A 138579-nucleotide genomic window follows, 5' to 3' on the forward strand; every position below is an offset into this window, starting at 1 on the left:
GGGGTCTTTGCCCATGTCCGGCAACACTGCCGCTCCTGCGACTTCTGCCAGGGTGGGAGGAAGGCCCGGGACAGGGGGAAGATGGCTGTAAGGCCCTTGCCCCGCCCCGAGGAGCCTGTCCAGAGGGGGGCCAGGGTCAGGAGGGGGGCTCTGAGCCGAGAGAGCCCGAATCACAGCCCCCCAGATTGGAATGTGGGGAGAAGGCCCCAGCCCCGCGTGCACCCCAGGGGTACTGGGGTGGGGAAAGGGCGCGGGCGGCATAAGGCTTCCCCCCTGCAACCTGCAAGTGCCCTCGAGTCCACCCGACCTACAGGGGGGCAGGAAACTGGAATGACCTGGGGTAACTCTTCCCCCAGAACGGGGGGGACCCTGGGGCAGCCATGGGAATGTAGGTGGGTTCGAACTTCCCCAGGTCACTGGTTAGAGTGAACCCGCTCAGTTCGGTCTCGAAGGGGGGAGAGGTGTGATGGAGCAGGGACTATCTATGTGGGGGAGGGGAGAGCCAGGAATGTTAGGTAGGAAGCAGGTATTCAGAGCAGGTATTCAGACTGTAAGATGAGCTAGGCCTGGGGGAGGGGAGATGACACCTCTGGCCAGTGGGGAGACAAAGAAGAGGAGCTGAGGAGAGAGGAGGGGCCGGAGGTGGGTTGGCAGATGGGAGTTGGCTGGAGAACAGAGTGGAGGCAGGGGGACTGGGCTCTGATCCCCGAGGGGGGGGGGGCTGGGAGGCCCCAAGATGGACTTAACCGGGGAGATCCGGTTATCTGTGCCTGCAAGACCTGTGTTGGACTGTATTCCTGTCGCCTAAATAAACCTTCTGCTTTACTGGCTGGTTGAGAGTCCTGATGAATCGGCAGGGGGTCTGGGGGTGCAGGACCTGACTCCCCTACACTCCGTGACAACCGGAGTATAGGGGACTGTCCGTGGCTCCAGGGTATGGGCGTGGTGACATCTAATCACAGAACACAGTACCAGTCTGGGCATCTGCCCTGTTTCAGCCAGCCTGCCCTGAGGCTGGCAACCCCAGTCATGTGCCACTCCTGGCAGTGAGCCTCATGGCGCAGTTCTCTACCCTCACCCCATCCCAGAACCATCCACGGGAACCCGTCAAAGCCAGACACGAACAACCAAACCCACATGGAGGCAGAGATGGCCATAGTAACCGTCCGGTGCTTGCACCGACTGCCATGAGAAACAGCCACAGAATCAGCATAACGCAGGGCAGAAGAAGACCCTCTGCAGCCTCTCCCATAGGAGACGTCTTGGGGTGCGGAGGAATTTCAGGAAGGCCTGGATCCTGGGGTGCCAGCCAGCTCTTCAACGGGCTGAATTCTGGGAGGGGAAACCTGTTGCTTAGCCAGACATGGGAACTATCAGTGAGTGTCAGCCCTATCTGGCAGCATCTGAGTTCGGTTGCTCCTGTCCCCATCGGTATCCGGTGCTCTCTGTTGTTTCCACGAGAAGCGCAATAAACCCTCTCTTGGTTTTGTTCACCATGCGCACGAGGGCTGGGTGCGACACCGTCACAGAGGGTTAACGGAAAACAGGGGCACGCTGCTCCCTTGAGGGCTGAGGAGGTGGGATTTCTGTGAGTAGCCAGCAGCAGGGGCTGGGTGTCACAGGGGAGCGGTTCCAGGAGACTCGTGGGCAGCTGCTGTTAACCTGGAGGCCAGGGGTAACAAGGTCACTCACAGTCCTGATTACCCCAAGAAACATCCCACACAACTCCCCTCCCAGAGCCAGAGATAGAACCCAGGAGTCCTGGCTCCCAGCTCCCCTTGCTGTAACCACTAGACCCCACTCCCCACCCCCCAGAGCCCTAAGACAGAGGCAGTAATCACTGCACCATGTCACAGGGTTTAAACGGCCCCATGACCAATTCCCCACCCCTCACTGAGCCAGCCAGTCCTCTGCAGTGGGGGCTGGATCAGAGCCGGCACCCCTGAAAGGGGAAAGGCCCCACATCCAATTTCCCATCCTGTGATCCAGCCAGACCCCCCTCCCTAGGGCCTTTCTGCACTACAATGAGGGTCTGTGGAATCGTCGTCTGCTCTGCCAGGGCTGGGCAGGGCGGTTTGGTGGGAAGAGAGAAGAGTTTCCATAGCAGACCCACGAGGAAATCCCACACCAGCGCCTCATCCAATGTCTGCTGAAATGAACAGACTCCCCTCTCCTGGGGCCAATGGACCCCCTCCCCATGCCCCCAAAGGAGAGAAACTAACCCTAGGAGCAGGCGGGATGAGAGAGCCTTTCCCAGGGCCGCCCAGAGGATTCAGGGGGCCTGGGGCAGGGCCGGGTCTCCGAAGAATGAAGCGGCGGCAGTAGAGCAGCCTAAGTGCCGCCGATCGTGGCTTCCCCCACCCCCCCACCGCTTGCGGCGTTTGTACTCACCAGGCGGCGCTCCGAGGCTTCGGCAGCACTTCAGTGGTGGGTCCTTCACTCACTCCGAGTCTTCGGCTGCACTGAAGGACCCGCCACCAAAGACCCAGAGCGAGTGAAGGGCCCGCCGCTGAAGTGCTGCCGAAAACCCGGAGCAGCTCACGGGGCCTCTGCGGGGCCCAGGGCAATTGCCCCACTTGCCCACCTACCCCCGACCCTGGCCTTTCCTGAGCTGCAGGCCACTAGCAGAACATGAGGGGTTTGTCTCCCTCTACTGGCCAGTCCACGTAACAGGATAAGAGTCTACTATAGCTAGTGGAGCTCTTCCTTTAGACTCTCCTTTGAGCTACAGAGATTGTCATAATGTCTAACCTCAGTCTCCCTTGCTGCCGATTAACCCATCACTTCTTGTCTGCCTTCACTGGACATGGAGAACCATTGATCCGCATCCCCGTTAGAACAGCCCTTCACATACTGAACAACTGTTCTCAGGTCCCCCCTCCATCTTCTTTTCTCAAGACCCAACACGCTCAGGTTTTTCACCTCTCCTCCTAGGGCGGGTTTTTGAAACCATTTCCAGACTCATCGTTTTAACACCAGGTTCAAACTCCCCCAAACCAAGAGGCAGGAGGCGTCATTGGGAACTGGACAATTATTTTGGTAGTTTGCCATGTTGTTGTAGCCATGTCGGTCCTAAGATATTAGAGAGACAAGGTAGGGGAGGGGATAGCTTTTATTCATGTCTGTTCGGGAAAGGGACCGGCTTTGACTCGTGTTTAGCTTGGACACGCTGGAGAACTTTTCTGAGACCAGAAGAAGAGATGTGTGTTGAAAGCTCATCTCTCTCTCACCAGCAGATGTTGGCCCAATAAAAGCTATTCCCTCACCCACCTTGGCTCTAATTATTTTTGGACAAATTTTCAATTACATTTTAATATTTTTCCTTATTTTATTTTATCCATCTCACCACTGTTTTTGGCTAGAATTTCATTGACCACATGGGAACAAAATTCAACCACATTTCCTCCTTCCTTTCCTACCAGCCCTGAAGCCGATCGGACTGTTTCAAAAATCCAGCCTGATTCTCCCCACCCAGTGCATGTGTGAGCCAACCCATTCACACACACACACTAAAATATTTTGAGTAATTTTTCCAGCAAAAAATGCTACGAGCTTTAGAAAATGTCCAGGTGTTTCTAATTTTCTTGTTATTTTGACAAGAGTTGGGATTGTTCTCTGGAAAATTCAGCGTCATACATGTTGTGACCAACTACAAAACTGGATGAATTTTTTTCAAATTTCGGAATTCTGATGCAAATATTTGGATATGTGTTGCTTTAAAAACACAAAAAGATTCAGTGGGAGTTTTTCAGATCTGGATGAAATTCTTCATTGGAGTTTAAATTTTTATTCTCCCCATGCCCCAAAAAAGGAACAAAACTTCCATGACATTTTCCCCCTTGATTTTCAGTCAAGTCGAGCAGTTTGTAGAACAGATCAGAAATTTCCCATCCAGCTTTTTAACCAAAAAATAAATTTTCAAGGGGGAAAAAAAGGGTTTTGAAAATGTTTGAGGCAATCACCCAAAAAAACTAAAAGAAAAAATCTTTAACCACCAGAACAAACCTCCAGGTCTTGATACCTTCAAACTCAGACCGGCCGACTTTCTAGAAGATGCTTTACAGAATCACAGAAAGACAAGGTGGGTGAGGTGGTATCTTTTATTGAATAAGCCTGTCTTGTCCACCTTGTCTTTCTAATATCCTGGGACCTGTTGATTCGTCTCTAAAGCTAAAACCTCCAATGTTTGATAGGGCCTGTTTAAGGTTTTAAAATAATATGTAACAGGAAACACCAAGACAACACTATTTATTGATTGGCTTTACCATGAGCCCATCACCATAGTGGCTGGGCTCCAGACACAGCTGTACGGATTTATCCCTTGGGAGCTAAGTGAGGATTGTAACACTCCTTTTACAGCTGGGAAACGGAGGCAGAGAGCAAAGAGGGTGCTTGCTTAAGGTGAATCCTGCAGCTTTCTCATTGTTTTCTTGATCCAGGGGATGTACGCCGAGACCCTGGTGAACACCCTGGGGGGGACCCATCATCTTTGCCGAAAGAGACGATGCCCTGGGCCGTCCCGTCACAGACCAGGGGGCCCCCGGAGTCGCCCTGAGAAATAAACGCCAGGTGTTGAAACTGGTTTCAGCTGTCCTTCCCATCGGTGCGTGTCCCTTGGTACAGCTCAGAGTCTCAGCGTCGTCCCCTGCTGGGCCTTGCTGGGAGGACGTGTGCAGGGCAAGAGGGATATTTACCTGAAAGGATGATTTCTCGACTTCCCTGGGGTCGCCCACGCAGAGCATGGAGGTGGGGACGAACTGTGGGTAACGTGTGCACCTGTCCGCCTCCAGCACCTTCAAGTTGACCTCCTGCAGCGTGCTTGGCAGGGAAAACCCCCTGGCCCGGGTATTCCCCCAGCCCGCTACATTGCAGATGTCTCTTGGCATCACCTCTTCGCCGGCCTTGGGCAGGGGGACGAGCTGCACGGCCTTTGTCAGCTTCGCTTTGCCCTTCAGCTGCAAGGAGAGTGGGCAAGGGAAAAGGTGGCAGCAAGGTCTAGTGGATAAAGCACTGGGCTGGGAGCCAGGAGACCTGGGGTCTGCTCCTGGCTCTTCCAATGCTCTTGGACGACCCATGGCCCCGCTCTGTGCCTCAGTTTCCCTGCCAACTGTTTGTCTATTTATAGTGTGAGCTCTTTGGGGCAAAGCTGTGCCTCACTGTGTCAGTGGAGTGTCTGGCACACTGGGGCCCTGATCTCAGTCAGGGTCTGGGCAGTGCCTGGCACAATGGGGCCCTGGTCTCGGTCAGAATCTGTGCAGCGCCTAGCACAATGGGGTTCTGATCTCGTTTGGGGTCTAGGCAGCACCCGGCACAATGGGGCCCTGAATTTGATCTAAGTGCCACCATAATACAAACAACTTCTGAAACCACATTTTTTGAAGGATTTTATTTTAGGGGGGGATCAAGACTGTGTGTATGTGAGACAGACACCGCTCCCTTCTGCAGGAGGGGACGAGATCCCTGCCCGGTATATGTCTGGAGAGGGGAATAACTGATCAATTTACACGGGGGAAAACAATATTTCATCCCATTCTGAATTTTTCATATTTTTTAAAAAATCGGATGCAAAATGAAAAATTTCAGTTAAAAAAAATCTATTTTGAAGTTTCAGAGATTCTTTCTGTCGCTTTGAACTTTTTTCTTGCAGTGAAAAGCAAAACAAGAAACCAAAAAGGACTCGAGTGTGGGAATGTGGGGGGGGACCCCACTTTTCCCACATTTTTATAGTATAGAGGGAAAAGAAAACATGCCTATTGTTTTTTACTTCATCACAATTTTTTGTCAGTGGGGAAAAATAAATAAGAGAGAGAATTTTTTTTCTCTGTTACTCCCTCTCACTTTTTTATCTTTTATCTCTAACTGAGTGTTGGAGGCAGGGGAGTGAAAAGTGGAAAATTTCTCCAGTGTTTGAAAAAACAATAAAAAAAATAGAAAAAAATTATTTTGTAATTTTATCATTTTGATTTTTTTTTTTTACGGGAGCAGTTATGCAAAACCCCCATTTTTGACCAAAAAACAAACAAACCAAAAAGGTCTTGAGTAAAAATTTAAATACCCTGAATGTGGGGTCATTATTATTATGCTTTATTAGGTGTATTACGGTAGCACCTAGAGCCCCAGTTATGACCCACAATCCCATTGTGCCAGGTGCTGTCCATTATTTATTAGCTGTATTACGGTAGCGCCTGGGGCCCCAGTCACGACCCCTGAGCACACTGCTGCACAAACATAGAGCAAAGCGACAGTCCATGCCTCAAGGAGCTGACGCTCTGAGACAAGAGCCACCAGAAGGAGAGACAGACAGACAGGGACGTAATAGGAGAAAATCAGTCACTGGTACCTTGAGTAACATGAGGTCGTTCTCCCATGTCTTGTATTTCGGGTGGGGGATTTTCCGTCGGACGGCCAGGCGTTGCTGGCTCCGCTCCCGCTTGGTCACATTGTGAGCTCCCAGATACACCACGATTTTTCTGGGAAGGCGGAGAGTCATGGCTGGGAATGGGGTAGGGTTGGGTGCTCCTAGATCCCACCTGCCTCCCCTACCCAAAAGCCATCCATGCTGCCCCAACCTTCTGGGGTGTTAAAAGAGGAACCAGAGCCTGAGATTTTCAAAGCCACTAAAAGCAGCGGCAGTGAAACAGTTATGTACAGAGAGAGGAATTGGTGTCAGTAGGGTTCAGAATTAACATCTCCATGGAGCTGAATGAGGGTGGAGCTATTATTGTCAAGTCATGCACGAGGACTTACCCTATGGCAGTGTGCTCTGGTGGGTAGAGTGCTGGAGGGGGACTCAGGAAACGTGGGTTCTAGTCACAGGCCTGGTGGATGACCTTGGACAAGTCACTGCCCCATTTTTGCCTCAGTTTCCCCATCTGTAGAATGGGGATTTGTACATTCCAAGGCCACAAGGCACGACTGTAGTCATCTAGTCTGACCTCCTTCTCTTGGTTAAGCTAAACAGATTGAGCTCCTTGAGTCACTCACTCTAAGGCAGATTTTCCAATCCTTTAATCATTCTTGTGGTTCTTCCCTTTCCCATGTGTCAACATCTTTCCTGAATTGTCGGGTGCCAGAACTGGACACAGGATCCCAGCAGTGGTTGCATCAGGGCCAAATCCAGGGGTAAAATAACCCCTCTACTCCTACTCGAAATTCCCCTTTTTCTACATCCCCAGGATAATGATCCCAACCCCTTTTGCCAAGTGCTTTGAGATCTCCAGATAGCAAGAGCTAGATCTTATAATTAACCTCACATGGGCTGAGATTTGCAAATCTGTCAAGGGATTTTAGGCCCCCCCATTTAATTTTAATGGGGATTGGCCACGCACATCCCTTAGGCACCTTTGAAAATCTCATCTCATCTCTTCGAAAAGCAAAATTCATGCAGTTGGTGTCCTGCAAATCGGGAAACAGCAGGATCAAGCAAACTGCCATTTATTAAAAAAACCTTAACCATCAAGCCCCAGCAGCTGCAAAGACATCCTTAAGTCCTCCATTTTATTAACACTTCTTGGTCCTCCCTAGGACTGGGGGGACAAAGAACTCTGTGGCTGAGATTTGGGGATTTGGACCCTTCCGGTTTGGCGTAATGGGAATGAGTTGTCCAGCTCCCCTAGATGGCTTAAAAACACCTGCCCATGAGCTTGACTTACATCCACAGAGACAGCCTGGAACGAGAGCCCTGCCTCTGTTCATCTCAGCCAGGCTGTTAACTCTGAACCCTACTGGTGACAAATTAAATATCAGCACTTAATTCCACTTTAGTGGACACCCAGGCAGTGTAAACATTCCCACGGGCAGTAAGCCACAGCTGACCTCTTTTGGGGAATTCCCCAGGAGGCAACAACTTTGAAATTGAGGGTCAAGAAGCAGGCACTTACCCTTGGTCACAGTGGGCAGCCGTCAGCACAAAGTCCTTTTGGATCAGGAATCCTCCACACCTTTTGTGCCCATCCTTCACGCTGATGTTGAGGAAAGCCATGTAGGGTTTGGAGTGAGCCCGGGCTTCCTTTCCCCCAGTGATCCACCCTGGCGGAGATATCCCCACATCAGGATAGGTTTAATGTCAGCCTCTGGGCAGGTCAGCTTGACTCAAAAACAATGCACACCTCTGCTGTGTCCATGTGGACACGGGCCCTGCATCTCCCCCTGTGGCTAAGCAACTTTAGCAATGGCACCAACTTGGCCCCAGCCTTCTCCAACCCATGGCATCCCAGCTGGGTCCTAGGGTGAGCACAATGTCCAAGGCAGAAGCGTTTGACTCTGGGGAGGAGCCAGGATGTGGTAACAGCCACAACACCACGGAACGGGTCCCGATTCCCCCCGTACTCACCGGCCAGAGCCCCAGGGGGCAGGAAAAAAGCCGTGGGGAGCAGGAGCAGAAGCTGCATTATCAGAGCCATCCAGGGAAGGGGACTGTGCATCTGCCTCAGCCCTAGGTGATTTATAGACCCAGCAGGAAACCTGCAGATTACATATACACGCTCATCTGAGTGGCAGGTTCAGACTCTGTTCAACCACAGCTGACCACACAGGCTGCGGGGAAAGACAGGCTGTGCATCAGCCCAGCAACTGGGTCCCTGCACAGCTGGATGGATGATGGACAGAGAAGTCCCCAGTGCGGGGATGTGTCCTGCAGGATCCAGGGCTGCTCTGGGTGCTGGCTCACAGCTGGGCACATCTGGGGCTCTTACTCACCTGGCCCCATCCTCGCTCAGCTCCCTGCCCATGTCTCTGTGCTGGGGGCTGTGTATGACAGCGACTGATCTGGCTGGTGGGTAGGAATGTGGTCCTTTGATCTTTCTCAGGGTGGCCCAGCTGTGAGCAGGGTGGGGCTGTGCAGACCTGCCATGGGCCCCGATCATAGCGACCCTGGCAGGAGGGTTTCTGAGAAGCCCCCTGGTGAGTCTGTGACCACACGAAGGCAGCCTCTGTGTATAGCTGGGAGCTATGACTGTGCAGCACCAGAGGGGAAATGACACAGCAGAGCCATAGAACCCAGGAGTCCTGGCTCTCAGACACCACCCCCCGCTCTAACCACTAGACACTACTCCCCTCCCAGAGCCAGGAGAGAACCCAGGAGTCCTGGCCCCCAGATGTCCCTGCTCCAACCACTAGACCCCCACCCCACGCCCAGTGCTCCCTGCTGTCGGGAGGGGACGCCTGGTGTTATGTGGAGCTGGACCAGGGGACAGAGGTGCACCCATCCCCCGATCCCTTCCCTTTGCCTCCCCTTCTGCAGGGGATCATGGTGGTGTCTCTGCTCTGAAGGGTCCATATTGTCATGGGTGGGGGTGGGTGGCAGGGCTATAAACACCCCATGGATCGCCTCATGCCCCCCTCCCCCACACACACAGCCTGACAAGCTGCCCAGACCCCCAGATGTGTTCTCACAACCTGTGTTAGTGGCCATCACAGCCTCAGAGCCCCTTAATGCCCTCCCCATCCCCCCTCCCCTGCGGCTCTGCGCACCCCCCTTGAACTCCCCCCAGCCTCCCCTTCAACCCCCCCCCAATGCCCTGAAAATCCCCCAACCTCCCCTTTAATTCCCCCAACCTCCCCTTTAAGGCCCGCGGGCTGGGGACGGGGCGGTTCCAGGTCCCCAGCTTCACTCTGGCCAGGCAGCCCCGCCCCGTTGGGGGAGGAGGGGCGGCCTCTGCCCCAGCGACAGGAAGTGACGTACAGTACAGAGGCGGAAGTCGCTTCTTGTAATCGGAAATTAGCTGTTTCCAAGGGGGCGCCGGGCCGGGTGAGAGTGTCCGGGGGGGCAGGACTCCTGGGTTCCCGGGGGAGGCGGGAGGAGGGTGTCTGGGCTCCGGGCGGGCAGGACTCCTGGGTTCCCGGGGGAGGCGGGAGGAGGGTGTCTGGGCTCCGGGCGGGCAGGACGCCTGGGTTCCCGGGGGAGGCGGGAGGAGGGTGTCTGGGCTCCGAGGGGGCAGGACGCCTGGGTTCCCGGGGGAGACGGGAGGAGGGTGTCAGGGCTCCGGGCGGGCAGGACGCCTGGGTTCCCGGGGGAGGCGGGAGGAGGGTGTCTGGGCTCCGGGCGGGCAGGACGCCTGGGTTCCCGGGGGAGGCGGGTGTCTGGGCTCCGGGGGGTGCAGGACGCCTGGGTTCCCGGGGGAGGCGGGAGGAGGGTGTCTGGGCTCCGGGCGGGCAGGACGCCTGGGTTCCCGGGGGAGACGGGAGGAGGGTGTCAGGGCTCCGGGCGGGCAGGACGCCTGGGTTCCCGGGGGAGGCGGGTGTCTGGGCTCCGTGGGGCGGGGGAGGACGCCTGGGCTCCCTGCGGCTCGGTCTCTGACTCTCCCCTGGCTGCAGGCGGAGATGGGGACCCCCTTGGTGGCCAGTCGGGGCCGGCGCTTCAAGTGGGCCATCGAGCTGGGCGGCCCGGGCAGCGGGGGCAGGTGAGGGGCTGGGGCCGGCCGGGGGCTTGTTACGGGGGGTGTGGGGCCAGGCGGCTGGCAGCAGGTTCCTTCCCTGGGAGCGGGGGGGCAGATCGAGGAGCTGTGCCCGGGGACCCCCCCCAGACCAGGCTCCAGGAGCTTGAAACACCCTGTGCGATGATCCAGAGGCTGGGATCTCCTCCCAGCCTGCAAGGGGCTGGACGGGCGGGTGGGTCTCGCTAGGAAATGGGACCCTGCCCCCCCACCCCAGTTTATTAGTGGCTACATCTCAGTGCCAAGCAAGCTGTGCCCCTTCAGTGTTACATGTGGCTGTTCCCCAGCTGCTCCCCCCCAGAGCTGGCTGCAGTCCCCTAGGCGCACAAACCTCCCGCCGCCTCCTCTCTCTCCCTCCCCAGGGGCCGCAACGACCGGGGCAGTGGCCAAGGCGAATCCCTCTATCCCGTGGGCTATTCAGACAAGCAGGTCCCTGACACCAGCGTCCAGGAGACCGACCGTATCCTGGTGGAGAAGGTACAGTGGGGGTTGAGAACCCCCAGGACACCTGGGTTCTGTCTGCACATGTGGGGTGCAAGGGGGTGGGACACCTGGGTTCTCTCCAAGCGGATGGGGTGGGGGCCTCAGAGTAGGATGCTGGTTGGGGTGGGCAAGGCCCCTCTGACACATGTTCTCTCCCCCCTCAGCGGTGCTGGGATGTGGCACTGGGGCCGCTGAAGCAGATCCCGATGAACCTCTTCATCATGTACATGGCTGGGAACACCATCTCCATCTTCCCCACCATGATGGTGTGTATGATGGCCTGGCGCCCCCTGCAGGCCCTCATGGCCATCTCTGCCAGTGAGTATCCCCTAGCTCCTCCCCCTCCTTGCCCCCTGAAGTTCCCATTGCTCTCAGCAACCCCCCCCCCCCCCCCACATCTCTGCCAGTGAGTATCCCTCTCCCCCCACCCCCTCCCATACCTATTTCAACCGGTATCAACCCCCTGCCACTTCCCCCATCCAGGACATTAGTGACACCCTGCAGTCTCAGCTCTTCTCCCCCAACCCTGCCCTGCTCCAGGTTCCCCACCAGGCTGGTGTCTGGAGCCTCCCCACAACCTTGGCTCCTGCCCCCCAAGTCCGACTCGGTTCCCTTCCCCCCTCCAGCCTTCAAGCTGCTGGAGAGCTCCAGCCAGAAGTTCCTGCAGGGGCTGGTGTATCTGATCGGGAACCTGCTGGGGCTGGCGCTGGCTGTCTACAAGTGCCAGTCCATGGGGCTGCTGCCCACCCACGCCTCCGACTGGCTGGCCTTCATTGAGCCCCCTGAGGTGAGGGGGGAAGGCTGGGGTGGGTGGAGGGCTCAGCTCCTGGGGACAGTGTAGAGGTTTTTGAGCAGTGGGGAGGGGGGGGGGGCTGGCAGGGCTGCACTTGACCTCCTCTCCTCTCTCATTGCAGCGGATGGAGTACACAGGCGGGGGGCTGCTGCTGTGACCCACAACAGCCCTCGCCCCCGGAGTGAGCGCAGGCCTTCCAGGAGGACCGGGAGTCTCCACCCCTCCTGCTGGGCTTTGAGCCCCACCATCCTCTCCAAGCCTCCCCCTCCCTCAGGGGGAGCGGTAAATAAAGCTGCTGTGTAGGGGTGGCTCCACTGCCTGCTGTGGGGGGGGGGGGGGGAGGCAGAGTGCACCCCCCCAAGCACAGTCTGGATTTTCCCTTCCATGTGCAAGCACCAGCCCTTGTGCTCTCTCCCCCACCCCTGCCTTCTGGCCCCCACAGCTACACTTAATGTACAAAATTTTATTCTTTACACAGTTCTGGTACAGAGCAAAAAAAAAAAAATCCCTCCTCACCCCCAACACTGTGAAGTGGGGCTTGACCCCCAATAAATTAAAAGCCCTCCCCCCCCTCCCCGCAAAGATCAAGTAGTGGCTGCCAGGCCCTGCCTTCCAACTGAAGCTGTAGGGGGAGAGGGTTTACCTGTTTCAAGGCTGCCCTGGGGGCCAGGGGCTCCAGCAACCACTTGTCCAGCCTGCCATGATTAATGCTGAGAGACAACAGCAGCCCAGGGAGGGGGAGAAGGGGACAGTGGGGACCTCATGTCCCTGCCCTCTCTTGATCCAGCAACCCCACCCCCAGTTCAGCCCTAGGGCTATGGGGCAGGAGTGAATGTGAAATAAAAAGTTAAGCCACATGTGTGATAAGTTGGTGGTTTCTTGTGGTTCTCAGCCCCACTCTGGCCCCTGCAATGGGCACCCTGGCCATTAGGCCTCGGAAGTTGGATCAGTGACTGGCACTGGCCTGCCCCCAGCAGGCCCCATTACAGCAACCACCCTGCTTGCACACAAAAGGTTGGGAGAAGGGAGGAGGCCCACAACCCCCCCCTGCACTCCCCACCCTTCCACAGCAGCTTGAAAGGAAGCAAAGCAGCTTTGGCACTGCGTGGTGACGGGCACCCTGGGAAATCTCTCCCAGCCCTGCTTTGTGAGGGTTGCCCCCTGGTGACCCTGCCCTGGTGGGTCTAATACTACAGTCCCTTTGGTGCCACCCCCTTTCTTGCCCTGTAGGGGTAGAGCAGTGGGGTAACTGCTCCATGGAGGTGTGCCCCCACTGGATTTTGGCGTGCCCCTTGTCCCCAGCCCATCTGGAGGGCAGCAGTGGAACGAAGTGGCAGGGGCCAGTGGAGGGGGTGCTCTAGGAGTAGATGGTGATGACCTCGCTGCCACCCCCCCGCACCAGCAGCACCCGCTCTAGCCCCTCAGTCAGCACCTCCAGGAACTCCATGTCTGGGGCGTGGGTTAAGGAGCCAACACGGGCAAGACAGATAGACAGCGCTCCCCCCACCTAACCCCCCCCAGGCTCCCCACGCCAAGGATACAGTTCTCATCACCTGCGGGGTTGCGGGGCGGCCCCGGCATGTTGAGCAGGACCAGCTTGGCCTCGTGGGACTTGTTGACGATCACTTCATTGAGTTTGACAGCTGTGTGCATGCGCCGCACATTGGACTGATCCCTGCAGGGGGCGGGAGGGTTAGGGACGGACACTGGCTTGGGGGAGGGCCAGACAATGCAGAGTGGCTCCATAGGAGATCGGGATGCCTCCCATGGGGTGGAGGAAAGCATTTCTAGCCTCACATTGGGGCATCTCCACCACCTCCAGGATGATGGGAGGTGGAGGGGGGCAGTCCCCAGGGGCTGATGGGAAGCAAGAGGGGCTTACGGCTTCATGTTGAGCAGGTCCTGCATACCCTCGAGAGTCCGGGCCTTCTGCCCGCGGGCTGCCATGTACTTATCCTTGGTCCAGGTCATCTGCACCTTCTCTTGGTAGGTCTCCGTCTCCTCGTCCTCGTCGGAGCCGATGCTGGTCAGGCGCAGCATGGAGTTGCGGTCCTTCACCAGCTGGGCCTGCAGGAAGCCCAGGGGGTGAGTGGGGGAGTGCCCCATGGGGAAGGGGAGCAGCCTACCCCCACCCCCCAGTCCCCACTTACCTCTCTGTCCCGCTCAGTCTTGGAGAGCCGCATGTGCCGTAGCATCTGGGAGCGCTGCTCCATCATCAGAGTCCGCTCGTAGGTGTAGGCTGAGATGTCACTGTCGTGCTGCATGGGGCACATGTGGGGTGAGCTGAGACCAGAGGTGCAACCTGCCCCACCCCCCTCCCAGAACTGGCATAGAACCCAGGAGTCCTGGCTCCCTCCCGCTCCAAGCCCTGGACAAAGCTGTCCCATGTGAAGAGATAGGGCCTATACCTGGGCCCCCCAAGAGAGGCTCCACTCTTCAGCTGCTGCAGTGCTGCCCCCTAGGGGCCGTTCTGCTCATATGCAGCCTCCCCCACTCCCATAGAGGGGCCACAGAGCATGGCCCTCTCCCCGCCAACCGTTCCCTCAAGTCTCTCACCATCTCCACCACCTCCACCTCCGCCTCAATGCGCAGGTGGTATAGGAAGGTGGCCAGGTCCTTCTTCATCTGGATGCTGTTGTCCTCCAGCTGGGCCACCGTGAAGATGCGGATGTTGCATTTACGCCACACCTGGGGGAGTGGGGGGGAGAGAGAGAGAGAAAAACCAAGCACTGGATGGGTCAGCACCTGCAGATCAGCTCCCCAGTCCTGCCGCCCCAATCCCCCCGCTACAGGCCGAGCCCCCACTGGCACCTTGTGCTGCTTGAGCAGGAAGGGCAGCAGCATGAGCATGCCCCCATCGTGGACGATCCACCACACGTCGATGTTGCCCTCAAGGAAGGGCTCCGCGTTGCCTGGGTAGAAGGCCACATTCTTGGCCACCAGCAGGGCCAGGCGAGCGGCTGTGGTGACCCGGACGGTGCCTACGGTGACAAAAGTGGTCAGAGGGCACCAGTGGGGGAAAGGGGAGGACCCCCCAAGCCCACACCCCCACGTACCGATGAAGGTCTTCCAGGCGCGAGCATCCTCGCTCTGGCGCCAGGCATTGGGCCAGCCCATCACCACCGTGTTGTGCTTCATGCCACCCAGGCCACAGGACTGGATGAGATGGGAGATGCCCTCCCGCACCTTGGCTGCCACCACCAGCTGGCAGAAGCCCTTCACGCGCTCTGCCTCCATCAGGTGCTTGATGGTCTGCAAGACACACACGGGAGCGGCTAGGGGGCGCTGTGCTGCTGGGGGGTGACAGCCTCTTCAAGGGAAGCCACAGCACTGGGGGGTGGGGTCACTGGGCCGCAGAGAGCAGGGTCCGGGGTGCTCAGCACGGGGCGGGTGTGAGCACGTGGCAGGGGATGCTGTGCCCCACACAGCAGGAGCCGGGGGGGGGGGGGGGAGGGGGCACTGTCCTGGGGCTCAGCAAGGGACACCGTACTGCTGGCATGGGGGAGGCTCTCAGCAGGGGCACTGTGCCACACAGAGCAGGGGGTGGGGTGCTTGCCAAGGGGTATCGTGCAGTGGGGTGTGACATGGCAGGGGCCAGGGGTCCTTGGCAGGAGACACTGTGCCACACAGAGCAAGGGCCTGGGGGCAGGGGCTCAGGAGGGGGCACCGGGCGGCCGGTGGGGAATGGAGGAACCGTGTGGCATGGAGCAGGCACCATGCTGCTGGGGGGGGAGGGGGCACCGTGCAGCAGGGTGGATCTCGGCAGGGGCTGCTCTCTCCCTCCCCTGACCTGCTCAGCCGCCAGCCCCTCGGCGTAGTTCTCCAGGAAGTTCCCCACCATGACGGAGCCCACGATGGTCAGGCCCTTGCCCGCCTTGAGCTGCGAGGCGAAGGTCAGCAGGCGCGGGTGCTTCACGTGCAGGTCCTCGTCCAGCTTCAGCAGCACCAGCAGCTGGGGCCTGCGGGGAGCGAGGGGTCACGGGGGGGCCAGAGGGGTTCACCCCATGGAACAGCGGGGTGTGGGGGGGCTCTCCTACCTCCAGTTCTTGGTGTGGGGGGGGCCCTCCTCCAGGCGCAGCAGGGCGAAGCGGGCAGCGCTCAGTGACAGGCCCCGGATGCCGTCGCCCCACTCCTTCTCGGCTCTGGGGGGCAGAGACACGGTGCTCAGCCGAAAGCTATCCACCCCGCACTGAGGAGGTGGGGTCACATGAGAAAGCTGGGGAAACTGAGGCAGGGAAAGGGACCTGGCCAAGTTCAGACTCGACAGAACCCAGGTGTCCTGGCTCCCAGCCCACTCTTGTCCAACCACTAGACCCCACTCCCCCCACAGAGCTGGGACAGAACCCAGGTGTCCTGGCTTCCAGCTCCCTCAGCTGTAACCCATGAGACAGGTCTTCCTGTACAGAGCCACAGCACTCCATCCCAGCAGGGTGGCCACTGGGGGAAGGGTGTCTCCTCCATTGCTACAGCTGCCCACAGGCCCCGGCTGGCGGCCCCCAGGGAAGGCGAGGGCTGCCTTCCCCATGGAGCCCAAGCCCCACTCTGCTCCCTAGCGGGCAGGAGATGGGGAAGCCGAGGCAGAGGGGGTGGGGAACTCCCCAAGGTCAGGGAGGAAAATGGGTGAACCCAGGAGTTGCAGGGGCAGCCCGTCCAGCCCCAGGGGTGCCAGACCCTGCAGGAGACAACGCACCCCTGGTACTCGATGTACTTGTAGATCATGCCGGCGATCACCATGGCGACGATGGCGTAATACCAGGACGACACAAACATGAGCGCCAGGCAAATGCTCATGCCCACAAATGAGAGCGCCCTGCAGGGAGGGAGAGCGAGAGAGAAAAAGAGCACACATATCCAGGAGTCCAGACCCCCATTTCAACCCACCAGGCTCCTCCCAGAGCTGGGGAGAGAACCCAGGAGTCCTGTCACTCCATCCTCCCAAACCCACTAGACCCATACCCCTCCCAGAGCTAGGATAGAACCCAGGTGTCCTGGCTCCCAGCCCCTCCTACTCTAGCCACTAGACCCCACTCTCCTCCCGGTGCTGGGGCAGAACCCCTTACCAGTGGTAGTAGCGAAAGCGGGGTCTCCAGTTGGGGGTGCGCAGCAGGGTCTGCAAGGCGCAGGCCAGATTGACGAAGAGGTAACACATCAAGAAGAACCTACGGACCCGGAAAGACAAGAGACGGTCGGGGGGTGGTGCCTTGGGGGCTCCCCCTTGGGTGCAGGCTGATATACCATCATGAGATTCCCCGCTCTGGGATGCGAACGCCAAATCCCAGCTGGGAGCGGGATCTGCCCCCTCCACAGAGTCCTGCCCACCCCCTTCCCCGCCCCCACGTGGCTCAGCAGGAACCTTACATAGACAGGATGGGGGCCACCAGGTCCAGTGAAGCAATGAGGATGCCCAGCTCGGCGATACCCGCAGTCAGGAGCAGAGCCCACGTCGGCTCCCCATTGGCTTTGCTATGGCCGAATACCTAGGGCGACAGCACACAGGAAACCCACTTCAGGGAGGCAGGAATGCAGCCAGCTCGGGGACAGAGGGGCACAGCTGGGGGACAGCTACACAAAGCCACACAAGGATGGCTCGCCCAGCGTGGAGATGCAGCCAGCTCTGGGGCGGGGCGGCTGGGTACTGTGGGAGGGAGAGTGAAGCGGAGCGCGCTCTTACCCGCAGGAAGGGGATGATGTTGTCCTTGGCGATGGCTTGCAGCAGGCGGGGGGCGCCAGTGAGGCTCTGTAGCCCAGCCCCGCACGTGGAGAAGAAGGAGCCGATGACGATGACCCAGGGGGAGGGCCAGGAGAGCGTCCCAACCACCAGGTTCCTGTGCACAGCGTCGCCAAACCTGCCGGCGGGAGAGGGACCGTCAGCCGGGGGGGGGGGGGACCAGGCATGGAGGAGCCTTGGACACAGGAGAGGGCCTATAGACAGGAGGACTGCACGGAGGGGGGCAATGGGGACTCAGTGGAGGGGCATAATGGGCTAGGGGGCCCCCAGTGGAGGGAAGCTATGGGGACCCAGTGAACAGGAGAACCCAGCGGAAGGGTACTACAGGCTGGGGGAGACCCAATGGAGAGGCACTGTGGGGATGCAGGGACCCAGTGGAGGGGTGTCACGGGCTGGGGATGACCCAGTGCACTGGGGGACCCAAGTGGGGAACAACCCAGTGGAGAGGTGCTCTGGGGGGACCCCACGGAAAGAGGACTATGGGCAGGGGGACCCAGGCCCCCTGAGGAGGCGGCGTTATGGGGAGGACAGGCAGCCCCAGCGGCAGGTGCCGGCGAGCACCACAGGGCAGGTCCCCCCAATACTCACTTGTCCCGCAGCACCACCCCTTCGATGCAGGCCCCAAACAGAACCACGTTGCTGAGATCTATGGCAGTGCGGAGTCAAGGCGGCCATGGCCCCAAGGTCACAGCGGGGTGGTCAGTGATCCCCCACCCCCACCCCGCCTCGCCCCACGGGGGGGCCCTTCTCCACCCGGCCTCATATGGGCTCTGGCATGCTCTGACCATGAGCAAGGCATGTCCCTCCCTGCCCCGTCCGTGCCCGCCCCCCGCCACGCTAGCCCTGGCAGGATACAGACGAAGGAGGTGGTGAGGATGGCCAGGATGGTGCCGATGGGGATGGATTTCTGAGCATCCTTCAGGTCTCCAGAACGGTTCGAGCCAGCCATGATCCCTGCAAAGATCAGCACAGGAGAAACGGCTGCCAGGTGAGCACCCTGCACCATTGTCCCAGACCCCAGGGTCCTATTCCCTAGCAGTGGGAGCCTGCCGGGCCCCCTAGGGGTGATCGCCCTGTGCTACCCTCTCGGACGCCAGGGTCCCCAGCTCCCATCCCCCACGGCAGCAGTGCTCACCGGTGACGGAGGGGAAAAAGATGCCCACGAGCAGGGTAAAGGAGGTGGTGATGTCGGCTAACACATACTCCTGGCTCATGGCCCCCAGCACGTCGACAGAGTGGGCCGAGGGCTTCTCGATGATCTCCCCCTTCTGCAGGTAGCTGCTCCACAGGTTCTCTGCAGGTAGGGAGAAGCGGCTAGTCAGCAGGGCTGGGGCCACGGGGTGAAGCCACAGGGGGTTGGACTGTCCCATCCCAGAGCCACCAGGGTCTCTTGAGTCAGCACCAGGGCGTCGGTCTGTACAACCCAGGAATTCTAGCCGGTACCATGCAAACTGCCGGCTCACGGTTTGGCCGAGGTTCTGGGAGTGCCCCATGCTGCCATTGTGGATGCCTGGGTCCCATTCTCCCTCCCAATCTCCCGAGCTGCAGTGTCTGCATTTAAGCTACTGGAGTGTCCTGGGGGCCAGTGCTGGTCCGAGGGCCTCAGAAAGAGGGCTGAGAGGCTCCGTAGCTGACGGAGCTCATGCCCAGATGGCACAGGGTTGCAGCCATGGCAGGCTCCCCTCACCACCGGCTGGTGGGCGGATCCGCCCAGCCGCACTAGGCCCTCACCGGTGATGATGCCGCTGGCCAGGCCCGGGATGCCCTGGATGGAGGTGACGTTGTTGTGAGCGAAGTATTCGTCGCAGGTGGCGTTCAGTTGCTTGCTGGAGTTGCAGAAGAGGCCCCAGAGCTGGGTGGGCACCGTGAAGTTGCCCAGTTCCTGGGTCTTGGCGCAGACGTCGATGTGCCGACCAGAGAGGGTGCGGTTCCCCAGCATACAGACCCTGCGCCGGGCGGGAAGGCAGATAGACACAGAGCCCCAGAGCATAGAGCCCCCCATGGCGCCCCTAACCGAGGTGAGCCCCACCCCCGAGGAGTGCCAATCCCCCCGCGCCCTCTGCCAGCCCCCCCGCAGAGCCTGCCAGCACCTACGGGAAGCGGGGTGGGGCGAAGGAGGATTTGATGGCCCCGGCGTAGATGGCCAGGATGGAGACGATGACGCAGGCGAGGAAGAGCGAGGCGAACTTGTTAACGTAGCGCACGCCGACAAAGACCACCAGCACCATAAGTACGAGGAAGGCCGAGCCGTAGACCCGCATGTTGTTTAGCATGGCCGCCGACTCCTTCAGCGCGTCGGTGCTACGGAAAATGGCTGCCTCGGGAGCGATGTAATTCTGTGCGGGGCACAGAGAGAGATGTCACCTCCAGGAGGCGCCGGCTCCAAGCCACCCCAGGGCGGGGGGCCGGCTGGCTCATGGGGGTGGGGAATGGGACATGTCACACACACCACACAGATCCCAGGCCCCCAGGGGGCAGCGTTCTCACCAGGAAGATCTCGATGGCTCCCAGAATGTACATGGCGGCGGCGAAGGTGGTGCCCAGATAGAAGCAGAGCCCCACAGCACCCCCAAACTCAGGGCCCAGTGCCCGGGAGATCATGAAGTAGGAGCCCCCAGCTAGAGAGAGAGGACAGAGAGAGTCAGGGAGCAGCTAGGGAGGTTGGGGTGTGTCCCAAGGGCTCCCCATCCATAGGCGCCAGGGCAGGAGATGCCCTGAGATGGAGGTCAGGAAGGAACCAACCACCACAGGGAAGAACTGAGGCCTGGCTGATGGGCCCAATCCAGAGCTGAGGGGATAGGGATGCTGGCCAATCCAGGAGAGAAGAATGGCCTGACCCACTCACCCGGCACGACTCCATTGGTGGCGATGGCACTCATAGAGATGGCAGTTAACAGCGTCTGCGGAGAAGGTGAAAGAGGACAGCAGGGGGTGTTGTTAGAGGAACAGCACTGAATTGGTAGCAGACATCAGGTTCACATGGCCTGCACCAAATGCAGCTGCCTCTGGGGTGGGATGAGGCAGCTGGAGAGGCCCAGTGAACAAGGACTTAGAACCAGAAGTGGTGGAGAATGACATCGCCAATGGCAGATGCAGGGCGGGCCTGGGGAAGCAGAACTGTATCGACTGAGGCCAGATTTGGGTAGGACACCAGGGTTCACAATCCTTAGGGAGCTCACTACACTCTTCTAGCTGGGACACTCCCTGCAGCACAGCGCCCGATAGTGCCACGCTAGGGTCAGCACTGCCCCTTAGTGCCCCCTGAGGGCAGACACTCACGCAGCAGCAGCAGATGAGGACGATGGCGAAGGCCTGCAGCACTCCGGCCGTGCCCACCACCCAGGTGAGGCGCAGGAAGAGGATGACCCCAAAGATATTCTGCAGGCAGGGCAGATAGACGCCCATGAAGGTGCCCATCTGCGGCGTCTGCAAAGAGAGAGACTGTGGTTAGGGCAAGGAGTGCCGGGAGGCAGGACTCTGCTCTGGGAGGGGATAGACTAAGAGGGCTGATGCCCTTCAATCCCACCCCGCAGCCCCCTGCTATCCCATCCCTGGGCTCCCCGCACTGCCCCCCAACCCTGCCCCTCCATCCCACCCTTCAGCCCCAGGCCATCCCAACCCTGAGATCGATCCAGCCTGGTCCCAGCTCGGCCAGTGCCCCTCAATCCCACCCCGCAGCCCCTCACCTTTGTGGGCTTCTTCTTGCCTTCTGCAATGTTCTCAGCCTCCTCATGCTCCCGCGCCCCCTGCGTCAGGTTGGTGTAGTTCGCCATGCGGTTAAGCAGGGAGGACACCTTGGGCCGGGTATCCATTTCCTCCTGCAGGACGAGAGGGGGTGAAATGGGGAGCTGTCCCTGCTGCCTGAGTCTGCAGAGAGCCTGAGCCCGTTACTGAGATGCAGCCTGAGCCCATTGCTCCAAGAGGTGTCAACTGCCTACGTGCGTCTCAAAGGGGTGTGAACTTGAAGCCCCGCCACCCCTATCCCAGCAGGGGAGAACCAGCCGGAGGAAGAGCACAGCGGACCCTGGCTGCTGGATTAGTTCTGGGGGAAGGGACAAACCGCCAGGCCCCGTTACCCCATCGGAGGGCAGGGCTGCATCATAGCTCCTGGATGGACATGAACCACGTTTCAGACTCCCAGCACTGGCCACCAGGGGGCAGCAAATGTCCACCTCCCCACTCTGCCCTCTCCTCCCTGGCTGCGGGGGGCAGATTCCCCCGGGGGTACCTCGAAGAGCGCCAGGTTCTTGTCGAAGTACTCATCCCCGTCCTCGTAGCTGGTGTTGTTGAGATAGACGTCTTTCTTGCGCCCGGGGTCTGAGGAGAGACAAGTGGGACAGGGAGATGCCAGTGTGAGGTGCAGTGAGCTGGGGGGTCTCAGCCCTGTACCAGCTTACCAGGGTTCTCCAAGAGCCCAGCCATTCACCGCTCCCTCCTGGCAGGGGGACTGCAGCACCAATGTACAGACACACACACCTCTACAACTCCTCTGGAATGGAAGGAGACTGAGGCACAGCATCAAAAGTAGAACCCAGGAGTCCTGGCTCCTAATCCCACCCTGCTCTAACTCACTAGACCCTACTCCCCTCCCAGAGCTGGGGACAGAACCCAGGAGTCCTGGCTCGTAATCCCACCCTGCTCTAACCCACTAGACCCTACTCCCCTCCCAGGGCTGGGGATAGAACCCAGGAGTCCTGGCTCCTAATCCCACCCTGCTCTAACCCACTAGACCCTACTCCCCTCCCAGGGCTGGGGATAGAACCCAGGAGTCCTGGCACCCAGCCCCCCAGGCTCTAACCTGTGGTCTCACCCTCTCTCTGCCCCTTGGCGAGAGGTGAGTCAACAGTCAGGCTGCTGCCTGCTCAGAGGAAGATTCCTTGCTGGGCTGGGCACAATAACCACCTGTTCCAGCCCAGGCCCCCAGCAGTTTGAACCTGCAGCCGCCTCTGCATGTTCAGCCGAGAGGCAGCGGCACAGGAATAACAACTCTCTGGCACCTGGCCTCCCAGGTAGTAGGGAGCTCCCCAGGCCCCTTCTGCTGCTCACAGCTCGGGATGGGCCTCTGGGGCAGTTGGCAGAACACTGCCCAGAGTCAGCTCACCTAGCACGGCTCTCACTGTGAGAGAGCCCCCACCCCACTCCCTACAGCACAGCACCCCCCAGTGCTGCACTGAGTGCTGGCCCCAGCTCCCGACTGCCAGGGGAGAGCCCCCACCCCACTCCCTACAGCACAGCGCCCCCCAGTGCCGCACTGGGGAACTGGGGCCAGCGCTGACTGCCAGGGGAGAGCCCCCACCCCACTCCCTACAGCCCAGCGCCCCCCAGTGCCGCACTGGGGAACTGGGGCCGGCGCTGACTGCCAGGGGAGAGCCCCCACCCCACTCCCTACAGCCCAGCGCCCCCCAGTGCCGCACTGGGGAACTGGGGCCGGCGCTGACTGCCAGGGGAGAGCCCCCACCCCACTCCCTACAGCCCAGCGCCCCCCAGTGCCGCACTGGGGAACTGGGGCCAGCGCTGCCAGGGGAGAACCCCCACCCCACTCCCTACAGCACAGCGCCCCCCAGTGCCGCACTGGGGAACTGGGGCCAGCGCTGACTGCCAGGGGAGAGCCCCCACCCCACTCCCTACAGCCCAGCGCCCCCCAGTGCCGCACTGGGGACCTGGGGCCTGCGCTGCCTGCCAGGGGAGAGCCCCCACCCCACTCCCTACAGCCCAGCGCCCCCCAGTGCCGCACTGGGGAACTGGGGCCAGTGCTGACTGCCAAGGGAGAACCCCCACCCCACTCCCTACAGCACAGCGCCCCCCAGTGCCGCACTGGGGAACTGGGGCCAGCGCTGACTACCAGGGGAGAGCTCCCACCCCACTCCCTAGAGCACAGCACCCCTAGCACCACTCCTGGGCAGCGTAATGTCACCCCCCCGCCCCCATGGGCACTGCTATTTGGCAGGGCCTGAGCAGCTCAGCTGGCCTCGGTGTTTGCTTTGTACACAGCACAGGGAAAGCCACGCTACCAGCCAACCGCTGAGGTGGGACAAGGTCAGCGGAGAACAAGGTACTAACAAGTGAGCCCCACGGCACCCGATCCACGGGCTGGGGGCTCCCCGGCAGGAAAAGCCAAAGTAGACTACTTCAGCATGGCATTAGGGGGCATTGGGCTGCAGAGAGCGGGGGCTCAGCAGGGGGCGCTCTCCCCTCCCAGTCAGTGCTGGCCCCTGGGGGCACTGTGCTGCAGGGAGCGGGGTTCGTAGGGGCATTCTCCCCAACACCCGAGTGGCTTCAATAGAACCCAGGAGTCCTGTCACCCAGTTCCAACAGACCAGACCTCCTCTCTGACTGTGAAATCGGGCTGAGAAGGACGACGGACAAAGCCACACCTCAGTTTTGGGCCTGGCGCTCAAGCTGCAGGTGCCTGCGATGATCCAAGGATCAGCAGATGGGGAAAGAGGGGAATTAGTAGCGAGGGGTATGTAAATTACCCTCTCCCTAGGGTAGTCTGATCCAGGGGTGAAACACACATGCACACACAGAGCAGGGCTTCGGCAGGGGGGCAGCAGGGACAGACACACACAGAGCAGGGCTCATCCCCTCCAGCAAGAGGCACAAACGGACACACACACAGGCTCGTTCTGGCCAGGAGAGAGAGACACACGCGACTCCTTAGCAATACCGTACCTAAGAGCTGACACTGTTCCCCAGTGATGGAGGTTTGACTCACGTCTGAAAATCAAACAGAAGATGGGAAAAAATGAATCACAAAAGAAAAAAAAAAAAAGGAATGAAAAACAAAAAAGACTCTGATAAAATATATTTCCTCCCACTGATACATGTTGGCAAAGAAAGGGAAATGAGCAAAGATTCTGGGGGTTTTAGAGCATGATTTCAAAACCAAAAAGTAGCTGCAACAATATAAAAAGAAACCAGTGCAATTATATAGCAGAGTTCAGGGAGAGGGGGATGGGGCCTTTCTCCTCTAACAGGCACCAGCTCCACCCTGACCCCAGAGCGGGGGACTGGCTGTCTGGCTCCCGGGGGTCAGGAATGGGAGATGGGGCCTTTTCCCTCTCGTGGGCACCGATTCCGGCCTGGGTAGGAAACTTGTCAGTCTCCCGCCCAGACACACACGACAGGCTGGACCCCCGAGGGGCAGAAAGTGCCAGTCTCCTCAGATCTTTCCCTGTCACCTAACCCCTCAAGCAGCAGAGAGCAACGTGACTGAGCGAGGCGGGTGGCTGGGCGACGGTTGCCCTGGGTCAGGCTATGAATCAAGCCTTTGTTGAGCCCCCCCGCCAGCCGGGGGCTCTGGAAGAAGGATTCACCACAGCCCCTGTACTGCCAGGAGGGGGAAAAGAGAGACAAAGATAGGAAAGAGAGAAAGAGTCCAGCCCCACAGCTCCCCCAGCTGTGTCTGTCCCCTGCCCCTGCTGCTCAGCTGATGAGCCAGCGTCTGGCGCCAGACTGGGGATTTTAACCCTGCTCGGTGGGTTGGGAAACGGCCTAGGATAATTGGGGATTACATGGAAGCAGCTGGGATCCTGCCCTTTCCAGCCACGCAGAGAACAGATCTGTCTCAACGCTGGCCCCGCTCCCGTTCCCACGCTGCCCCAGAGGTGGTCCTGTTTCGGGAGCAGGGAGAGAGAAAAGCAAGGCCTTGGACCACCTGTGGGTGTGGAAAAGGGTCCCTCAATACCAGGGGTCACTGCCTTAGGACACCATACAGGACTCCTGGGTTCTACCCTACTTACAGACACTTGATCCTGTGGCCAGTGCTTGAGCTGCATTACATTCCCACTCCACGGAGCTAGGTAGATTTTCTGTCACTGACCCTCTATCCCACATTTATATTTTCTGCTGAGAAAAGAACCCGGGTGTTGTGACTCCCAGCCCCTCCGGCTCTAACCACTAGACCCTCTGCCCTCTGGGAGCAGGAACAGAACCCAGGAGTCCTGGCTCTCTGCACGCCATCTGAGTGGCTGTAACTGTGCTGCCCAGAGCTGGGAGCACCTTCATAGACCATCTCCTCTCCATCTAGCAGACAGGCAGCATGAGCCCTGACACGCAGAGGGCGGCCTGGCAGGAAGCCAGGGGCTAGGCTTGGGATATAATCCCTGACGCTGCCCTCCCCGCTGGAGCTAAATCGAATTAGCTGGGCTGCTGTGTGACACGAGGCCTGCTCCTGCTCAGCCACTGGGCAGGGGGGTGGGGTGGGTGGTTACATACTTAAGAACACGGGGCCTTTCCCCTTCAGGGGGCACTTGCCCCGATCCAGCCCCAGGGTGGGAGAATGGCTGGACATTCCCCCTCTCCCTAATCCCAGAGGTTGGGATAGAACCCAGGAGTCCTGGCACCCAGCCCTCTCCAGCCACTCCTGCTCCAACCACTAGACACCACTCCTCTCCCAGAGCCACAGTGAGAGCTCAGGAGTCCTGACTAGGGAGCTGGATTCACACACGGGCCTTGTATAAAGTGGGTGGTATATTAACACACACCCCTCTTCCAGCTGCAGCTCAGAAAAGTCACTTCCGCCATGTGCAATGCCCAACTGAGATCCGGGCACAGGGGGTGGAAGATGCTGCACGGAGTATTTCCCAGGCTACACAGAGCCTGCTTTGGCCAGGAGGGGGCAGGGAAAAAGGAAGAAAGAATGAAAAAGTCAGACAGGAGGGAAGAATGAAAATGTCAGAGAGATGGAAGGAAATTCCCTGCCAGGCGAAGGACCCAAGCCAGCAGCGACTCCTCTGTGCAAGCCCAGAGCAGGGGCAGATGCAGCGAGAGCTTTCCCCAATGTACACCCTCTCCCAGGAGCACCCCTTCTAGGTCGACAGGGGAGGCCAGTCTCTGTGCCAAAAGTAAGTGCAAACCCAGTGCTCCAGCTACTGAGCGTAACTGATTATTGATTAGGAACCACAGGGAACAAGGCAGAAAGGAAAGGGTTAAGCACATGGGTGCGGGGGCGGGTGGTGTTTGCCATCTAATGAGGTTCTCACTCAATCCAGCTTCACACGCATGGAGGGATATAAAAACACTGCTGGGATCACTGAGATGCAGCCACCTCTGGGGCGGGGCAGCTGGGTAACAGCTACACAGCAACGCTGCACCAGGATCGCTCGCCCAGTGCTGGGGTGATTCTGGGGTGTGAATTGACAGCTACATAACAATTGCACAGTGAGACTGCACACAAATGGCTTGCCTGGGACTGAGATGCAGCCACCTCTGGGGTGGGGCAGCTGGGTAACAGCTACACAGCAACGCTGCACCGGGATCGCTCGCCCAGTGCTAAGATTCTACAGATTCTGGGGTGTGAATTGACAGCTACATAACAGTTGCAAAGTGAGACTGCACACAAATGGCTCGCCTGGGACTGAGATGCGGCCACCTCTGGGGTGGGAGTGGTTGAGTAACAGCCACACAGCACTGCCTGTAGGTTTGGGGCAGACAGTGAAGGAGGGTGCCATGTGGCTCGAACCAGGACAGAATCAGCAGAGCTTGAATTTGCCAGGACACTGGGGTTTGCTCCATCTCTCTTGGTGGCAGGGGCTGTTTAGAGTCTGAGCAAACACAGCACCCCCCCCTTTACCCCCATCACCCCCACTATGACAGGATCCCCTAGTGCCCATCGTCAGCTGCATCAGTCCCCAAGGGGACAGTCACCCCGCAGATCCCTTCCCAAAAACTGCCTGTCCAGATCCACACTGGACCCAAATGCACACCAGCCCTGTACAGCGTAACAGCACTTCCCACGGCCCGTTCTCTGTCAGGGTCTCCTGGCCTGATCCAAATCCATGGAAAGGTTCCACTCAGATTGGAGGGCTCAGGATCAGGCCCTGCAGCACATTCCACAGTCCCGTGTCCCCCCCCCCCCCCAGCCTCACACAGCAGAGAAAGTGAGGCCCAGGGCAGGGGAAGAAGCAGCACAGAAAGCACACAGCTCCGAAGAGGAAGAACCCAGGAGTCCTGGCTCCCCCGCTTTCTAATCCACCAGACCCCACTCCCCTTCCAGTGGTGGGAACAGAGCCCAGGAGTCCTGGCTCCCAGTGCCCCTGCTCTAACCACTGGAGCGCACTTCCTTCACTAATCAGGAGCGGAGCTGTGGTTGGTGTTTAACGGAAGATCATGCAACAGGTTGGGAAGAGCCCAGGGGAGGCTGCTATGATGGTTGAGGAAGGCAGGCTGGGGAGGCTGCTTGGATCTGGGGGGCAATCAGGGGGCAGGGGACAATAAAGAGACACTGCCCCCCATACCCCATACCCCCGAGACAGAGGGGGCAGCCCAGGTAGGGGAGGAGCAGCCAAGAGACAGACGCAGGTAAAGCAGATTAATGTGGCGTGTTTACATGACGGCTCACCTGATACCATGATCTCTCTGGGCATCCAGATGCCAGCCCCGTTGGCTCCTTCCTGGGACCCTTCTTCCACCCCACCCTCCTCCTCCTCCTCCACCTTAGTAACAGTGAAGTGAGGCATTTTCTGGACTAACTTTTCCCCCAGCACCAGCAACGAAAGGGACTGGAAGCGCCGGGATCAGGTGACCGGCAGGCTCCAGGGGAAGAGGCGGGATGGTGTGGGGGGGGGGGGAACACGCCCTCCCCTGCTGTGTGTGTATTACTGGCACTAAGAGGATTAATTGCTCCACCTACAACCGCTTCCACTCTCCTGCTGAACTGTAGCAGGCAACCTGGGAGAGGCAGGGACGGGCACAACGCTGTGATGCAGCCAGCTCTGGGTAACAGCCCCACAGCTGTCTGGATGGAGAAGTCTGTAGCCCCCTGAGCTGTAGCATGGCTTTCTGAGAGGCAGGATGGAGTCAGATCAGGACTCCTTGGTTCTATCCCCAGCTCTGGGAGAGGAGTGGGGCTAGTGGGTTAGAGCAGGGGCACTGGAAGGCAGGACTCCTGGGTTCTATCCTTGCTCTGGGAGAGGACTGGGGCTAGTGGGTTACAGCAGGAGAGGTGGAGCTGGGCAAACTCCAGCTCATGGTGGCCTTTTCCCTACATACCCCACCCTCTCTATTTATACCAAGAAGGAGCAGAGATTAGGGAAAAGGTCTTAATCAGTTTAGGAAATGCCTAAAACGGGGAACTCCAGGCCAGGGTGAATGACACAAACGCTGGGTTGGCCCCACAGCACTTCCCGCTCCAGAACGGGGTTAGCCACACCCCACTGCCCTGAAATGACCCCTTGAGCAAGCAGAGGAGAGCCCTGGCACAGGGGCCCCTTCAGTTCTCTGTTGAGGCTTCCCACTCCCTGCACTGGCTCAGGTGACTAAGTTACCTTTGCAAACTGCTTTGAGATGATCAGGGAAAAGGGATTAGGGACAGAGCGACCTAGGGCTCGTCTACACTACAAAATGAAGTCGACTTACATTAAGTGGACATACAGCCACCGCAGTATTTAAAGCGGTGGTTCACATCCTCACCAGGGGGGCTTCCACTGATTGAAATGGGGCATTGCTAGATACTCACAGCTGGAGCCCAGCAACCCTGGGGCCGACAGCCTCAACTGTAGGCACGGGGCTCACAGTTGCGCCTCCCCTAGCTGTTAGGCGGATGCCGGGCTCCCAGCTGGGCCATCCCTCACCCTGGCACTGACAGCCCCAACTGTGAGCCCACAGGGGGCTCAGTTGCACAGCAGGGAGCCCAGCAGCAGTGAAATTGACCTTATTGTCAGTTTCACGGCTGCTATTATTTCAACTTTTGGCTTGGGCTCTGGATGTCAGCCTGTGGGGAGCTCACAGCTGGAGTCCCCTCCCGCCTGAGCTGACAGACAGAGGGAGACAGAAAGGAAATGGGAAATAAAAGCAGCGTCAATTTCACTGCTGGTAGGCTCCCTGGTGTGAAACAGAGACAGGTGCAAGTTCACAGCTCTGGCTGTCAGCCTTGGGGGAGCCTCCCACTGTGACCCCCACTGCTGGGGCTGATAGCTGGAGCCCCCCTGCTGCCACCCAGTGAGAGACTGGGGGAGGGGGCGAGGATCATGCTTTCCTTCCCCACCCCTCCAATCCCTCAGGGGGAGGCAGCAGGGCTGAAGGTTGCTAACAGCTGTCAGCCCAGCTTGGGGCTGACAGCCAATGTAAATAACGCAGCGTCTACACAGACACTACATCACCCTTACTACATCGACATAAGCCCTATGCCTCTCGTGGAGGTACAGTTATTACGTCGGTGTAGTGGGCTCACTTATTTCGGCAGAAGCACCATTGTAGTGTAGACACAGACATGATTAGGTCGACGTTAGCTGCCTTACGTCCACCTAACTATGTAGCATAGACCTGGCCTCGGTTCCCTTATTAGGGACAATTCACGTTTCCGTTAGGCATCTTTTAACTTTATTTCTGCTGCCATCAACAGGCCAAACCACACATTACACCACAGTATATGTTCAAGTGGAACAGTCAGGGGGGCTGCAGGTTAGGATTGAGGGGCACCAGCAAAACTACTGGGTTGGGGGAAGACAAGGGCTGGGGCAGCAGGTGTTGTGGGTGGGTATTGAGGGGCACCAGCAGAGGTGGGGGAGCCCAGGGATGGAATAGCAAGGGGCTGTGGGTCAGGACTGAGGGGCACCAGCATCGCTGTGCGGGAGGGAGAGGCCAGCGGCCAGGGCTGGGATAGTTGGGGGCTGGGAGTAATTTTGCTTACAACCTCTAGTCCTGACCCAGAGCCCCACCTCTTGTTCCAGTTATGCCCTTTCAGTTCCTCTTCTGCTGCTCTCTGCTCCAGCCGTGCATGCCCCCACAGCTGTGTGATGCCCTAGAATAGAGGGGGGCTGAGGTCAGAGCACACACTACGGGGCAGAACTGGAGTCACCCCCCGGGGTTTCTCTTCGGCTGCCACAGAATCAGGACTGGTTCCAGGCTCCGCTCCCCCTGCAGTCAATCCAGAGTCACCCCTGACCGCAGTGGAGACCTGACTCCATTCTGTTCGCACCACAGAAAGGACACACATCCATCTAGCTTGGACAGAGGAATCAATGGATGGGGAGGGCCAGAGAGCCAGCTGTGAGCACCTGGGATGGGGGTGGGGAGATCAAGACCTAGCCCCTAGCACAGAGGGAGCCCAGGAGAGCACTCCACCCCCACCCTCACAGGCTGCGAGCTCTCCCAGCCCTATGACTGTTTGAGGAACAGAGAACAGGCGTAGGCGGGCGCCGCAAACGGCCATTTGTCATGGGATGATGGGAAGGAGGGGGCTGCATGAGACAGGGACTGCGGGTGAAATAAACAAGTGGGGAGACAGCTCAGCAGGGAGGGCAGCAGGCACTCGTGTTGGTGGATCAAGCGGCCCCCACGCACAAGTGTGCGTTGAACAGCAGCAGAGCACTACACGCATGCGTGGGTGTGTAAGATCACATAAGATCTATGCACCTGTCTCTGTGCATGCATGAGCCGCTGTTGAAAACAAGTCAAGCCCATGCACATGTGTGAGCTTATACATCTGTGTCTTTGTGCATGTACTGAAAAATCAAGGAAGTTGTGTGTGTGTCTGTCTGTGTTCTCACTCATCCCAGCCTTGGGGCCACATCAGGTCACGCAGAAACCTTCTCCCCAGTTCCCATCCGCTCTCTCTCTGCCCAAGGACAAAGGACGTTCGGAAAGCACAGCCAGCCTCTCCCGGGAGATAAACAGCTGAGGTGCTGGGGACATTAAGTCCCCGAGGCGCTAGCTGTCTGCTCGATCTGTCCTCCTGCTGCAGGCCTGCCACACACACACACACACACACACACACACACACACTCGTGCTCTCCAGTTCCTGCAGTGCCTGTTTTGCTGCTTCACTGGGCTTCAGGCCTCTGACGACAACAAAAGGACCCCCTTCGAGGAACACAGCGGCCTTGATGGCTTGTGAAATGTCTGTGACATCACCAGGGTACTGTCCCACAAGTGATCCCACAGACAGAACGGGGAGCACAGGACTGTCTTGGGTGCTCCAGTGGAGAAGGCTCATAGGCATGTGAGTATGAGCTGGACAATATCCATAAACCAGCTCTCCCTTCCTGACCCCAGGCTGATCAGCTTTGCCCCAGAGCATGGCCATCCATGAGCCCCTTATGACAAGGGGGAGATGAACACACCTGGTGCCAAGGCGGACTCACAATTGCACACTCATATTCACTGCAAGAGCTGGGAATGAACCCAGCATCCCAGAAAATCCCAGCTCTAAAGAGTCACCTCTACTTCCTTTAAATCTCTCCTTGCAATATCAATCCAATCCAAAGTCCTCCTTCACTTCCTGTCCTAAACTCTTCGCTCTTGGAGCTGTTAAAGCAGCAGCCATGCTCCACACCAGAGGCAGCTGCATCTCAGCACTGTGCATCATTAGGCACTGTTACACAGCTGCTTCACCCCAGAAGTCGACGCATTTCAGTGCTGAGCGAGCAATCCCTGCGCACAGATCCTATGAGACAAACACGGCATTTATGTGCACGTACTGCAGACCACAGCATTTTCAGGCCTGTAACATAACCCATGCTGGGAGGCCCCGAGAGGAGCCGTGACTCTGAATCAGTGGCGACCGAAGCCCCACCACCAAGTTCTAGGACTCATCTCTCATCTGAGTCTGCATGAACAAGGGAATCAACAGGATTAAAGGGAAGTTCAATTCTCCCGAGTCATTTCCGCTGAGCCTTGCTCAGCATTTCCCATGCAGGAAAGAGGCTGAAGAAATAAGGATAGTGGCTGAGTCAGTGATAGCAATAGAGTCAATGCACTATAACCCTCTGTAAAAACACCCCCCCATCCAGCCACACCTATCTTAAAGCTGGCAACCAAGACACTTCACCCCAAAATGGAAGCTGGACGTGTGTTCCCGTTTGTTGTGGGCAAGTGGAAAGACCAAAGCATTTAGGAGGCACCTGATGGGCAACGACAGAGAACTGGCAAGACAACTGCACCTGGTGATGCACTAGCCACCATGAACCAGCCCACCCCACTGCAGCCATGAATTATTGTGGAGTCACTCATAACTTATCCCCCTCCATCTCCATCGCACCCATGAGTCATCCCTCTCTAATGCAGCTGAAAGAGGTCTCCTTCCTTCTTCAGCACACCCAGCCGTTGCGCAACTGCAAGTTGGCCAACAGATAAGTGCATTGCAAGTTGAGTGTGTCATCTCCAATGCACCCATAAAGTTTCTTTCTCCACTTCCAATGCAGCCGTTAAGTTGCAGTGGATGCATCCAACATCCCCTGGAGATGTCCTGCTCTAGTGCCAATGCAAAAAAACCTGTCCACCTCCATTGCATCCATGTCTCTCACCACTCTCCCACGAGATGTCCACCTCCAATGCACCCAAGTCTCCATCCACCCTCCCACACCAGCCAAACCACCACAGTGGTAGCCACATCAACATTGGTGACTTCCCAGCTTCTCGTGCTCATGCACATAACTGGCCACGTACCACCTACCTTCTGCCATGTCATGGGGGTTGGACGTCCTGTCGCTAGCCGGTTCACCCGCAACAGTGGCCACTGAGGTGGTGGCCCCTGAGAAATCACTCATGCCCTCGCTGCGGCTTGTCTCAGGGACACTCTCCCGGGAGCTGAAGCGGACCCGGGAGCTGGAGCGGGAGCTGAGGTCTGGACTGGTGTCAGATAGGCCTGGGATGTCGTCAATTTTTGTAGGGGTCACCATGAACCGGACGGAAGCCATTTTGGCAGGAGACCGTTGGTGTTGGTGCATGTGTGCGTGGAGAAATCTAATAACTTCCTGGAGGCTTTAAATTCTAATAATCCAGAAACAATAACAAATAGAAGGGAAACGATAATTTAGGAGGGTAACGAAATGAGTGGGGTAACAGCAGGCTCCACCACCAAGTGGATTCATATCTAGGGTGGATTCTCAGTGGTCTGGTGCAATGTGGTGCCCAGACATCCAGTGGTTATCAAGTGAGTTTTCCACAGGTATGGCTAAAGGTGGAGCACGGGAGCTGACCCATGGTTTACCGTGCAAATATTTCACAGCTGTCTGGTTTAGTCAATGATTTGTTTGTCGGAGGCCCTAGCCCGAGGCTTTGGCATGCAGACAATCCTTGGAGAAGTGCACTGCAGGGCCAGTATGTGCAAGGAGAATGTCTCACAAGTCCTGGGGCAAGCACTTGTTTGCAAATATCCTGCAGGGAAGGTGGTTCGAGGAAGGGGTCTGTTGGTTATGGAAATGAGACAGTGCAAGGAGGCAAAATAATTTTACAAGGTCTTAGTGCAACGATGGAGGCAGAAGAGAACAAGAGATCCAGGTGCAAGGAGGAGAATTACCCACCGGTTTCTGGTGTAATGTGCAAGGAAAGCAAGTATCCTAAAGAGTTCTGCTGCAAATATCCCACGTGATCCTGGTGCAACAAGAAGGTGAAATAGCTCAAGGGTCCTGGTGCAGGATGGTAGCTATTCTACACAGTTCTGGTACAAGGAGGTGGAGTATCCTAGTCCAAGGAGATGATTATTGCACAGAGTCCTGGTGCAAGGACATATGAAACTATTCCTTGAGGTCCTGGTAGGGTTATGGTGCAGGAGTATTCCTGCTGCAAAAACATACAACTTTTCAACAGGGTCCTGGGGTGAGAAGACAACTATTAAATGGCAGCCTAGTGCAAGGACACACAATAGCACAAGGCAATATGGCTATTCCAGAGGATCCTAGGGCAAAGGCCCACAAACTCCCTACAGGATCCTGATGCAACTCACATGAAGGCATGCAGTCGTGCAAGGGTGAGAAAATCCCACATGTGAACATGTGACGCCCCCATATAGTCCACATACAGGGGATATAATTATGCAAGGGCATACATATCACCAATATATCAATGAGAAAAGGGCATGCAAACCCACTGCAGGACACGGATGATAGTGCAAGACCCCCAGTGTGTTGGGGCAACAATAGAGCGGGGGATATACAAAATCCTAGTGAGTGGGATGATTGTGCTCGATCCCCAAAGAGGAGGAATGATGGTGCAAGGCATGTTTAAAACCCTTACGAATAAATCACTGGTGTAAGGGCATTCATAAACTCTGAAGAAAATAATGGTGCAAGAGATATGGGTCTCTCAAGTCACTATTGGAAGGTTGTTGTGTGAGCCCCATAAGTGGAACCAATGGTGCTGAAGGCAGGCAAGCCTCCTGTGAATAGGTATCAGGGCATGCAAAAGTCCCACGGGGGAGGGGAGGGGGACCAGTGGTGCAAGAGGTCCATAGTGCGGGGGTGCACAAAACCCCTGTGAGGGAGCAATGGGGCAAGGGATGCACAAGCCACATGTGGGGGAACCGGTGGTGCAAGGGGTATGTAAGAACCCCCTGTGCAAATCACTGATGCAAAAGCTGCACAAGAGCCCTGTGAGGTGGGATATGGTGCAAGTGGCCCTCAAGCCACATATGGGGAAGTGATCGTGCAAGGGGTGTGCAAGAGCTCCACACTCAGGTCATTGGTGCAAGGAGCATGCAAGAGCCTTGTGAGGGTGCAATGGGTGCACAATCACATATGGGGAATTGATGGTGCAAGTGATGTGAGAGCCCCATGTTGGTGCAATGGGGGGGCATGCAAGAGTCTGTGACCAGGCCAGTCGTGCAAGGGGTGTACAAGACCTCCCCCGAGGGCGGGGCAATGGTGTGAGGAGGGGAAGAGACCTACACTGCCCGCTTGTTTATGGGAGACTCACACTGCGCGTGCGCAGCAGCCCCCCGCCCCGCGGCGCCCCCTCGTCCGAAAGCGCGGGAAAAAAAACCCAGGCAGCCGTTGGGGACCGTGAGTTGTTTACCTGTGGCGCGCGCCGGCTTCTGCTCCCCAGCGTTCCACAGGGTCCCCGCGCGCCGGGGCTGCAGCTCCTGCTGCCGCTCGCGCTGTCAGCTGCCGGCTTTAGTGGAGGAGGGGGTGGTTCGGTGGAAGCGCGCCTCCCCCGCCCCTTTCTCAGCACATGCGCAGACCCAAAGAGCTAGGGCTATTAGCGGGCTTCAGTCTAGTTCTTTATGGGAGGGGGAGGAGCGGGGTCAGAGGTCACGGGTGGAGGGGGAATACTACAGCGCGGGGACTGCTGGGAATCGTAGTTTTCTGAAGGGAGGGGGGCGAACTAGGGGAAATGACAAATGTTGAAGGGGGAAATGTGGGGGAGGGGGATTAGGGGTCAGGATGAATGGGGGCAAATGTTGGGGGGCATTTGGATGCACAGCAGAGGGGCAAATATAGGGGAGGGTCAAATTCAGGGGTGGGCATTACAAGGGCAAATGTGGGGGGGAAAGGGGATTTGAGGCATTGGGGCTGGGGCAAATTAGAGGGGGCATTTGAGGGATAGGAAAGGCAAATGCAGGAGGAGGGGGTGTTTGGGGGTGAGGGGCAGTAGGAGAGATGGGGTAACTGTGCAGAAGGGGCTATTTGGGGGACAGAGGAGGGGAAGGGCAAACGTGGGGGCTTCGGGGAGCTGGCAGTCTCTGGAGGTGTGGGGGGAGGGGAAAGTAGTTGGGGGTCACCCCAACTTCCTGCCTCCAGCCTGACAGGGCTTTGATACCCCCCCACACACACACCTCCAGAGGAGGGTGGGAGTGGTACCCCCAGCTCCCTTCCCCATGGCAAAGCCCTCATCCCCCACAGCTCCCATGGTCTCTCCAGAGATCAGGCTGCTGTTGATGTGAGCTGTCCCATGAGGGCCCCCAGACTGAGCCCCTTCCCGCTCATGCCAGGGATGGATGCCGCCCTCACTCCTCTCCTGGCAGGAGCCGGACTGGCACAGCCCGCAGGGCCACTGACACGCCACCTCCACTGCTGGTGCTCGCCGAGGGGCCCGAGGCATTGAACCCTCCAACAGCTCTAACTGGCCATCAAAGGCTGTCCTGGGGCCCTGTGCAAGTAACTGCAGGGAGCACGGCCCCTGTCAACCCCAATCTCCCCCACACACACATAGCTCTGCCTTGCCCCACAGATCCCTGTAATTTCCCCACCTCAGGTCTGCTGATGCCACTCACTCCCAACCTGCAGCCCCTCACTATGCCAGCCCTGGGCTTTTCCCCACAGCTCTGCAGCCTTCTGGTGCCAGGTATGGTGCGGGGACCAAGGTGCTGCCCCTTTATCCTCTGCCAAGCCCTGGTCCCCTCGATGCTGCCTGTGAAGTGGGCAGAGCTCGCCCAGGGCCAGAGGGAGCAGACGGAGCATGTGGGACGTGTCCAGTTGTGTTCCCTGCACTGGGAAGAGGAGCAGGGTCTCCTGCCCAGCTCAGGGGGCTGGAAGCCAGGACTCCTAGGTTCTCTCCCCATCCTGGCAGAAGATCAAGCAGCGCTTTCCATGCTCACTCCTACTCCATCTTGTGCCCTGCCATACATTAATCTGCCCTGTGTCACCAGCAACCCAGGACTTGTTTTCAAACGCTGCTACTGCCCGACTGGTGCTCTGCCCAAAAAGCCCATCTCCATTTATGCCAGGCAGATGCTGCCCCCTGCAGGATGCTGGGGGCCATCGTTCCCCAAGAGGTATTGGGCATGGAGATGAAGTTACTCCGCTCTCCACAATTTAAATAAGCCAAGCCAGAGAGCCTATCCAAATCGCCCCTCAGCCTCCCCTCCCAGCAGGCCTGTAGCGTTCCCCATAGATCCCCCAGTAGTGGTCCCACACTGCAGCCACCTCACCCCAAACCAGCCCCTCCCCCCAGCCCCCTTACCCTGCCAGTACCTCTCCCGTTTCAAATTTGCTTGCACACGCTGCCCGTCTCTCTAAGCGTTAAGGCCAAGATCAGCGATTCCTACAGAGGGTGATCATCTAGTACAGTGATTCTCAACCAGGGGTACATGTACACCTGGGGGTACATCAACTCATCTAGATATTTGCCTCATTTTACAACAGGCTACATAAAAAGCACTAGCGAAGTCAGTACAAACTAAAATGTCATACAGACAATGACTTGTTCATACTGCTCTACATACTATACACTGAAATGTAAGTACAATATTTATATTCCAAATGATTTTATAATATGGTAAAAATGAAGAAGTCAGCAATTAGTCAGTAATAGTGTGCTAGGACACTCTTGTATTTTTATGTATGATTTTATAACTAAGTAGTTTTCAAGTGAGGTGTAGCTTGCAGGGTATACAAGACAAATCAGACTACTTTCCAAAGTAGTCTGAGAACCACTGGTCTAGTCCTACCAGTGACGCAGGCAGAATTAATTCTTGCTTGACCTGCAGCAGATCTGCTGTGAAAAACAACCCTGTCTCCCTATAATGCTCGCCAGAAAGTCAGCCCCTCTGCCCTACACCTTCCCCTGCAGGCCCACCCATAGCTAGACACAGCAGAGATCCCCTAGCATGAAACTGACTGGCCCGGCATCACCACTAGGCAGGTTTATTAGGAATTATTTTAGGAGTGTTCCCAAGCCTGTTACCTGGGAGGCCAGACTAGACCATCTCTTCTGGCCTTGAAATCTAGGGGTCTATGATCAAAACCTGACAGATGATGTGGGATCAAGACAATTTATTTGCACCCCAGAGGAACAGTGTATCCAGTTGGAGCTCAATATGGGCAATTAACCCGGGTTCTCGCAGAGGGGCAGAGCACAGGGTCTGTGGGAGCCAGGGGCTGGATTCAGGGAGCAGCTAGACCCCATCTCAGCTCAGCCGCAGCTCCAGTAGGCTGGGCACTCGGTTCACAGGATGGCCTGCGGCTGTTGGGTCATCAGGACGCCGAAGCGTTTCTTGATGGTGATGCGGTGGCGGGAGTACTTGTCATCCGGTGAGAAGCGGGCAGGGTGTGCAGAGCAAGTCAGCTGGCCAGAGGGGTCCACTTTCTGCCAGGGACAAGATACAGGAAGGACAAGACATGTTAGAACCATCCGGGCCTGACCCACAGCCCCCTGCTATCCCAGCCCTGTGCTCCCCCTGACCCACGTCTGCCGGTGCCCACCCCTCCTGACCTGCAGCCCCCTGCTAGCCCAGCCCTGCACCCCTCAACTCTGCCGGAACCCCTCACTCGTGACTGGCAGCCCCCTGCTAGTCCTGCCCTGCCCCCCCAGCCCTCTGGGTGCCCCTCACTCCCAACTCACAACTGGTGCTAACCCAGCCCTGGGCTGGGCTTCCCCCAGCTCTGCCGGAAATCCCCACTCCTGACCCACAGCCCCCTGCTAGCCCAGTCCTGTGCTCCCCCTGACCCACGTCTGCCGGTGCCCACCCCTCCTGACTTGCAGCCCCCTGCTAGCCCAGCCCTACGGGAGCCCCTCACTCCCAACTCGCAGTCCCTGCTAGCCCAGCCCTGCGCCCCTCAACTCTGCCGGAACCTCTCACTCCTGACTGGCAGCCCCCTGCTAGCCCTGTCCTGCCCCCCCCCAGCCCTGCAGGTGCCCCTCACTCCTGACTCACAACCCGTGCTAGCCCAGCCCTGGGCTAGACTTCCCCCAGCTCTGCCGGAACCCCCCTACTCCTGACCCACAGCCCCCTGCTAGCCCAGACCTGGGCTCCCCCACAGCTCTGCCAGTGCCCCCCGCCACCGACCCACAGCCCCTACGGGTGCCCCTCACTCCCAACCCGCAGCCACTGCTAGCCCAGCCCTGACCTCCCCCCATTTCCCAGCTCTGCTGGTGCCCTCACTCCTGACCCGCAGCCCCTCCTAGCCCAGCCCTGGGCTTCCCCAGCTAGTGCCTGCCGAGCCCTGGAGCCAGGCACCAGGTAGGATGGGGCGGGGCCGGGAGCAGGGACAGTGGGAAAGGTTCGGAAGGATCCGGATTGGGACGGGAGTCGCCAGCTCTGCAATCCGGATCGCACCCCGGGGGGAGGGGGGCTCACCTTGAGGGTGTAGACCCTGTCACCCTGCGCGTTGAGATAATACTGCAGGAACATGCTGCACAGCCGGGCCGCCTTGCAACGCACGTGCTGCCGATCCCGGGACCCCGCACCGCAGGGAGGCCAGCGCAGCGCACGCTGGGAACGGTAGGGCGCTCTAGCCCCAACGCCCTCTAGGAGAGGGACCGCCCGCTGCCCGCACTGCACTCTGGGAGTTGTAGTGCGGTCTAGCCCCAATGCCCTAGGGGAGCTGCAGGGTCTCTGCCCCAGGGCACTCTGGGAATTGTGCCTTAATGCACTGTAGGAGAGGGACCTCCAGCCCCAGCGACCTAGGAGGGATGGAGAGTGTGTACCCTAATGCACTCTGGGAGTTGTGCACTCTGCCCCAATGCCCTAGGAGAGCTGCAGGGTCCCTACCAGAGTTGTAGTGTGTTCCAGCCCCAATGAACTCTGGGAGCCATTCTCTTTCTGCCCCCCAAACCTTCAGAGAGTTGTAGTTGTTTGGCTAGCCAGGTGCATTATGGGAGTTGTAGTTTCTTAGCCAGTATTCCAATGCTCTGCACCCCAGTGCATTTTGTGATATGTCCTTTCTGAGCTTCTAACCTCCCTGCTGCCAATACAGCTCATCCAGCCCCATGACCTAAACCAGGGTGGGCAAACTTTTTGGCCGAGGGCCATATGGGGGAATAGAAATTGTATGGTGGGCCTTGAATGCTCTCAAAATTGGGGTTGGGATGTGGGCTCTGGGGATGTGGACTTTGGGGTGTAGGAGGGAGCTCCGGGCAGGGACTGAGGGGTTTGGAGGGTGGGAGGGGGATCAGGGCTGGGGAAGGGGTGCAGGAAGGGATGCAGGTTCCGGCTGGGGGTGCGGGCTCTGGAGTGAGGTTGGTGATATGGAATTTTGGGTGTAGGAGGGTGCTCTGGGCTGGGATCAAGGGGTTTGGAGAGTGGGAGGGGGATCAGGGCTGGGGCAGGGGGTTGGGGCGTGGGGAGAGGCTCAGGGGTGCAGGCTCAGAGGGGCACTTACCTCAAGCAGCTCCCGGAAGCAGTGGCGTGTCCCTTCCCCAGCTCCTACATGGAGACGTGGCCAGGCAGCTATGCACACCGCCCCCGCAGGCACTGCCTCTGCAGCTTCCATTGGAGCACGTAGGAGCCAGAGTGGGACCATGCCACAGCTTCTGGGAGCCGCGTGGTGCAACCTCCAACCCTGCGCCTCAGCTGGAGCACCAAGGGGGACCCAGCGTCCCGGCCAGAGAGGGGCCGAGTCACGTGGTGCGGCTTGCTGGGCTAGCTTAAAATGGCTTGTGGGCCGTAGTTTGCCTACCCCTGACCTAAACCGTTCGCCCATAGGTGCCAACTCTGTGGGTGCTCCGGGGCTGGAGCACCCACAGGGGAAAATTGGTGTGTGTTCTGCACCCACTGGCAGCTCCCTGCCCCGCCCCAGCTCACCTCCGCCTCCTCCCCTGAGCACACCGCATTTCCACTTTTCCCCCCCACTGGTCAGTGCTTGTGCCGCAAAACAGCTGTTTTGCATGGCAAGCGCTGGGAGGAGGGGGGACATGGTGTGCTCAGGGGAGGAGGCGAGGCTGGGGCGGGGATTTGGGGAAGGGGTCCAATAGGGGCATGGAGGGGGTAGAGTTGGGGCAGGGACTTCGGGGAAGGGGTTGGAATGGGGCCGGGGAAAGGGTGAAGTCGGGGCGGGGCCAGGGGCACGAGCACCCACCCGGGCCAGGGAAAGTTGGCACCTGTGCATTCACTCCCTCTTAGCTCCCCACACAAACTCTGCAGATGCTCAGCTGCCCCACTGCACCCTGTGTATTGGAGTCTCTTGGCTCCCCAGTGCACCCTGGGATGTGAAGTCTATTAGCTCCCACTGCTCCTTGGGGGTTGTACTAACATCCAGTGCATTCTGGGAATTGTAGTATCTCCCCCATCCCAATACCCTGTGAGCATTGTCATCCCCTAATCCTGTTTTAATTAGCCTTATACTGTAAATAGGGAATAGTCACTGAGCAGGTGTGTGAATGATTGAAGGATTAGAAACACGCCTTAGAATGAGAGACTCAGTGAGCTCAAGGTATTTAGCTCAACAAAGAGAAGGTAAAGAGGTGACTCAAAGACATTATATAGGTACTATAAGGGGAACAAATATGATGATGAGCTCAAAGGTCTAACAGGATCCAATGGCTGGAAGTTGGAGCTAGACAAATTCAGATTGGAAAGAAGGCGTAAATTAACAGTGAGAGTAATTAGCTACTGGAATGACTACCACTGGTCATGGTGGAATCTCCATCGCTGGCGACTTTTTACTCAAGATGGGATGTTTTTCTAAAAGGTCCGCTCTAGGAATTATTTGGGGGACGTTCTCTGGCCCATGCTATACAAGGGGCGTTCAGAAAGTTTCTAGCCTTACAAAGAAAAAACAACCCAATTTGCGTTCTGTTGTTTATTTATTTTTATTATAATTCCCCTTGACACCAATGCACGGGCCCATCTTGGAGAAGCGCTTGCCGTGCGTGGCCAGAAATGCCTCCACTGCTGCGACCGCCTCATTATTGGATTTGAAACGCTACCCACGAAGGTCCTCCTTCAATCTGGGGAACAGGTGGACATCTAAGGGAACCAGATCTGCTGGAGAGGCTGGACGGGAAGCAGTTGAAAGCCGCATTAGCTAGCTGTGGCCACTGGGACGTGGAAGGTGACACGTCTTGTAGAAGCAAAAAGCTCCAGAGTATTCCTGGAAACGCCACATTGTGCTCTCACGTTCGGGGCACCTGCCTTGCTGACCCGTTTCTTGTCCCTGAGTCTTCAGTCAACTATGCACCTGACTGTTGATCATTCCCTCTGGTGTAATAGCATCTCTGGGATGTCCTGACTTTGGCTCATCCTCTGGGCTGATCCGCCCTTGCTTAAATTCGGCAGCCCCATTGTTTACAGTGGCACCATCTCCCAGCATCCACCCCCCCTCCCCCGACATGGATGTCCTGTGCATTCAAGCCATTCTTATGCAGGTACTAGCTCCCTACCAAACTTTCAGTCTTCTCCGTTTTTAGATCTTTGGTGACTGACTCCCTGCATGTTCTGCACAGGTGAAAAACTGTCTTCTAGCAAAGAGGCGCATCAAAGTGTCAGCATGTTGGTCCGCGAAATCTGTTGGGCCCCAGCGTGTCCTTAAATAGGTCCGGCTGGACCTTTTCTGAGTTACCGTAATACAGATGATTCCTTATGGCCTGGGTATGAGCAAAAGTCATGTCCATGCGGCTCCTTTCCTTAGTATTGGGGGCCACACTGAAAGCCTGGCAGCTGGGTAGAGTTTTTTGCAGGGTGTCCTGGTTGCTCTAATGTTAACCCCAAAGCCACAGGAGCAAAGCAGGGGATGATGAGTTGGGATTGAGGGGCACCAGAACAGCGGGGGGATGGGGAGCCCAGGTCTGGAAGGAGGGGGCTGCGGTCAGGATTGAGGGGCGCTGGCAGAGCTGGGGAAGGAGAACCTTAGGATCAGGCTCTGAATCCCCCTCCCCCGTCGGAACCTCGATGTCTCCGGGTTCCGGATTTGTTTTGATTCGACCTGGCAGCTGGGGGGTGGGGTGGGGAGTGTGGCCCCAGGGCCAGATTGGGGCGTGAGTTTCCCAGCAGGCCTTGCTCTCTGGCGGGTGCTGCCAACACCCTCTGCAGAGAACGGCCTCCCCTTTCCCTCCCCCCTCATGCTCCCCAACCCTCTCACCCCTCCTTGCCATGACGTCCCAGCCCCACCAGGGCCCCCCGCTGCCCCCTCTCCTGCTGCCTGCCTTCCCTGGTGCTGCCCTGCTCCTGACCTCACCCGATGTCCCCGGGGGCAAGCTCATTGTCAAACTGAAGCCAGAGGGGGCCCAGGAGCCGTCCCGGGCACAGACCATCATCCTGACGGGGGCGCCGGTGGGCTGGCCCCCCCCGCGGCGGGACGGGGCCCCCATCCGGCTCCAGCTGGCTGCTGGGATAAGAACCGTCCTGCTGAGCAAAGCCAGGGAGGACCCAGGACCCAGGGAAACCCCTCCAGCCCGGGCACCCCCCACCAGCGACCCCTCCGCCTCCTGCACCTCCAAGGGTGTCTACGAGAACTATCGGCGCTGGCAGCGCTACAAAGCCCTGGCCAGGCGGCACTTCCCGGGGACGCCCGACGCCGAGGCGCTGGCCTGCTTCTTCATGTGAGAGCCTGGAGAGACTTCGGCTGGGACAGCAGGGGCTGCGGGTTGGGAGTGAGGGGCACTGGCACAGCTGGAGGGTGGGGGTTCCCAGGTCTGGGCTAGTGGGGGGCTGCAGGTCGGGAGGGAGGGGCATCGGAAGAGCTCCTGGGGGAGCCCAGGGCTGGGCTAGCAGGGGGCTGCGGGTTGGGAGTGTGGAGCTCCCTCCAGCGCTGACCCAGGCTCCCCCACAGCCCCGTCTTGCGGTCTCTGACCCGCCTGCGCCCCGAGCTGGCTCTGGAGGAGGGGGTGCCACGTGCCGTGCAGGAATGGGAGCGCAGCAGCAACTTCGAGCGCATGATCTTCTACGAGATGGCCGAGAAGTGAGTCTTGTCCTGTGGAGCTGGCCACCCGAGGACTGCGCTGGAGATCCTGGGGCTGTCGCCCCAACTCTGAGCCCAACCCTCCTCCTCTTCCTCAGGTTCATGGAGTTCGAGGCTGAAGAGGAGCTGCAGATCCAGAAAATGAAGCTCCTGAGTAGCTCCCAATTCCAGCCCCCACCCGCCAACCCTCCCAAGCTTCCCAGCCCACCAGCCCCCGATGCTGGACAGCAGCAAGGTACCTTCCTCCTAAACCCCCACAATACCCTGGGGAAGGAAACCCCCCTTCACAGGTGATAGGAGATAATCACTGACTGACTGCAGGTTCCCCACACACAGCCTGGTTTTTTTTGGATTTTTTTTTTTTGCACAAGCCTTTCACTTTGGCATGGTTTTTGCAGACACCCAGCACCTTTGGCTTTTGCACATACCTAGAATGTTTGCACCTGTGCAGTTTTTCCCTTGTACCTATCAACAAGGGGGAAGGGATAGCTCAGTGGTTTGAGCATTGGCCTGCTAAACCCAGCGTTGTGAGTTCAGTCCTTGAGGGGGGCCACTTAGGGATCTTGGGGGGGGAAAAAATTGGTCCTGCTAGTGAAGGCAGGGGGCTGGACTCAATGACCTTTCAAGGTCCCTTCCAGTTCTAGGAGTTCAGTATGTCTCCAATTATTACCTAACTTAGCCTGGGTTTTTTTGTGCACACCCAGCACTTTTTCATGATTCTTGCACATGCCTAGAACCTCCTCTCTTTTTTACACATACCCAGCATTTTGCAGTTCTTGTATGTAACTAGACTTTTGCACACTCCCAGCAGTTTTGTACTTTTGTAATACGTAGAACCTTTGCACATACCACACCCAGCACTTTTGCATGTTTATTTGCATGCACCTAGAATCTTTGCATGTTTTTGCACATACCCTTTTGCCCAGTTTTTGCATGTACCTAAAACCTTTGCACCTTTTACAGTACCTAGAATGTTTGCACTTTTCACATCTACCTAGAACAGGGGTGGGCAAACTTTTTGGCCCGAGGGCCACATCGGGGTTCCGAAACTGTATGGAGGGCCGGGTAGGGAAGGCTGTGCCTCCCCAAACAGCCTGGCCCCTGCCCCCTATCTGCCCCCTCCCACTTCCTGCCCCTTGATGCCCCCCTCAAACCCCCCACCCCATCCAGTCCCCCTACTCCTTGTCCCTTGACCGTCCCCTCCCAGGACCCCCTGCCCCTAACCACCCCTCCGGGACCCCACTCCCTATCCAACCCTGCCTGCTCCCTGTCCCCGACCACTCCCCCCAACCTCCGTCCCATCCAACCGCTCCCTGCTACCTGTCCCCTGACTGCCCCCCGGTACCCCCTCCTCCTTATCCAACCACCTCATTCCCCACCCCCTTACCATACCACTCAGAGCACCAGGACTGGCAGCCGCGCCACCCGGCTGGAGCCAGCCATGCCGCCAGGCTGCCCGACAGGAGCTCGTAGCCCCGCCACCAGAATGTTGGCGGCACAGGAAGCTGAGGCTGCGGGGGTGTGGCGACAGCAGGGGAGGGGCTAGGGACTAGCATCCCCGGCTGGGAGCTCAAGGGCCGGGCAAGATGGTCCCGCAGGCCGGGTGTGGCCCGCGGGCCATAGTTTGCCCATCTCTGACCTAGAAGCTTTGCAGTTTTTGCACATACCCAGCGCGTTTGCCCAGTTTTTGCACATACCTAGAACCTTTGCACATTTTTGCATGTATCTAGAACTTTACACATTTCTTGCACATACCCAGCACTTTTGCATGTTTTTTTTTTGCATGGACCTAGAACCTTTGCATGGTTTTTTTTGTTCATACCCAGCACTTTTGCACAGTTTTTGCACATACTTAGAACATTTGCATACATCCAGCACTTTCACACAGGATATTTTTGCACAGACCCAGAACCTTTGTACATTTTTTCCCTACTAGCCTGGTGCCACTCCATGTTCCTTTTGGCTGGGTGGAGGTCACTGATGACGTTACATCCCTCCACCAGGAGGCATTGGGTGCTGAGTGGAGGATCCCAAGGACTCTGGGTGCTGGGTGGGGGCGTCCCTGGGGATACAGGGTGCTTGTCACTGGGTGGGGTTCCTGAGTGCACAGTGCACTGGGTGGACATCCCCACAGTCCCTGCATGGCGCTCTCCCTTTCCCTGGCAGTGTACATCCCCAAAAAGGCGGCATCCAAGGGGCGGCAGCCCCGGCGCCGTCAGCGCCGCCTGCCCGGCCTGCTGGCCCCAGGGGAGCCACGGGAGATCCCGCCTGAGGCCGTGAGGCAGTACGCCGAGATCATGGAGGGGCTGCGGCCCAGCTGGGAGGAGGAGGCCGGCGGGCGTGGCGAGCCCCAGAGCCAGGCACAGGGGGCACTCCCAGACCCCACACTACTGCAGTACGTCGAGCAGCTCTGTGAGGACGAGAGCTTCGTCTGCAAGGTGAGTGTCTCCCGCGGGGGGCGCCACATCCCACCCACGGGGCCCTAGGCTCCCAGCATCCAGGGGGCACATACTGGGACGGGGATGGGACCCAGGTGTCCGGGATGGCAGGGCAGGGCCGTATAGCTCCCAGCCCCTGTGGGTAGAGAGCAGGATAGGGATGGGACCCAGGTGTCCAGGATGGTGGTGTAAGGTGCTCATCCCAAGGGGGACCCATAGCTCCCAACCCACAGGGGGGGAGACCAGGACAGGAGATGGGACCCAGGCATCCAGGTTGGCAGCATCGCACCAGGGCCTCGCTCTCACCCCACTTCCCCTGCCCCTTGCCCCTTGCCCTCACAGGTGGAAGCCGTGATCCACCCCCAGTTCCTGGCCCAGCTGCTCTCTCCAGAGAAGAGATGTGACCCCCTGGATCTCAGCGAGGAGCTGGAGCAAGAGCTGGGACTCACCCCAAGCCAGGTACCACCCCACACGGCCACTGAGGAGCCAGACCAAGGAGAGTAGTTATCTCTCTGCTCCCTTTACACAGAACCCACCCCCCACAGTGACCGCCTTTCCTCTCCCCACAGCTGGTTGAGAAACGTCTCCTAGCCCTCTCAGAGGAAGAGCTCAGCCCCCCGGCGTGCCCCGCCCCCCATTTGGACTCCACCCCCTCCCAGTCCGAAGAGGAGGATGAAGGCAGCAGCCAAAAGGGACCGGCCAGCTATCGGCAGGCCATGAGCGGACCCTCACCCCCCAGGGGCAGCGGGGCTAAGGGCGTAGTTCTGGGGGCAGAGACACCAGAGGCCCCCACCCCCACACCTGTGCAGCCATCCCAGCCACACCAATGGCAGACAGGAGATGCGGCAGCTCCAAGATGTCTGTCCCCTCACAAATGTGGCGACGAAGGGAGACAATTAGCCTCGCTGAGGAGTCGAGTTGAGAGGGTGTCCCAGCAGCCTCAGGGCCAGGGCCAGGATGGAGGCCGAAGGGAAGGGTCAGCAGTCACCCTGGGCACAACACAACCTGGCAGCCAGGCCTGGAGCATAAGATCACAAGGGGACAATTTGGTAGGACCAGCAAACCTTGCGTCAACTCCCAGCGGATACAGAAAACAAGATGGTGGCCAAGAAGGGAAGGTCAAAAGTCAATCTGAAGCCAATGCTGATACAGAAGGACTAAGAGATGCCCCAATGGGAACAAAGTGTTGTTGCCAAGGAGACAACGTGGTGGAAGCAGGAGCTCTGGAGTCAGGTCTCAATGGACATGGACAACAACATGGCTGCCAAGGAGACACGGTCAAAGGCCAACCCCAGGCTGGATGGGAACCATTGGGAGACATCCCAAGTGCCACAGGCCAAGCCAATATCGTGAGGTCACACAGGGACAACCTGGTGGAACAAAGAGCTCTAGAGTCAACTCTCAATGGACATGGAAAACAAGACGGTGGCCTAGAAGGGAAGGTCAGAGGTCAAAACAAGAAGGAGGCTGATTGGAGTGAAGCCACCCTGAGAGAGCGTGATCTACAGCCTGGGAGCATGAAGTTGAGTGGGAACAACCTGAAAGGAGAAGGAAGCCCAGCATCAACTCCCACTAGGCCTGGAGAACAAGATGGCAGTCAAGCAGGTCAACCAACCAAACTGGAGTCTAGGGTGGGTGGTGGCCACCCTACAGTGTTACTACTCAGCAGGGCCAATGGGCAACCCTTAGGCCTCTTTGCTCGCCCTCTGGGTGCTGATGGGCGAGGGGAGGGTGAATTGCCACCAGTGTCCAACATTTACAGCCAACGTCCTGACCCACCTCCCATTGGCCTGAGTGGCCCGACTGGACCTGCTGAGGCCCGGACGGCTTCAGAGGCCAAGTCCAGTTGCCAAGCAGAGCCAGAATGGAGATTTGCAATAGAGATGGGGTCAAGACAGCCTCACCTCCACGATGGTGGCAATAGTGAAGGCATTGGAGTCAAAACCACGGCTGGACCTGGAGATCCAGAACAATGTGAGGCAGGAGCTACCAGGGGCTGTAGCAATGGGACCAGTTCCAGGGATGATAGAAAAGAGGTGGGAGAGGCAAGTTCAGCCATGGGCGATGGCCCCTCCAAGATGGCCACAATTGCCAGCTCAGAATTTCCCCCGGGGGGCATGGAGGATGCTGGGAAACATGATGATGATGAGGAAGATGATGAAGAGCTGTCTATTTTTTCCTCTCTGCTGGCATCGAAACTCCATCTCTCCAGTCCCGAGGGACCTGTTGGCTCTGTCCCTGCCCTGAGGGACCGAGTGGGGACCGACAGCAGAGCCCTCTCCCCAACTTGGGAGCCAGTGAGATGGGATCCCATGAGGAGACGCTCCACACGGCTGTGCCCAGGTAGGTTGCTCGATGGGTCACATGCCATGGACGCTGGCGTTCGGCTCAGCCATAAGAGGAGGAATGACAGTATGGCTACCAGGAAGAGTAAGCGCCTGCGCAGCCAATGAGAGAGGGCAGCCATGATGAGGGTTGACTGCAACTGGCTGAAAAGTTCCAGCTAGGGATATTTGTGGGTGCCTTAAATTCCTTCTTCAGCCAATTGCTGGGTCCTCTCTCCTCCAAGCCCCACCCCTTTGAGATGAAACAAAGAGCACTCTGGCAGATCCCCCTGCCCCTTGGAACATTGAGGATGAAATGGAGAGTCCTCATTGACTGGAAGACCGCCCCGTCCCCATGCATGCTGAGGATGGAAGTGAGGGCTCTCATTGGCCGACTCCTCCCAATTCTCAAAGTCCTGCCTCCTGGAACGTAGAAGGTGAAGTGGAGGACACTGATTGGCTTCCTGTTGAATGGGCAGCACCATTAGGAAACATGGTGCCGGGGGCAGAGCAACCTTGTCATTTACTGAGTCAATTAAAGGGATTTGGATCAATGTTTTGGCCCCAATCATGATGGCATGGATCCGGCTTCATCTAAGGCAGAGCTGAGAGTGGGGTCTTGCTGAGGGGGCTCCCTAGGGCTGTGTCCCTTTCCCGCCTCCCTGAGCCAGCCAGCCCCCTGCCCTGGGACTGGATCGGGATAATTACCTTAGACTGGGAAACCCCCTTGAAACTGCCACTGAAGTTTCATGATGTGGCATGAAGGTGACCTTGAAACCACTGTATTAAATGCGAAGGCCCAGCCCCAGGGCCCTCTGACACCCTCTTTTCCAACGAAGGCCGCTCAAAACCACCTTTGCTTTAAAAGTTAGTGTGGAGATATATATATATATATATAATATTTTCATAGAGATATAGATATTTGATATATAAAATAGCATTTGTTTACATTTTACAAAACAGAAGAAACCCAGCCCACCCGCCTCACTCCAAAAAATAAAATAAATTCCAAAATAATTAAAATAAAATAAATCCCCCTCCTCTGAAATCGGCTGTTTCCTCCCCATTTCCTGTAGCCCTGAGTTGCTGGGTGTGTCCCGGGTAGCGAGTGTGCTGGGGAAGGGGTGTCACTGTATGGTGGGGAGGGGCATGGTTCAGTCTGCCTTGCTCTTGGTGTGGGGGAGGCCGTTGGCGTGGGGGGTGGGGGCCCGGTGGGCGGGCACTGGGAGGCACAGGTAGGTGCTGAAGAGTGGAGCATAGTCAGGGTGGCGCAGGGCAAAATCCTGGAACTGACCTGGCAGGGAGACAACGAAGGAGAGGGTGAAATAGTCGCTGGGCTGGCTCGGCCACCCCTTGGTCCGTCTGTCTGCCCCCTCCCTCGTCCGTCTGTCTGCCAATACGCCCTTCTGTCCGTCCGTCTGTCTGCCTTTTCTTCCATCCATCTGTCTGACTGTCCATCTGTCTGCCCTCTTGTCTGTCTGTCCATCTGTCTGCCCTATCCTCTTGTCTGTCTGTCTGTCTGCCTTGCATGTGTAGCCTCCCTCTCTTTCTCTCTCTTCTTCCCCACGTGTCAGTTTCTCTGTCTACCCATCTGTCTGTCTGTCTGCTGGGCCTCCCCCTGTCTGTCATTCTGTCTGCTGGGCCTTCCCCCATCCAAATGCATGTCTGTCTGTCTGTCTGTCTTCTGGCTACCCTCCCCACCACGTCTGTCTGCCAGAACTCCTCCTGTCTGTCTATCTGCTGGGTTCCCCCACCCCCCGCCCCGGTCTGTCTGTTGGGTCCCCCCGCCTGTCTGCCAGGCCCTCTGTCTGTCCGGGGGTGCTCACCGATGCTCAGACCGTGGTGGGGCTCAGCCCCGCCCAGCGCAGCGAAGAGCTCGGCTCCGTCGGCCCAGGGCGTTCCCAGCAGCAGGCGCAGGATGGCACAGAAACCCTCCCGGGGCAGGCATGGGGCCCCCTGCCTGGCCCCCACTTCGCAGAACAGCTGTGGGGAGGGGGAGAGACAGTGTGAGCATGAGAGAGACCCCTCACAATCCCCATGCCCCCAGTCCCCCATACACCCCCCACAGCTCTCATATCCCCCCGCCTGTGGCCCCCCGATATACCCCACCCAGAGCCCCTATATCCCCCCACAGCCCCATTATCCCCCAGATACCCTCACCCACAGCCCCCGTCTCTCCCTGCAGCCCCTAGATCCCCCCGACTCCCAGATACCCTCCATATCCCCCACATATACTCCCCCATTCCACATCCTCCAACCCAGCCTCCTCCCCCCACCCTCTATATCTCCACACATACCCTCCCAGACCCCTCCCCCCACATACTCCCAACCCAGCCCCCCATGTCCCCATCCCTGCCCCTCCCCCTGCACCTCACACTCCCTGCCCCCACACCTCGAAGGCCAGGCGTGTGAGCTCCTCAGGGCTGTGCCCCCCCTCCAGCGCCTGCAGGGCCAGCCGCACCGCCCGGGCGTCCATGGCGCCCCCCATGTCCTGGTGGACAGACACACGGATGGGGGTTACCTCTGGACACAGAGCCCCACACAACCCCCTCCCCTGCCCAGGGGTGCACTCCTATGCACCCCGGGGCAATCCCCCTCCCTTCCCACACTCCAGGGCAATTTCCCATCCCCTGAGGCAATTCCCCAACCCCTGGGGCAATTCTCCACCCCTGTGGCAATCCCCCTCCCCTCTCCCACCCTGGGGCAATTCTCCACCCCCTGGGGCAATCCCCCTCCCCTCTCCCACCCTGGGGCAATTTCCCACGCCCTGGGGCAATCCTCCTCTCCTCTACCACCCCTAGAGCAATTCCCCACCCCCAGGGGCAATTCCCCTCCCCTCTCCACCCAGGGGCAATTCCCCCCAGTCCCGATGCAATTCCTCCCCAGCCTCAGGGCAATCCCCTTCCACTCCCCGCTCCTGGGGCGCTCTCCTCCCCAGCCCTCTCCCACTCCCTTCCTGCCCCCGGTACCTGCTGGAAGTAGGCACAGAGCTCCTCCGGTGCCTCAGGGTGGGGCAGCCCCAGCCAGTGGGCGAGTTCCTGGCACCCCAGAGTCTCTGCTCCACCATCAGGCAGGGGTCCCCCCGCGACCCACCTGCAGGGGGATCCCCATGTGGGGGAGAGAGAGGTTAGAGACACGGGCAGTACAGCCCTGCCCCCAACACAGCACTGTCCCGTCTGTCCCTCCCCTACTGCCCATCCATCCTCCCCTGCCCCTATTGCCAACCTTCCTCTCCCCTCCCCCACCTCCCAAACTCCCCCCACTTCCTCCTCCCTCCCTCTGTCTCCCAGCCCCTCACCTGGCCCTCCGCAGTGCCCTTTCCAGCTCCCAGAGCCGGGGCTCCAGCGCCACCCGCAGGCGCCCGACCGCCCGCACCGGCAGGGTGCCCACCAACTCGCACTCGGTGGCTGGGACGCCCAGCGCCCTGCGGGGAGACAAGGGCAGGGAGTGGTCAGATTGAGGGGTCCCCCCGATGCCGAGCCCCCTATTGTGTCCCCCTGAGTGCCCCAGACCCCACTGTACCCGCTACAGTACCCCGACCCCCCGTATCCCCAACAACCCATGTACTTCCCTTCAACCCCCCATATGTACCCCGCCACATACCCCTCAGAGCACTGACCCCAAAAACTCTCCATGTGGCCATGCTGACCCCATAACCCCCCTGCCAACCCCTCCCAGGACCCCCGCACCACCTCCTCTGACTACCCCAACATGGTCCCAACCCCCATATCCCCAGCTTCAACCCCATCTGAGTACCCTGATAACCCACCATCCCTCACACTGTGGCCATGTCAATCCCCTGAGGCCCCAAATACCAACCCCCCCCCACATGCCCTCCCACGCCAGCCCCCTCTGTGCTCCCTTCACCTGCCTCCAGGGATCCTGTGACAACCGCTGCCCATGGCCCCCCCACACCAACTCCCTGGTACCATGTGCTCCTCCCATGTACCCCTCACTCCACGTGCCTCAGACACCCCAGGCCCACCCCCCGGTGCCTCACGCCAACCTCCCCCCCCACCACCTTACTTCAATATCCCTTGCCAAACCCCCATGGGTGCCCCCCATCCTACCCCCCTGCAGCGACCCCCAAGGGGAGCCCAGTCGGCCCCCTCACCAGGACCACTCACCGGGCCATGGCTCTCTGCACGTTGCTGGCGTAAAGAGTGGGGTTGACGCTCTCTTCGGCACTGGGCTGATAGACAGGGAGGAACTGTAAGAGATAAGGGGGTTAGGGGGCAGCAGGGAGTATGTGAGGAGCTCAGCCGGGGGGTGTTGGCCCTACTGCCCTGGCACGGCACTAGGGGGCGCTGTGCAATCTCACCTCCACTTCCACAGTGGTGCAGAGTTGTGATGCCGTCAACCAGATGACTTTGAGCCTGCGGGGGGCGAGAGAGACATGACACTCCAAGTTAGTCGTTCAAGAGTACAGCAGGGGGCGGCAGACAGACAGACAGACAGCAGGGCTCGTCCCCTCCAGCAGGGGGCGGCAGACAGACAGCAGTGCTCATCCTCTCCAGCAGAGGGCAGCAGACAGACAGATACACAGCAGGGCTCATCTCCTCCAGCAAGGGGCAGCAGACAGACAGACAGACCCCTCCCCCATGCATAACTCACACTCCGGGGCCTTGCCACGCCCAGGTTGTCGAGTCCTGCCAAGAGAAGAACAGAGGCGTTGGTTGTGCGGCCCGACCGCGCCATCCACCCGGCCCATTATCCCTGCCAGACACTCACCAGGCTGTTGGGGTACCGGACGAGGATGGGCTGGATAGGAACCCCGGCAATGAAGGCACCTGGCAGAGACAGACAACCCGTTTACACCAAGGCTTTCACTCTGGATTTACACGGGGGTGCAGAGAGGGGTGTAGGCTGTTACAGTGTCACCTGCATACACGCAAGGAGTTACGCCTGGCACACAGAGAGGTTAACAGCCTTTCCGCTGAGGATCACCCTGTGGGTTATTGTCGTTTGCTCTGGGTTTACACTTGGGTAACTCTAAGTTTACAGAGTGTTTACTCAGATGGTTACTCCAGAATTACACTGACTCTAGCTTTACAGTGGATTTTTGCAGCGTTTCCTTGGAGGGTTACTCTAGATTGACACTGAGGTTACTCTCTGCTTCTTCTAGGTTCACCCATTGGTTGGTTAGCCAGCGTTTACACTAAGGCTGCTCTACTTTTACATTGAGGTTCACATTTCAGTTTACATAGATTGGTTCTCTAGGATTGCCCTGAGACTGGCCACATTTACACTGATGATTGCTCTGGGTTTACTCTGTGCTTCAAACAGAGCAGCTACTCTCAGTCCACACAGCGAGTTATTCCAGGTTTACACTAGATTTATTCTGTGCTTCAAACAGAGCTGCTGCTCTTGATCCACACAACATGTTACTCAAAGTTGACTCCAGGTTTACTCTCTGCTTCAAACAGAGCAGATGCTCTCAATACACACAGTGTGTTACTCCAGGTTTACTCCAGGTTTACTCTGTGCTTCAAATTGTGTCACTACTCTCAATCCACGCTGCAGATTACTCCAGGTTTACCCTTATCATATACAGGGGATTACATCATGTTCCACAACAACGTTTCCTCCTGCTTCACACCCAGCGCGCCTGTGCTGCTCACACTGGAGTTTCCTGCAGCTCCGCCTGACGATCTCACCCCCCTAGTCCCAACCCTGCAGGGAGGAGTCTCTGGGCTCGAGAGTCATTACACCCAGGCCCTGCTTGACCAACGGGAAGGGGGTTCTAGGGTGGGGGTCGCCCTAGTCCCCCCACCCCTATGTGAGCCAGGCTGTGCTGCCGGGCCTCATACCTGGCTTAAACTTCAGTAAGGCTTTCTTGTTAGAGCAGGTCCCCTCGGGGAAGAAGAGCACCTGGGGGAGAGCAAAGGGGAGAGTGTCAGATACCTGGGGGGGGGGGGGGGATCAAGGGGAGGGGGTGGGAATTGGGGGAGGGGGGAACCAGTCTCACCTGTGGCCATTTTCCCTGGGATGTGGCCCGTCTCTTCACCTCCTCTACCACCTTCTTGCGGGAGGCTGGGTCGTGGCGGGACACCAAGATGGCTTGGTTGAACCGGAGCAAAGCTGAGGGGGGCAGAGAAATGGGTGAGGGGAGCAGGCCATGAGGCAGGGGACAGACCCACCACCACCTGCTGCCACTCAGCTCCAATGGAGCCAGCACAGGTCCTCACCATGGGGCCAGCTCCTCCACCTCCCCTCACTCCCCATCCCCTCTCCTCTGCCTCGCTGCTATCCACGAGCCCCTCTTTTCCCCACCCCCCATCTCCTCCTTTCACAGCCCCTCCTCCTCCTGCCCCAAACCCATGGTGCTTTCTCCATCAGGGGAGAGACCCACCAAAACGGGGAGGATGGGACATTGTCAGACCCGGCTCTATACCCCACTGTTACCTATCAGCTCTGTGTTCTCGGGGAACCAGGGCGAAGTACCCAGCCTATCTGACACAAACACCCCCAGCTTCTGCTTAAACCAAAACCGATCAGAAGAGAGACTTACAAAGAGCAATGAAAAGGCCGTGGGAGACATTCCTAAACCCCTGGCGTAAGGGTGACAGGATTAAGGAAACTCCCCTGGCCTCATCTGCATCAAAGATGGGACAGGGAGGCATCTCCATTAGCTACAGAATGGAGAACAGATTCCAAGGCAAGAACCGCACAGAACTCTGGGACCAGAAAATCAGGGAAGCAGTGCATCATGGGGGATCTCTGCTCCAGATGCCAATGAACCCACGCCTGCACACACCCAGCCCCGTAATTATCAGACCAATTCCAGTAATGAATCCTTGATTAGTGTCCAAAATGGTGAAGCTCCCTAGTTGCATTGTGAGCTCCCTCCAAGGAACACCGTCCATAGCCAGGGAATCAACAGCTCCCATTGTCTAGCCCAGGTGTAGGCAACCTATGGCACGCATGCCAAAGGCGGCACGTGAGCTGATTTTCAGTGGCACTCACACTGCCCAGGTCCTGGCCACCAGTCCGGTGGGCTCTGCATTTTAATTTAATTTAATTTTAAATGGAGCGTCTTAAACATTTTAAAAACCTTATTTACTTTACATACAACAATAGTTTAGTTATATAGTATAGACTTATAGAAAGAGACCTTCCAAAAACATTGAAATGTATCACTGGCACGCGAAACCTTAAATCAGAGTGAATAAATGAAGACTCGGCACAGCACTTCTGAAAGGTTGCCGACCCCTGGTCTAGCCTGAACAAAACAACTGTGGTATTCTCCCTTGAGCCATCAGTCTACACATAAACAAATCTAGTGTTCTCCCTTGAACCGTTGTTGTTTCCCTACAAAACCCCCTACCCATGCTCAAGTAAGTGCTCTCATGCCTGGATCCAAAATCTGCATCAGTTCCATTGGGACATCATCTTCTCCTGAGTGATCGTGCTGGGGGCTCTGCCTGTCTCCAGCCCTCCGGACCCTCAGCTACCACCACCACCTGGGACCCCTGATCGATTCAAGCTTCATGGAGTGGTGAGAACCCAGCTCGCTCTCTCTCTCTCTCGGTGTAGCCTTCTGACCCTGACCTGTGTGATCAGGTATTGTTTTCTAAACCTGACTTTTATAATCAAAATTAACTTAGATTTAATATTATCACTGTTTTGTTTGTTTGACTCCCCTATGGTTATTATCTGGCCATAAATAACTCTCATGGTTAAGCTGGTTGCTTCTCTCTCTCTCTCCCCCCGTCATGGGTGTTTTTTGGTTTCCTCATTTGCTCTGCAGCAACGCTCCTCGTACCTAAGCTAAAAGATCCCTGCAGTGCCCAAAAAGCCTGCGGGGTTTGCTCACCGAGTGGGTTACTGCCAGAACAATTGTAATGTGAAAGTGGGGATAGGGACATGCTGAACCTGGGACATATGACGGTGACAGATTGAAGATGCTACTCCACCCAGCCTGCTCAAGTATGCTCTGTTCTGGTGCGGTGCCTATGACATACGAGGGTGACAGCTTGGAGGTGCTGCTCGACCCAGCCTAATGAGTCCAGGGACATATAAGGGGTCAGCTTGGGAGTGCTGATTAACCCAGTACTCTCAGAAATGCTCTGTTAGTGTGTGTGTGTGTTCGTCTGATTCTGGGGCTGGAAGAACCCAGCCCTGGGGAACCGAGGTCCTGCAGGATAGCTCCATTGGGGGGGGGGGTGAATTTGCAGCAGGGAGAAGTAGAGCTCCACATGAGAACACAAGTGACACAAGCAGCACATTGACAGAAGTACAGACATCTCCCCATCCCCCCCGCAGAAGAGTAACCCTAATAAATGAGCGTACCCCAAAGTAACGGGCAAAGCTGGTAACATCCACTTCCTGCCCTATCCCCAGTAGCTGGAGCCCCATGGACCCTGCTCCCCATTCCCCCCCATGACTGGGATGCCCCTTCTGGAAGGGTCCCGGGGGGGAACCATCCAATGGGGAGACAATCCAATGGAAGGGCCCATATCCCCACCCCACTCTACCATGGGCCCTTCCAGCCAATGACCTCAAGGTCCCTCAATGGCATCATCCAACTGGCAGACCATGCAATGGAAGGACCCGCCTCCCTTCCATTCTCCATGGGGACCGTGCAATGGAAGGGCCCATCTCCCCTCTCCGCCCCACCCCAGGGGTCTCTTACATCCAATGACCCCAACAGGCATCATCCAATGGGCCCTTCCATCTGATGACCCTAACGTCCCCCACTGGCCTCATCCAATGGGCAGACCATGCAACAGAATGGCCCATCCTCCCAGCCCCTTGCCTCCAATGACAGGCACGTGGAGGTTCTCTGTGCGGGAGACCACCATGGGAAGGTCACACGGCAGCAAGATGATGGGGTCGAAGAAGGTGGAGTGGGGGGCGGCCACCAGGATCGGGGCCTCCAAGCGCGATGCCCGCTGCCCCCGCACCCGGATCCGCATGAAGCCGAGGAGGAAGAACATCAGGCGGCTCAGGAGGTAAACGGAGCTGTGGGAGAAGGAGCTGAAACGAGAGAGATGGAGACGGTGGATGTGGGGGGAGCACAGGGCTGGGACAGCAGGGGGCTGCGGGTCGGGACTGAGGGGCATTGGCAGAGCTGGGGAGTGGGAGCCCAGGGCTGGGCTAGCAGGGGACTGTGGGTCGGGACTGAGGGGCACCAGCAGAGCTGTAGGGGGTGGGGGGGTCTCTTACCTCCTCCAGTCCGTGAGCGGCTCTTTCAGCTCTTCCCCAGACCGGTGCAGCACCTGGAGCAGCGCGAAGGGCCACATGAGAAAGAGGACAACGAAGGCCAGGGCCACACGGAGTGGGGCCAGCACCGTCCCCAGTAGGTAGAACTGCGAAGCAACGGGAGAGACGTCAACACCCCAACGCTGACTGCCCGGGCCCCTCCGGGCAGCGTGGGTGACAGGATCCCCTCAGGTTAGCATTGTAGGGCTTATCTCCACCAGCAGGGTCCCGCACTCACACACACACACACAGAGTTCACCCAGCCTGGCAGGTTTTCCTGGGCCTGGCCTCACTGAAAGGACTGCAGGCCAAGGACTCCCCATAACACAACACACAGGGCATCATCTCCTTAGTGTGTATTGTCCTGGGGCTGACACCCACAGGGCAGAGAAGGGGAGCCCCAGGGAGGTGTTACAGGCCCAGGATGGCAGCCAAGGGCAGCTGTCAGCGGTGGCTTGGCCAGGGGTTGTGATCATGTAGCAGGGAGTTCCAAAGGCCTGCGTACGTGTAACACAGACACAGTGATTTTGAGCCATGCTATGTTAGCTTTGGCTACACATGCCTGTTGCTCTGTGTGCGCGCACGCGCACCGTCTAGGTCTTGTGTGTGTATTGCGTTATTTTCTGTTTGTGTGTGTAGGTATTTTGTGCACTGCAAATGTTTTGTGTGGGGATTGAGGATGTTTTGTGTTATTTTCTGTTTGTTTAGTTGTTGTGTGTGCACACTGTGTGTTTTGTGTATGTTCTGTGTGTCATGTTATTTTCTAGTATCAGAGGGGTAGCCGTGTTAGTCTGGATCTGTAAAAGCAGCAAAGAGTCTATAAGGTGCCACAGGACTCTTTGCTGATGTTATTTTCTGTTTGTTTCATTTTTTACATACAGTGAATGTTTTTGATTTATTGGGTTATTTTCGGTTTCTGTGTTTAGTTGTTTTGTGTACTGTGGATGTTTGTGTGTACTATGTTATTTTCTGTTTGCATTTTTAGTTGGGTTTTTTTTGGTGTACTATGGATGTTGTGGGTACACTGTGGATGTTTTGTGTTATTTTCTGTTTTCTTGTTTAGTTGTTATTCTCGTGTGTTTATTGTTTATGTTTTGTGTGTACTGTGCTATTTCCTGTTTATGTGTTTAGCTGTTTTGTGTACTGTGGATGTTTGTGTGTTTGAATATTTTGTGTCATTTTCTGTTTGTTAATACACAAACAGCTTAGGTGTCTGTTGTGTATTGCGTGATTTACTATTTGTGTGTTTGTTTATTTTCTGTACTTGTTTGCATGTGTATTGTCCTCCACTGGGTGCGTAGGGACACTGTTGATTCCGTTTGATCTGTGGCTATTTTGCATTTCTTGTGGCTTTTTTGTGCGGTTTGTGTTTTGTGGTCCGTTTTCTGAAAACGATTGGACATCCGGGGCCAGATTCACCAATCTCCTTCTGTCCATTCACTTCATTATTAATACATATGCTAATTATACCAATCACAGCTCCACACAGTCCCCTGCTCAGCCAGACGCAACCCCAGTTAACAATTAATAAATAATAATACAAGAAGCTTACATCAGTACTTTGCTAATTCAGGGCCTGTACTAATCATCATAATAAATATTATAAATGTAGAAATTCTTGGCTATCACTGGATCAACCTCCAATTCACACAAAACTTTATGAGCATTAATAATAAAACAATAGATGTTGTCAATACAACCTACTCTGGGGTACTTGCTGTGTATTTTATGTTGCTACAACTTTTCATTTTTTTATAGTCAGAACTGCCTTAAACTACCGTAAATGATGGCACAGAGGGAAACTGAGGCACCAAAGGATACATTTTTAAGGGCTCTGAAATCTCATCCTTGTTCTTAACCTTATATACTTTGACTACATCTTTGCAGCACTGAGATTTCATAATTAATAATAGTCCATTTTTATAGAGAAACTTCATGATTTGATCTAGACAACCCTAGCGGCTGCTGAATTAAATGATTAATAATAATAATTACAACTGGAAGAATTAGGGATTTGGTCATCTCTTTGGAAAAAGTAATGTTTCGGTTGGATCGAAAATGACCATTTTTTTTGTTGAGGGTTGAACAACCCATTTTGTTTATATTTTGACCATGGTTAAACACTTTTGGCTCTTTTCTAAAATAAAAATAAAATAAAAACAAGAAACTAAAATGAAAGGACATTTTGAAGCGAGACCCAGAAAATCAAAACATTGTGTTTCAAAAACGTCAGCATGAACCAACTTGATTTTTATTTGTTTGGTTTGTTTGTTGCTGTAATAAACAATTCGGTCAAATTGACATGAATCCACTAAATATTCCAGTGTTATTTTTCACTGGAAAAAAGAGTCAGCTGAAAACCCAACTCTAATAACAATTAATAAACTCAGCATCATTGTGGCCAGTCCTATCTGACACAACATGAAGTAATAATGTTAGTAATAAAGATAAATACTATGAGTTCAATTTCATCTGAACAGGAAATAGTTAATGTACTTTGACTCCAGAAGGAAATATTTTTTTAAAGGATAATTGTCCTTAATACACAAACTCCAGGATGTGACCCATTTGATCCCTGAAGATGCATAACTAATTAGCACTGAGAATAATTAGTAGGATTAACTTTAAGGTTGAGTCTCTGCCCTTGATCTAAGCCAATACAAAATGAAATAAGATTCATAATCAGGATATTGATTAGTAACACTCCAAGGTGTGGGCTATTCAGTTTGTCTACAAAACTAACAAATTAATATGCTAATACCTAAACATATATGGAGATATGCTGATCTTATAGAACTGGAAGGGACTCTGAAAGGTCATTGAGTCCAGTCCCCTGCCTTCACTAGTAGGACCAAGTACTGATTTTACCCAAGTTCCCCCCTTAAGGATTGAACTCACAACCCTGGATTTAGCAGACTAATGCTCAAACCACTGAGCTATCCCTTGCCCCTAATAATAATAATAATAATAATAATATTCAAAGTTAAACAGTTATTAATACTAGCGGCGTCTCAGAATAGGAGACAGTCTATGCCAGTTAATGGCAAATGGAAATTATATTAATATTAAGGCCAATAATTATGACTAGAGACACTCCAGGATTTGCCGTATTCAAACTCAGCGGATGCGAAAGTAAATGCTTAATTCTGCCCACACCTACGCACGAGCTGAACGTTACTAGCAGCCCTAAAGGTGAGCCCGTGGCCAAGTGTTTGCAGCCTGGAAGTGGAACTGAACACTGGTAATAGTAACGATAAATCATTGTATTCCAGAAAGTGGGTGGCCCACGCCCGTCAACAGGACGAGGCATCCTAGCACGCAGCTGGGAGATGGGTTAGGGAGAGGTTAATAACTCTGGGGCGATTTCACCCAGTCAACTCCCGCAGATGCTACACAAATGAATAATACTCAGTAACGCCCCAACCCTCCCTCTCTGTCATTAATAGCAGCCCGGTGAGACATGCCAGGCCAGCTGAAGCCCAATGGTAATAATTAGAATATTAAGGTTAATAATGACTAATGCAGAGACCTGAGTCATTGGATAAGAACCATTGACTCTGAGCTCACTGGAGCAGAGATTGTCCAGGACCAGGGCTATTAGGTGCTACCGTAATGCACCTAATAAATAACGTACCGTGCCTGGCGTCCTGGGCCACAACTGGGGTTCCTAGATGCTACCGTGATACACCTAATAAATAATGTACAGCGCCTGGTCTCCTGGGCCGCGACTTGGGTTTCTAGGTGCTACCGTAATGCACCTAATAAATAACATACGGTGCCAGGCATCCTGGGCCAGGACTAGGATGTCTAGCTACTACCGTAAAACACCTAATAAATAACATACAAAGTCTAATACAATGACGTACTGGGCCATGAATGGGGTGCCTAGTCGCTACCATAATACACCTAATAAAAAATGTACAGCACCTAGTGTAATGAGGTCTTGATCCATGACTGGGGTTTCTAGGCGCTACCGTAATGAACCTAATAAACAATGTACAGAGTCTGACACAATAGAGTCCTGGGCCATGACTGGGTCTGATAGTGCGACCGTAACACACCTAATAAATAATAATTGATGTCACCCCAAGAGATGCAAACCAAATGAATAATTATCAATATTACCAGGGCAGAATCTTTAGCATCAATGTCAGATGATGTCAAATGAAACAGCAATATGTATAAGAGAAATAATGACTATTAATAGGGATTTTACAGTGGGATCCTAGATGACCCCAAATGGAAATAATTGGCATATGAAGGCTAATTCATCATTAAAAGGGGATCTCTAGGATTTGACTTAGCCCCTGTGAGTACTAAATCAAGGATTGGCCCTCAGTATTATCTGAGCAGAGTTTTGCTACCCATATCTTCAAAAAATGAACTAATAGTATGAATATTAACCCTATTTATTAATAATAGGAATTTCCCAGCTAATGGCAAATGGAAACAATCTGTTTATTAGGGCTAGGAATAGGGAAACACTATAATTTCTTAATATGGAAACTCTAGGATTGACTTGCTCCCAATGGCTACAAATTAAAAGAGTGATACAATTAATGACTGTATTAATCTCTACAATTAATAGAGATTTTTGGCTGTCAGTCGCAGCTAGTACCCTGGGAATCCTGGAAAGATTGAAACCGTTTGCTTCAAAGCTGTCAAAATGAATAAATTTGATTTTTAAATTTATTTCTGAAATACTTTTTTCTGGAATAATATTAATATGTTGCTCATAATAATCTATGGTTATTGCTAATAGGGATTCTCTGGAATGGGAACTGGCTACTCCCAGCAGATATAATCCAGGCTCCCATAGCACCTAAACCCCATAAACCCCATAATAACACTCCCAGACCTGTATATTAAGGCTACTAATTAGGAATGCAGCATCCCTGGTATGTGCTCCTCCACATCCCCCCTGAAGGACCCGCCCTCAAGTTCTGACCTATAGTAACCCTGGAGCAGAGGACCTGTTAGGGCAGAGCAAGCCCTCTCCAGCAGGGGAAGTCAGGGGGTACTACAAGGGGGGCTGTGAGGGGGGACAGAGGGAGGATATGGGGAGTTGGAAGGCGGAAATGGAGAGTCTGAGCATGGAGCTAGATTGATAAATACAGGGGGTGTATGGAGATAGATAGATAGATAGATAGATAGATAGATAGATAGATAGATAGATGGGAGCAGACAGAGGGGGATGGCTGGATTAATATGAAATACAATAATAGTGACAGAAAAATAATCAAGTAAACCAGACAGCTGCTCAGCTGGTCCAGACCAGTCCCTGGACCCCCGTGTATGGGAACCTGCTCCCAGCGCTGGGACCCAGGGGGCTGTGGGTCAGGAGTGAGGGGCACGGGCAGGGCTGGGGGGCGGCTGCCCTGGGTAGAGTCTCTAGAGAAACAGGATGTCAGTAAACGAGGGGAAAACGAAAGAGAAAGGGAAATGGAAGCCGATGCCCGGCTCCTCCCGCCCTGCGCTGGGCCCGGCTCCCCCCAGCGCAGCCTGGGCTACAAACCAGCCGCATCCGCACCCCCGAGCCGCAGTGGGGTGGGGAGACCCCAGCGCATTGCAGGGGAGGGGGCTCCCAGCACCCGGTGCCCGCCAGACACCGCAACCCCCCGCCCCGACACTGCGCTGCCCCCAACACCCCCCCACACCCCCCCAGACACTGGGATTCCCCCAATACACCCCCATCCCCCCACAGATAGTGGGATCCTCCAATACACCCCCATCCCCTCCCATCCCCCCACAGATACTGGGATCCCCCCAATACACCCCCATCCCCTCCCATCCCCCCACGGAGACTGGGAGTCCCCCAATACACCCCCATCCCCTCCCATCCCCCCACGGAGACTGGGAGTCCCCCAATACACCCCCATCCCCAAACCCCGCCCCCAAAACAACCCCCCCAGCCCCACCCCCTGCCCCTCACCTTGGCTCTCTGCGCCCCCGTCAGCCGCAGCTCGTGGACGAAGGGGCTGGGGGCGCCCCCCTCGTCCCGGCCCCGGCTGCCCCCCTCCATCGCCGCCCCCCCGCGCCCCCTCCGGGCTGGGAGCTGTGGCTGCCGCCGGAGCCAGGGCCTAAGTGATGGGCGGGGGGGGGACCAGACGGACATGGGGAGGCGGGACCAGGGCGCGGTGTCCCCGGCACAAGGGGTTGGGCTACGGGCTGGGTTGGGCAGCGTCTCACTCCTGCACCGCTCCGTCCAGCCCCCTGTGTGTGTCCCCGTGTCTGTCCTCCAGCCCCCTGTGTGTGTCCCTGTGTCTGTCCGTCCAGCCCCCTGTGTGTGTCCCCCCGTCTGTCCGTCCAGCCCCCTGTGTGTGTCCCCGTGTCTGTCCGTCCAGCCCCTTGTCTGTCCATCCCTCCCTCCCTCTGCCCTCCAGCCCCCTGTCTGTCCGTCCAGCCCCCTGTGTTTGTCCCCGTGTCTGTCCTCCAGCCCCCTGTGTGTGTCCCTGTGTCTGTACGTCCAGCCCCCTGTGTGTGTCCCCCCGTCTGTCCGTCCAGCCCCCTGTGTGTGTCCCCCCGTCTGTCCGTCCAGCCCCCTGTGTGTGTCCCCGTGTCTGTCCGTCCAGCCCCTTGTCTGTCCATCCCTCCCTCCCTCTGCCCTCCAGCCCCCTGTCTGTCCGTCCAGCCCCCTGTGTGTGTCCCTGTGTCTGTCCGTCCAGCCCCCGTCTGTCCATCCATCCCTCCCTCCCTCCCTCTGCCCTGCAGCCCCCTGTCTGTCCATCCAGCCCCCTGTGTGTGTCCCTGTGTCTGTCCATCCAGCCCCCGTCTGTCCATCCCTCCCTCCCTCCCTCCCTCTGCCCTCCAGCCCCCTGTCTGGGCTCCAGCCCCGCGGTCTGTCCATCCATCCCCCTGTGTGTGTCCCTGTGGCTGTCCGTCCAGCCCCCCCTCTGTCCATCCATCCCTCCCTCCCTCCCTCTGCCCTCCAGCCCCCCTGTCTGTCCATCCAGCCCCCTGTGTGTGTCCCTGTGTCTGTCCGTCCAGCCCCCCATCTGTCCATCCATCCCTCCCTCCCTCCCTCTGCCCTCCAGCTCCCTGTCTGTCCGTCCAGCCCCCTGTGTGTGTCCCCGTGTCTGTCCGTCCAGCCCCCTGTGTGTGTCCCCGTGTCTGTCCGTCCAGCCCCCCCTCTGTCCATCCATCCCTCCCCCCCCCCCACTGCCCTCCCGCCCCCTGTCTGTCCGTCCAGCCCCCTCTCTGCCCTCCTGCCCCCCGTCTGTCCTTCCAGCCCCCTGTGTGTGTCCCCGTGTCTGTCCGTCCAGCCCCCCATCTGTCCATCCCTCCCTCCCTCTGCCCTCCAGCCCCCCTGTCTGTCCATCCAGCCCCCTGTGTGTGTCCCTGTGTCTGTCCGTCCAGCCCCCCGTCTGTCCATCCATCCCTCCTTCTGCCCTCCAGCCCCCCCGTCTGTCCATCCAGCACCCCCGTCCGTCCATCCCTCCCTCCCTCTGCTCTCCCATCTGTCCATCCAGCCCCCCTGTCCGTCCATCCGTCCCTCTGCCCTCCAGCCCCCTGTCTGTCCGTCCAGCCCCCCTGTCAGCCTGTCCGTCCCTGTGTGTGTCCCTGTGTCTGTCCATCCAGCCCCCTGTCTGTCCATCCATCCCTCCTTCCACCCTCCAGCTCCCCGGTCTGTCCATCCAGCCTCCAGTGTGTGTCCCTGTGTCTGTCCATCCAGCCCTCTGTCTGTCCATCCAGCCCCCCCATCTGTCCATCCAGCCCGCTGTGTGTGTCCCTGTGTCTGTCCATCCAGCCCTCTGTCTGTCCATCCAGCCCTCCCTCTGCCTTCCAGCCCCCCCCCGTCTGTCCGTTCAGCTCCCTGTCTGTCCGTCCATCTGTCCCTGTGTGTGTCCCTGTGTCTGTCCATCCATCCCTCCCTCTGCCCTCCAGCCCCCACATCTGTCCATCCAGCCCCCTGTGTGTGTCCCTGTCTCTGTCCATCCAGCACCCTGTCCGTCCATCCAGCCCCCCGGTCTGTCCATCCAGCCCCCTGTGTGTGTCCCTGTGTCTGTCCATCGATATCTCCCTCTGCCCTCCAGCCTCCCCGTCCGTCCATCCAGCCCCCCCATCTGTCCATCCAGCCCCCTGTGTGTGTCCCTGTCTCTGTCCATCCAGCCCCCTGTCTGCCCTCCAGCCCCCCCCATCTGTCCATCCAGCACCCTGTCCGTCCATCCAGCCCCCCGGTCTGTCCATCCAGCCCCCTGTGTGTGTTCCTGTGTCTGTCCATCCAGCCCTCTGTCTGTCCATCCATCCCTCCCTCTTCCCTCCAGCCCCCCCATCTGTCCATCCCGCCCCCCCCGTCTGTCCATCCAGCCCCCCGTCTGTCCATTCATCCCTGTGTGTGTCCCCGTGTCTGCCCATCCATCTGTGTGTCTGTCCATCCATCCCTGCCTCTAACCCTCCAGCCCCGCCCCGTCTGCCTGTCTGTCTGTCCATCCATCCCTGTGTGTGTGCCCAGGGGCGGCTCCAGGCCCCAGCATGCCAAGCACATGCTTGGGGCGGCATGCCGTGGGGGGCACTCTGCCGGTCGCCGGGAGGGCGGCAGGCGGCTCCGGTGGCCCTCCCGCAGGCTGCAGACCAAAACTGCGGGACCAGCGGACCGTGGGACCAGCAGACCCTCCGCTGGTCCCGCAGCTTTGGTCTGCAGCCTGCGGGAGGGCCACCGGAGCCGCCTGCCGCCCTCCCGGTGACCAGCAGAGCGCCCCTCGTGGCATGCAGGGCCGGCTCCAGACCCAAGCACGCTTGGGGCGGCATTTTGCTGGGAGGGCAGCAGGCGGCTCTGGTGGACCTCCCGCAGGCATGACTGCGGAGGGTCCACTGGTCCCGCGGCTCCAGTGGACGTCCTGCAGGCATGCCTGCGGATGCTCCACCGGAGCTGCGGGACCAGCGGACCCTCCGCAGGCACGTCTGCAAGAGGTCCCCCGGAGCCGCGGGACCGGCGACCGGCAGAGTGCCCCCCGCGGCGTGCGGCCGTGCTTGGGGTGGCGGAATGTCTAGAGCCGCCCCTGTGTGTACCTGTGTCTGTCTGCCTGTCTGTCCGTCCATCAGTCCTTGTGTGTGTCCCTGTGTCCTTCCATCCAGCCCTGCCTCTGTCCCTCCAGCCCCCGCGTCCATCCATCCCCCTCCCCCTTTCTGTCTGTCCATCCATCCCCATTTGTCTGTCCATCCATCCCTGTGTGTGTCCCTGTGTCTGTCCATCCAGCCCTGCCTCTGCCCCTCCAGTCCCCCCCACGCCAGCCCTGCAGGTGCCCCTTATTCCTCAACCGCAGCCCCCTGCTAGCCCAGCCCTGCGACTGCTCCCAAAAGTTCTGCCTGTGCCCCTCAATCCCGACCAATAGCCCCCTGCTATCCCAGCCCTGCCCCCATCTTCCGCAGCTCTGTGGATGCCCTTCCCAGAGCTGGGGATAGAACCCAGGAGACCCTGCCCCCCTCGCCCCTGCTCTAATCACTAGCCCCCCACTTTCCTTCCAGAGCCAGGGATGGGACCCAGGAGTCCCGAGTGGGATTTAGTGAAGGGGGCTGAGGGTCAGGACTCCGGGGTTCTCCCTTGGGCCCTGGGAGTGGAGTGTGGTCTAGTGGTCAGATCACAGTGCCTCCCCCCGTCCCCAGGGGCAGCCAGTGCTGCTTGGAGAGCATCTGTTGCCCCAGGGGCCTTTGCTGTCACAAACTCTGTCTTGATCCCAAACTGGCTTATCCAGTTGATCTGGTCTGCCCAGAATAAACACCCATCCCACCCCCCCACGGGTCTCTCCATGCAGCCCCAACCTTCCAGCCAGCCCTAAAGAGAGAGAGCCCCTCTGTGAGTGGGTAGATTTTCGCCTCTATAGCATGTGGGGAAACTGGGTCACAGAGTGGGCTGGACCAGGGTCATCCAGTGAGTCAGGGTCAGAGTAGAACCCAGGAGTCCTGGCTCCCAGCCCACCCTGCACTAACCACTAGACCCCACCCCCTCCAGGAAGCAGGTTTGGGTGGTTATAATTCCAACAGGCACCCACCAGCTGATTGACCCCAGCTGGGTATCTGCTGGTGTCCCTGGCTGTGCTCTTCACACCCCCAGGTGCCCCCCCCCCACATGTGCCTGGGCGAGAGGCGGGTGGTATCTGAGCAGAGGCCGCATGCTGGGACGTCCTTGGTTCCTGGCTGGGCGGGATTCTGGGGCCAGGCACACTCTGCTCTGTCTTTATCTTGATCTGATTATATTTAGCTGTGCTGGGAACAGGTGCATGGCACTGAGGCTAGGGGAGGTTTACACAGCGGGCAGGGAGGGGGAATTATTACACAGCCGTCGCCAGGCTGGGGTGAAAACCAGATCTTGGAAAGTCCTGGGAATGTGCACCCTGCACAGGGCCCAGGCTGGAGTCATTCAGTATCCTCTGTAGGTCCCGGGACCTGGCTCCCCAGCCCCACCTGCTCTAACCCTCCAGGCCCCATTGCCCTCCCAGAGCTGGGAACAGAACCCAGGAGTCCTGGCTCGGCTCCCAGCCCCCTCTAATCACTAGACTCCCCTCCCCTCCCAGAGCTGGGATAGAACCCAGGAGTCCTGGCTCCCAGTCCCCTCTAACCACTAGACTCCCCTCCCCTCCCAGAGCTGGGAACAGAACCCAGGAGTCCTGATTATAATAATAAATGGAGATATACCTACCTCCTCCAACTGGAAAGGACCCTGAAAGGTCATCGAGGCCAGCTGTCTCCCTTCACTAGCAGGAGCAAGTACTGATTTTGCTCCAGATCTCTATGTGTCCCCCTCAGGGATTGAACTCACAGCCCTGGGTTTAGCAGGTGAATTCCCTGGCTAGGGGGACCAGCTGGCTCCAGGGAATCCAATCCATCCCCAGGCTGGGCTGGAGAATGGGATATGGGGTAGGATGGCTGGACGGGTGGCATGGAGCCAGGCACAGCTTGGATGGACAGATGGACGGAGCTCAGCCAGATGGACACGCAGTGTCTAGACAGGCAGAGCTGGGAGATATGGTGCTGGAATGAGGGACAGATCGATAGATAGAGGTTGGATGCAGCGGTTAGCCGGACAGCCGGACGCTGTATGGACCAAGGGATCAGGCAGGCCCAGCCAGGAGAATGAAGGGCAGTTGCATTAGTGGCAGCTGTTGTGCTGTGCAGAGGCACCTGGCCCGACCTGTTCCCAGGGAGCTGGGCAAACCCTCCCTGCTATGTTGTCAGACCGGCCTCTCGCCGGTACCAGCACCCAGCCTGGGAGGCGCCAGCCAGGGCCCCCAACCAGTACCACACCCTGGTGGGGCCCAAGCCAGGGAGCTAATTGTGGTGGGTCATTAACAGCCAGGGTGGCAAAGTGATTGGCAGGGGGAGGGCAGCGTGGGAGTCTGAGGGGTGGGACCTCCCGTGGGGAGATTGTGGTGGGACGGGAATGAGGTTGGGGCTGGCAGAAGGGGAACAGGGACTGGTCCCAACAGGGGCAAGGGGTCTGAGGGCATCTCCCTAGGGAAGGATGGACTTGCCCTGGGGGATGGGGCTACACAGCGCAGGGGTGTGTGGGTGTCTCATGGCACTGCCTGGGGGAAGGGCCCACCCTGACCTAGGCAAGGGAGGTTTGAGGGTGGATGGGAGGATACAGGGTTATTTTAAAGCAGAGGTTCTCAAACTGGGGGTCGGGACCCCTCAGGGGGTCGTGAGGTTATTACATGGGGGTCGCGAGCTGTCAGCCTCCATCCCGAACCCCGCTTTGCCTCTAGCATTTATAATGGTGTTAAATATATAAAAAGGTGTTTTTAATTTATAAGGGGGGCTCGCACTGAGGGGCTTGCTGTGTGAAAGGGGTCACCAGGACAAAAGTTTGAGAACCCTGTTTTAAAGGGTCTGAACAATGGGTGGCAGCTAGTTAGTCGAATATTGTCCTGTTCACTGCTGCCCCCTAGTGCCCATTACACAGTACAGCCTCCCCTTCCCCACCCTCACCCTCTGCTGCCCCTAGTGGCCAACCCACAGATATGCTTTAAATTAATATTTTATTATAATCCATTTGGAGAGATGTTTGTCTCGCATTAAAAAAAGTACAAAGCAATGCATTTGGTATCAAGTTTTCTTTTATTGTCTTTGCTTTTTCTACCACTTTATAAATGCTGGATGACTAAACTGCTGCTGAGAAGGGAGCATGCGTGGAGATTAGATGGATGGACGGATTGGTACATTGGGTCGATAGTGGGGCGAGATGAATAGGTGGAGAGGAAACAAGCAGCATTGATATGTAGATCCGTAAAGCCCTGGGGAGAGGGGTGTACGTGGATGGATGGAGCGAGAGGGGGGCTGTGTATGGAGGGATGAGTACATGTGAGAAGAAACAGAGGGGCCAGACGGACAGACGGCAGAGTAGGAGAAGGGACAGTAGGATAGACAGAGTTGCAGAAGGAACCAGGTATGGTCCGGAGAACCAGGACTGAAGCTTTGCATCTTGGGTTCAGCTCTGCCCCCAGCCCAGGCCAGATACTTGCCCCCCCCCCCCCGCCTCCAAAAAAAGCAAGACAGAAGTGGAGCTACTGCAGAAGGGGGGTGCTGCTGGGTGGGATCTCAGGGAGTGTCAGGTTGCGGGGGGAGGTTGCTCCAGACAAGGGACCATATTCCTCCAAGGCAATGGGGGGTTTCCCAGCCTGGCAGATGGGCATGGGGGAGGTTGAACCTGGCAGGGCCCCTGGGATCTGTGAGCAGAGGCTCCCCGCTAGGTTATTGTCTTTTGCAGTCCTTGGCACTGATGCTCTTCTCCAGCGCAGACGCCAGCGATTCGTGCTTGACCACACAGCTGTAGCTGGCACCCGAGCCCCACTCGCTGGCCGGCACCGTCAGGTAGCTGCTCACCGAGTAGGTCTTGTCCTCTCCCAGTGCCACGAGCCCCGTTCTCACACCCTGGGCCTGGGCCTGGGAGTCTCGCCTCCACAGCACATCGATATAGCCAGGGAAGAAGCCACTCACCAGGCAGGTCAGAGTGGCAAAGCCGGTGGCAAGTTCCTCCTGGGCTGGAGGGAACAGCTGGATTCGGGGCTGGGGCAGATTGCTCCCTGCAGATACATGGAGAGGACATTGGAGATGGTGGTTAGCATCCCTGGCTCACACTTCTCAACCTCCCTGCCTCCCAGAGCCAGGATAGAGTCCTGGCTCCCAGCCTCCCTGATCTAACCACTAGACCCCACTCTCCTCCCAGACACGGGGAGTCCTGGCTTCCCGTCCTTTTCTGTTCTAACGCACTAGTCTCCTCCTTCCTCCCAGACTCAAATGTCTTGCTTCTCTCTGCTTTGTCTTCATGACAAGAACAATATCTCCTCCCTTAGTTACGGATTCATTATCGTTGCTCCGATTAATTAACTTGTGTTGTTTATTTAGATTTGGCTACATTACAGTAGATGAGACCCCCGCAGCCAGCCCCACTGGCATCTTTTGAAAATATCTTTATGGAATAAACAAACCCAGCAGTTCCCTGAAAAGCATGTGACATAAAATACACGTAGGAAGAACCAATGGTGCGCCACACACCACCCTCTCCCACTGCAACCCAGTCTGGCCCCCTCGTTCATCTCGGGGCGGGGGAGGCGAGGGAGAAAGAGAAACACCGTCCATTACAGAAACTCCTGGTCTGGTTTCTTGGGCACTATGGAGAATGTCTCTGTTACCGCCCTGGGACTCCTCCACCAACCTCAGTGTGCTCATCTAAGGGACAGGTCGCTGTCTGGACACCATCACCCTAATATCAGAGCTTCTCCAATTCACTGAGCCACGCGACCTCTGGGAGGTAGGGAAGGGCTGGTTCCCTATTGCTGAGAGGGAAAACTGAGGTGCAGAGATGCTGGCCCAAGGTTAAACATGGAGGCCATGGAAGAAGCAGCATCAAATTCAGATCTCCCAAAGCCAGATCCTCACCCCTGGATCATCCTTGTATTCTAACGACAGCAACCAGCTCCATACTCACTCAGCACACGCACACGGGTCCCCTCTCCCCATGTCTGGACTCCATCTGAACCATAATAGGCAAAGCAGAAATAGATGGAGTCGTCTCCTTCCTGGACGTCGCGGATGGTGAGCAGGAACTTCTTGTTGGAGGCGTCTCTGGAGGGGACGTATCGCTCCGGGATCCCTGGAGCTCGGTAAATGGACAGATCCGTTCTGAAGACCAGCACCCCTTCAGGTTTCTGTCCAGGGCTCTGCCGGATCCAGCTCATATGGACCTCGTCCGCTGCGACGTTTGCCACAGCACATTCCAGAGTCACCGCATGTCCAGGAGACACTGAGATCTCAGAGGGGCTTTGGCTGAAGGAGGCATATTGGCACCATCCACCTGCATGAGAGAAACCAGAATGTCATCTCGATTCCTTTTTGCTCATGCACAGAGCAGTAGGTTGGTAGACTGACAGAGTGACCGCAGGTGGGTGGAAGAATAGATGGAAATGGAGAGATATCACCAATGAGAGGTGGAACGGATAGCTAGAGATTCTGGAGATGGAGAGATGGAAAATAAATCCTGCAAATCGATCAATAGATAGATAGATAGATTAGGTTGTTATATAGATTTCCTTGGGTGCTCTGGACCATATGATCCAGAGTCTCCTCGAGGCAGGGGAAGGATCAGGAGCATCCATGGGGGTTACTCACAGGCCAGTGAGAGCAGCAGGATGAGTCCCTGGAGTGGATCCATGGCTGACCTTCACGCTGTCCCCAGGGCAGAGCTGAGACGGTCCAGGGAGAAGCCGCATCTTATGAGGCCGCGTATTCAAATCCAGCTGCCGATGGGAAACGAGGAAGCTCCTCATTGGCTCAGCCGCAACTCCGGTGCAGCAGCCAAACCAATGGGCATGGGTGGGAGATTTGCCTATGGGTTCCCCCAGGCTGGACTGGATGGTCTGTGTCTGTCATGTCCACAAACGACCTGCTGCTGCCATTGGGTGTATTTGATCTTAGATTTTAACCCTCCAGTTGAGGAGCGATAGTCACCTGGGTTATCAGCCTGAGGACTTGGGACGTAGGAGATCCTGAAGGTACTGCTCCGGGAGCTGGGGAGCAGAGAATGGGCTTCATGATACCAGACGATGAGCTGGATGGAGCAGGGAGGCTGGGACTCAGGACGCCTGGGTCCCATACCCACCCCCAGGAAAGGAGTGGGGGACTGTGCATTAGAGAAGGGGATATTGAGAGGACAGGCCCTCTGGGCTCTATTCCGATGCAGCTTTGATCAGATCACATAACTTCTTTGGTGTCTGTTGGGAACACGCTGGTGTTCATTGGGCGAAAAGTGCTGTATAAAATATAGGGTCAGCTCCTCAAGCAGTGTCACTCAGCCGAGCTTTGATTGACACCAGCTGGGGATCCGGTCCACTGACTCCAACGCAGCTGCGGCCAATTCACGCCAGCTGGGCATCCAACCCAATAACTGTTTTTGTTATTATACTAAAGAGCAGCTAGCCCCGTTGTGTGGCGGCCCATAGGGCTGGTGCTGTAGCTGGGATTTTAATGAGCCCTGCACATTGGTACCAGAGAGTGTGAAGACATGAAGAAATTCTTCTCACTGTCTGTAACCCCTCGGTGTGTTTCAATGTCAAACCAGGGATTGTCTCCCTGCTCTTCAACCCCAGAAGGCATTTGAGACGCAGCTTAATGCCAAAATCACTCTCCGGGCAAGAGTGGAATTCCCTCCCTTGAACTAGCTGAAACAGTTACCAGTTAAACTGGTGTCAAACTGGGGACGTATGTAGGGTCCCAAGAATGTAAGATCCTTGTATCTGTTCATAACCTGCTTGTCTCTTGCACTTGGGGTGAGAACCACAATGGCTAATACCATTAATAGCTAATAAATGAATAATCATAATAGGTCATATTAGCTCCTCATTAATAGCTAATACATAATATACATATCATATCAATGTGAAATAAAATAATAATAATATTTTTACCTATATGTCACTGAGACCTGGAAATAATAATAAATGACCAACATGTTTTAATTAAAGTACAACAAAATTCTGAAAGCTTCATTACTTGTTAGTTATTAATAATAATTTTATGATTATTAATTAATCTCCTTCAGTCCCTTATATGAGGGACACATCAAGAATAGGAGATAGAATTATTGGGACAGATATAGGCTACAATCTTACTATGAAGTATGAATACAAATACCAAATGTATTTAAATGAATTGGTAAATTGGATTACTGAATAATCATTGGATATGAGTTTTGAATTCGTGATGGGAAATGCCTTATCTTTCTTTAATAAACTAGTAATTAGTGGTTAAAGATCATGATTAACAATTAATATTAACTGATCCCAGATAAAATAATTTTAACAGAGATCGGTGACGCTATGTGTTAGTTTGACTCCATCATGTATAAGAGAAATATAAAGGATTGAAGAGCATTTCAATCTGAAATGCTGCTGTGTGAAAATGATCACACTGCATCTCTCTTCATCCCAATCTCTCAGGAAGGAATGTGATTTTGAAAATAAATAGTGTCGGCTAGATGCTGAGACAATAACGGTCAAATCTGTTTTCTAATAGAATCGTTATTGTTCTGAAGCGATTCAGAAAGAGCTAGGTTGGAAAAAAGCATGGTCTACTTCTTGCTATTATGTGATTTCTTCATTATTTCATAATAATAACAATAATCCTAATATTTTTATTTTCTCTTTTTCTTTTTTCTCCTGATTTTACAATGTTATAGACATTAAAAATTAACGAGAAAGGTATCCACATAAAGAAATCTAAGTGGTAAGACTAAAAAGAGATCTACACTTTATTAGGTTAACTTGACATTTTAGTTTTCTAATTTGAATGTATTTTCTATTTCACTGACTGTGATTAGGATCTCTTTATACATATTAATTGTAAGAGAATTCATGTTACCATATAGAGAACTAAGGAAAATGAGATTTCTGTAGAAGCATACGTACCACATATACAACATTATAATTATTAATAAATACTTATAGGGAGATCATATTTACTTCAGAAGAGATATAGGGAAAATAGAGTAATCTTAGTGGCTACGTAGAAGGAGGTGAAAGTCAGATCAGATTACTCTGTAAATATATTCCTATTATCAGTGTGTGTTTATGAAAGATCAAATGTTATTTATTATTAGTGTAGAAAGAGATTGAAAGAATAGTAGATTGTTTCAATGATAATGCTATTTTTAATAAAGATCTATAAACTGGTTGATAGAGTATTAGGTTTATAAACAATACAATTGCTACTGAAACTTATTTATAAAGAAAATGAATAATATCTGACTGGTTTATAATATATGTGATGTTACTGGTTTATAATATATGTTATAATATCGTGTTATCTTGTATGATTACAAGAGATCGATATGTAGACCTATAGCTTCCTTCATAACTGTTATAACTATTAAGACATGATTTCAAAGCTATTGATATGAGCAGGTTTGCTTTATAAACATAGTCATCATTAATAACTATTTATTTACAAGAACTGAGTAACATTTACCATCCTTTACCTCATTTTAAAAATACCGAAGTGAAATATTTGGACTGAAATCTCTCTACAAACACTTGTGAAGTGTTACACGCATCTCTGCATAGAAAGAAAGCTCTAAATCCAACACAAAGCAATTGGATTAAAAGAACAATATGCGAGATGGGGTTTTCAATTACCGTAACTGGACTAGCACCAGGAACTTTTTAAGGCAAATGTTCACTCAGATACTAAAAATACAAGTATAGGAACATGGACAGATAGATAATTCTCCATAGCACAGATAGATGGATTGATATTTCTGCATAGCATGGTCAGATGGACAGAGATAATTCCACATTAGATAGATAGATAGATGTAATTACTCATAGTATGGACAGATAGATAAATAGATGTACATTTATGGGGACCGTTAGATAATTCCATATAGGACGGACTGATGGATAAATTCCCAGATACACAGCCAGAGAGCTAGAGAGACAGATAATTCCAGAGAGAACGGATGGACGGACAGATGATATTAGCTGTCCTGTATCTGGCTGCCAGGTGCTGTGCTGGCTAACCGCCCAGTCCTGGTGCTATGGGGAGGGGCACCATTCGGGGTGAGCGCTCAGTGCTGTTATTGCTAATCACCCCGGAGTGCATCGAGCCGCGTCTCCTCCTTCCTCTGGGCTGTTGTTGTTTCAGACCCATCTGTGGCCCAGGGAACATTCTCCCCCCAGCCCCTTGGACGCGGACATCTGCAGAGCCACTGGGATCAGATACAGGGGGGCCAGTCCTGGCCCCACTGCAGGCAATGGCCAAACTCCAATGGGGCAGGAGGTCACCCGAGTATTCCCATGGGGGAAGGGGCCCCCAGCTCACAGACCCATCAATGCTCGGGGTTATTCTGATGGGATGTTCCCCCTGGACTATCTCTCTGCCCCTCCATGGGGCAGGGCCCCTCTGAAACTTGGGGACCTTCTCATCTCCCCACTGCTCAGTGTCGGGGCAGATCGGGCTCCTTCAGCCATGTCAGTCCCTGAACCAAGACTGTGACGCACGGCTCCAACTCTACCCCATGGGGCGACCACATCTGGTGGGACGGAGCCATCGGGCAGAAGGAAAGAGGGCTGGGGAAGGGGAGTTAGGAGAGACCTGCTCCTTGGTGTCATGGCTGGAGCATGTGTGTGTGTGTCCCCTCATGCAGGTCCGCTCCTGCGCCCAGCTGGGTCCCTCTGGCTGGCCTGGGGCTGGTGTCCCTGTGGCTGGGGGTGGAGCTGTGGGACATAGAGGGTGGGGAGCAAAGTTGCAGCTCAGTGCAGGGGGGTGTGAGGGGGTCAGCACAGAGCTGTGAGTGGGACCCCCAGGAGGGGGAGACAGGACCTGAGCCCCAAGGGGTGCTGTGGGACCCCCTCTGTGTGGGGCAGGGAAACAAATATGGTGAAAGCGAGGCACAGACAGGACAGGGAAGGGGCAGCAGGTCACACAGAGAGATGGCAGTGCCCAGCGACTGCCCTCTGGTCTAACCACAACTCACCTCTCAAGGCTGGGGATGAACCGGGGAGTCCTGGCTCCCAGGCCCCCTTGCTCTAACCACTAGCCCCTGATCCCCTCCCAGAGTTGGGAACAGAACCCAGGAGTCCTGGACCCCAGGTCCTCCCCACGCCAATGGAACCCAGGAGTCCTGAATCCAAACCATGTCCAGAAATAACAACCCAGTTCCCTCCTCCCTTATTGCCCCCATCCTATTTAAAACCCAAATAATTAAAACAAGGAGAAAATCCTGCATTAAACACACTAGCATAGCTGGGTCAGTTCCCCGCCCCCCCACAGTGATGGGTTCAGGCTCTTTGCTCACTCAGGGATGTGTCAGATAAATCAGGCCGCATCTTCAATCTTTCCTCCCCAGCCACAAGGGCTGGAAACTGCTTTGTGTATGAAAATGAGCTGAAATTCTGCAGCGGTGACGTGTCCCTATGGTCTGTAGTCCCCAGCCCATGATCTAGGCCTGGTTGGACAGCAGGCCACCTCCCATAGGTTTTCACTGACGCTATCAGAGCTGATGGCAGATGTCATGGGGGAAGCAGGAATTCCCCATTCACTGCCTTACACGCGCCGGGGAATGATCTCATAGTATCTCAATTCCAAATGCTGCTCTGGTGCCTTGTGAAAAACCCGCCGGGCGGCTCTGCCCCTTCCACTCAGACCTCGCAGTCCAGTTTGCATGCTGGGCTTAGCAGATCCCACGCTCTGATCGCTCCAGTGGGGTGGCCCCAAGCCGTGGGTGAAGGTCAGAGTCAGTGGCTGGGAGTTCCAAGGAAGTCTCTGGGAGTCAGGACCCCAAAACCCAGCCCCATGGAGAACCCACAGAAAAAGGGGCAAAGTGCTCCCAAGCCCTTGGAAAGATGAGAAGACACATGGACACTTGGGCTGAGATTTTCCAGGGTATCTGGAAACAAGAACCTCATGGGAATGTGACGCTGGCCCTGGTGAGCTGACAGCAAAGGACCGTGGCCCTGACAAGCAAAGGAGACGAGCCCCATCATGAGAGAGCAGTTGGCCACTGAGTATCGCCTGCGGTCACTGTGGTATCTCGGCTGGTCTCATCTTTGCCTTCCGGCCCCCTCCCGACTTCAGTTCTCGGAAGAAAACAGGGTCTATTTGTAGTGCCGGGGCGTCCCCTCGGCCCTGCTCCGGAGAAGCAGGTGTCCATCGGGAAGTCCCCGCGCATCAGAACAACACCGAGAGGGGCAGAAAATAAACTGAGGGCTGAATGAGGAGAGGAGAAAAACACCCAGAGAGACAAACACCAGGTGGGCCTTGGAGCGCTTGGTCGTTCAGCCGAGATAACAGATCTCAGGGCTGACAAGTGCGCTGCAGGGTGGGACTGGCTGGGCCGGGTGGGTCGACCCCATGTCCCTGCCCTTGCGCATGGGCTGTCGGGGACTGTACTGCCCTGGGACTTGTGGGCCTGGGGTGGAAACCTATAGCCTGGTTTGCTTGGGTCTGGAACTGGTTTGAAAATATGTAGCTGTATTTAGTCCTGGCCCTGCTGCCCCCTAGTGCATTATACAGTATAACCGCCCCTCCCCCACCCACACCCCCACCCTCTGCTGCCTCCTAGTGCCCATTATACAGTATAGCTGCCCCTTCCCACCCCCACCCTCTGCTGCCCCCTAGTGCCCATTATACAGTACAGCCGCCCCTTCCCCGCCCCAACCCTCTGCTGCCCCCTAGTGCCCATTATACAGTATAGCCACCCCTCCCCCACCCCCTCTCTGCTGCCCCCTAGTGCCCATTATACAGTACACACACCCCTTCCCCGCCCTCACTCTCTGCTGCCCCCTAGTGCCCTTTGTTCATTATAGCTGTCCCTGAATGTTTTGGGAGATGTTTTGGCACCAGAATGTTAGCAGTACTCCTTTTGCCCAGCACAGAGCAGTATATTGGTGGATTGACAGAGAGAGAAAGGGAGGTATCACAGATGGATTGATAGAGAGATTTAGATGTGGAGATATCACAGATTGTAGGATCAGTAGATAACTAGAGATTTTGAAAATAGCTAGCTAGATAGAGGGGCTGTATGGGGATAGATAGATAGATAGATAGATAGATAGATAGATAGATAGATAGATAGATAGATAGATAGATAGCGGGTTGATGGGGATAGATAGATAGATAGATAGATAGATAGATAGATAGATAGATAGATAGATAGATAGATAGAGGGGCTGTATGGGGATAGATAGATAGATTTCATCATCCATTCAGTCTGTTTATCCTGGCTGTCCTTGGCCACAGAATCCACAGCCTCTTCTGGGCATGGGGAGGACAAGCAGCATCTGAGGATGAGTCCCTGGAGTGGATGCATGGCCGACCATCCCACTGTTTCTAGGGCAGAACTGAGATAATCCAGGGAAAAGCTACGTCTTATGAGGCTGCCTATTCAGGTCTGGCCACTGGTGGGAAAGGTGGAGGCTTCTCATTGGCTTGGCCACATCCCTGGTGCAACGGCCAAACCAATGGGCACTGGGACATGGGTGGGACGTTTGCCATCGGGTGAATCTGGGGTAAGATCGCAACCAAGAGGGTGGGGAGCAATAATCACCTGGGGTATCCACCTCAGCTGAGGACTTGGGACTTAGGAGATCCTGAAGGTTCTGCGCTGGGAGAGTGGCATAGAAGGAGGAATGGGCGTCATAGATGACTTGCTGTGGAATTAGGTACTGGTTAGAGAAGGGGTGGCTTCAGGAGGGGTGTGGGGTCTAGTGGTTAAAGAACGGAGGGGGCTAGAAGCAGAATTCCTGGGTTCTATTCCAATGCAGCCTTGAGCAAGTCCCATAACTTCTTTTGTGTCTCTTTCCCCAGTGGTAAAGTGTTTGTGTTCTTTGTGTGACAAATTGTATAAAACTCCTCTGCCAAATTCTTAAGCTGTTGACTCCAATGGAGCTATGGCCGACTGACACCAGCCGGGGAACTGGCTTGTTGACTCCAATGGAGCTACAACCAGTTGACACCAGCTGGTGAACTGGTGCTTTATGTATTACTATAAATGATTGTTACCACAGCTATTGTGAAGTCCTTTGAGACAATACAGCATCTTGGGATTTGAATTTCCCTGGTCACACATAGATTCATCAGTCTAAGGGGAGATGGGATCATTAGATTATCCAGTTGGACTCACTCTATAGCACGGGCTGGCTAATTTCACCCATTTCCCCATATACTGAGCCCAATAACTTGTGTTTGACTCACTCATGCTCCGGAAAGGCAGCCAGCCTCAATTTGGAGCCATTTGTGCCAGATACATTTAGCAAATGAAACAATCGCCTACAATTTGAGCTCTCCACATTTTTCAGTCTCAAACAGGAGATGGTTTCCTAGGCATTGTCCCCTGGGATGAGCCAGATTAATGTGAACGTCAGTTCTACTAACGAGGGTAATGTTCTCTCCCCTTGGTAGCAGTAGCTGAATTTGGATCCCAGGTGCAACCTCTGTGGACTTGTGAGCTTATGAGATTTTTGCCTCAGGGACTTTTCCAGCTCTGTGACAGTGATGCCTTTAGCCACCCCTATTAATACCAATAAATGAAAGTGAATCCTCATTAATGAGTCTTATTATACTAATATATACTTGTAAGACTATAATAAACAATGCTTAGCAACACACCACCCTTGAGAGCAGAAAACTAATCATTAATGACCAGTACGTTTCAAAATTATTACTCACTAATAATTAACAACTGGCTGCTAATTACTAATTGCACATTATAAATTATTAGAGTGGATAAGTTACTATGAGGGATGTATCCTGAATCTGGAATTAACTCTGAATCCTACATGAAAGATATCATAGAATCATAGTATATCAGGGTTGGAAGGGACCTCAGGAGGTATCTAGTCCAACCCCCTGCTCAGAGCAGGACCAATCCCCAACTTAATCATCCCAGCCAGGGCTTTGTCAAGCCTGACCTCTAATGATGGAGATTCCACCACCTCCCTAGGGAACCCATGCCAGTGCTTCACCACCCTCCGAGTGAAATAATTTTTCCTAATATCCAGCTTAGACCTCCCCCACTGCAACTTGAGACCATTGCTCCTTGTTCTGTCATCAGGCACCACTGAGAACAGCCGAGCTCCATCCTCTTTGGAGCCCCCTTTCGGTTTGTTGAAAGCAGCTATAAAATCCTCCCTCACTCTTCTCTTCTGCAGACTAAACAATCCCACTTCCCTCAGTCCAGAGGTGCCAACTTTCCATTGTGCCGGGGGGTGCTCGACCAGCACCAGCTGTGCCCCAGGCCCTGCCCCGACTCCACCCATTCCCTCAAGGCCACACCCCTGCTCTGACTCCACCCCACCTCTTCCTACCCCCGCTACACATCTTCCCGCCCCGTTCTGGCCCCTCCCCAAAATGTGCCACATCCTCGCTCCTCCCCATTCCCCCCCTGCCTCCTGCATGCCACAAACAGCTGATTGTGGTGGGAGGAAGGTGTGGGGAGGGAGGGGGAAGCGCTGATAGGGGACCTGCCGGTGGGTGTTCAGCACCCACCATTTTTTCCCCTGGGTGCTCCAGTCCCGGAGCACCCACGGAATCAGCATCTATGCCTCAGCCTCTCCTCATAAGTCATGTGTTCCAGCCTCCTAATCATTTTTGTTGCCCTCTGCTGGACTCTTTCCAGTTTTTCCATGTCCTTCTTGTAGTGTGGGGCCCAAAACTGGATACAGGACTCCAGATGAGGCCTCACCAGTGCTGAATAGAGGGGAATGATCACATCAATATGTTGCAACCATATTATTCAGCATGAATACCAATTGTTCTGGATTAATGATTAATGATTAGTTAATGACCATCCATCCATTATCAAATAATGAACACATATCAGTTATCAATTGATTTGTTGCTATTTGTTATAATTCATTCATCAGGAGCTAGTAGTTAATGATTAACATTCATAACTAGCCATTATTAATAAAAGATAATTAATAAAACAACATTAACAGAGATCTGTGACTCTGCAGGGAACAGTTATCCCACACGGTGGATAGGAAATATAAATGTTAAAAGTTCATTTGTCTCTGAGCTTTTGTGCTATGTAAATGATCATAGTTGGTGACTGCTTTTTATTGAACTTGGTAACAATCTTTCATCTGGAAAAAGCATTTGATTTTGCAAATAAATAGTACAATTTGGATGCTGTAAAAATAAAATCTCTTTTCTAATATAATCCCAACCTGCTTGAATGAAAATTAGACAGAGCTAGCTTTGAAATAATAACAATTGACTCCTTTTTTGCTATCACAAAATAAATTATTTATTATTATTAATTGCACAAGTACTAATGTCTATATTCTTTGTCATCTGATGTTATAGTTTGTAAAGATAAAATAAGGAGGAATATGCACTTATGTAGAAATCTAAGCAGTAATAATGAGATCTAAATTGTACTCGTTTAAATTTATTTATTTAATAAAATGCTGTTATTAAGATATCTCTGCACCTATTAATTCATATAATTCATGTTTATTGACATAGAGATCTAAATTCAATGAGATTGCTATGCCAACCTAATTCTTGATTTTTATTTATGAAGTGATCCAGGGTTATTTCTAATGAGCTATAAAAGTAAGAATACTGTTAATGAATGTGTACAAACAGATGAAGGCAACATTCAATTGGTTTGTAAATATACTAACATTACCAATATGTGTCTATAACAGCACACACAGGTTATTAGAGCATAAGAACGGCCAGACTGGGTCAGACCAAAGAGCCGTCTAGCCCAGTATCCTGTCTTTCGACAGTGGCCAATGCCAGGTGCCCCAGAGGGAATGAACAGAACAGATAATCATCAAGTGATTATCCTCTGTCACCCATTCCCAGCTTCTGGCAAACAGAGGCTAGGGACACCTCCCTGCCCATCCTGGCTAATAGCCACTGATGGACCTGTCCTCTGTGAATTTATCTAGTTCTTTTTTGAACCCTGTTATAGTCTTGGTCTTCCCAACATCCTCTGGTAAGGAGTTCCACAGGTTAACTGTGTGTTGTTGAAGAAATACTTCTTTTTGTTTGTTTTAAACCTGCTGCCTATTCATTTCATTTGGTGACCCTTAGTTCTTCTTGTGGAAGTTGGGAAAAGCGCAGACATCTTAGTCTTCCAGGAAGAGCGAGAGTCAGGCTAACTCTTCTATTTAATAATGTGAGACTTTAATGCAGGGCCTGGGCAAGTGAAAAAGAACTGTAAGAAAGGTTGTTTTGACCTTGTGTTAGATAAGAATGGAATGCAGACTACAGCAAGAACTGCTGAGAAAAGTAAAATATCGGGAAGGAATATGTATAAACAAAATGCAGTTGTTGCTCATTACTGTATGTAACAAAAGGTATAAATACTTGTTTATCTAATGGAGACCTGCCTCGGGAGGGGAACCCCTGCCCATGAGGACTCTCCCCTTGCAAGTGTTAAAGAAAATAAAGCTGCTTCGGGCATGTTGCAACCAACCTCAGAGTGAGAACTCATTTTTCTCACACATTCTGTACAGAGAAGGAGTAAATAACACTTCCTTATTTACTTTCTCCAGACCAGTCATGATTGTCTAGATCTCTTAGTCATCTCTTTTCCAAGCTGAAAAGAGCCAACCACATATAGTTGGGGATGGGGGGAGGAAGAGGAGGAGAAGAAGAAGAAGGTTAGTAAAGATTTGCATTTAATTATTCCTCTTCTTATCAATAAAAATGCTTATAAAGATCTGCATCCTTAGATTTCTTTTCAGCATTATGTTTGCTCTTTATTAATGTCTACAAGTAGGAAAAAATGAGACTAGATTGCCGTAAATACCCTGATTGCTCTTAACGGGTGTGTGTGAACTGAATGAAATGCTCTTTGACTGATAGTGTGATTGCTTCTAATAAACACTTGGAAACTGATTGAAGTGTTGTCAGATTGCTTTATAAACACACTGATTGCTTTAAATAACTGTATATAAACAGTTTGAAATAACAGTAGATTGAGCTGTAAACAACGTATTTGCTATTAATAAATATTTATAAGGAATTGGAACAGTATTTGAATGATTTATAAATATTATTGTAATCAAAACATATTTGCAAAAGATTAACAATATTATTTAGATTTTTATACTCATGATTATTAATACATATTATCAAATATATTGGTATTCAATTAGGTTACTTTATACATATGGTTATTATTAATGCATATTTATTTAAAAGAGCTGTATATTTTTATTGTTGAGATTACTTAAAATATATGTAAACATTTTTTCATGATTTGGAACTGAGTAGAAACATTTTAAAATTATTATACAGCTCGCTGCATCAAAAGAAAGTGCTAAACGAAACCAACAGGAATAGGATCAAAACTAATAAAAAGTGATATGGGATTTCAATTAATTGTATTAGCACCAGGAACTTTCCAAGGGAAGCATTTCTTCTGATACTACAATATAAGAGTAAGATGATAGACAGGGAGATAAAGTACATATGAGAAAGGGAGAGATATGTGTGAACTGGATAGATAAATATGCACAGATCGGTGAGAGTGACACATAACACCGCATGGAGCAACAGATGGCTGGATACATAGAATATCAGGGTTGGAAGGGACCTTAGGAACCTAATCTAGTCCAACCCCCTGCTCAAAACAAGGGTGAGCCCCAAACAGATCTTTCCCCTCAATGGCTTCCTCAAGGATTGAGCTCATAACCCTTAGCTTAGGAAGCCAATGTTCAAACCACTGAACTATCCCTCCCTGCACCTAGGAAGAATGAATGGATGGACAGTTAGATCTATAAAGTACATATGCGCGCGAGAGAGCGTGAGAGAAGGAAGGAAGGAAGGAAGGAAGGATACATGCAATATTGATAGATAAATAAGTAGCTATGGGACAGATAGTGAGATAGAGGGGTATGTATGGGATGGATGGGCAGATAGATACACCGACAGACAGCTAGCTAGACAGATTGTCGTGTTGTTCCAGTGTTGGCCCCAGGATTTTAGAGAGACAAGGAGAGTGAGGTGATATCGTTTATTGGACCAACCTATGTGTCTCTCTCACCAACAGATGTTGGTCCAAGAAAACTTATCACCTCACCAAGCGGGTCACTCAGAGAGAATCCCACAAAGGACAGATGGATGAGAGTTTGACAGAAATCACTATAGAGCTGTGTCTCTTCCTTCCTTTGGGCTGGAAATTGGAAAGGCAGAAAGAAAGACGCCCTCTCTTGCGAGGGAATGGCCGATCCGTGTTTCCCAGCCCTGAGGCCAGGCCGTTTTCGATACCGATTGCAAAACGGACCGTCACCAGCTGTTCTGGGTGGAAGCAGCTGAGGTTTTTTCTCAGTCGTTTATTGCCCTCTAGTGGCAGCCTGAGGAGCTGCCAACCACCGCTTCCCTTTTTCCTTCTGGTCGAACAAAACCAGCCCCTTTCTTGGTTTGAAATGTTGATTTATGCTAGACTCAGGGGCCAAACTTCAGATTAGAAGCATTTAGAAGATCTAGGGCAGGGGTTCTCAAACTGGGGGTCAGGTCCCCTCAGGGGGTCCTGAGGTTATTATGTGGGGGGGGGGGTCACAGGCTGTCAGCCTCCAACTCTAACCCTGCTTTGCCCCCAGCATTTATAATGGTGTTAAATATATTTAAAAGTGGTTTTAATTTGAGGGAGGGGGGTCGTACTCAGAGGCCTGCTGTGTGAAAGGGGTCACCAGTACAAACGTTTGAGAATCACTGATCTAGGGGATATTTTGGAGCCCATCTGAAAAAAATCAGCTCCCAGCTTTTAGTAATAATAATACAATTATTAATTGTACAATAATACAACGTATTTACCTACTGCATAACTGAAATTAAACTAGCCAATAGGGAGAAAGCTATAGCAGTTAGCATGGAAGCCGTGAGCCAGGTTCTGTCGCTGGTTCTGGGAGGGGAGTGGGGTCTAGTGATTCAAGCATGATGGGGCTGGAAGCCTGGACTCCAGGATTCTAATCCTAGCTTTGTCACAGACCCTCTGTATGATGTTTTGACAGCTCTAACCCCATCTCTTTGCCTCAGTTTCCCCATTTATAAAGGAGCTATTGACACTTACTTACCTCCTGGAGGGTTTTAAATGCTCAGTACATCAGTATCCATGAAGTGATTTGAGATCTTTGGCTGATGGAAGCATTTTCTCATGAAATCAAACTGCCCATATTCCTGCAATACAGAATCTGTGCTGGCTACAGAAGTTGAGATAGCCGTATTGAATTTATTTGAGCTAAGTGAGAATTTGTTTGTACTCCATGAACCTGCCAGCCAAACTCCGTTTGGTCCTAAACAAGCAGCACCACACTTAGACAGATCTTTTCCTCCTTCAGCTGACTATGGCTGAAGAGGTGGAGCAAATAGAAAGATCCCCACAAATGCACTAAGAGCAAAACTTGGTATTCAAGGGCATGGACGTTCTGAGGAGTCTATGCATGGTAGGAACTCCAGAAAAAACATACTTAGTCCTTGACGCGTGCCCTCTATGTAGGGCCAGCTCCAGGCACCAGCGGAGGAAGCACGTGCCTGGGGCGGCACATGCTAAGCAGTGTCATTCCCTCCATTCTTGGGGCGGCACAGTCCAAGCGGCTTTATTTATTTATTTATTTTGCTTGGGGTGGCAAAAATGGTAGAGCCAGTGCTGCCTTTATGCCACACTTCCTGCTCTGTGTTGCCATGAGTAGTCAAGGTAACATAAGCCTTGTTACTATTAACTGAAATGTGCCAGTAAATAATCACCTCAGAGGTTACAGCTCTGCAGTGACACCAGAGGTATGCCATAAATCAGGGGCGGGCAAACTTTTTGGCCTGAGGGCCATATTGGGTTTCCGAAATTGTATGGAGGGCCGGTTAGAGGAGGCTGTGCCTCCCAAACAGTCAGGCATGGCCTGGCTTCCGCCCCATATCCGACTCCTTCTGCTTCTCACCTCCTGATGGCCCCCTGGGACTCCTGTCCTATCCAACTCCCCCCGGTTCCCTGTCCCCTGACAGCCCCTGACAGCCCCTGGAACCCCTGACCCTGACTGCTTCCCGCCACCCCATCTAACCCCTGCTCTCATTCCCGACTGCCCACCCCGGGACCCTTGCCCCATCCAACCACCCCTTCTCCCTGTTCCCTGATCACTCCCAGAACTCCTGCCCCTGACTGCCCCCCGCCACCGCATCCAATCACCCTTCTCCTTCCTGACTGTCCCCTGGGGACCCCTGCCCCCATTCAACTCCCCTGTTCCCTGCCCGACCCCATCCACACTCCTGCCCCCTGACCACCACTCCAAACTCCCCTGATCTCTATCCAACCCCCCCCCCACTCCCTGCCCCCTTACCGCACTGCCTGGAGCACCAGGACTGGCAGCCGCACTGCCCAGCTGGAGCCAGCCACGCCACCACGTAGCACAGAGCACCGGGTCAGGCCCCGGCTCTGCAGCTGTGCTGCCCCAGAAGGTCACAGCCCCACCCCTCAGAGCATTGCACCGGCGGCGGGGTGAGCTGAGGCTGCAGGGGAGGGGGAACAGCAGGGGAGGGACCGGGGGTAGCCTCCGGGGCCAGGAGCTCAGGGGCCAGACAGGAGGGTCCTGCGGGCCGTAGTTTGCCCACCTCTGCCATAAATACTACAGGATACTATAGAGTTACTCCTCAAATACTACACAATTATTTCACAATAATTAGGAAAATGCAAGAGAGTTGCTCTTCAGATATGCTGTAACTGCTACAGTGCTATTCCACAGGTACTATGGAGTTACTTCATCTATACTGTAGAGTTACTCAGCAAATACTGAAGTTACGCCAAAGTAAATGAAACCAGAACCTGCGTTTACACACAGAAAACAACATTACAGACCATACACTTACAAAATTAGTACTGAGTTACTCGGTAGATACGACAGAAACACTGCTCTCTTAGGCACAGATCTTCAACTAACTCTAGGCTCCTTACTGCTGTTGAAATCAATGGGAGTCAGGGACCTAAATAGCTTTGAGGATCTGAGCTACACTGTATATATCCTGAAAAATTAGTACAGAATTGCTCCAGAGGTTCTTCAGAATGACTCAATAGTTTGTACAAAATTATTAGAAAGTTACTCCATAGATACTAGTATTTTACTCCACGATAACTTTATCACTACTACAGATTTACTCCTTAGATAGTACAAATACGCTCTGGTGTAACTGAGATAAGACTCTGGCCATGCACGTACAAAAAACATTCCCACAGTCTGCAATTTTCTATGATTACTTGCTCAGTTCCCTTCTCTAAGACCCATATCTGCCAACCATCCTCCTTATGGCTGACTTCACCTCCTTGTTCCTGAGGGTGTAGATCATGGGATTGGTGAGGGGGAAGACCACAGTGTGCAGCACAGCTACCACCTTCTCCAGGGGGACAGTGTGGAAGGGACGGCAGTAGATGTAGATGGCCGGCACGAACATGACAAAGACGATGATCATGTGGGTGATGCAGGTGGAGGCCACTTTGCTCTGGCTCCGGGGAGAGCATGCCCGGAGCTTGAGCAGGAGGAGGGAATAGGAGACTAGGAGGAGAAGGAAGCACAGCAGTATGACCAGCCCATTGTTGGAGAAGGTCAGGATCTCCACCAGGACAGCGTCGGTGCAGGCCAGCTTGATCACCTGGGGCACGTCGCAGAAGAAGTTGTCCAGGACGTTGGGGCCACAGAACGGGAGCTGGGAGATCAACCCTACCAGGATAATGGCGTGAATAAAGCCCCCTGCCCAAGATGCCCCCACCAGGGCCCAGCAGACCCCCCTGCTCACCATACTGGTGTAGCGCAGGGGCTGGCAGATAGCTACATAGCGGTCATAAGCCATGGTGAGAAGGAGGAAGGCTTCAGCCGCCCCCAGGAGGTGGAGGAAGAAGATCTGGGCCATGCAGCCCCTGTAGGAGATGGTCTTGTGGCGAGAGAAGAAGTCAGCCAGCATCTTTGGGGGGGTGACAGAGCAGTAGCAGATGTCCAGGAAGGCCAGGTTGGCCAGCAGGAAGTACATGGGGGAGTCTAGGCGGGGGTCACCCCAGACAGTGAGGATGATGAGGATGTTGCCCGGGAGGACGATGATGTAGAAGAGCAGGAAGAGGAAGAAGAGGATGAGCTGGACTTCGTGGGCAGGGGACAAGCCCAGGAGGACGAATGTGGTCACCACTGTCCAGTTCTCTTGTCCCATCGCGCTGGACACATGCACAGGGAGCAAAGATGCAGCTCGGTAACCAGCCCCTCAGTTTAAGAGTAGCCCTGAGTGAGGCCACTAGCCTAGTGGGTTCAACTCCCTATTCTACCTCAGATTTGCTGTGTCATTTCGAGGCCAGAACACCAAAGGGATTTAGGCACCTAATCCAGGTGCACCCAATGAGAGTTCGGCACCTGAACTGCTTCTGAAAAATCCCATTGCATCTGAATGCCCTTAACTACCTTTGGAAATCTGGATCGCAGCGTCTCAGCCATTGAATGGAGGCAGCTTGTCAGGAGGGGAAAGTATGAGCGGAGTTGGGGAGGGGAACCCGGGGTCACACCCGTGGGTACCAGAGGGTGCAGGGGTGTGTGGGGCAGAGGGAGTCAGGTGGCAGCTAGCCAGGTCCCCACTTCGGTGCCCTCCCACGCTCAGCTCGTTCTCTGCCATCATGTCCCCTCGGCTGGCCCTGTGTCCTGGCTGCGCCTGATGCTCCGGCAGAGAGGAGATGGAATAACATCAGGGCTCAGAGAGGGACAACATCTCCATGCGACTGACGGGGTGATGTGTCCCCCACGCGGCCCCTCTGCCTATGCATGGTCCTGACAGGACTCGGCAAAGCCGCAGAGCAGCCCAGGTGCGAATCTAGGTGGGCAGAGGGCTGCTGGTTGGGACTGAGGCATCAGCAGAGCTGTGGGTGGGGGGAGGCCAGGGCTGGGCTAGCAGGGGCTGCGGGTTGGGAGTGAGGTGCACCGGCAGAGCCAGGGGGACACAGTGCAGCTGTGCTGTAATGTCCGGCGCAGGAGGCACTGCCATTGGGATGTGGATGTATGGGAGATTTTTGCAGGGGGAGGAAGGAGAAGCAGCTGGATCCCAGGCTGTGGTAGGGACCATGCGGCAGGCACTGGTGCATTCATGCCCAGCTATGCCCGGGCAGCGCATCTTTGCACTGGAACTACAGCCCTGTCAGGATCCTGCAGGATGGCACTACCCCCCACCCATGCCTGGCTGGCAGGAGGCCTGGAGTAGGGAAGCTGCACCCGTAGGTGGCAATGGAGGGCACCGTGCGAGACGGAGAGAGAGCAAAGGAAGAATAAAGAGAAAGAGGGAAAGTGGTGGAGACTCACTCTGAGTTGCCTTCGGTAGAGTGACACGTGCTCAGCCGAGTGCCATCTGCATCCCCTGCTGCCACATGTGCCCCGGCTATATCCCCACTGGCTGGGACGGGCGTCACCAATCCCCACTGCGGGGTGTGTGTGCGTGTGTGTGTGTGTGTGCAGCTGCTACTCGCTTAATTCAGCACTGAGCAAACTCACCAACTCCAGGGGGAGCCGGGAGCTCAGCTGCCAGGAGGGGTAGGTGGGTGGGTGGGTGGTTGTGGGAGGGGGAGGGAGAATGGACAGGCCAGTGGGGCTCCAGCAAGACAATGTCCCCCCAGCAGGGGGTGCTGCAGGATCCCCTTCTGTGGGGGGCTGGGAATGAAACATGGGGACAGGGGAGAAAAGGGACATGAACCAAGTCACACAGCCAGTGCTTAATACAGCTTGATGCCTGGCCTCCCACTCCTCTGCTCTAACTACTAGACCCTACTCCCTTTCCAGGGCTGGGGTTGGAACCCAGGAGTCCTGGCTCCCAGCCAGAGGCAGATTAAGGTTTCTGGGGTCCTGGGGCAGAGCAAATGCACCTGCAGTGACAGTCCCGTGCCCATTCCGCCCCTTCCTCCTGTGTCCCCCCACAGCCCCACATCTTTCTGCCTCTTCCCTGGGGCCTCACCCTGTTCCACCCAGGGTCCTCTCACTGTGGCCCCACAACCTGTTTCCTCCTGTCTGTCCCCCTCTCACTGCGACCTCAAGACCAGAGAAGCTCTGTCCTCCTGCCATGGCCCCAGGGCCGCAGCAGGGAGTGAGAGCTCCCCAAGCCCTGAGGCTGCGTTAGATAGCGAGAGTCCTCCAGTGCCAGGGCTGCAGCAGGGGTCCTGGTGCTGGGGCTTCCTCGGCCACACCCAGCGCTTCTCCAGGGGACCAGGGTTGGGGCCCTGGGGCATCTCCCGCCCCACCTGCCAGGCACTTAGGCCACAGAGTGGGGTTGGGTGCGGGGGCTTCCCCTGCCACCCTGTAGCTTCAGCCGGGGATGGGGCAGTGGGGGCTTCCCCTGCCCCTCCCGGCTTCTGCTGGGGACAGGGTTGGGGCACGCTAGGCTGGGGCTTCCTTCGCTCCTCGGCTTGTGTTGACAATGGGGTTGGGACACTAGGGTTTCCCCGCTTCAACTGCCCCACCCAGTGCTGCTGCTGCGGAGTGGGGTTGGGTGTGGGGGCTTCCCCCATCCCGTGACCAGGGCTCTGGGCTTCTGCCACCCGGCAGTGGATTTTTTCTGGGGCCCCCAGCTGGCCGGGGTCACTGGGGATGGGCCAAGTCAGCCCAGTGACTAATCCGCCACTGGTCCCAGACCCCACTAGATCCCCATGCCCTCCCAGGAGTTCTGTATCTCAGCCCCAACCACTTTAACCCACTAGACACCACTCCCCTCCCAGAGACAGGATAGAACCCAGGAGTCCTGGCTCCCAAACTGCCCTTTCTAACTCACTGCACCCCACTATTCTGTTCTAACCACTGGACCCCACCACCAGTTTAGCTGTGGACAGAACCCAGGAGACCTAAATTGAAGTCCTGGAGACACTGGAGCCAAAAAATGCCAAAAAATGCAGTTTCCAGTGACCCAAAGCTATCCATGGATTTGCCATGAATTCACCCAGGAGCTTTGGCAAAAAAAAAAAAAAAAAAAAAAAAAAAAAATGGTGGTGGGAAGCTTACAAAATGGCCAGAGGGAGAAGGGCTGTTGTCTCTTTTTTATCCATTAGCCCAAAGATTAACACATGTGGGTTGTGGGAGCCACAGTTCAAGTCTCCTCACTTGCTGATGGGAAGATAGGATTTGAACTTGGGTCTCTGCTATTAAAATCTATGGGGATATTCTGGCACGGAAGCCCTTCAATAGCTCCTGTGGAAATTATCTGACTTGATATGAAACCCTTGGGCTAAAGGAAGAAAGCAACAGCACCCGCCTCACTCCAAAGCCTGATTTGTCAAGGAATGTGCCTTGAAGGTGGGAATTAGAAGGTCCAGTCCCCTCCACTCCAACTATTAATCCATAATGCAATGGCTTCAACAGGAGATATTCCCATACCAGCTTATCCTATAGCCCAGTGGCATAATTGTGATGCTATAAAGGGAGACCCAACCTCCTGGTCCTTCTTCACACCATGGAGACAAGGGACTTGAACCTGGGCCTCTCACTTTTCTTTTTGAGTTGAATGAAATATTTCCATCTACCCTACCCACAATTTTCTAATTCCCTTAATTTTTTCAACTCGGTTCAGGTTGATGCAATTTCTTCCCCCCTCTGCTTTTTCCAAACTGCCAGAGATCTGAAAACTCAGTGATTCACCCAGCAGTAGTAGCCACCAGACAAGCTGATGCCATTCATTCTCCATGCACGCATAGTGCCAACCACTGGTACAATTGGACATGATCTCAAATGGGGTCTGTGCAGCACCTGACACAATGGGGGCTCTGATCTTTGGTTGCTTGTTTAGCTGGTACTCTAATAGAAAGAATGATTTCAATGGAACTTGGGAAGTTTGATCCAGCTGAGTATCTGATCCTGTATCTATCATAGTGGTTTTCAACCTTTTTTCATTTGTGGACCTCTAAAATATTTAAAATGGAGGTGCAGACCCCACTGGAAATCTTAGATGTAGTTTGCAGACCTCGAGGGGTCTGTACCACAGGCTGAAAACCACTGATATATCATATCTGTCAGTGGCATAGTGAAAGACATCTAAAGGAGATGGATTACCTGATCTCATTAAAAAATACTGGTAACTGGGCAGCCACATTCCTAGGTGGCTTTGAAAATCTAACTCATAGGGGCAGAGTTAAGGCTGTTAGTGCAACATTTTCCTGAATTGTGAGTCTTTAATTGTACAGCCTTCATGTTCTCTTAATGCCAGTTGTGGGATGGAGTGTCCTATGTTTTTAAGCAGGGAGACTGGAGAAGGAAAAATAGAAAAAGAAGCAGCTTTGCTCTCTGGGGCTTTGAAACCTTGCTAGAAGTTGGCACATGGGACAGAGGAAAGGTTACATTTAAAGGGATTTTTTATTTTCTTAAAAATAGGTACACATTGACAGTTCTTTGGTAACCTCTCTCAGCCCTCACTGCTCTCTTGATGAAATTCTCATGCACTAATCTTCACAACTGATGTAAACTCTGTAATTACTCACGAGATATTCCAGAGATAATCTAGAGTTACCCCATATAGAATAAACAAACAGTACACTGTTACTCTATAGATACTACAGTGTTATTCCATGGATATGACAAAATAACTACCTTGTTATTATTCTATAGATACTACAGAGTTACAACAAAGTTACTATGTAGATAATACTGATTTGCTACAAAGTTCTTAAACAGACTTCATAAATTTACTAAATAGATACTTTACAGTAATTACATAGTTTCCCCCTGAGATACTACTTATTTACTAAAGAATTACTTCACAGATACAAAATAATTATTACATGTATCCTACAGGGTTAGTATATATTTATTCCATAGACATTACAGTTACTATGGTGTTGCTCCACACATAATACAGAGTTCCTCCATTGATATGACAGAATCATGACAATGTTACTCCATGGATATGAAAGAATAAATCAATCAGTACTACTATATTTCTATATAGATACTACAGAATTACTCTGTAGATATTACAGTTACCCCAAAAATACTGTAGACTTATTCCACATTTATTGCAGAATTACTCCATGGCTTATACAGAGTTACTATATAGTTACTCCATAGATACTACAGATTTCCTACTAAGTTTCTCCAGACACAGTAGAGTTACTCCATATGTATAACAAAGTTACTATAATGTTAGTTCACATATACTACACACTTACTTGAAAGTTACTCCATTGATATGGAAAATTAGTTCATAGATATTACAGCATTAGTACATAGACATTAAAGAGTTACCTTGAAATTGCTCCTTAGATATTACAGAGTTTCTCAGTAGATACTACAGAATTCCTCCACAATTACTCCATAGATACATGAGACTTGCTCCTTCATTACTTCATAGATTCTTCTGCATTACTTCAGTGTTATTCTGGTGTAAATCAATGCAGATTCTGGCCCCACACATTGATAACCCATTAAGATTCTTCAGTTAAGAGGCCAGAGGGGACCGCTGTGATAATGTAGTCTGACCTCCTGTATAACACAAGACAGAGAAATGCCCTCAAAAAATTCCAAATCCTTCACTTCTTTACTCTGACTTTGTTCTATTTCCCTCTGCAGAGCCCCTGTCTGTCCAGCAGCCTCTTCATGGCACTGATGATCTCCTTGTTCCTGAGTGTGTAGATGATGGGGTTCATGAGGGGGAAGACCATGGTGTGGAACACAGACACCACCTTGTCCAGGAAGAAGGTGTGGAAGGGATGGCAGTAGATGTAGATGGCCGGGCTAAACATGATGAAGACGATGATGACATGGGTGACACAAGTGGAAGCCACTTTGCTCGTCCCCTTTGAAGGGCCACCTGCCTGAAGCCGGACCAGCAGCACCGCATAGGAGATGAGCAAGACGAGGAAGCACATCATGGTGGAAAAGCCACTGCTGAAGAACATGAAGAACTCCAGCATGTAGACGTCCGTGCAGGCCAGCTTGATCACCTGGGTGATGTCACAGAAGAAATTGTCCAGCTCGTTGGGGCCACAGAATGGGAGCCGGAGGATCAACACCACCTGCAGGATAGAGTGTGTGAAGCCTCCAGCCCAAGCAGCCCCAACCAGGGCACCGCAGACCTCCCTGCTCATCATGCTGGCATAGCGCAGGGGATGGCAGATGGCCACGTACCTGTCAAAGGCCATGCCCATGAGCAGGAAGACCTCAGCTGCCCCCAAGAAGTGGATGAAGAAGATCTGGGCCATGCAGCCCCCATAGGAGATCATTTTGTGGTGGGAGAAGAAGTCAGCCAGCATCTTTGGGGGGGTGACGGAGCAGTAGCAGATATCCAGGAAGGCCAGGTTGGCCAGGAAGAAATACATGGGGGAGCCCAGGTGAGGGTCACTCCGAATGGTGAGGATGATGAGGATGTTAGCTGGAAGGATCACGGAGTAGAAGACGAGGAACAAGATGAAGAGGAAGAGCTGGATCTCCCAGGTCTGGGATAGCCCCAACAGTACAAACTCCGTCACCCCTGTGCCATTCTCATGGTCCATCCCTGTAACACACCCACATGGTACATTGTCATTGCTACAACTGAGGACCCGAGCAATTAGTCAAATATTCAGGGTCTAGTAAGTAGTTCCAGTTAGGAGGGGAATTTGGGGACTGAATCAGGATCCAATCCTGCATATATACAGAAAATATACTAAGTCCTATTTCCCTGAAAACAGGAGGAACCAAACAACAGGAGAGAGTGTCTTTGATCACCGCTCCAGTCCTCTTTCAGCCGGCAGCTCAGCCTGCAACTTCTTTCAGTCTCTCAGCTTCTTTCACCTTCAATCTCTCTGTCCTGCTCCTTACAACCCTCCTTACCCAAAATATACCCAGCAAAGCCATCCGCCCACATAATTCACATTTCTGGAGGGACTCACATTTGCCTTTGTTTTGTCTCTCCAATGTATCTTAAACGAAAGGCAGCAGTTATGCCCCACCCATTGATTTCTAGAGCCCAAAGCCAGAAGGGATCCTTGTGATAGTCGGACCTCCTGTATCAGACTTGGAAGGGTGATATTTTTATTGGCCAATGTCAGTCAACGTTGCTTTCACTGAACACACACAACCCGGTGAAAAAATATTTCCATCAATAACAATCAAAATTTACAAAGGCAAAGTAAAAAAAAATACTGTATAAGAACTTATTCGAGATTGACATAAGCTTATTTACTTTGTATATTTTGACATGTGATGTTGACAGTTTCTTTTAACAGTTACAAAGCTTTAACATTTCGATTCTCAGCATCTGCTGTCATGAAATAATTATTGTCGCCGTTGTTTGATCCTCTCCTAATTTCCTGTGTGAAAATGTGTATTGCTAAACATCCAAAAAGGTGTTAAAACAAACATTATTATTACAACAGATGTTCAGAGCGGTCAATAATGCGGAGGCTGGTGAAACAGGCTTCGTTTGCACAAAATGTCTTTCAATACAGCCAAAATGCAAAGTGACACATGCCTACAGAACGGGGGACTGTGGCCTGGCAGTTAGGGACTGAAAAGGATTGACTGCTCAGAGCAGAGAAGCAACTCACCGTGAAGTATAATGAGGGCGGTGGTGAGCAGGAGCAGGCCTGGGTCCTGCCCTCTGTACTGGCACTGGTGAGAGTGATATTGGAATCCTACGTTCAGTTCTGGGGTGCGTGTTTTGAAAAGGATGATGGCAAATTGAGGCATGGGGGGCAGAAAGAAATGGAAAAATGATCCCTCCAGAAAATGCCTGGCAGTGAGAGATTTAAAGGGCTCGATCTTTTAGCATCTCAGACAGAAGATTGAGAGGTGACTTGCTTACGCTGTATAAAGACGTTCCCAGGGAGAAAAAATACCAGACACTAAAGGGCTTATTAATCTAGCAGAGAAAGGCAGAACAAGAACTAAAAGCTGGAGCTTAATGCTGGGTAAGCTCGATTTAGAAATAAGGCACCAATTCCTAACAGTGAGGTTGGTTAATCATTGGAAAAAACTCCCAAGGAGAAGTAGTGGATTGTCCATCTTTCGGTGTCTTCAGAAGCAGCCTTTCTGGAAGATGCTTTAGTCAAACACAAGTGATGGTGTTCAGTGCAGGGGCAGCTGGGTGAAATCTGCTGGCCTGAATTATACAGGAGGTCAGACTGGGTGTCCTAGCAGTTGTTTCTGGCCTGTAAATGTATGAATCTAAGAATCAATGAATGTATGAATTATGGTAACGTCTAGGGGTTACCGAGGTCAGATCTCCAGGTACGCTGGGTGCTGCACAGACCCTGACTGAGATCAGGACCCCCCCCCCGAATTGTTTATACATTCTATGATTCATATATTTATAAATTCATTTATGTATCTATCTGCGTACTTGTTGCTTCTCTTATTTCTCTCTTCCTTCCTTCATTTATTTACCTGTCCATTTATTTTTCTCTCTCTCTCTCTCATTTATTCCTGACGGCCACCACGTCTGGCTTCCGGCACGTTGGTAGCTAAATATTCCTTCATTTCTTCTTCCATGCATTCATGGATTGCACCACACATTCATTCTTTTAATCTTTGGGGGGAGGAGGGCTAGCTCAGTGGTTTAAGCATTGGCCTGCAAAGCCCAGGGTTGTAAATTCAATCCTTGAGAGAAACACTTAGGAATCTGGGGCAAAAATCAGTACTTGATCCTGCTAGTGAAGGCAGAGGGCTGAACTCAATGACCTTTCAAAGTCCCTTCCAGTTCTCAGAGATAAATATATCTCCTATTGTTAATCACAGATTCATTCTTTTGTTTAATATTTAAATCCTTCCATCCCTGTAATTTATATCTCCCCCTGTTCATGTGTTTAATAACTTTCTTTCTTTCTTTCTTTCTACAGTCATTTATTCCTTCCTTTCAGTAGTTTACCCACTCAATGAGGAGAAGTTCAGCACACACATACAGCCAGGCATCACACTAGCCATGCTAGCTTTTGCTTTAGTCATGTATTAATAAATGCCCTCAGATATTTATCCCTCCATTGGCTCGTTCATTCCCCAGTTATCCATTTCCTGCATTGACTGAATCAACAGAAACACACAGTGGATGTGCAATGGGAACAGCAACACTTGAAACACCCTGGTATCCACCATCAAATATGTTGTGAAACCTGAACTCTGTCCTCCTGAAGCAGCATACATGTCTCTTAGCAACTGGGATAGCAAGGGGGAATTTTGGCTGGGACTGAGGGGCACCGGTAGAGCTGCAGGGGAGGGGAGGGGAGGTGGGGAGCTCAGGGCTGGGCTGGCAGGGGCTGTGCATCAGGAATGGGGGGCATCGTCAGAGCTGGAGGGGAGCTCAGGACTGTGATAGCAGAGGCTGTTGGTTAGGGTTGAGGAACACTGGCAGAGCCGATGCAGGAGGTTTAGCATAGGAGGGGGGTTCTGTCAGGCCTGAGGGGCACCCAGAACTGGAGAGCGAGGGCTGGTGAGAATGGAATGAGACGGGAGGACAGGCCGACACTCACCCTGTGCTGCCTCCCTCGGGCAGGTCCCATCTACGTCCCCGCCTGCCTCATGGCCCCTCTCCCTTCGCACAGCCCCCTGCTATATCCCCTCTGGGGCCCCCATGGGAGCTCTGGGAGATGAGCAATGAGGGGAGGAGAAGCAGGTTTAGCTCAGCACCTAGGGGCCTCGTTGGCTGGGACTGGAACTACGTTGCCACTCTGCAGAACTGTTCGTCTCACGATCCCCATGTTCGCTCAGGTGGGAACTGAGTCCTTGTCACTAGGGTGCTGGGGTGTGTGTGTGTGAGAGAGAGAGAGAGAGAGACTGAGATTGCTCAATTGGGGCAAACTGCAAAGAATGGGGCCGACAATCCCCAAAATTGGTGGTTATTCTAATACTTAGATTCACCAAGCCAGCAACAAATCAGCTTCTACAATAGCTCACTGGTTACCCAGAAGCCAGAAATAAGTTCCCTTAAAGCAACCCAGCCTTGGGTTCCCACCCAGACAACCAAGTCAAATATGATGATTACTGAAAATCTTGTTCATTATATAAAAAGTTCTACCAATCCCAAAGGATTGGACACATCACCCACCAAGTTAATGACTATCTTACCCAAATACACACTTACAGCCAATTCTTATTAACTAAACTAAACTTTATTAAAAAGAAAAGAGAGAGAGAGAGTGAGTATTGGTTAAAAGATCATTGTACATACAGCCATGAAAAGAGTCCTTAGATCAGTTTCATTGTAGAGATGGTGAGCTTTAGAGTTACCAAGAATCCTTTCAGAATTAGTTGATAGGTTACAGTCCAATGTCCAATATCAAGGTGATCCAGATGGGACTGGAGACTTCTGTCTTTTGGCTCAGACTTCCCCTTATGAAGCTTAAGCAGATCCTAGATGCAAGGATCAGGGTCCAAGAGTCCTTTATATACTTCTTTGGCAGGCTATTGCTATTATGCAGTCCTTGGGTGAACAATAGTGGCTTTAAAGTAACCTCTATTTCCTAAGCAACACTGGATTAACATAAGGTAATTACCAATCTTCAGCCATTTACAGGTTGTTAACTACATACTTTAAAGAAAAATAAGAACAATGATATTACTACATTCACAGTTCATCTAAATGTTAACAGAATACAGTGATAGGAACCATTTGGTTACATTGTCAACCTCTAATAAGATATAGGCAAACATAGACTGCTACAGTCACTATCTTCTTCCAGTTCTTTAACAATACAAGTTTACATTCCAAAGTTCTAGTCCATGTAACATGGAATGGCTCTAATTACCATTTACATATCTTTGAATACGTCTCTAAAGGTTGAACCTAGGTCATTTAGCCTGCTAGTTGTATATCCCTTTCTGGCCCTGCGTCACAGTCCTGATGGCCGTAGGTGGGGAAACTGAGGCACGGAGCAAGGGAGGTAAGTCATGGCACCCCAGGAATGGAACCCAGAAGTCCTAATTACCCCATGGAGAGATCACCCTACCCCACCCCATTAACCAGGGCACTCAACTAAGTACAAGTCATTGCCTCAAATGAAGCCGAAGGGAGAATTTCAGCTGGGGCAGTTCCGACCTCCCAGGGGAGCGCTCAACCCATGGGGCTTTGAGCTATAATGACAGACACAGCAGGGCTCACCCCACCAATAGGGGCAGCAGGGACATCCTCATCCCACAGCCAGCCACAAAATTCTGCCCCCACAGAGCACGCCCAGGGACTGGCCTCCAGAGATGAGCTAGCCACAGCAACATTGAGCTGGAGGGTCCCACCACAGCCGAGATGTGAGCTACAGCACCGTAGTTGCATCAGGACCAAGATGCTTCCACACACGCCCACCAGCAGATATTTCAGTGCTTTGGGAATGTTTCTGGTTGTTCCACATAGCTGCCTAAGGGGGTTAGGTGCCAGCTGAGCAGGGTTTCTTCAGGATCTCACGAGGCCTAAATGTGAGATGTAGGCTTTTAAGCTGGCAGCTGGGTGATGTTTGTGGTGATATCCCCATGGGAATTGAGGCTCTGTTTCCTCGCAGCTGTGCCTGACATAACTCAGCCAAAAAAATCTCTAACAAGGGAGCTTCTACCAGCTGGTCAGGAGATCCTGAAACCCCATGGTCAGAGTCATCCGGGTGTGACACATGAGGTGCAATATCCAGCACTGAGAAGGAGGACTAAAGATAGGTGGGCTGCTCAGCATGGCAGAGGAGACACTGGGAGCTGCAGAAGAACCCAAGGATGTTCCAGCAGGAATTAGGTGTTCAACTCCCTCATTGCAAAAGCTGATGGCTCTGAGCAGGGAAGGAGAAGATCCCTGTTAGGAGAAAGCCACTGGCCCCTGTGTGTCTCCTCTGGTCATCCTGGTATCCTGCTTTGGAGGTGGGAATTAAAAGATCCAGTCCCCCCACTCCAATTATTGATCCCTGCTGGAACAGCTTCAACAGGAGACATTCCCACACCAGGTTATCCCATAGCCCAGTGGTGTAGCTGGGCTGCTATAAAGCAAGAGACCCAGCTTCCTTTTCCTTCTTCACACCTTGGAGATGACGGATTTGAACCTGGGGCTTTCACATTTTGGTTCGGGTTACATAAGAACGGCCATACCGGGTCAGACCAAAGGTCCATCTAGCCCAGTATCTGTCTACCGACAGTGGCCAATGCCAGGTGCCCCAGAGGGAGTGAAGCTAACAGGCAATGATCAAGTGATCTCTCTCCTGCCATCCATCTCCATCCTCTGATGAACAGAGGCTAGGGACACCATTCTTACCCATCCTAGCTAATAGCCATTTATGGACTTAGCCACCATGAATTTATCCAGTCCCCTTTTAAACGCTGTTATAGTCCTAGCCTTCACAACCTCCTCAGGTAAGGAGTTCCACAAGTTGACTGTGCGCTGCCTGAAGAAGAACTTCCTTTTATTTGTTTTAAACCTGCTGCATATTAATTTCATTTGGTGACCCCTAGTTCTTGTATTATGGGAATAAGTAAATAACTTTTCCTTATCCACTTTCTCAACATCACTCATGATTTTATATACCTCTATCATATCCCCCCTTAGTCTTCTCTTTTCCAAGCTGAAGAGTCCTAGCCTCTTTAATCTTTCCTCGTATGGGACCCTCTCTAAACCCCTAATCATTTTAGTTGCCCTTTTCTCAACCTTTTCTAGTGCTAGAATATCTTTTTTGAGGTGAGGAGACCACATCTGTACACAGTATTCGAGATGTGGGCGTACCATGGATTTATATAAGGACAATAATATATTCTCAGTCATATTTTCTATCCCCTTTTTAATGATTCCTAACATCCTGTTTGCTTTTTTGACCGCCTCTGCACACTGCGTGGACATCTTCAGAGAACTATCCACGATGACTCCAAGATCTTTTTCCTGACTCGTTGTAGCTAAATTAGCCCCCATCATATTGTATGTATAGTTGGGGTTATTTTTTCCAATGTGCATTACTTTACATTTATCCACATTAAATTTCATTTGCCATTTTGTTGCCCAATCACTTAGTTTTGTGAGATCTTTTTGAAGTTCTTCACAATCTGCTTTGGTCTTAACTATCTTGAGTAGTTTAGTATCATCTGCAGATTTTGCCACCTCACTGTTTACCCCTTTCTCCAGATCATTTATGAATAAATTGAATAGGATTGGTCCGAGGACTGACCCTAGGGGAACACCACTAGTTACCCCTCTCCATTCTGAGAATTTACCATTAATTCCTACCCTTTGTTTCCTGTCCTTTAACCAGTTCTCAATCCATGAAAGGACCTTCCCTTTTATCCCATGACAGCTTAATTTACGTAAGAGCCTTTGGTGAGGGACCTTGTCAAAGGCTTTCTGGAAATCTAAGTACACTATGCCTACCGGATCCCCCTTGTCCACATGTTTGTTGACCCCTTCAAAGAACTCTAATAGATTAGTAAGACACGATTTCCCTTTACAGAAACCATGTTGACTGTTGCTCAACAGTTTATGTTTTTCTATGTGTCTGGCAATTTTATTCTTAACTATTGTTTCGACTAATTTGCCTGGTACCGACATTAGACTTACCGGTCTGTAATTGCCGGGATCACCTCTAGAGCCCTTTTTAAATATTGGCGTTACATTAGCTAACTTCCAGTCATTGGGTACCGAAGCCAATTTAAAGGACAGGTTACAAACCTTAGTTGAATGAAATATTTCCACCTACCCTCCCCCTGCATATGGGATTTTTTGCAGCCCAACTTTTCCAATTAATTTAATTTATTCTGAAATTTTTCAACTCGATTTGGGTTGACCCAATTCTTTCCCCTCCAGTTTTTTCCAAACTGCCAGTGAACTGAAAAATCAGCGATTCATCCAGTTCAAGTAGCCGCCGGGCAAGCTGATGCCAGTCTACCTACATGCATGCAAAGTGCCCACCACAAAAAACAACATAATATTGGTTTGGTATGGGCAGCACCCGATAAAATGGAGGTCCTGATCTCAGTCAGGATCTGTGCAGCACCTGGCACAATGGGGGCCCTGATCTCAGTCAGAGGTTATGCAGCACCTGGCACAATGGCGGTGCTGATCTTTAGTTGCTTCTTTAGCTGGTGTTCTACAAGAAAGAATGATTTTAATGGAACTTGGGAAGTTTACTCCAGCTGAGTATCTGATCCTTTATCTATCACAGTCGTTTGCAACCTTTTTTCATGTGTGGAAAATTATGGTGGTGCAGACCCCTTTGGAAATCTGAGACATGGGCTGCCCTCCGGGGGTCCGTGAACCACAGGTTGAAAACCAGTGATATATTGTATCTGTGATGGTAAAGTGAAAGCCATGTAAAGGAGATGGATGGTCCAATCTCATTAAAATTACTGGGAACTGGGCAGCCACATTCCTAGGTGGCTTTGAAAATCTGACTCCTGGGGGCAGAGTTAAGGCTGTTAGTGCAACATTTTCCTGAACTGTGAGTCTTTAATTGTGCAACCTTCATGTTCTCTTAATGCCAGTCCTATGTTTTAAGCAGGGATATTTGAGAAGGAAAAGAATAATAAGAAGCAACTTTGCTCTCTGGGGCTTTGAAACCTTGCTAGAAATTGGCACATGAGGCAGAGGTTACATTTGAGGTTACATGAGGTTACATTTGAAGGGATAAGTTTTATTTGCTTATAAATAGTTCCATATTGACAGTTCTTTGCTCACCTCTGTCAGCCCACACCATGCTCTTGATGAAATTCTCATGCACCAACCTTCACAACTGATGTAAACTCTGTAATTACTCAAAAAATACTTCAGAAATAATCTAGAGTATCTCACATATAATAAACAATCACATCTAATGAACAGTTCCTTTATAAATACTGCAGAGCTACTCCCCAGTTATGATAAAATTATTACATTGTTATTACTCTATAGATACTACAGAGTTACAACAAAATTACTATGTAGATAACTCTATATTATGTGTGGCGCAACTCTGTAGTAACCATGTAATGTCTATGGAATAAATATATACTAACCTTGTAGGACATGTGAAGTAATTCTTTTATATCTGTGGAGCAATCCTATAGTAAATAAGTAGTACCTTAGGGAAAAATGTGTGTAATGACTATGTAGAATCTATGTAGTGAATTTATAAAGTCTGTTTAAGAACTGTATGGCAAATCAGTATTATCTACTGTGACAAAGTTCCTCCTCTACCTTGGTGGGTCCTGTGCTTATTGGCGGATTTGTTCGCCTTACAGATTCACCATGTGGGTTGGGAAACAGCCCAGAGACCTTCCCCTCTGGTAGAAACCACAGTCCAGGTCAATTCCTCCTGTGTCTGATCAGGAGTTGGGAGGTTTAGGGAGAACCCGGGCCCACCCTCTACTCCGAGTTCCAGCCCAGGGCCCTGTGGACTGCAGCTGTCTATAGTGCCTCCTGTAACAGCTGCATGACAGCTACAACTCCCTGGGCTAATTCCCCATGGCCTCCTCCAAACACTTTCTTTATCCTCACCACAAGACCTTTCTCCTGGTGCCTGATAATGCTTGTACTCCTCAGGCTTCCAGCAATATGTCTTCTCACTCTCAGCTCCTCATGCCTCTTGCTCCCAGCTCCTTGCATGCACGCCACAAACTGAAGTGAGGTCCTTTTAAAACTCAGGTGCCCTGATTAGCTAGCCTGTCCTAATTTATTCTAGCAGTTTCTTAATTGGCTCAAGGTGTCTTAATTATCCCGCCTGTCTTAATTGGGTCTAGCAGGTTCCTGATTACTCTAGTGCAGCCCCTGCTCTGGTCACTCAGGGAACAGAAAACTACTCATCCAGTGACCAGTATATTTGCCCTCTACCAGACTCCTATACCCCACTGGTTTGGGTCTGTCACACTACATAGATGTGACAGAGTCATTACAATGTTACTCCATGAATATTGCAGGTTTACTCCATGGATATGAAAGAATAAATCCTTAGGGTACTACTTTATTTCTATATAGATACTACAGAATTACCCTGTAGATACTACAGTTATCCGACAAATACTGTAGACTTATTCAACATTTACTGCAGAATTACTCAATAGCTTATTCAGAATTACTCTATAGTTACTCTGGACTTACTACTGAGGTCCTCCACAGACACAGTAGAGTTACTCTATATGTACAGCAGAATTACTACAAAATTAGTTCACATATGCCACACTGTTACTAAAAAGTTAATCCTTTGACATGGACATTTAGTTTATAGGTATCACTGTATTAGCACATAGACATTAAAGAGTTACCTCAACATTGCTCTGTAGATATTACAGAGTTACTCCTCAGATACTTCAGAATTACTCCACAATTACTCTATAGATACTTCAGATGTGCTCCATTGTAACTCCCTTGATCCTACCTCATTACTCCAGCATTACTCTGGTGTAATTGAATGCAGATTCTGGCCTCTCAAATTGATAAACTTGTATAAATTCACTAGTTCAGAGGGCAAAGGGGACCGCAATGATAATCTAGTCAGACACAAGCCAGATAAATTCTCTGAAATAATTCCAAATCCTGCACTTTTTTATTTCTACTTCCTTTTATTTCCTTTGGCAGAGCCCGTGTCTTACCAGCAGCCTCTTCATGGCACTGATGATCTCCTTGTTCCTGAGTGTGTAGATGATGGGGTTCATGAGGGGGAAGACCACGGTGTGGAACACGTACACCACCTTGTCCAGGGAGAAGCTACGGAAGGGCCGGCAGTAGATGTAGATGGCTGGGCTGAACATGATGAAGACGATGATGATGTGAGTGACACAGGTGGAGGCCGCCTTGCTTGTCCCCTTTGAGGGGTCGCCTGCACGCAGCCGGACCAGCAGGGCCCCATAGGAGATGAGCAAGAGGAAGAAGCACATCAAGATGGCCAGGCCACTGTTGAAGAACATGAAGAACTCCAGCATGTAGACGTCAGTGCAGGCCAGCTTGATCACCTGGCTGATGTCACAGAAGAAATTGTCCAGCTCATTGGGGCCACAGAATGGGACCTGGATGATCAACACCACCTGCAGGATAGAGTGCATGAAGCCCATGGCCCAAGAAGCCCCCACCAGGGCACAGCAGACCTCCCTGCTCATCATGTTGGCATAGCGCAGGGGATGGCAGATGGCCACATACCTATCAAAGGCCATGCCTATGAGCAGGAAGACCTCAGATGCTCCCACGAAGTGGATGAAGAAGATCTGGGCCATGCAGCCCCCATAGGAGATCGTCTTGCGGCGGGAGAAGAAGTCAGCCAGCATCTTTGGGGGGGTGACGGAGCAGTAGCAGATATCCAGGAAGGCCAGGTTGGCCAGGAAGAAATACATGGGGGAGCCCAGGTGAGGGTCGCTCCGGATGGTGAGGATGATGAGGATATTGGCTGGGAGGATCATGGAGTAGAAGATGAGGAACAAGACGAAGAGGAAGAGCTGGATCTCCTGGGTCTGGGATAGCCCTAGCAGCACAAACTCTATCACCCCTGTGCTGTTTCCACGCTCCATCCCTGTAACACACCCACATGGTACATTGTCATTGCTACAATTGTAGATCCAAGCAGTTAGCCAAAAAATCAGAGTTCCAGTTAGGAGGGGAATTTGGTGATGAAGTCAATAATTTCTTTGATGCCATACTGCATAGTTACAGAAAACATATAAATCCTGTTTCCCTGAACACAGGAAGAACCAAACAACAGGACAGAGTGTCTTTGATCACTGCTCAAATTCTCTTTCAGCCAGCACCCCAGCCTGAAACTTTGCTCAGTCTTCCGGCTTCTTTCACCTTCAATCTCTCTGTCCTGTTCCTCACCCAGACACCCCCCCTTACCCGAACAATACCCAGCAAAGCCATCCACCCACATAATTCCCATTCCTGGATGGACTCACATTTGCCTTTTTTTGTCTCTCACACCTATCCTAAATGAGGGGCAGCAGTTATGCCCCAGCCACCGATTCCTAGAGTCCAACACCAGAAGGGATCCTTGTGATAGCTGGACCTTCTGTATTAGGCTTGGAAAGGTGAGATTTTTATCAAGCAATGTTGGCTGAGGTCGGTTTCACCAAGCACACATGCAATCGGACGACGGAATATTTCCATCCATAATAATCCAAATTTACAAGGCAAAGTAAGAAAAATGCTGCTTAAGAATTTCTTAGTGTTTGACTTAAGGACATTTACTTTGTGCATTTTGACATGGGATTTGACCATTTGTATTTAAGTGGTTATAAAGCTTGAATGTTTTGAATCTCAGCATCTCCTGTCATGAGATAATTATTGTCCCTGTTGTTTGATTCCCTCCGAATTTCCGGTGTGAAAACGTGTATTGCTAAACATCCAAAAAGGGGCTTAAAATAAACATCGATATTGACCATCTAGATAATAAAAATGGACTTTTGCTGAGCCTGTATATAACACGGGCTGTGGGAGGCCCCTGGGTTCATGCTGGTTTGAATTTGAGGAAAAACAGCCCCACTTGATTGACATTGACCCCCAACATAATTATAGTTTATTATTTGTATTGGAGGCGGGCGTTTGACTGAGTATCGCAAAACATTCTGGCAAAAGCTAGCACTAGCGGAATCAATAGAGCCCACGTTAAATGCATTGATGGCTAATGGAGAGATTGTAATGAGTAGTCGTCACTGGTGATTCCTCATCCAGTGAGGTGTTTTTTCCAGTGGAGTACTGCAGGGATCGGATCTAGGTCTGCAGCTATTCAACTGCTTTACCAGCGATAGGGAAGTGAATATAAAATCACTGGTGATCGAAGGCAGGTGACACCACGAGTGGCAGAGTGGTAAATAGTGCTGGGACAGTCACACGGAGTGAGCCGGGTTGGTTGGTGTTTGAGTTCAGAGACATGCAAAGTGACACATGCCTACAGAACGGGGGACTGTGTCCTGGCAATTAGAGTCAGAGAAGGACTGACGGCTCAGAGCAGACAAGCAACTCACTATGATGTACAAACAGGGCAGTGGTGAGCAGGAACCCAGCACTGTACCTGGCACTGGTGAGAGCGATACTGGAATCCTACACCCAGCACTGGGGTGCACGTTTTCAAAGGATGCTGGCAAATTGGAGGGGCAGGGGGCAATAAGAACTGCAAAAATAATCCGAGGGCTGGAGAAAAAGTCTGGCAGTGAGAGATTCAAAGAGCTCAATCTTTTTAGCGTCTCAGAAAACACATTGAGTGGTGACTTGCTAATGGGATATAACGACATTCCCGGGGAGAAAATACCAGACACTGAAGGGCTCTGTAGTCTAGCAGAGAAAGGCAGAACAAGAACTAATGACGGATGCTAACTGCAGACAAGCTCAATATAGGAATAAGGTACCAATTTCTAACAGTGAGTTTGGTGAATCATTAGAATGAACTCCCAAGGGGAAGAGGTGGATTGTTCATCTTTCAGTGTCTTCAGATCCAGACCCTTTTGGAAGATGCTTTAGTCAGACATAAGTGATGGGGTTTAATATGGGGCCAGCTGGGTGAAATCCGCTGGTCTGGATTATAAAGGAGGTCTGACTGAATGGTCTAGCAGTTGTTTCTGGCCTTTAAAGTTATGAATCTAAGAATCTATGAATGTCTGAATTATGCTAACATCCAGGGTTTACTGAGGTCAGATCTTCAAGTATGCTGGGTGCTGCACAGACCCTGACTGAGATCAGATCCCCATTGTGCCAGGTGCTGCCAGATCCAGACTGAGATCAGGGCCTCCTAGAGTGACCAGATGTCCCGATTTTATAGGGATAGTCCCAATTTTGAGGTCTTTTTTTTATATAGGCTCCTATTAACCCCCACCTCCATCCTAATTTTTCACATTTACTGTCTGGTCACGCTAGGGCCTCCCCAATTATTGATACATTTTATTATATATGTGTTTATAAATTCATGTACGTGTCCATTTGCTTATTTGTTTCTTCCTTATTTCTCTCTACATTCCTTCATTTATTTACCTGTCCATTTATTTATGTTCTTCTCTCATTTCTCCCTGATGGCCACCACATCTTGCTTCAGTCACGGCTGTAATAGAAAGGGTACCTTAGACATAAGCCCTTGCATCAGAGACCTGGTGTGAGGCTTGAAGCCTGAACTAAAGTGGTGGCTAAGCCTTGCCAATATAAAGCAAAGATAGCAAAAGTCAGGCTGTGAGCATACGGCCGGCTCTGTCTGTGTGCCGGCTCACAGAACGTGGCAAGAACAGAGCTGGGACTGCAAAAATACACATATTCCTAAGAAGTGCTAGATACAAGACACTCATGCAAATACATTCCAGAAGTGTGGTACCAGAACACCCTGATACCCAGTATGGTACAAACACCCCACCCCCCAAAGATAACAAGAACACACTGACCCCTGCTAAAGATAAGGTCAGGATGACAGTGTGATGACTAGAGATGTTTTGACTGAACCAACATGTACAAGGTAGAGGGTCATAACTAATCACCTCAGACAGGGGTAACGGACCACGTCAGAGGGTGGTAACTGACTACATCCGAGGGGTAATACATAACTTGTTTATATTGATGTATAAAATGGAGTCTCAGAGGAAGTGTCTCTGGCTGGCCTTGGGGATAGCGGAAAGTCTCGCCACTGACTGAGCTGGTCCATTGTGATGGGCAGAAATGTGCTAATGGTTCTGTAGAGTGTACGGGGTACTAGAACTGTGCTTCATGAATAATAAAGCAGGCCGGGAGTCTTTGCTAATAAATGGGTCTGTGGTTATTGGGCAGTTTGTCCAGAGCTTGCTGGACGGGCGATCTGGCCAGAGCCAGTGCAGCACGCAGCAAGAACACACATGCAGCCATTATCTGAAAACACTGGTGACCCCGACTGCTGATCTGGTAAGTAAGCGAGCTGCTCTTGCTAAGAACCATGATCTAACACGGCAGAAAGCTACGTGCTAGGGAACCCTCTTAGCCCCTCCCCGAAAATCCCCATAGCATTTGATAAGGTCTGGACATGCTGGGTTGCCAGCATAGGACGTCCATATGAATTTATAAAATATTGTGGGGAAGAAACATGGAATGGACCATGTAAGGCATGGGCAGAGACTGGAGACTTGAGAAATAAGAGTAAGAAATGTAGAATATTGCAAACTATGGCCACGGCTGTTAAATGGTTAAGAGAACATGCCACAGCACTGGCAGGGTAAGTAACAGAAAGAGGAAGAGATAAAAGAAGCAGGGGAAGCTACAGAGCCCTGGAACACTCCCGCTCTCCCAGCAAGGCGGCAAACAGGCCAGAGACATTATACCTTACAGCAGGCACAGCAACAGAATAAACCATTGGAAACAGCTGGAAAGAATCTGCAAAATGAGATGTGCCGGCCTCCGTTATACGTATTGGTGGAGAACAGCAGGCTTGAGGTAGCTCCCCTGTGCCTGAAGAACGGGGACAGACATGGAAAAAAGGCAAAATTACAAAATGTAAAGGAGGCCACGGCAGTGCAACCACCACCGTACAAGAAACGCCAGGTTCCGGTAAAACCTAGACTGGTGCCTGTCAGAGCAGGAGAAGTAGCTGCCCAGGAGGGAGAAGTAGCAAACGATACTGTCGCTGGATTGGTAAACCAGATGAAGGGAACAATTCACAGAGCACGTTAGGAGACCTAGAATTGAGGCATTATCCCATGGAGTTGCCCCAAACAGTTAACTGCAGCAAAAAGGGGCCCTCCTGCAATCCCTTTGGCATGCACACAAAAGCAACAGACATGGGGGAACAAATTCAGGTTTCACAAGAGCAAGTAACAACCCCCAGTCTCCTCCCAGAGCCAGGCTACAAACCAGGGGTGGGGGTTCCCAACTGCTTTAACCCTCACAGCCACACTCCTCATTCAGAACTAAAACTAGAACCTTCTTTCTCAAACATCTTTGCACACTGGTTAAGTTTTCCTTGCTATCCTTTCTCAGTTTCCTAACTCGCTGCTGCTGCTGCCTGTACCTTAAGACAGTGGTTCTCAAAGTTGGGCCGCCGCTTGTTCAGGGAAAGCCCCTGGCGGGCCGGGCCGATTTGTTTACCAGCAGCGTCCGCAGGTTCGCCGGATCACAGCTCCCGCTTAGTCCCCATTACCCTGTAAACAAACTAAGTTAATCTGTATATTAAATTTTGGTTACAGAAAACAAGTGAAATGTAAAACAAACAAAAAAAACCCACCCTTTATTATGTTAGTGATCCTGTGGAGTCTGCAGGATGCTAGGACCGTGCTTTGCTAACAGTAAACCTGGCCAGGTGCCTTCACTACTAAACCGGTCTGTGGTTATTGGGCAGTTCGACTGGATTCTGCTGGACGGGCGACCTGGCGACAGCCAGCACAGCACACAGAGAGACCAAACAAGAAGCCAACATATGATGACAATGTTGACAGCTGGGCGTTCATTCATTTCTTCCATGAGTTCATGGATACTTCCATGCATTCATTCTTTTAATCACAGATTCATTCTTTCATTTATTAATTAAATCCTTCCCTCCCTTTAATTTATACCTCCACCTGTTCGTGTGTTTAATAACGAATTAACTTTTTCTTTCTTTCTTTCTTTCTTTCTTTCTTTCTTTCTTTCTTTCTTTCTTTCTTTCTTTCTTTCTTTCTTTCTTTTAGTTTAACCCCTCAATGAGGAGAAGTTCAGCACACACATACAGCCAGGCATCACGTTAGCCTTGCTAGCTTCTGCTTTAGCCATATATTAATAAATGCCCTCACATGTTTATCCCTCTGTTGGCTCATTCATTCCCCAGTTATTCATTCCCTGCATTGTCTGAATTGATACAAACAGAGGGTGGCCGTGTAATGAGGACAGTGACACTAGAAACACCCCGATATCTGCCGTTGCTTACACTGTGAAACCTGGACTCAGCAGCATACATGTCTGTTAGCAACTGGGATAGCAAGGGGTGATTCGGGTTGGGATTGAGAGGCACCAGGAGAGCTGCAGAGGTGATGAGGAGCCCAGGACTGTGGTAGCAGGGGCTGAGGGTCGGGATCGAGGGGCACCATCAGAACTGTTTGGAGTCATAGCAGGGCTGGGCTATTAGGGGCTGCAGGTCAGGAGTGAGGGGCACCGTCAGAGCTGAGTGGGAAGTTCAGGGCTGGGCTGGCAGGGGCTGCGGGTCCAGAGTGAGGGGCCCCGTCAGAGCTGGGGGGGAGCCCAGGATTGTGATAGCAGAGGCTGTGGATTAGGATTGAGGGGCACTGGCAGAGCTGATGCAGGAGGTTTAGCATAGGAGGGGGGTTCTGTCGGGCCTGAGGGGCAGCCAGAACTGGAGAATGAGGGCTGGTGGGGACGGAATGAGAGGGGAGGACAGGCCGACACTCACCCTGTGCAGCCTCCCATGGCCAGGTCCCATCTCCATCCCCTCCTGCCTCACGGCCCCTCTCCCTTCACACAACCCCCTGCTATATCCCCTCTGGGGCCCCCATGGGAGCTCTGGTTGCCGGCCAAGGTGTGTGGGGGAAAGCAGGTGTAGATCAGCACCTAGGGGCCTTGTTAGCTGGGACTGGAACTACGTTGTCACTCTGCAGAACTGTTCCTCTCATGATTTCCATGTTTGCTCAGGTGGGAACTGAGTCCTTGTGACTGGAGTGCTGGGGGGGCCAGGCTGAGATTGCTCAGTTGGGGCAAACTGCAAAGAATGGGGCAGACAATCCCCCAAATCAGTGGTTATTCTAATACTTAGATTCACTAAATCAGCAACAAATCAGCTTCTACAATAGCTCACTGGTTACCCAGAAGCCGGAAATAAGTTCCCTTAAAGCAACCCAGCCTTGGGTTCCCACCCAGACAACCAAGTCAAATATGATGAAGATTACTGAAAATCTTGTTCAGTATATAAAAAGTTCTACCAATCCCAAAGGATTGGACACATCACCCACCAAGTTAATGACTATCTTACCCAAATACACACTTACAGCCAATTCTTATTAACTAAACTAAACGTTATTAAAAAAGAAAAGAGAGAGAGAGAGAGTATTGGTTAAAAGATCATTATACATACAGACATGAGTAGAGTCCTTAGGTGAGTTTCATCATAGAGATGGTGAGCTTTAGAGTTGCCAAGAGTCCTTTCAGAATTAGTTGATAGGCTACAGTCCAATGTCCAATATCAAGGTGATCCAGATGGGACTGGAGACCTCTATCTTTTGTCTCAAACTTCCTCTGGTGAAGCTTAAGCAGATCGTAGATGCAAGGATCAGGGCCAAGAGTCCTTTTTATATTTCTCTGGCAGGCTATTGCTATTAGGCAGTCCTTGGGTGAACAATAGTGGCTTTAAAGTAACCCCTAATTCCTAAGCATCACTGGATTAACATAAGGTAATTATCCATCTGTGATGTTATGAATCCCGAGGAAATACCCTGCACCCCCATGTTCATCCTTATAATATGATTGTGTGGTATCCAGTGCAAAGTTTGTCATGTCAGGTGCCTTCAGAAGTCTCCTGATGCACTGAACATTGTTGTTATAGTAATGTTACAGTAATCATTGTTATAGTAATGTTATAGGTTGTAATTTCATGTATGTAGTTATGAGTCTGAAAATGTGTCCTCATGGCTTAAAATAAGTCCAGACAGAAACTCTCCAAGAGCAGAATTCACACCTCATCAGGGCACGTATGGGACAAACCCAGCCCAGCCTCACAGGAACAAAGGACGCTGGCCTAGGCAACAGCAAAAGAATCTGTTGGACTCTTGAGTGAATCACTCCTCTTCCTTTGGTCAGTTTGGACGGCGATGAGGTAAATGCTCACCTGACCCTGATGGGCAGGGGGGAGGGCAAAGCCAAGAGGGAAGAAATAACATGATAAAAGGGAGAGACGTTTGCCCTGCTCTTCCTCTCTGTCTTCCACCTCCATCTACAGACACCACCACCAAGTGCTGATCAAAGGGGAGAGCCTGGCTGAAGCCTGTGGTGAGAAGCATCAAAGTTTGTAAAAAAATTAAAAGTATTAAGATCAGCTTAGAATATGTTTTGCTTTTTTTTCATTTGACCAAATCTGACTTCTTGTGCTTTGACAGATAATTTCACTTAAAATTTATCTTTGTAGTTAATTAATTTGTTTATCCTACCTGAAGCAGCACATTTGGTTTGAAGCATGACACAGACTCCCCTTGGGATAACAAGCCTGGTACTTATCAGTTTCTTTGATGAACTCATATAAACTTGAAGTGTCCAGTGGGCATAACTGGATACTGCAAGACGGAGGTTCCTAGGGTTGTGTCTGGGACTGGAGATATTGGCTAGTGTCATTTGGTCGCACAATCCAAGGAGCAGCTTACATGCCAGAGGCTGTGTGTGAACAGCCCAGGAGTGGGGGTTCTCACAGCAGAGCAGGGTAAGGCTGGCTCCCAGAGTCAAGGACTGAGGTGACCTAGCAGATCACCTCTCCAGGAAACAGCAGAGAGGAACATCACACCATCTTCAGTCATTTGCAGGTTGTTAACTACATACTTCAAAGAGAAAGAAGAACAATGATATTACTACATTCACAGTTCATCTAAATGTTAACAGAGTACAGTGATAGGAACCATTTGGTTACATTGTCAACCACTAAGAAGATATAGGCAAACATATACAGCTACCATCACTATCTTCTTCCAATTCTTTAACAATAGAAGTTTACATTCCAAGGCTTTAGTCTATCTAACATGGAATGGCCCTAATTACTATTTACATATTCTTTAATATGCCTCTAAAGGCTGAATCTGGGTCAATTAGCCTTCTAGTTGTGTGACCCTTTCTGGCCCTGTTTCACAGTCCTGCTGTCCCCAGATGGGGAAACTGAGGCACAGAGCAAGTGAGGAAAGTCACAGCATCCCAGGAATGGAACCCAGGAGTCCTGATTCCCCCACAGAGAGACCACTACTCCCCATTATAACCATTAACCAGGGCACTCACCTAAGTACAAGTCATTGCCCCCAATCAAGCCAAAGGGGGTATTTGAACGGGGTGGGGGGGATGTTTCCGACTTCTTAGGAGAGCGCTCAACTCATGGGGCTCTAAGCTATAATGACAGACACACTTAGACAGAGCAGGGCTCATCTTGCCAATAGGGGCAGCAGGGACACCCTCCCCCTGCATCCAGCCACAACCCGCCCCCAGAACACACCTAGAGACTGGCTGCAGAGACGAATGAGCCACAGCAATGCCTATCTGGAGGGTTCCACCCTGGCCAAGATGTGAGTTCCAGCTCCGTAGCCACATCAGGACCAAGATGCTTCCACACACGCCCACCGGCAGACATTTCAGTACCTTAGGAATGTTGCTGGTTGTTACACGTAGCTGCCGAAGGGGGTTAGGTGCCTCCCAGGTTCGGTGGCAGCTGAGTGGGGGAGGGAGGTGCAGTTGTCAGGATCTCCTGTAGTCTAAATGTGAGATGTAGTCTCCTAAGGTGGTGGCTGGGTGCCGGATCTAGACACTAGTGCCCTCAGGAGACACCACAGCCCACATGTTGGGGATGTTTGGGGTGATATCCCCAGGGGTATCGAGGCCCTATTTCCTTGCAGGTGGGCTTGACAAACTCAGCCAAAAAATCTCTAACAAAGGAGCTTCTACCAGCTGGTCAGGAGACCACACAATGTCCTGGCCACTCCCAACCCCCCTGGTCAGAGCTATCCAGCCGTGATCTAGAAGGAGAAATGTCCAGTATGGAGGAGGAGGACTGAAGATAGGTGGGATGCTCAGCATAGCGGAGGAGATACTGGGAGATGCAGAAGACCCCCCAAGGCTATTCCAGCAGAAATCAGGTATTCAAATTCCTTAGGAGGCTTCGTAAACCCACCCTTGGGATCTCATTGCAAAAGTCGACAGCTCTGAGCAGTTAAGGAGAAGATCCCTGTCAGAAGGGAGCTACTGACCCCTGTCTATCATCTTTGGTTGTCCTGGTATCCCTCCTTGCAGGTGGGAATTGGAAAGTCCAGACCCCCACTCAGGTTATTGATCCATACAGGAACAGCTTCAACAGGAGACATTCCCACACCAGGTTATCCCATAGCCCAGTGGTGTAGCTGTGCTGCTATAAAGCAAGAGACCCAGCTTCCTTTTCCTTCTTCATCCCATGGAGAAGGGGGACTTGAGCCTGGGGCTTTCACGTTTCATTTTGGGTAGAATGACATATTCCCACCTACCCTCCCCCTCCACATGGGTCCCCCCACAAAATGTCCAATTCACTTAGTATTTTATGGAATTTTTCAACTTGGTTTGGGTTGTCCCAATTTCAACCCTGCCTCTGCTTTTTCCAAACAGCCAGCAAAATGCAAAATCAGTGATTCACCCAGTTCAGCAGCCACCAGAAATACTGCTGTGATTCACCCTCCTTGCGTACATAGTGCCCACAGAAAAGAACAACCCAGTATTGATTTAGGTATGGTAAACACTTGACACAATGGGGCCCTGATCTCAGTCAGGGGCTATGCAGCACCTGGCACAATGGGGCCCTGATCTTGGTTGGAGTCTGTACAGCAGCTCGCATAACAGGGGCTCTGATCTTTGGGTGCTTCTTTATGTGGTACTCTAATAGAAATAAAGATTTCAATGGAACTTGGGCAGTTTACTCCAGCTGAGTATCTGATCCTGTATCTCTCACAGTGGTTTGCAAATTTTTTCATTTGTGAAACTCTGAAATATTTTGAATGGAGGTGCAGACCCCTTTGGAAATCTTAGACATAGTCTGCAGACCTCCAGGGGTCCACGGACCACAGGTTGAAAACTACTGATCTATCATATCTGTGGGTGGTCCAGTGAAAGCCATGTAAAGGAGATGGATGGGCCAACTGCATTACAGTTACTGGGAACCGGGCAGGCAAATTCCTTGGTGGCTTTGAAAATCTGACTCATGGGGGCAGAGTTAAGGCTTTGAGTGCAACATTTTCCTGGATTGTGTGTCTTTAGTTTTGCTGTCTTCATGTTCTCCTAATGTACAGTTGTGGGATGGAGTGTCCTATGTCATTAAGCAGGGAAATTGGAGAAGGAAAAATAGAAAAAGAAGCTACTTTGCTCTCTGGGGCTTTGAAACCTTGCTGGAAATTGGCACATAGGACAGAGTAAAGGTTACATTTGAAGGGATTTTTTTTATTTGCTTAAAAATAGTTCCATATTGACAGTTCTCTCTCAGTCCACCTCATGCTCTTAATGAAATTCTCACGCACCCATATTCACAACTCTGTAATTATTCACAAGATACTCCAGAGATAATCTAGATTTACCCCACATAGAATAAATAAACAGAGCCATTAAAATGTTACTCCACTGATATTACAGGTTTACTCCATATATATGAAAGAATAAATCCTGAGGTCCTACTGTATTTCTATATAGATACTACTGTATTACAGTTACCCAACCAATACTGTATGCTTACTTCTCATTTAATACAGAATTACTCCATGGCTTATACAGAGTTACTAAAAAGTTACTCAATAGATACTATAGACTTACTGCTGAGTTTCTCCATAGATACAGTAGAGTTATGTAGCCCTAAGGATTAATCTGTTGGTCTGTATAAATATATTTTTTTTATAAATTTGAATATTTGACGTAATAAGCTTATAGATTTATATTAAGAATAAATTTGGCTGTAAGGCAAGAAGGTCAAACATCCTGTATGTGAAGCTAAGGCAACTTTAGAACATTTTGGGACCCTTACTCAGAAAAGTAATAATAGACAAAATACCTACGCAGATGTCTAGAGACCTTTGACTAAACGAATAACAGTAAAGGGTGGAAAAAGGGGATTTTTGCCCACAAATCTAACAAGTACACCACAAATGCGTACATAACTGTCATTCATACGCACATACATACCAGCCTATGGGGCAAGTGTACCCTAACATTTCCGTGGGGGAAGGATGAAATTTGGGCATAGGAGGAAGGATTTCTGACTAATGCCCTATAAAAAGGTGAGACAGCTCACCATTAGGCAGGCAATTTACCCATCTATCTGCTCCCATCTACTCTTCATTGCCTCCACCTTCAACTATGTATCAATGCTACCCATCTACGATGGCTATTAACTATTAATAGGCCGTATTATTATTTCTTTTCAAACTGTAGGTCTATTTCATTTTAAAGCATACATAGTGAAAATAGACAGCAAATAGCTCTGCAATAAGCTTCCTCTGCCAGAGGTGTGAAAACAGAAATTGCCACAGGCGTGGCCCGTATTTTCTAGCACCAGGTTATCAAAACAATGTATGAGTATTAACCACGTTTGCAGCTTATAATATTGTATTACCATAGATATCTCTCTCAAAGAACTGTGATACTTGTAACTCTGTAATCCTATTTTACCATTTGCTTACCATTGCATTGATTTTAATAAAAAGGTCTTTATGACTATATCTGTCTCAGCATAAGCTCCTGTCATGTTCCTTTTATAAACTCTGTGAAGCCTGATTCAGGATGAACTTTATCTTCTGATCAAACATATTGGCAAGCCACACCCACACTAATTAATATCCAATAATTATTATTAATAATATAAATTAATTAATTAAATGAAATTAAAATAAGTGGATAATTAAATCAACAATACTAACACACTTCAAATCAGGCTACAGTTACTCCATATGTAAAACAGAATTACTATAATGTTAGTTCACATATACTACACAGTTACTAAAAAGTTACTCCTTTGACATGGAAATTTAGTTTATAGGTATTACAGTATACGTACATAGATATTAAAGAGTTACTACAAAATTGCTCCATAGATATCACAGAGTTACTCTGCAGACACTACAGAATTTCTCCACAATTACTCCATAGATATGTGAGACTTTAAATTTAAAAAAAAAAAAGACTTGCTCCGTCATTAGTCCATAGATTGTACCGCTTTACTCCAGTGTTACTTTAGTGTAATTCAATGCAGATTCTGGCCTGTCACATTGATAAACATGTATAGATTCATCAGTTAAGAGCACAGAGGGGACTATTGAGATAATCTAATCTGACTCATGAAAGAGAAGTTCCCTGAAATAATTCCAAACCCTGCACTTTCATCTATTTCCCTCTCCAGAGCCCATGTCTACTCAGCAGCCTCTTCATGGCACTGATGATCTCCTTGTTCCTGAGTGTATAGATCATGGGGTTCATGAGCGGGAAGACAACAGTGTGGAACACGGCCACCACTTTGTCCAGGGGGAAGCTTCGGAAGGGCCGGCAGTAGATGTAGATGGCCGGGCCAAACATGATGAAGACAATGATGACGTGAGTGACACAGGTGGAGGCCGCCTTGCTTGTCCCCTTTGAGGGGTCACCCGCACGCAGCCGGATCAGCAGGGCCCCATAGGAGATGAGCAAGAGGAAGAAGCACATCAAGATGGCCAGGCCACTGTTGAAGAACATGAAGAACTCCAGCACGTAGACGTCAGTGCAGGCCAGTTTGATCACCTGGGTGATGTCACAGAAGAAATTGTCCAGCTCGTTGGGGCCACAGAATGGGAGCCGGATGATCAACACCACCTGCAGGATAGAGTGCGTGAAGCCTCCGGCCCAAGCAGCCCCAACCAGGGCACAGCAGACCTCCCTGCTCATCATGCTGGCATAGCGCAGGGGATGGCAGATGGCCACGTACCTATCAAAGGCCATGCCCATGAGCAGGAAAACTTCCGCCCCTCCCAGGAAGTGGATGAAAAAGAGTTGGGCCATGCAGCCCCCATAGGAGATGGTCTTGTGGTGAGAGAAGAAGTCAGCCAGCATCTTTGGGGGGGTGACGGAGCAGTAGCAGATGTCCAGGAAGGCCAGATTGGCCAGGAAGAAATACATGGGGGAGCCCAGGTGAGGGTCTCCCCGAATGGTGAGGATGATGAGGATGTTAGCTGGGAGGATTATGGAGTAGAAGACGAGGAACAAGACGAAGAGGAAGAGCTGGATCTCCCGGGTCTGGGATAGCCCCAACAGCACAAACTCCGTCACCTCTGTGCCGTTCTCGAGCTCCATTCCTGCAACACACCCACATGGTACATTGTCATTGCTACAATTGTTGACTCTAGCAATTAGCCAAACATTCAGTGTTTAGTGGGAATTTCTGGTTGGGAGGGGAATTTGTTGACGCAGTCAGGAATTTCTTTGATGCAATCCTGCATATTTACAGAAAACATGCAAGTACTGTTTCCTTGAGTGCAGGAGGAACCAAACAATAGGAGAGAGTGTCTTTGATTACCACTCAAATCCTCTTTCAGCCGGCACCCCAGCCGAAAGTTTTCAATCTCTCAGCTTCTTTCACCTTCAATCTCTCTGTCCTGCTCCTCATTCAAACACCCTCCCTTACCCAAGCAACACCCAGCAAAGCCATCCACCCACATAAATCCCTTTCCTGGGTGGACTAACATTTCCTTTTGTTTTCTCTCTCACACCGATCCTAAATGAGGGGCAGCAGTTATATCCCATGCATCGATACCTACAATCCAACACCAGAAATGATCTTGCGATACACGGACATCCTGTACTAGACTTGGAAGTTTGAGATTTTTATTGTCCAATGTCTGTTGATGTCGATTTCATCGAGCACACACACAAGCCAATGAAAAAAGATTTCTATAAATAATATGAAAATTTACAAAGGCAAAGGAAGAAAAATGCTGTTGAAGAACATATTTGAATTTGACTTAAGGACATTTACTTTATATATTTTGACATGTGATGTTGACCACTTGTATTTTAATGGTTATAAAGATTTAAAGTTTTGAATCTCAACATCTGCTGTCATGAAATAATTATTATCACCACAGTTTGAGTCATCCCTAATTTCCTGTGTGAAAATGTATATTGCTAAACATCAAAAAATGACTTCAAAATAAACAACTCTATTATCTGTTTAGATTATAAAAAAATAAATATGGAATTTTGCTGCGTCTATATCTAACACAGGCCATAGGAGTTCCCGGGATATGTTCTGGTTTGAATTAGAGCAGATCTTTGAGAAAAACAGCCCCTCTTGATTTAAAAATTGTCCCTGATGGAGAATCTCCCACATACCAACAAGATTTAACCCAACCCACAACATAATTATAATGTATTAATTGTACTGGAGGCAGGCAATTCCGTGAGTACCACAAAACATTCTGGCAAAAAACTAGCACTAGCGGAATAAATAGAGAGAGTTCAGCAGTCTCTCTTTGGAGCCTGTTTTTGAACTTTTTTTGTTGCAAAATTGCCACCTTCAAGTCTGTCACTGAGTGGTTAGAGAGGTTGAAGTGTTCTCCCACTGGTTTTTGAATGTTATGATTCCTGATGTCAGATTTGTGTCCATTTATTCTTTTGCGTAGAGACTGTCCGGTTTGGTCAATGTACATGGCAGAGGGGCATTGCTGGCACATGATGGCATATATGGTTGGGTCATTACACTAATTGAATCTATTTCCCTATGTTAAGTTCTTCTCACACCTTCTATGGGTCTCCTCAATTATCACTTCAAAGGTTTTTTTTCTCCTGTTGATGATAGCTCATCTCAATTGATTGGACTCTTCCAGTTGGTATGTGTACTTCCACCTTTTCATGTTCTCTGTATGTATAAATATCTCCTGTCTGTGTGTTCCATTCTATGCATCCGAAGAAGTGAGCTGTAGCCCATGAAAGCTTATGCCGAAATAAATTTGTTAGTCTCTAAGGTGCCACAAGTACTCCTGTTCTTTTTGCGGATACAGACTAACACGGCTGCTACTCTGAAACCTATTTTTATGTAGCTGTTCATTTATTTGTTCCTTCTCCATTTTTCTCTACATTCGTTCATTTATTTACCTGTCCCTTTATTTCTGTTATTTTCTGATTTATTCCTGATGGCCATCATGTCTGGCTTCTGTCACCTCGGTAGTAGAAATGGAGCCTGAGACATAAGCCCTTTTATCAGAGGCCCAAGGCCTGAATTAAAGTAGTGGTCAAGCCTTGCTGACATAAAGCAAAGTTAGCAAAAGTCAGGCTGTGAGTAGATGTCAGGCTCTGCCTGTGTGCACTCTCAGAACTTGGCAAGCACAGGGCTGCTATTGCAGAAACACACATTCCAAAGCAGTACTAGGCACAGGACACTCATGCAAACACACTCCAGCAGTGTGGTACCAGAACATCCCGATACCAAGTATGGTACAAACACACCCTCCCAAAGATAACGAGAACACATTGACCCCTGCTAAAGGTAAAGTCAGGATGACAGGGTGATGGATAGAGATGTTTTGATTGAACCAAAATATACCAGGTAGAGGTAGTAGCTAATAACGTCAGACGGTTGTAATTGATGTTACTTGTTTGTATTGATGTATAAAATGGAGTTTCAGAGGGGGTGTCTGTGGCTGGCCTAGGGGGCAGTGGAAAGTCCTGCCAGCGAGTCAGTGGCTCCACTGTGATGGGCATACATGTGTTAGTGGTCTCGTAGAGTCTATGGGATACTAGGACCTGCTTCATTGACAATAAACATGGCCAGGTGCCTTTGCTACTAAATGGGTCTGTGGTTATCAGGCAGTTCGATCGGAGCCTGCTCTAAGGCCAGAGCCAGTGCAGCACGCAGAGAGAACAGACACACGCAGCCAGCATCTGACACCAGCATCGACAGCTAGACATTCATTCATTTCTTCTTCCATTCGTTCATGGATCCCACCATGTATTCATTCTTTTAATCACAGATTCATTGTTTCGTTTCTTAATTAAAACCTTCCTTCCCTTTAATTTATACCTTCCCCTGTTGATATGTTTAATTTCTTTCTTTCTTTCTTTCTTTCTTTCTTTCTTTCTTTCTTTCTACAGTCATTTATTTATTCCTTCCCTTCTTTGTTAGTTTAACCCCTCAATGAGGAGAAGTTCAGCACACACATACAGCCAGGCATCACACTAGCCTTGCTAGCTTCTGCTTTAGTCATGTATTAATAAATGCCCTCACATATTTATCCCTCCATTGGATCATTCATTCCCCAGTTATTCATTCCCTGCATTGGCTGAATCGATACAAACACACGGTGGCTGTGCAATGGGAACAGCAACCCTAAAAGCACCCTGACATCCTCTGTCACACACGCTATGAAATCTGAACTCTGTCCTCCTGAAGCAGGATACAAGGGGGGGCTTTGGATTTGGATTGAGATGCACTGACAGACCTGGGGGTGGCCAGGGCTGGGCTAGCAGGGAGCTGTGGGTTAGGACTGAAGGAAACCTGCAGAGCTGGGGTTGGGGGGAGCCCAGGACTAGGTAGCAGGGGGCTGTGGATTAGGATTGAGAGGCATCGACAGAGCTGTTGGGAGTGGTGGCAGGGCTAGGATAGTAGGGGGCTGCGGGTTGGGAATGAGGTGTACCAGCAGAGCAGTGGAGTGGCGTGGGGAAGCCCAGGTCTTGGCTATCTGGGGCTGCGGGTGGGGATTGAGGGGCAGCGACAGAGCTGGTGGGGAGCCCAGGACTGTGATAGCAGGGGCTGCGGGTTGGCTTGAGGAGCGCTGGCAGAGCCGATGCGGGAGCTTTAGCATAGGAGGGTGTTCTGTCGGGCCTGAGGGGCAGCTAGAACTGGAGAGTGAGGGCTGGTGGGGACAGTACAAGAGGGCAGGACAGGCTGACACTCACCCTGCGCTGCTTCCCACGCCAGGTCCCATCTCTGTCCCCGCCTGGCTCATGGCCCAATCCCCTCACATAACCTCCTGCTATATCCCCTCTGGGGCCCCCACAGGAGCTCTGGGAGACGAGCAATGAGGAGAGGGAGAAGCCTGTGTAGCTCAGCACCCGGGGGCCTCATTAGCTGGGACTGGAACTACGTTGTCACTCTGCAGAGCTGGGTCAGGCAGGGACTGGGGAAACTGAGGCACAGAGCAAGAGCGGGAAGTCACTGTGCCCCAGAATGGAACCCAGGCACCTCAAATCCCCCGCAGAGAGATCCCCCTGCCTCATTATAACTGTCAACCAGGACACTCAGCTAAGTTGAAGTCATTGACCCAAATCAAGCAGAGGCGGGATTTGAACTGGGGGGTTTCCCACTTCCCAGGAGAACTCTGGGGCTCTCAGTTATAAGGACAGACACACAGAGACAGAGCAGGGCACACACCACTAGCAGGGGGCAGCAGGGACACTCTCCCCGCAGCCAGCCACAAAAATCTCCGCTTCCCCCCGCCCCAGAGCACACCCAGGGACAGGCTGCAGAAACAAAATAGCCAGAGCAATGCCTAGGTGGAGAGTCATGCCGTGGCCCAGACATGAGCTACAGTTCTGTAGCCACAACAGGACCAAGATGCTTCCACACACGCCCACCGGTGACATTTCAGCGCCTTGGGGATGCAGCTGGCTGTTACACGTAGCTGTCTAGCGTGTTTAGGTGCCTCGCAGGCTAGGTGGCAGCTAACTGTGGGGTTGTCAGGATCTCACAAGGCCTAAATATGAGATGTAGGCTCCTGAGGTGGTGGCTAGGTGCTAGATCTAGCCTCCCGTACCCTCAGGAGACACCACAGCCCACATGCTGGGGAGGATGTTTGAGGTGAGATCCCCATGGGAACGGAGGCTCCGTCTTTCCGTACGCTGACTTGTCAAAACTCAGCTGAAAACTCTCTAGCAAAGGAGATTTAACCAGCTTGACAGGAGACCCTGCAGGGGTCCGGCCGCCCACAAACTCGCTGGTCAGAGTCATCCGCGTATGATACACAAGGCACGACATCCAGCACTGAGGGAGAGGAGGTGCCTGGAGGAAAACAGAGTCTATTTGTAGAATGGGGGCGTCCCCTCAGCCCTGCTCCGGAGAAGCTGGTGAATTGCTTTCACCTCAGAACAAGACCGAGTGGGCAGAAAATCAACCAAGGGCTGAGTGAGGTGGGAAGAAAAACACCCAGAGACACAAACACCAGCTGAGCCTTGGAGCGCTTGGCCATTCGGCTGAGAGAACAGAACCTGGGGCTGACAGGATGACAGTGCCCTGGAGGATGGGGCTGGGTGGGCCCAAGCCACCATCCTGGGGGATGTGCTGTCTGGGATGATCTTGAATTTCGGGGATGAGTGGGGATGGAACTATGTGGTCTCCTTTCTTTGCAACAAATTCATTGTCCTGTCCCGAGTGCCTGTTATACAGCCTAGCGGGCAGCGGGGGGTCTGGGGTGTGAAGAGGTGGCTGTACTGTATAATGGGCACTAGGGGGCAGCAGAGAGTGAGGGTGGGGGAGGGGTGGCTGTACTGTATAATGGGCACTAGGGGCAGCAGAGTGCGGGGGCGGGGAAGGGGCGGCTGTACTGTATAATGGGCACTAGGGGGCAGCAGAGAGTGAGGGTGGGGGAGGGGTGGCTGTACTGTATAATGGGCACTAGGGGCAGCAGAGGGTGGGGGTGGGGGAGGGGCGGCTGTACTGTATAATGGGCACTAGGGGGCAGCAGAGGGTGGGGGCGGGAAGGGGCGGCTGTACTGTATAATGGGCACTGGGGGCAGCAGAGGGCGGGGGCGGGGAAGGGGCAGCTATACTGTATAATGGGCACTAGGGGGCAGCACAGGGTGGGGGCGGAGAAGGGGCGGCTGTACTGTATACTGGGCACTGGGGCAAGTGGTACGGGGTGGGGAGGAGAAGGCTGTACTGTTTAAAGGGGACTAGAAACAGGAGAGAGAAGGAGAAAAACTGGCTAAAAGCTGTAGAAAGAAATTACAGATCCATACACCCAACACCTGTAGTCCTACCCCCTATCGATCTCCTCCAGAGCAGGATCGTCCCTGAAGTCATGACATGCAGACCCCCACGTTTTGTCCCATGTGGCCCCATTCCCCATGGTAGTATAACACAGTCTGGATGAAATTCCAGTGCACAACTGGTATTTAAAGAGCAATTATCAATGCTGCACCGTCAAACAGGGAGGACACATCAAGGGACCCTCCAGAGATCTTTACAAGGTCGGGACTATTCAGTCATTTCATTAACACCTCAGATGAGGGAGCGGAAAAGATACTTATAAAATCTGTGGACGATCCCAGGCTGTTAGGGGTTACCAGGGCTTTGGAGGACAGGATTAGAATTCACATCGTCTTGAGCAATTGGAGAACTGCTCTGAAATCACTGAGGGGAAATTCAGTGAAGACAATTGCAAATTAGTGCACTTAAGATGGTAAAATCAAATGCACGACTACAATATGGGGAATAACTGACTAGGTGGTGGCATTACTGTAAGGGAGCCATGGGTTATCCTGGATCACAAACTGAATATGAGCCAAAAGCGTGATGCAACCGAAAAAAAAGGCTAATATTATTCTGGGGTGTATTAACAGGAACATCATCTGTAAGACATGGGAGGTCATTGTCCTGCTCTACTCAGCACTGGTGAGGCCACTGTTGGACTACTGTGTCCGGTTCTGGGCATCTAAAGAAAGATGTGGAGAAATTGGAAGAGTCCAGAGGAAGACAGGATACTGGGCTGGACCTTTGGTCTGACCAGAATGGCCGTTCTTCTGTTCTCATTTTATGGCTGATCTCCAGGGCCGGCTTTATGACCTATGGAGCCCGACAGGAATACTCGGCGGTGGTCCGGGGCTTCGGCAGCACTTCAGCGGCGGGGGGTCTGCTCTGGGTTTTCCATGGCACTGAAGGACCCCCCACCACCGAAATTCTCTCAAAGACCCCCGGAGTGGATCCCCCACCGCCGAAATGCCGCTGAAGAACCCCGGAGCGGGGCCCCCTTAGGCGTGGGCATGGGGCCCTCTTCGGCGTGGGGCCTGATTCTGGGGAATCGGGTGAATCATCTTAAAGCTGGCCCTGCTGATCTTCGCTGCTGAGGAGTTTTGCAACCAGAATTCATTCGTGAAGTTGACAAAGCCACCTAGGGGATCTGAAAACCTGATTCCAATTGGAACTTGCTTGGGATCTTCTGCAGCTCCCTGGGTCTGATCTTCCCACCTTGGCGTGTTTCACCTGGCTGGGTCGCAATCTCTTTGTTCGCCTCGTTAATACTGAACAGATACTTCTGTCGATATAGCTCTGGACAGAGGCAGCCCGTAGCAATCTGAGGGGTGTGTTCTCTGGTCAGGGGATATAATGATTTCTTTGGGGTTGGGGGACATAGGAATCTTCACATCTTCCAAGGTTCAGAAGCACCTTCTGCCTTTCGCTGTGGTGTCTCTAAAGTCTTTGTGAACTGCAGTGGGATTTATCATCCCGGCTCCCTCTAGATCCTTGGAAATGCCCAGCCTCTGGCTCTAAACTTTTGCCTTGGCTTGCAGCCATCACCCAGCTTCCCTGGAGCTATTAGAGTTGGAGTCCAGAGGCGGATTTAGGCTGAGTATTGCAACACCCAACATTCAGGCACGCTGTTGTTGCACAAATGAGACCTTCAACTGCTTCACCAGGAGAGAAGCCCACCCTAGAATGCCCAAGAGCCCCAGGGGTTAGGACGCTCACCTAGGATGTGGGAGCCCCAGATTCAACTATGCGCTGGATCAGAGTGGGGATTTGAACCCGGAGCTCCTGTGTCCACGGCAAGTGCTTTAACAGTGGGATGCGTATGCCCCACCTGGCATTTGTGTGGGTTTGGCCTAGTTTGTGAAGCATGTCAGGGCTGGAGTGCCAAGTGGCTCAGCAGCATCAAGATTCACTTGCTTTTGTGCAGACCCACCAGTGGCAACCTGGGCATAGGGCAGGGCAACGTGGGTAACCGCCCAGGGCTCTGTGGGTTGCGCTGTGGCCAAGAGGTAAGGGGCTCTGGCTCCCCTTTGATGCCTGCTGGGTGTGGCCTGGCACAGCAGCAGTACCCACCTCCTTGTTCCCGAGAAGAGGCCCCCTGCTTGCCACCCCACCTGGTTTCCCATCCCAGCTCCTAGTCCCACCTCTGCACTCTGCGGGATGGTGGGCTCTACCCCCTCACTCTCTGGGACTCTCCCCAGCCTGAGCCGTTCCTCTTTTCTGCCATCCGGCAAGTGAGCTCTGTCCCCAGTGCAGCATGGCAGGTGGTGGCCCAGGAGAAAATGCAGCCCACTGCACTGGCAAAAGCCCCACAACCAATCCAGACAGCCACAGGGCTCAGGGCCAGTCTCATGGGTGGGCGACATGGTCAGGAGGGCGCTGTGGCCAAGAGGCAAGGAGCAGGGTGAGCCAGAAGTGCGAGGCCACTGACGGGTTCCTGGGGCAATGGAGGGAAGGCAGTGGGGCCTAGGGGTGATAGGAGGATTGGGGTGTCTGCTGAGGTCCAATCCAACTGGTTGAGATCATTTTGCTGCAGATTCTTGCCACGGTTCCAGACGTGTGTGTGCACAAAAAAGAAAAATGGGAGAAATTTGACTGGCGTGTTCTTTTTTGCAGGTGCTCTATCTCTGGGATCCTTTGACCAAATGCTCCCCCAATTTGCATCCCTAATTCTATGAGAGATCCTGAAAAAACATGGCAATTTCCAAGACAATCCAAATAAGCAAGTGGATTTTAGGGGCCTTTGGAAAATTACCTCTTACTAATGATGGCGTTGCTAGACCTTCTCCATACCATTGGAGGGGAGAAGAGCTACAGGAATGATCTATGGCCTGGAGACCCAATGGCTGGTAGCTGGAGTCAGCAAAGTCCAGGCTGGAAATAAGGTGCAAATCTTTAACAATGAACCAGGGGAGCAATTGACCTGGGGACATGATGGATTCTCCATCTCTTGGAGATTTTCCATGGAGATGGGGCACCTCTTTCCAAGAGGTTTTCTCCAGGTCAGCTGCAATGAGTCACTGGATGTGATCATCAGGAGATCAGACTTGATGATAACAATGATCCTTCCTGGGCCTTATCATCTATGCATCTAGGAATTTCTGTGCCTCAGTTTCTTCATCTGGCATTCCCCAGCTGTGAGAGTTTCCAAGAAGGCTGCCTCTTGGAGGACAAACATCCTGTTATTTGCTGAAAGCTTCCCATGAAACCAGTGGCAATTTCTCGCTGGGTGCGTCAGCTCCTAACGATGTCCCAGCTGGTGGGGAATCATTATCTGTAATTAATACCCTAGGGGATAGAGCTGAATTGTGAAAACAGACAGTGGCATTCCCCTGGGGAGTAAGGGCTGACAAGGCACTTCGGGTCCAGTGTTTGCTGCCAAAATCCACCCCAGGACCACATTGCCAACTTGCAATGTACCATCTTGGGGCAATGTCACCCCCTAGCGGCAGCATGGTGATATCAGCAACATCATAGTGCAGCAGCTAGAGGCTCTCCTTTAACTCAGTGGGCATGTGGAGAAGAAGATCTCAAGTTCTAATCCCAGGTACCCCAGCAGGGAGGGCTGGGACTTAGGTGTTGTGGGCGTCTTTGTCCTGCAGGACATGGAGTTGGTTAATGCAGGCTGCATGTTACAGAGTCATCCAATAACCGCTAACGACGTTCTTGTTGTAAGGGAGTTGGGGGTCTAGTGGAAAAAGAGTGGAGGTGAGGGGCTGAGAGCCAGGATTCCTGTGTTCTATCCCCAGCTCTGGGAGAGGAGTGCGGTTTAGTGGGTTAGAGTTGGGACGGGGCTGGGAGGCAGGACTCCTGGCTTCTACGGCTCTCTTGCCTTGCCCAGCCCATATCTCCCCAAGATGGCTGCCTTGGCTGATCCATATCTCCCCAAAATGGCTGCCTGATTCTCAGCTCTCCCTGCATCTCAGACTATTACCTTCCCCATGGAAGTAATGCCCCTTGTCCTCAGTCTCCTCATGGCTGACTTCACCTCTTTGTTCCTGAGCGTGTAGATCAAGGGGTTGAGCATGGGGGTGATGATGTTGTACAGGACTGAGACCAGCTTGTCCACTGAGAAGATGGAGAAGGGCCGGGCGTAGATGAAGATGCAGGGCCCGAAGAATAAGGTCACCACAGTCAGGTGTGAGGCACAGGTGGAGAGCGCCTTGCGCCGTCCTTCAGGGGAGCGAATCCTTACCAAGATGGTGGTGTAGGAGGCTACCAGGATAACGAAGCAGCTGGTGGAGATCAGCCCACTGTTGGAGACCATGAGCAGCTCCACCACGTAGGTGTCGGTGCAGGCCAGCTTGATCACTGGTGGGACATCACAGAAGAAGTTGTCCACCCAGTTGGGCCCGCAGAAGGGCAGCTGCATGGTGAGGATGGTCTGGACCATGGAGTGGATGAACCCTCCAGTCCAGGAAGCCGCCACCAGCCAACTGCATAGGGTCCGGTTCATGATGTTGGGGTAGTGGAGGGGCTTGCAGATGGCCACGTAGCGGTCGTAGGCCATGACGGTGAGCAGGAACATCTCGGCCGCCCCTACGAAGTGCAGGAAGAAGAGCTGGGCCATGCAGGCCTGGTAGGAAATACTCCTCCTCTCGGACAGGAAGTCCAACAGCATTTTGGGGGCAGTGACGGTGGAGTAGCACAGGTCCAGGAAGGAGAGGTTGCCCAGCAGGAAATACATGGGAGTGCGGAGGCGAGGGTCAGAGCTGACCGTCGCCATGATAAGGGTATTACCCACCAGCGTGGAGACATAGACCAAGAGGAACACAGCAAACAAGGCGGCCTGGGACTGTGGAGTCGGGGAAAGGGCTGCCAGGAGGAACTCCCCCACTGAAGTCTGGTTTCTCCACAGCTGCTCCATTGGGCCTGTGCAATCGAGTCTGAGGGACCTGGAGGGGGACCTGAGGAGAAATAAAGAGATAAATTTAAAGGACTTTACTCACGCCTTCCTCCTGTTGCAGTCAACAGGCACAATTCTGAGTGGCTTCCTCAGACTTATTTGAATGTTTCAATTTTCTAGGAGTCCGGGCAATAAGTGAGAGGAACAAGGAATTCTCATCGTTGAGAAGCAATTTGATGTAATTGGCATTACTGGTGGGACGATTTACAAGAATAGAATGTTACAATCACTGGTTATAAACTGTTCGGGAAGTATAAAGTAGGTGAAAGAGGTGTAAGGGGTGTCACTCCACATTAAAGACACTATTACTTGTTTTTGAGGTATTGATAATTCAGAATCACAGAATCTCAAATTCAAGATCAACCCGTTAACTAACAAAGCGAGGCAGGGATATTGTTGGGGTCTGCTACAGAGCACTAAATCAAACCAGAGAACAGGACAAGTTCCTCTTTGAACACCTGCTCATAATATGTGGAAGGAAAAACTATGTCGTTATGGGGGACTTTGAGCAGGGAGTTGTACATGGGAGGTCTTGTGCAGCCAGTTAAACATCATTGGAACTTCTCAAAATGATAAATGATGATTTTCTAATACAAAAACTATTGGACCCAGCATGGGGTAAACTGATTTTGGAACTCATTAGGCTGGATAAAGGTAGACTAATTGAAAATTGGTGGTTGTGTAGAGACTGGGGATCATGACATGATTATATTCAATATCAGCAAACAGAGGACAGTCCCAACCAGTAATATTACACATGGTGCTTCAAAAGGGGTAATTTCTGAACACAGGAAAATTGTGAGCAAAATTGTGGTCTAGATAATACTTTGTCCTGCCATGAGTTCAGGGGGCTGGACTAGTTATCCTCTCGAGATCCCTTCCAGTCTTATCATTCTATGAAAACTGATTGGGAGGAAAAATGTAGACAGAAAAATGTGAATGAAAATTGGGAGTTCTTTAAGAAGAGTTTATCAGATGGCCATAAGATTATGATTCTAAAAGCCCATCCTGGTTCAGTGTTGAAGTAAAGGCTGAAATAAAAAATAAAAAAAACAACCAATATATAAAAGGCAAAATAGATAGCAATCAATATAAATTAGACATTATGAATTACAGGAAATTGATAAGGGAAGCTAAAGACATCAAGCAAGTCTCCAAGGCTGGCAGGAATAAGGAGAATAAAAAGGAGCTTTTTAAGGAACAAAAGAAATCCTAGCAAAGGTATAGGCCCATTCCTACATGGAGATGGTAAAATTGTTAATAATGATGCAGAAAAGTAAATATTCCTGCTCTGTATTTGGAAAGAAGCAGGGTGGTATATTCCTATCACATAAGGATGATGAAATACTTTCCAGCCCATGAGTAACCAAGAAGGATGTTATACGACATCTACTAGGGAATACACATTTTTTAAATCTGCAGGCCTGGATAATTTGAACCTAAGAGTACTAAAAGAATTGGCTGATGAGATGTCTGGTCCTCTCATGTTATTTTGAAACAAAGCTTGGAATACGAGGGAAATTCCAGAAGATTGGACTAGTGCTAATGTTATGCCAGTATTCAAAAAGTGCAGACCCAGGTATATGGAGGTTGGTTGGTCTGATTTCAATCTTGGGAAAAATAATGGGAAAAGTGCTACAGGAGTCAACTGATAAAGAAGTAAAATATGAGGCTATAATTAACAGCAGTCAACATGGAAAAATGGGGAGCAATGTGGCTGTGGGGGGTCAATGTAGATAAATGGCATTTACCCAGGTCCCATTTGGGGAATATGGAGTTTGGTTTCCCCATGTTTTTTTTTTAATCACTATACCTCTGAAAACAGGGCCTGCCAAACAAACCTGATTTCATTCTTGGATGAGGTGGCAAGTTTGTTTGACAAAAGTGCCTGCACAGATGTCATTGACGAAGAGTTCCGTAAGGGATTGGCTATCCCCACCCTGAAGTGGAAAGCGCCCACTAACTGCTGAACAGTGGGAGGTTCTGGGGCCAGACTCCCTCAATCACTCCCGCTGAAGTCATTCCACTTTGTATAAATAATTAAATAGCTGGTGGAGCAGATCCCACACCTTCCCAGGGAACATGCATGTCCCTTTTGCCATGGGATGTGACTCTGATATACATGGATCAGTCAATACCGCGGGAGCTGATTTTAAAGACTCTCATTACTTACCTGAAATTCTGGTGGCCGTGGTCCAGGAGGAGGGGAGACAGAGAGAAAATTTCCAGTGGCAGAAGGACCGACAAGTCAGAGCCAGTTCAGCTTTCTTGGGAGATGGTTTTTCGGTCCCCTAATTTGTTAATGGCTGTCAGACAAAGAGGGTGACTTTAGAAAGGTAAAATAGCAGGGAACCTGCCTGGGTTGTAACTCTTTAAAAGTCTAGAACCTCTGTCATCAAAGGGACTCGAGCGACTGAGATTTTTAAAATCTGAATTAGTACTTGTCTCGTCTATTGTGCTTTCCACCCTGAGATCTCAAAGCACTTTACAAAGGCAGGTCGCTATCATTGTTGCCGAAGAGGAAACTGACGCTCAGCGAAGACGCTTACCCCAAATCACCCTGCTTAGCCCACAAGATAACACCACTCAATGCAACTAAAACCCCTGCATCTTCAGTCTGCCCAAGGAAGTTCAGAATAGGGTGAGAGACCCTGATATTCCCTGTCAGAGCTGGGAATAGAACCTAGGAGTCCTGATTCCCAGGCCCCATTGCTCTAGCCTGCTAGAGCCTGCCAAACTAGGGAAAGGGCTGCTTGAACCCTAGAGTCCACTCCCTTCTTGATGTTACGGATGAGACCCATGAGTTCTGATGCCCACCATCACCTCTTCCCCTCCCTGATCCCCAACCACTAAACACCCGCTTCCCATCACCATAGAAATATCGCTATCTTAACATCTCTCTGAAGAAATTCTGAAATCAAAAGAGATCCAGAGAGCCACTGACCTTGTAATTTTCACACCAGCTGACTGGCAATTGACCTAGGTAATTTAGGGTGTGATTTTTCGAGGGCACCCGAAGAGAACCCAAATTCCATGAAATGTCTTTGAGAACTGGGTGCGTTGGATATCCCAGCCTTATAACAAGAGAAACAAGAGTTTGGGGGAATGTCTCAACCACTCCACAGGAAAATCTACAATGGAGAGATGGCAAAACCATATGGAGCTCTTGTTTAGCGGAGCATTACACAGGACTATAACCATCAGATCTCTATTTAACGGGGTGCTACCATGTCACAGAGTGAACATCTTTACACTACCCATGGCATGTTGTTGCTGGTGATTTTATTAAATCGAGTGAAATCTCTGATTATACCTGGAATATCTACCACGAATTGAGAACTTAATGGCTTAGACACAGGTTTGATACAGGAGTGGGTGGGTGAGATTCTGTGGCCTGCATTGTGCAGGAGGTCAGACTAGATGATCGTAATGGTCCCTTCTGACCTTAAAGTCTATGATTCTATGATTTAACAAAAATTAGACAGGTGTGCTGGGCTTTTTTGTGTGTGCAGATGAATGTACTTTGGCTGTGTTATGAATAAATGGTAACTAAACATCTAAGTATCAGCAGCAAACCATTCCTAACTCCAGTCAATGACTACTTAGCTTATACCTGGTGCAAAATCTGTGTCCTCGCTACAGGAGCTGAGGATCATAGAATCATAGAATATCAGGGTTGGAAGGGACCTCAGAAGGTCATCTAGTCCAACCCCCTGCTCAAAGCAGGACCAATTTCCAACTAAATCATCCCAGCCAGGGCTTTGTCAAGCCTGACCTTAAAAGCCTCTAAGGAAGGATGTTCTCATTAGCTCTATAAAAGTCCAATCCCTTTTAAAATCAGCTAAATTCCAGGTCTCAATGAGATCCAGTGGCCATGAGTTCCACCAGACAATCGTGCAGTGCATGAGAAAGTATTTCCTTGACTTGGTTTTAAATTTGCTACCTTCCTTCCCAGGCCACCTTCATCTGATGGAAAGAACAGAAAGAGCAAAAAAAGTGCCTATGTGTAATTAAAAGGCAGCCCATTCAAAATGGATGGAAGGAAATACTTTTTCCATGCAATTGGTAATTTAGACGGTGGGACTCATTGCCACAGGAAACCATTGAGACTAAGAATTTAGCAAGATGCCAAAAGGGACTGGACATTTACATGGAGATCAAGACCATCCATTTATAATAAACACTACTGAAAATATTGGAAGGGAAGTTAAGCCTCAAGCCTCAGGGCTAACGCTGTTCTCTATTAGAGAACAGGATGAGATCTGTGGGTGCCAGATAATTCTAAATCTGTTCCCGGGGTTCTAACATCTCCCGCTGAAGCTGACCAATGTCAGAGACAGGTTACTGGATTAAATTAGTTTTGAGTCTGATCTTCTCTGACAAATCCTATATCCCTATGATCTCACTTCTCTGTCCCATTCATTATTCTCTCTCTCTCTCCAACACATCCCCTCTTACTCTTTGCCTTTCTAAACAGACCCAGTCTTTTCAGCCTCTCTTCATAATGCGCCGAGTGCAGGGTGATGCTGGAGACCAGGACTTCTGGGTTCTGTCCCTGGTTCTAGGAGGGTGACAAACTCTAGTTCTACCTGCCCCTGGAAATTTCCACTACTTGCATCCAATGAAGTGGGTATTCACCCACGAAAGCTCATGCTCCAAAACGTCTGTTAGTCTATAAGGTGCCACAGCATTCTTTGCTGCTTTTACAAATTCTAGTAGGTTAGCTCTGAGGTTGGGGGCTAGGAACCAAGATTCCTGGGTACTATTTTTATCTCTGGGAGGGGAGTGGGAGCTAAGGGTTAGAGCAGGGGGGGCTGAGAGTCAGGATCTCTGGGCTTGATTTTCAGCTCTGGGACTTAATGGATTTTGAGATGGAAGGACTGGAAACCCAGATTCCTGGGTTCTATTCCTGGGCACTGTGGGAAGACATGATACTGGGCTAGATGGACCTTTGCTCTGACTCAGTATGGCCATTCCTATGTCTAGTAAAGGAGGAGATCCAGTGGTTAGATGGATGGGGCTGGGAGTCAGGACTCTTGGGTTCTATTCTCAGCTCTGAAAGGGCAGTGGGATCTAGTGATTAGGAGGAAGGGGGCTGGTACTCAGGAAGTCGGGGTATTCAGCTCTGGGAGGGTGGTGGGGTCTGGAGGGTTACACCAATGAGAGGTTGGAGGCCAGGACTCCTGGATTCTATTCTCAGCCCTGGCAGGGGAGTGCTGTCTCGGGGAAGGTGGTGGTGGTGGGTCACAGCCCTGGCACAAATCTTATGTAAATATCAAGCTGGGTGGCCGAGGGCTGCACTTTAAACCTGTTTTACCAAAGCTACTGCTTCCAGATTATGATAGACTCCCCCGCTCCCCACTGTTTTCCAACTGCTTGTGGGTTCAAGGCGGTGGTAGTCAGGGCTCCAGGCACATACCCCACCCTGCCTTCTTGCCAGCATTCATAGCATCACAGAGCCTCAGGGTTAGACAGGACCTCCAGGGTGATCTAGTCTAACCCCCAGCCAAGAGGCAAGATCTGTTGTGTCTCAAATTGCCAAGTCTCTGCTATTTTGAGTCACTAATAAATTAATGCACTCAACCACAGCTGTAGGAAGCATGAATAATTCTTCCATCCCAGAAGTTTGCCATCCACTCACCTCTCCTGAAGTCTCCCAAGCTGATCACATTTTGAGGTGCTGGTGATCGCTCAGTGCTCCACTCCTTTAGCTCTGATAGCCCTTAGCCTCGCCACCGATCTATAAACTCGGATGCTAATGAGAAAGTGCTGATGGATGCTCTCTGCTGGACCAGACGAAGGGAAATTGGCCCCCTAGGATTTGGGGGACAGCTGAGTTGGCATTTTAATTGCAATGGGGATTATTAAACCCTGTCAAAGCAGGATGCAATCCCTGGCAGCTCAAATCCAGCTTACTTTCAGAGGGCGGGCAGGAATCAGGCATGAAATAGCCAGATTGCAAAGCAGATGGGATTTGGGGGGGGGCAAAGGGGGACATAGGGTTTTCAAAGCTACCTAGGAGATTTGGACATACAGAATCCATTGAAAAAGCATGGGGACTGAATGTACAGCCCCTGCCCCCAAGTGGCTTTGCAAATCCTATCTTAACAGCCTAGTACCAGTTAAACAGGGGGGAAACTGAGGCACACATAAGGAAAGGGCTAGATCCACCAAGGGATTTAGGAGCCTACATCCAACATTGAAGTTCCACTGGGATCCTCAAAACTTCCACTCAGCTGTCACTTACCTCTGGAGGTGCCTAAATTCCCTAGGCACCCAGGCTCAGATCCTCCAAGGTGTTAAGCCACCCGGTGCTAGGTTAACTGGGCCTTAATTTTCTGCTGGTGAGGATGTGCAAGCCAGCAACGTCCTGAGGTGTCCTGAAACTGGGTGTTCCCTACAGGGCATTGATCTGGAAGCCCCAGCTTCGAATCCACACAGTGCCTGTTATGGAGCAGGTCTGAACTCAGGTGACCTGGATGTGGGTTTCACAGGATAGTGCCCCTAACCAGGGTGCTATGGGGCAGCTTGGCTTACAGCTCTCTCAGTCTCCCCTTTGTATGACATAATTAAATGCTCACTTGGGCAAAGAGAGTCATCTACACTGCACTCTAACCCCAGGCTCTGAGTCAGGTTTGAACCCCTCTTCTGTTCACACACAAATCAGTCTGACTCAGGTCAGCGAGCTCTCAGGACCGGCTCCTAGGACTCTGCCAGGGGTGCGTGTGTGAGAGCCCAAGTCCCGCAGCAACCCGGGTGTGAGCCTTGTCATTTTGCCACGTGGATGCGGCTTGAGTGGCCCACCTGAGTCAGAAGCACTGTGCAGTGCAGCACGGACGCGTTCATAGGCACCGACTTCTGCTCCTGCCGGTGGGTGCTCAACCCGCTCCTGCCCCCGGCCTGCCCTGACTCCACCCCTCCCACTCCTGCCCCGCCCCCATTTCAACCCCTTCCCCAAAGTCCTCGCCCCAACTCCACCCCCATCCCTGTCCCTATTCCGACCCCTTCCCCAAACCCTTACCCACTCCGCAGAGCAGCCAAACTGCTGTTTGGTGGCAGCCAGTGGGAAGCAGGAGGAGCAGCGGGGATGCGGCGCGCTCAGGGGAGAAGGCGGAATAGGAGGCGGGGTCTGGGGGCGCGGGAGGGGAGCTTGGCTGCCAATGGGTGCACAGCACCCACAAATGTTTCCCCCGGGGTGCCCCAGCCCCGGAGCACCCATGGAGTCAGCGCCCATGGATGTGTTCGGGTGGCTGGGAGACACGGGGGCAGCAATTGCAAGTCCAGGTTTACAGTGCAGTGGAGTGGCTCACACGTGGGCTTGTAAACACTGAATTCATGAGCCCAGGCCCCACAGCCCTGGGTTTACAATGCAATGTAGAGTCATCCAGAGAGCCTCGGCTGGCGGTAACAGCTCCTGGGGGGAGATCCGTGTCCAGGTCCCTGCTCTGAATCAGGAGGAAGGGGCATTTGAAAACATGACCAGGGGAGGGCCCTGATCGCTGGGCAATCAGGTATAGCGGCGTGTGGCTCTCCCTCTGCTTTTCGCACTGGAAAGGGCTGATCTGGCCTAGGTGCAGGAGCACTGGACCCTCCGTAGAAATGTGTGGGGAGGGGCATGAGGCCCCGTCTCCTGTGGCCCCACCCCTTTGTGGCCTCGCCCACCACTCCACCTCTTCCCCCAAGGCCCAGCCCCCTCCATGTTCCTCCAGCCCCGCTTCTCCTTTTCTCCCTGAGACCCCACCCCCCCCGGTGAGGGGCCAGCACCGGGAAGAGGCTGATCAGCACCCCTGCCATGAAGTGCAGCTCCTGCCTGTGCCACTCCGTGCCTGCCCGAGGCTTGCAGGATTTTTTTGGGGGGGGGGGGCAATGCAGCCCCCTGCCCCCAAACTACTCCCATCTTAAAAAGTGGGGTCCCCTGGCCCTCCCTTTCCGGTGCCCCTGCCTAGGCTCCGAACTCCAGGAGAGCGTTCACGGCTGTGAACCCCAAGCAGAAATAGGCCCCACCTTCTAGCCTGGATTTAGGCACCTAATTCCATCAGAGGGGCGCCGCACCCCTCTCCGCAGCATTTCCAGCTGGCTAGCTGAGGCGACTCTGCGAGTGTGCTGGTTTCTGTGGATCCCGTTCTTAGGGACCAACTTGGGGCTGTGAATTGCACTGGGGGGCTGACAGATGATTGCCATGCCCATGTCCCTTTGCGGCTCGAGCCCAGAGTGACTTATACGGGGCCATGCAGCAGGACATTGATAGAAAGGAGACCCAGCCATCCTTACCCCCGGTCAGACCTCATCCAACCCATGAGACATCACTTATCCCTCAGAGCTAGGTATGGAATCCAGATGTCCTGTCCACTGACTAGGAAAGGGGGACTGGGAAGCAGAATTCTTGTGTTGTGCAGCCAGCTCAGGGACGGGAGAGGGGCCTAGGAGTTAGAGCAGTGCGGGGCAGGGAACTAGGGCTCCTGGATTCTATCCCTGATTCTGGGAGGGGAGTGGGATCTAGGGGTTAGAGCAGAGAGGGCTGGAAACTAGGGCTCCTGGGTTTTATCTAGGAAGGAAAGTGATATCTGATGGTTA

The 138579-nt window shown here is 52.4% G+C and overlaps 11 protein-coding genes across 13 annotated transcripts; 2 read left to right on the forward strand and 9 right to left on the reverse strand.

The window, feature by feature from the left end:
* Positions 1–1526: 1526 nt before the first annotated feature.
* On the reverse strand, positions 1527–9108 carry LOC123348928 (mast cell protease 1A-like). Of its 2 annotated transcripts, none has more exons than XM_044986629.1 (6): positions 8698–9108; positions 8333–8463; positions 7881–8028; positions 6341–6470; positions 4695–4955; positions 1527–1662 (listed from the first exon to the last, which is right to left on the reverse strand). In XM_044986629.1, the coding sequence occupies exons 1-6, from the start codon at positions 8862–8864 to the stop codon at positions 1534–1536; spliced, it is 966 nt and encodes a 321-aa protein (XP_044842564.1). In that variant the 5' UTR covers positions 8865–9108; the 3' UTR covers positions 1527–1533. The 2 variants fall into 2 exon arrangements, with proteins under 2 accessions (XP_044842564.1, XP_044842563.1); XM_044986628.1 differs by lacking the exon at positions 1527–1662 and adding an exon at positions 4420–4551 and having other exon boundaries at positions 8698–9105.
* A 568-nt stretch (positions 9109–9676) lies between these two features.
* On the forward strand, positions 9677–12566 carry LOC123348066 (ER membrane protein complex subunit 4). Its single transcript, XM_044985338.1, has 6 exons — positions 9677–9748; positions 10315–10400; positions 10796–10910; positions 11081–11234; positions 11543–11703; positions 11831–12566. Exons 2-6 carry the CDS (start codon positions 10321–10323, stop codon positions 11864–11866), a joined length of 546 nt encoding a protein of 181 aa, XP_044841273.1. The 5' UTR covers positions 9677–9748; positions 10315–10320; the 3' UTR covers positions 11867–12566.
* Positions 12567–12709: 143 nt separating this feature from the next.
* Positions 12710–35345, reverse strand: LOC123348065 (solute carrier family 12 member 6). Of its 2 annotated transcripts, XM_044985336.1 has the most exons (26): positions 35171–35344; positions 32832–33971; positions 24110–24154; positions 21666–21754; positions 21124–21255; positions 20717–20863; positions 20283–20337; positions 19925–20055; positions 19532–19773; positions 19169–19383; positions 18573–18731; positions 18293–18391; positions 18026–18083; positions 17381–17555; positions 17068–17186; positions 16770–16868; positions 16400–16519; positions 15747–15851; positions 15500–15668; positions 14766–14961; positions 14521–14690; positions 14266–14397; positions 13860–13967; positions 13592–13776; positions 13251–13384; positions 12710–13158 (listed from the first exon to the last, which is right to left on the reverse strand). In XM_044985336.1, the coding sequence occupies exons 2-26, from the start codon at positions 33103–33105 to the stop codon at positions 13067–13069; spliced, it is 3450 nt and encodes a 1149-aa protein (XP_044841271.1). In that variant the 5' UTR covers positions 33106–33971; positions 35171–35344; the 3' UTR covers positions 12710–13066. The 2 variants fall into 2 exon arrangements, with proteins under 2 accessions (XP_044841271.1, XP_044841272.1); XM_044985337.1 differs by lacking the exon at positions 24110–24154 and having other exon boundaries at positions 35171–35345.
* A 2509-nt stretch (positions 35346–37854) lies between these two features.
* LOC123348588 (H/ACA ribonucleoprotein complex subunit 3) lies at positions 37855–39331 on the reverse strand. Its single transcript, XM_044986153.1, has 2 exons — positions 39174–39331; positions 37855–38182 (listed from the first exon to the last, which is right to left on the reverse strand). Exons 1-2 carry the CDS (start codon positions 39225–39227, stop codon positions 38042–38044), a joined length of 195 nt encoding a protein of 64 aa, XP_044842088.1. The 5' UTR covers positions 39228–39331; the 3' UTR covers positions 37855–38041.
* A 3574-nt stretch (positions 39332–42905) lies between these two features.
* Positions 42906–49334, forward strand: LOC123347780. Its single transcript, XM_044984974.1, has 6 exons — positions 42906–43354; positions 43585–43713; positions 43812–43948; positions 45880–46151; positions 46494–46610; positions 46721–49334. Exons 1-6 carry the CDS (start codon positions 42906–42908, stop codon positions 48602–48604), a joined length of 2988 nt encoding a protein of 995 aa, XP_044840909.1. The 3' UTR covers positions 48605–49334.
* A 41-nt stretch (positions 49335–49375) lies between these two features.
* On the reverse strand, positions 49376–72345 carry LOC123347781 (lysophospholipid acyltransferase LPCAT4-like). Its single transcript, XM_044984975.1, has 17 exons — positions 72284–72345; positions 71604–71969; positions 70393–70698; positions 63612–63892; positions 57644–57786; positions 57234–57454; positions 54444–54556; positions 54286–54346; positions 53207–53265; positions 53090–53124; positions 52797–52851; positions 52603–52685; positions 51774–51899; positions 51445–51568; positions 50868–50966; positions 50302–50458; positions 49376–49769 (listed from the first exon to the last, which is right to left on the reverse strand). Exons 1-17 carry the CDS (start codon positions 72324–72326, stop codon positions 49630–49632), a joined length of 2412 nt encoding a protein of 803 aa, XP_044840910.1. The 5' UTR covers positions 72327–72345; the 3' UTR covers positions 49376–49629.
* A 15544-nt stretch (positions 72346–87889) lies between these two features.
* On the reverse strand, positions 87890–88813 carry LOC123348621 (olfactory receptor 4N2-like). The gene has a single exon (XM_044986198.1). The coding sequence runs from the start codon at positions 88811–88813 to the stop codon at positions 87890–87892; it is 924 nt and encodes a 307-aa protein (XP_044842133.1).
* A 5353-nt stretch (positions 88814–94166) lies between these two features.
* Positions 94167–95105, reverse strand: LOC123348620 (olfactory receptor 4M1-like). Its single transcript, XM_044986197.1, has one exon. The coding sequence runs from the start codon at positions 95103–95105 to the stop codon at positions 94167–94169; it is 939 nt and encodes a 312-aa protein (XP_044842132.1).
* A 9964-nt stretch (positions 95106–105069) lies between these two features.
* Positions 105070–106008, reverse strand: LOC123348737 (olfactory receptor 4M1-like). Its single transcript, XM_044986354.1, has one exon. It carries the CDS (start codon positions 106006–106008, stop codon positions 105070–105072), a length of 939 nt encoding a protein of 312 aa, XP_044842289.1.
* A 12484-nt stretch (positions 106009–118492) lies between these two features.
* LOC123348705 (olfactory receptor 4N2-like) lies at positions 118493–119431 on the reverse strand. The gene has a single exon (XM_044986320.1). It carries the CDS (start codon positions 119429–119431, stop codon positions 118493–118495), a length of 939 nt encoding a protein of 312 aa, XP_044842255.1.
* Positions 119432–129021: 9590 nt separating this feature from the next.
* On the reverse strand, positions 129022–129966 carry LOC123348236 (olfactory receptor 4Q2-like). Its single transcript, XM_044985721.1, has one exon. The coding sequence runs from the start codon at positions 129964–129966 to the stop codon at positions 129022–129024; it is 945 nt and encodes a 314-aa protein (XP_044841656.1).
* Between the last annotated feature and the right edge of the window lie 8613 nt (positions 129967–138579).

The sequence above is a fragment of the Mauremys mutica genome, chromosome 13, assembly GCF_020497125.1.
Source record: "Mauremys mutica isolate MM-2020 ecotype Southern chromosome 13, ASM2049712v1, whole genome shotgun sequence".
In the NCBI taxonomy this organism is placed as follows: Eukaryota; Metazoa; Chordata; order Testudines; family Geoemydidae; genus Mauremys; species Mauremys mutica.

Bases quoted from the DNA above. Each gene is read 5' to 3' on its own strand.
- LOC123348066 (XM_044985338.1), top strand. From the start codon at position 10,321: ATGGGGACCCCCTTGGTGGCCAGTCGGGGCCGGCGCTTCAAGTGGGCC. The intron at 10,911-11,080 runs GTACAGTGGGGG...CTCCCCCCTCAG, and splicing joins ACCGTATCCTGGTGGAGAAG to CGGTGCTGGGATGTGGCACT. The intron at 11,235-11,542 runs GTGAGTATCCCC...TCCCCCCTCCAG, and splicing joins CCTCATGGCCATCTCTGCCA to CCTTCAAGCTGCTGGAGAGC.
- LOC123348236 (XM_044985721.1), bottom strand. From the start codon at position 129,966: ATGGAGCAGCTGTGGAGAAACCAGACTTCAGTGGGGGAGTTCCTCCTG.
- LOC123348620 (XM_044986197.1), bottom strand. From the start codon at position 95,105: ATGGACCATGAGAATGGCACAGGGGTGACGGAGTTTGTACTGTTGGGG.
- LOC123348928 (XM_044986628.1), bottom strand. From the start codon at position 8,864: ATGATCGGGGCCCATGGCAGGTCTGCACAGCCCCACCCTGCTCACAGC. The intron at 6,471-7,880 runs GTAAGTGCCTGC...CCGCCTTCCCAG, and splicing joins GCTGCCCACTGTGACCAAGG to AAAAATCGTGGTGTATCTGG. The intron at 4,552-4,694 runs GTAAATATCCCT...TTTATTTCTCAG, and splicing joins TCGAGAAATCATCCTTTCAG to GGCGACTCCGGGGGCCCCCT.
- LOC123348588 (XM_044986153.1), bottom strand. From the start codon at position 39,227: ATGTTCCTGCAGTATTATCTCAACGCGCAGGGTGACAGGGTCTACACC. The intron at 38,183-39,173 runs GTGAGCCCCCCT...TGTCCCTGGCAG, and splicing joins ACAGGGTCTACACCCTCAAG to AAAGTGGACCCCTCTGGCCA.
- LOC123348621 (XM_044986198.1), bottom strand. From the start codon at position 88,813: ATGGGACAAGAGAACTGGACAGTGGTGACCACATTCGTCCTCCTGGGC.
- LOC123347781 (XM_044984975.1), bottom strand. From the start codon at position 72,326: ATGGATCCACTCCAGGGACTCATCCTGCTGCTCTCACTGGCCT. The intron at 53,266-54,285 runs GTATGAGGCCCG...TGTCTCTGCCAG, and splicing joins CTTACTGAAGTTTAAGCCAG to GTGCCTTCATTGCCGGGGTT. The intron at 50,967-51,444 runs GTACCGGGGGCA...TCTGTCCACCAG, and splicing joins TCTGTGCCTACTTCCAGCAG to GACATGGGGGGCGCCATGGA.
- LOC123348737 (XM_044986354.1), bottom strand. From the start codon at position 106,008: ATGGAGCGTGGAAACAGCACAGGGGTGATAGAGTTTGTGCTGCTAGGG.
- LOC123348705 (XM_044986320.1), bottom strand. From the start codon at position 119,431: ATGGAGCTCGAGAACGGCACAGAGGTGACGGAGTTTGTGCTGTTGGGG.
- LOC123348065 (XM_044985336.1), bottom strand. From the start codon at position 33,105: ATGCACCAACACCAACGGTCTCCTGCCAAAATGGCTTCCGTCCGGTTC. The intron at 14,398-14,520 runs GTGCCAGTGGGG...CCACTCCCCCAG, and splicing joins TCCTGCTCAAGCAGCACAAG to GTGTGGCGTAAATGCAACAT. The intron at 13,777-13,859 runs GTAAGTGGGGAC...GGCTTCCTGCAG, and splicing joins AGACTGAGCGGGACAGAGAG to GCCCAGCTGGTGAAGGACCG.
- LOC123347780 (XM_044984974.1), top strand. From the start codon at position 42,906: ATGACGTCCCAGCCCCACCAGGGCCCCCCGCTGCCCCCTCTCCTGCTG. The intron at 43,949-45,879 runs GTACCTTCCTCC...TTTCCCTGGCAG, and splicing joins CGATGCTGGACAGCAGCAAG to TGTACATCCCCAAAAAGGCG. The intron at 46,152-46,493 runs GTGAGTGTCTCC...TTGCCCTCACAG, and splicing joins ACGAGAGCTTCGTCTGCAAG to GTGGAAGCCGTGATCCACCC.